We start from the raw sequence: 118,887 nt of genomic DNA, 5'->3' as shown, positions 1-118,887 counted from the left end.
CACCTTTTCCCCCAAATTTTACATGTGGAACTATGGGCCATGTAGTCTGCCCTGAAGAGAAACTGTAGAGATCACACTGTGCAAGTGTCATAGCTAATGCCAACCAACAAGGTAAGGGCAGACACCCCCTGGTATGAAGGCTGTGGAATGGATCTGCCTTCTTCCCAACCCTGCTAGTGTCAGATCATGTCATGTTTTCTGCTGGCAAGAACTGAAAGCTTTCCAGCTCTTAACCATGCTGTAAAGCTTCTTGTAACTGATGTATCTTGGTAGAAGCTGGAGAGAAGAGCAGGATTTATACCAGGAACCCCGAAATCTGAAGCCAACTGTATCAAATATACTTGGACAAAATGACAAATTTGGTTGATATACTCAGAAATAGTTATTTGATGTACTAGATTCTTTTGAAGGCTTTTCTAAGACATTAAATATGTATCTGTTAGTTTTTTGATACAGAAAATTACAGCATAAGAAAAACTTTAATGCTTATTCACAAGCTGCTAGATATATGACAATAACAGAAAGATATTTGATGAACAAAGGTTAGATGCATATATGGTTAAATAAAGCTTCTGCTGAAGCAGAATAAAATTTAGATATAATGACATTTTCACATAAGAAGAAAAAGTACAGTAAAAAAATAACAGTCAAGTCAAGCACCACAGGTAATATCTGCAGAAAATACAATGCTGCCCCTGGGCATTCAGCTCTTACAGGCTGTAGCTGTTCATCATGATTATAAAGCCACAAAAGGAAAATTAGTCTTTATGATATTAGATCCCAGTATATTTTCTTATGTGAATGTAAGACAAATAATAATTTTTGATTATTAAAAGAAATAAAACTGGAAAAGAGTCTTAAAGGAATGTTAACTAGTAATACCTGCAAAAGCCTATTTTCTGAAGAAAGAAACAAGGTGTTGTATAAACCTTGCTCTGCATACACAATGGAAAGCAGGAGTGACTCTACCAAAATCTGAAATACATGGCTGGCAGCAGGAGCTGGATCAGGCTGCATGGTTTCTTTAAACACAACACTTCTGTGGCTCTGCAGAGGGTGTGCAGTAATTCCTTGCTCTGCCACGGACGGAGAGATATGTGCCTCCCCAGGCGCTGCTGATTGCAGAAGATGTCAGTGAGGTGGAATAATTGCTGAAGTACCCTGTCTCATTCTATATGTCGTAATGGAACCACTCAGGTGTTAATGGATCAAGACACTGTATACACATACCACAAAATAGGCAGCAGCTGCTCAAAATTCACACTGAAACTGTAATATCCTGGTAAAAGGGGAGAAAGAGATTCAATGTGTACCTGACTGAAAGTCGTCATTTAAAGGTTTCAGCCCCATGCATGAAAATACATACTGATGCAGAGACAGTGCACTTCCTGAACATTTAAAAAAACATCATATTACCTCCTGGGCTTTTAATGGGATTTTTAGCTTTGCAGTCAGTGAAGAGTGGACAATGTCCTTACACAGAGCCTGCATCTACACTGCAAAAAGCAGCTGCATTTCAAAGTATCAAAAATACTCAGTAAGAAAGAAGTTAATTTTACAGGTGCAAACAGTACGCAGATATTTTTTATAAGCTGATGTTTGGGATAACCTTTAAATAGAAACTGGGCTGGTTTAGTTCCTCATGTTCTTAAACATTTCTGCATTTGCCCGTCTTTAAAATGAGGTAAGTAAATCCACAGCTCTACAGGTCTGGCTGCATGGAAATTGTGGGTTTATTCACACTTTCAACATTAATTGTCTACATTTACATACAGCACTGCATTAACCACCTCCTCACATGTTGTGGGATTTTCTGCATACATACATACCTATTGCACAATAGATATGCAGGGAAAAAAAAAGAGTTGAAACGCTTAAATGGGTCTAGTTTCAAAAACTCTGTAAAGTCCACAAGGTGGACAGAAATTTAAATTACATTCCTCTTTGAGCATAGAGTACTCTGCCCTATATAGGAAAAATGTCTGAATTTCAATGGCATTGCTGAGAAGAGTGAATTTACTTCTTTGTATCTATACCCTATCTTCAGACTGCATGAGGTAAGCTCCTGAAGAGTTGTTTTATGATTCAGCAGAAGGTGTACTGATACGAATTTTATCTGGAGTTTTGTTTCAATACAAATTTCTACAATTCTCAGGCTTGTGAATTATGAAGTCTGATATGCTATGGTTTCCAGCACTGCATTCCAGCATAAAAAAAACAAATGGCAAATTCATTTTACAGTAAGAGCACAAGGAATTACTAAAACAGAAAGTTTTTGGAACACAGGTTGTTCCTAGGATGCAAATGTAATTTTATTTTGTAGGAAATAATGGGGAGTTTAATGCACTGGGGACAAACAAGAATGCAATTTTAAAGCACTTCACTGTATTCAAGAGATTTTTAAAAAAACACCTACAGTGTTGTGAGGTAAGAGTTGATTTTTCCACGTGGTTCATTGGAAAATTTAATAGTAAAACTCTCTGAAACATCATTTATTAGAAGGACCACACTAACCATGCAGTTAGTGTGCATGGTTAATGCAGCACTATTTTTGGGACTACACTAACATGCAGCTGAAACCACTGTCACCAGACTTGGCACTACTGTTTCTCCAGGTATGGTACATGCAAGGCTGATACTTATTAAGTATTACTCCTTAGCAGGCTGTGACTAAAGGCAGCACTCTGCTCTTGCCTGGATATACGAAGAGTGACACAAACACTAGCACATGAGAAACAGAGGGAAAACTATGTTGAACTGTTCACATTTCTCATGGGGAGGAAACAAAGGTAACTTATTTTACAGTATCTCTACAAGCAGGCAGCAGAACAGATTGCCTTTGAAGTCCAGATGAAATCTTGTTAACTTCAATCCCAGGCAGATGTGCAGTTTAATCTGGATAAAGATTACACAGCAGTATAAAACATAGCATCAATCTGCTTGTAATGAATTTATTTTTATTTCTACTATTAATAAATTCAGTAAAAATTAATTATGCCCTTTTATGTTTCTTTCCATATGTATCTGCTGTGAGTCACCTTTTTTTTTTTTAAATCTGTTTTCAAAAGTTTCTCTTGCTAGGCTTTTCTGTGGTGGCAGTAATGTCTCCATACACAAATGAGGTTCATGTACAGGGCACTACCATAGAGGCCACATATGCAATGCTTGCAGCACACAATCATTTTTAAGATTTATTCTGGATATAATAAAGTAAAAAGGGATAATATTACTGTTAGCATTTTCAGTGCAAACAGGACAGAATGTATCTGGAATGACTTAATGCCTGGCTAGCAGTACCAAGTATAACTTAAAACTTAAAAACCCCCTTGACTGTATTATTCAGATGAAGAAATCTGACAGAAGTACTGGCAAACAGATTTTTAAAAATGGCTGATGGCTTAAGTAAAATTAATGACCAGCCTGAGAAAATTAATTGCAGCTATTTTCTACCCTATTAACAGTAATTCCTTGTGTCTAAAGTTAAAAATTACCACATCTGATAAATGTCAACTCTTCCAAGAGGCAACTCCAGCACAACCTCCAGATTACAGAAATTTGGACAGAAGAAACTGCATTACCTGCCAGCAAAATGACAGTACAGCACATGCTGAACTTGACTGGCTCCGACCATGGCAGCACCTGCCCTTTCTGCACAGGCTGCTGGACTGGTGGCAGAGGTAGGGAGACTATGAAAACCAGCATGTTATTTCAAGGATGAAAATACACATCTGGAGCGCTGCAGGCACAGTTCTTTTCTACAGCAAGACCTGAACAATCTGCAGAGAGCTCTTCCCAAAAGAGAAATGACGCAAGGTGAAAATGCCTTTTGGTCACTATTCTGTTCCATACAAAGGATGTCTTCATTTTAGGCAGTCTAAACAAATTGTTTATGTTGGATTTCTTCTGCCTCACTTATGCCATCTGGGCAGCTTGCTCATTAATTTAAGGGAAGCAAAAAGGCTCTCACTACCTCATCGTCTTCACTGCCCCAGGGCACAGCTCTTAAAAGCAGAGTGGAAACCACCAAAGGCCCTTGACTTCCCAAAAGCTGTTTTCAGCAATCTGCCAAGAGCTGACAACATGCGTATTTTCATGCTTCTGCCCTCCCTGCTGCCAGGGCTGTGCATGGGCTTGGCTCAGCTCTCTGTCCCAGCTGGCCTGGCCACCTGCTCTGTGCCAAGGGCAGGCCTGCCAGTGCAGCAGAACTGCACCTTGCTCTGGTTGGGCTGCTCTGCCAGGACCTGCTGCAGGCCCTGCTGCCCTCCCTTGCCCCAGGGCCACTCTGCTGTCAATGACCAATTGAAATGACAAATTTGCATTATTAGCACTTGTCCTTTGCAGCACAATTTTGTCTTTGTGTCAACATGGTACATGTTGTTGCTTAAAATGTCTCACTATGTGGCACAACACTACGTCCCCTTTCCCCTTACAGTAGCTTCACTGCTCTTTCAGCTGCTATGTGCCCTCTTAATACACACATACATTGTGATAGCCATCACCTTCCAAGTTGTCAGTGACTGGGATCATCTCTCTGGTACTCATACAGGGACATGTTTTGTTGTTTGGCAGACGGAGCATCACAGAATTATTGGATAGCCTGGGTTGGAAGAGACCTTAAAGATCATCTAGTTCTGTGCCCCCTTCTGTGGACTGGAACACCCTCCACTAGCACTAGCCTGCTCAGAGCTCCATCCAGCCTGGCCTTGGATACTTCCAGAGATGGGAAAGTGCTATATTTTTAGGAATATGTGGATCTCATGAAAACACACGCTTCCACTAAGCATCATTGCACTAAAAGGCACGCTAACGGAGCAAAATCGTTTTTGGGGATCTTACTGTGTGCTAAAAAAGACATGTGCAATCATGTTAGGACCTGACACACAGGGTATGTTTCATGGACCTCCCTTCTGCATTATCACCTGTGTGGTTTTGTGAGAACTGAAAAGCCACAAAGCACCACCCAGTTCCCTCAGCCACCAGCTGGAACAGCACCTTTAGGCACCCACCTGCAGATTCAATACTACTACCTTTCCTTGAGAAGAATGCACAAAAGTTACAGTATCTGCATATTGTGCACTGCAAGGGGAAGAAGCACAGTGCATACCAGGGATGGAAGTGACATGAAAGGAATGTAAACAAGGCAAACAGAAGCTTCCTGTCTTTATCCCCTGTTTAATTTGTTTTTTTGTAGCCTATACTTCTAACTAACACACTTCTGTTTGATACAGAAAGCCATCTTGTTATACTGGCAATTTTTAAACAGTGTCTAATTGTCAAGGTACTCCTGAAGTGCTGTGTAGCAAGACTTAATCACCAAGAAGAGGACAAGGAAGAGAAAAAAATACTGTTTAATGGGACAGCACAGTGCCAAATTAAGCCAAGAGCAGAAATACCACTAATGTATCATTTTGTTTTAATTTTGCAAAAATAAAATACTTTATTCTATAGCACATTTATAGGAAGGCAAAACAAAGTTTTAACTTTCTGTTTTTTCTTTAACCCTCCACTTAAGATATTGCTCTGACACAAACCACAGCAGATGGCTAAACTACAGTGGAAACCAAAAATACCTTCTGTGATCTCAGCTGTATATACAAAGGCCTTAAAAACTGGAAGTAGAGTTTTGGCTTAGGGTACTTAGTATCAGTTGAGTGGAGATATTTAATGTATCATTCCACTTCACATCATACATGTACTACTGTAACACTCCCACGACAATGACACACATTTATGTTCTTGGGATAGTCCAGTTTTAGGTGGCACTACACAAGTCTGAGAAAACTGAGAAGCTGAAATAATTATAAAATATGGAAAACCGGACATAGGAGTCCTTCAATACTTTTCTCCTGAAGCCTGGAGGATTCAAGCATACTGTTCTTTGCAGATGCACAGTAATACACATTTTAAACAGAAAAGCTAATAAGGTTCCACTACTAATTTGCATTATTAATTTCAACTTTTTCACTTCTTAAAAAAAAAAATCTTGTTTGCAGAAGCTTCTGTCAATTTCAGAACATGTGCCTCTCCCCGAGGACAAAAAGCGCTTGATCTGCTCAGGACTGAATTTATCATAAGTGTTTTTAGTTTCAAAACAGATGAATACCAAACTCTTGAATGCATCTGGAATACCAAAAAACTAGTCACACCTGTCAATTAAAGGGAGTAACATAAATATTTTGCTTACCTTTCCCATAAACAACAGTTTTGAGTCAACAACAGCTCTTATTTAATAATTAATGCTCAGACTCTCTTATAGGGTGGGAGAAAACAGGGTTATACTACCTCATTATGTTTACATAATGTTTACTTAGGAATGCAAAATCCAATCCTACTATGATAACAGGTTGTTGTACTAGCAATCTTTCAAATGACACAAGCTCTAAAAATACTGTAAACTGATCGATATCTGTCAAGGTTAAAGTGAAGACCAGACACTTACTTCTGCAGGCGTTCCAGCTCTGCGGGCAGGTCACAACCTATATAAACTCTGTTCATTAAACTGTATTCTAACAGTGCACAAAAACAGGGATCCTGCAAGAGAAAATTAATATGTAACTGTAATTGCGGTGCTCTGTGAATTTACAAATTAACATTGCACATAAATATAAGGGATTTAATAGGACCTCTTCCAGAAACAGAACTCTACAAATGGTCAAGTATGCTGAAACATGTGAGGAAGGTACCTGTATTTGCTCCCAATTACATGTAGTTACATGTTAAGTGTGGGGGAACTAAATTCTCATTCAGACCATTTCTGGAATACTGTTTTCCTTGTCCTTAGTGAAGTCAGACATAGAACGAGATATTAAGACAAGCTCAACTTATTCCTGTGGAATGACCATGCATAAGCCCAAAAGGAGTCCTCCTCCCTGGCACTCGTTGCATTAATTGGGAACAATCACTTCTGCCACCCTCCATTTAAAGTGATGAAAGTACATTTTGTGAAGAACCTCATTGTGTGAGGTTATTCAGAACGTGCTTACTGGACTTGCAAGTAGCTGGAGAACTTTAGAAGAGGTCAGAGCCTCCATGCTGGAGACAAAAAGGAGTTCCATGTCTGTATACACAGAGCACAATTTCCCTTGCACTTGGAAATCTATTGTGTGCGTGCCTGAACTGTCTGTTCGTGCAGGAACCCATGGAGATCAGATATTCCCAAATGCAGACCGAGGACAATGTACAAGTTCCTAACATATTCCGATGCTTCCTAACATCAGATTAACCACAAAATCATTCAATTGCTGTGGCAAATAACATATACAATTCAAAATATAAACTCAAAACTTACTTTCACAAGAATGTGAGGATTTCCCACGACAATCAGCAAAGCTTTTGCTCTAGTAATTGCGACGTTAAATCTCTTTGGGTTGCAGAGAAAGCCCAAAGAGTGTTTTTCATCATCAATTACGACTTTCTGAGATCGCACCTAAAATTAATTAAGGATAGTTTTAGAAATAAAATGATGAGAACACAACATACTACAATTTAACATACTATTTCCTTACTGCAACAATCCACTCAGTTGAATGACAATTCACAATCTGTCTTTCAGTATGCCTTCTTCAGTAGCCTCATCACTGTGCTTTGTCTTAGCATTTGAAAAACAGCCAAAACAAGTAGAGTGCTAAAAGTATGACTCATTAGTTTTTCAGCCATATTTAATCCATATTTGAACCTATATTTGAAAAAAAGAAAATTTTCATGACCTAAATAATGAGTTCTTAAATAGGAATGTAGTACATACCTAGAACTACTTTAAGGGAGACCTGTATTGAAAAGCTATGACATGGAACAGTAAAAGTAAGCACAGTACCACTGCCCTCAGGAAAAAAAAAAAGCGAGAAAATCGCAGACTCTTCCTCCAAGCTGCAAACATGAAGTACTACAGATTTTTAAGAATACAGATTTTAAAGAGAAGAGTAACTCTACAAGCATGCACTTAATAAGCTCTGCTTTCAAATATTGTGACAGACTGACAAAAACAGAGCTTGTAAATTTTTTTAAAGGCTTATATTAAAAATGAAAAGCAGAATTAGACAAATAAAAATTCACAATAGGACCACAGTAGATTTACGCACTGTTGATAAGATGATAACCATGTACTCCTGCCCTTGAAACTCTTCTACTGTGCCAACCTTTACATCTTCCAAATCAATACTTCTGAGAAGAAATCTAATTTTTTCCACCTATCAAAAAAAAAAAAAAAAAAAGTGGTTGAGGGAATTTAGTGTTACATTTGAGAGTGGACTGCTTTAAAACCAAAACCATACCACATACACCAAGCTTAGCCATCATTCACTAGTAAAATTTTCAAATAAAATAGTAACTTTTCCTACAAGAAAGCATCACAGCTAATAACACAACTTAGGTAAAGGAGTACTCTCTATCATAAATTGAACAGAAGGCAAGAGATTTTTAGTAGTCCAGATTTTCAAGAGAAGAGTAACTCAGATCATTAAACCCTCTTTTTCCAATGTGCATCATATCCAAAACCATGCATACAACAGATCCAAGGACAACCAGCCTCCACTAGCCCTTGAAGAAGTCTACAAAGATTCCACCTTTGCTTGCCAGGTGCATCACGCAGAGTGAAAGGTGAAAGGTGTGAGAGATGATCTTAAGTATCCACCAAAAAGAAAGAGAAGAAGGAGTCTCAGGCACCGGGATCCTGGTATATATTGGATTACTGTACTGCCATCTGCTAAAAGTTGCTCAGAGATTATAACTGAAGTGCTCCAAAAGACTTAAGAAGAAATCCTGCCTGACTAACCTCAAGATTACAGTCAAAGACTATTTTCTAATCAGTGTTCCTGCAATACAAAGTGACTTTCTTAATGTCGATGTTACTATCATACACCTTGTATTATAGGCAGATGAAGGACAAAATCACATTAAATAGTGAATTAATCACATTAAATCATTGTTTATAGGGTGAGAGAAATTCAGTCACATCAGTAGTATGAATACATATTTGAAAAAACAAATAATAACTGTCAACACAGGCAGGTGCATGCACCTGACTAGCTGTGTTGATAAAAGCAAAACTTTAATTTGCATGTGAGATTTCTTCACAAGGGCTTGGTCTTTTTCATACACCTCAATGTTTTCTCCAAGCCACACGTGCAAGGTTATGAATTCTGAGATGTGAAAAGCAAGAAGAATTATGTGCACTGTCCAAAATCTCCTCTGCAAATAAAATGGGTTAAAGTTTATTTTAAAAATGAAAGTAAACATAACATACTTAACACACCTGGATATAAATACATTTAAAAATAAAGCACAGCATTTGAAGTTAATGTTCAACATTCTGTAGAGGTTTAAAGAGCATTACAAACTTCAAGTCTGACTATAGGACACCTAAGAAGTCACAGTAATTGTTTCCTCTAGTCTCTTCAAGACCACAGCAAGGTGTCATGGCATCTATTTCACAATAACCACCTTTTGTTCCAGTCTTCAGTGCAGAGAGTGACAGAACCAGACTGCTGTTCCAGCTGTTGGATAATGAATTCTTGATTTGCACTCATTACTTCCAACAATTGAAAAATCTGCTTGTTTCCAAATTTCTCCTTAACTGCTTGATTTTTAAAACTGAAAAACCAGTAGAATGCCATTATTGCTGTCTTTTAGATTTCAATGGCAGCATCATAATCATTGATAATACACTGTGTAGCAGGATACACTATGGTGGAATTTTAAGATACGTCCCCCTGCTTTAACAAACCACAGCCACCGTATAAATACCCGAGATGAAATACAGCAACTTTGAAGCTCTGATGACATCAGACCTGTTAAACACTATACCTGTTTACGGTATGGTGCAATCACTCCAATATCTGTCACTGGGACTGCAGAGTATTCACTTCTAGTCAGTTGGCAACAGTACATCATGACTTGAACTGCTTCAGCTGGATTAAACCATGAAGGACTGTGACCCTCACGTGTTTCAGTGCCCTGTATTGGGGGAAAGGGAATGAGATGATGGAGATCAGCTGCAGAAATGACTACATATTTATCAATACATTATTCTTATACCTCCTGAATGCAAAAAAATGATGGAATATTATATATAATTTCTCTTCCTCTCCATACATCTTTTCTAGAGAACAAGTATCACCTCACATTTTAGATATATTTTTAATACATTTACAAATATAATTGATATAACAACAGTATTTTAAGTATGCAACAAAGGAGTTATATCTCAACTCAGTACAACATATGTTAATAAGCTGGTATCTTGCTTTTTTCAAGGTGGAAGTGTTCTAAACCAAACCTCTCCAAACAGCAGATATTGCTTCTGACTAACTTCTTGAAAGACTAAAGAAATTTTTTTGTCCCCTGCCAAGTTAAGCTCTAACAATCCTTTAGTTTTAGAGGCTTGTATCCATTTAATGTAGGAAACTCTCATCAAAAGCAATCTAGAGAAGCTGATGGTATAACTCCAGTCTGATCATTTGCTATGAATTTAAACTTCTATGAAAATGTCCCCACAGTGCACTTCAAGAGGCAGCTGCTCACGTTCATAGCAGACATTTGACTTCAGTATTTGTTTTTAAAACCGTATGGTCAGGAATTCACATTACCTGTGAAAGGCAGTTTAACCCTTTTTCACATCCTTTCTAGAATTTCTTCTAAAAAAAATCAGCAAACTGCTAGCAAGCCTATACAGTTAGTTCGCTCTATGAACATTTTACATACCCTTATTCCATGAAAAATTAATGGAAATCCCTTCCTGGGCAATTTCTCCCAATTCAAGAAAGAAGTCACTACTGAGGTATCTGCACAAGCTTCCAGTTCCTTATGATAAAACAATTTAGATGGCAAGGCAAGCAAAGCAGAATGTGACCTGTAGTTCTTTGTGAGTTTAGTGATCTGCAAAGACAAAATCCAAAATCAGACTTCTCAGAACATAGCTACAACCTTACCATCCACTAGCATTTAGCATTCATAAGGCTGCCAAATAACTGTATTCAAGGCAAAAACTGCAGTTGTGATCTCCTTTAAGTAAGAAGTACTCCAAAACAGTTTTTTGAAGGACCATCTCCTTCCCCTCCAAAGGAGAAACAAACAAAATTGAATGTACATGATAGACGAATGGGTCATTCCCCAGTTTCTTGAAACATTTGATGTATAGATACATTCTCCTTTTTTAAGAGTCAGATTACTTCCATGGAGTTTCAAAGGATGTAATGTCTTCTTTTGAAGAAGTCTTGACAGGCAAACAGGGAGCATTAGAACAGCTGACAGAAGCTGGCCTTAAAATATCTAAAAGTTATCCGTTTTTAAATGAAAAAACAATCTTAAATAAACATTCCAGAAAGTATTAACCAGCTCAAAAAACCCCAGTCCTGTAAAAAGGATAACAAAGGCTGTTCAAGTCAAAACATACCCTTAAAGCCCTCCCATTTCCTGATCTCTCACTATGCCAATTCTCCTTAAGCACTGTGTAAGGAACACAATGACCACAGCTTGCGCTAGCAGATTTTAGGAGGAAGTGTGACAGGTTTTTCAGCAGGCTGAACCTGACCTAAAACCTAGGTCCAAACACCCTCACTTTCACCCTTAAATCTGCCATCAGATTTCCTCCGCTCTCTATTTCCATGGTCATCTAGTCATCTTCTGCTCTCAGTTTAGTCCTTCAAAGTATGTTACCCTGAGAATAGGAAGGTATCTTCGGAAGCTTACATTAGCCCTATGTTTCGGATTCAGACAGTAATTGAAAGCAGCTCAAACACCTGTACTTGTTTAAATACTATGCCACCTCTGCCACTTAACATAGATTTTAGGTACTTGCCCATACAGGAATCTGGGGGAACTATCCTTCAAAGGAAGACATGATAAAGAAATAAGAACAATTTATCTTATTCTCTATGAGAATGATGTTTACAAAATTAATCTTCAAAGAAGAGACTCTGTCTTTTTTATGTTAAAAGCAGAAATTGTACTTTTTCATCTGTGGAAAATGAAGTTATGGTAAATCTGGACTATGAAGATGAAAGGGAATTTTAAGCTATTATTTACAACTGTGCTTTGTGTACCATATTTGACTTATGATACTTAAGAATAGAGGATCCCTTCAAATAGAAGTTTTAACATGCTGGAGGACTCTGCATCATTACTATTCAGACTACATATACAAACTAATCAAGCTTTTCTAGTGAATTCATGCTCAAGGTAGACTTATCACTAACCATCAGGGATCAAAATGGTGGTAAGAAACCACAACTTCTCCCTTTTTGATTGAGCTGAAAAAGATTGATGGAAAGTTTAACTCACCAACAAAGGATTGTATGCTCCACAGGCACCAAAAGCATCCTCGTCTCTCATATATAGCTCTCTTGATGACAGTCTTTCTAGCAAGGACATACTTAATCCAAAAGACTCTGCAAGTTTAGATTTTATTACTGGCCCTAACTGCTTTGGATCTCCAACGAGAATTATCTGTACATGAAATTTAAAAACATCTTAGATTAAAACAATTGTAATTGAAACTTCATTTTATAATGACATACACATTTCAGAATTCAGAGATCAATTAATATAAAATATTCTGCTTTCCTTCAAACATTTATTTGCAAAGGACAGAAGTATGTTGCTGTCTCAAACAGAGCACATCTTTGATATCTCCCACACAGACCCAGTCCTCCCAACATAACTTGTTCTAGATGAAAAGAAACTTAAGTGTTGAGAATTGATATTATACATGAATAATCTCTATTACAAAATCCATTACCAGAAAATGGCTGCTTGCATTCTACATAATCCACAAAATATGAAAATAATAAACAAGATTTTTCCCTTTCAGTAAATGATGTTAAGAGAACTACCTGTCCATCAGCTTCTGAAATCAACCCAATAGGAATCAGACTCTCCGGTTCACTTGCCTGACCCGCCTCATCCAGAATCACATGAGTGAAATGTCCAAGCCTATAATTAAATAACATTAACCTGAAACAGGGCTGTTTTCCGATTAGTTCATTCTGCCACCCTGTGGCTGACCTCAGCAACTGTGTTAACGTCCTCATCAAGTGTGCCAGGCAACCCCATAGACACAGAGTAAAGATGTGTATTCCCAAAAGGAAATATAGAAAAAACAACCCCCTAACTTTAATTTTTCATCTTTGATTTCACTTACATACTCTGATATACACAACCTTTAATTAAAGCTTTGTACCAATGTTAAGATACTTAGAAAAGCTTCCCTTATTCTCAGTTTCCTTAAGGTATTGAATGAAAACAATGCACTTGGTTTAGCAAAGTATCTCCAAGCTTTGTTTCTGCCAAACAACTCGAGACAGTAAGGCTTTAGACTGTCCTCTTCTGAGGGCAAAATCCAAGTCAGAGACAACCTTGGTTAAAAGAACTTGATATGATAGTTTACAATTAGTAAAGGTGACTTGGTAAAAACCAAATACATTTTTAGACTGGCAATCATTTTGAGCCGAAGTGATTGTCAAGAGCAATTTAACTCCCACTGGTGGCAGAGGAGACATTATTGTTTCAAAAATCTTAAACATTACTCAAGATAATTCTTAAATTTACCATGGAGAAAGTTTCTACTTAAACATTACTAAAACCAAGTACTTTGCTCTCTTACACAATACAGGTGCATGCAATAAACTACTAAAACAGCCCAAGTTACAGGTTAGACAGTCTTTAAAAGCTCTGGCGTTTGTGTCATCCAGCCACTTCAGTGATCCTCCTATCTATGGTACTGTACCGTGTATCTGTTTGATAAAAAAATCCTGCACTGCTGCATGTTGTAATTACAATCCTGGACCACAATGCCTTCTGAATATCATCACCATCTTTGCAATAAGGTTTCACCATGTCATCAATTTGCTGCAGAAACAAAAAGGTAAAACAACTTGACAGCCTAAAACAGAACATTTAAATTTGAATAGAAAAGCTCTCTGAAAACTATTTTAAAAGCTGAGCAAAACACATAGACTAACACCCATTCATATACCACAATGAATTAATTGATTTGCCTAAGCAAAATTGTACATATGCAAGACATGCTTTATTGTAAGGATCAAAATGGAACATAAGGATATTTCATATACTCATCTAGGCATACACACATATATATGTGCATATATACATATAAACACACACGTATATATACAAATGTGTATCTCTATATATATACACTTATGTATAAATACGTATACATATGTATAAATATGTATGTATATATGAAATGAACCCACAAGGTGTGCGTCCTGCATGGAGATGACAATCCTACTTGCTTATTATCTGTGTTAAGTAGTCTTAACGTGGATTGATAACAAAAAAACCCAAATTAAATCAAAAATCCCCACCAATGCTTATTTGCTGTTTATGGACTTACGCACATCAAGAAAAAGGTGAAGATCCTATGCTCACACAATCATATCAAGGATTATGATCAACTTTCCAGTTAGTTAGTCCCTCTGGAAAAGCTGAAGCAATGTAATACTCTGGATCCTAAGCAAACCTAAGCAGCCTCATAGCCACTGAGAGTTAAAATACTAAATCAGTATTTTAAGGTAGAAAATATTAAAATGGAAATCTTAAGTGGCAGATAATATTTACCTCTGCTGACCTGAAGGCAGCATTAACTCGAACCATAGTTCCTGGTTTTAAGAGACTGCTTTGATGCAGCCGCAAGCAAATCAGATCTGTTGCAGCATTTGATGGTGCACATACCAAAATCCGACTGTCTGGGAGAGTAAAATGTATCTACATTAAAGAAGACAGATATTAAAAAAACAAAAAAGGTTATGTAAGAAGCAGCAATCCTGCAAACATTTCAATTTTCTTTCATTTGAATACAGAACCCGACAGAGTTTTGCACACATGCAATATCAATTAGTTCTTTAGCAGTTTGGTAACACTCCTGCCGACAGTCATGACTAAGTAGTCTTGAACTGAGTGCACCCACAACAGAATTAATTAAGGATTAACATTTTAATGTATACCTGTGCTTCATGAATACATTATGCACTACTGCAATCACAAGGTAGACACTGTTCACTGAAGTTTTAAAGATAAAAAGGCGTGAAAATAAGCCATTCAGAATTCTGTTAAATCCATATTAAGATGGATTTTCCTCCTTTTATGGAGCTATAGAAAATTATTTTAAAAAGACTGTTTTGAAAACTCCTTTGGAAAAAATATGATGGTACTTACAGAAATACTATAAATGTTCCAACATGGAAAAGACTAGAGATGACAGATTTATTATTTACTACTACCTGTAAAATAGCTTCAATTACTGTTACTGTTTTTCCAGTTCCTGGTGGTCCAAAGAGAAGATAAGGTGTTGGGCGACATTCACCACTCAGTATCCTTTTCACTGCCAGTTTCTGTTGCACATTCAGCACAGGATTGAAAAATTCACCATCTCTCTGTTTAAGTGCCACAGTTTCATCAACTATAATCAAAACAAGATTGATTAGAACCTCATATATATTTTTTAATGTATGCACATTTAAGCAATTCCAATTCACAATATGCTTCTGCACATTTTTTGTTTTCCTTTTGTGGCAACAACGAATGAATTTCTCAAAAATTCCATTTTCATTGAATACCAAGTAGAAAATAAGCCATTAATATTTCAAAAGTGTATTGGCTCTTTATTGAAAGGTAAAAAAGGACCATGATTACATAACCAAACAATCTGTAAAAACTCTGTTCAGTCATTTTAGAATCATGTTCAATTTCTTGTCCTAGAACAGCAAAACTTGAGAGACTTCCAGTAACTGGTACTTTGGGGATAGTACCACTACTACATGATCAGGCCTCTGCTACAACTGCTGAAATTTTTTTTTCTTAATCCTGTCTGAATTAGTCTAGCTTTAGCTTTCCACAATATAATCTTATTAACCCTTGGACATAAGTGCCTTCTAGGTAATTTCTCAGAAATTCTTTAGCATACTTTTGATAAAAAATGATCACTCTTCTCTTAGGCATATTGCTACAATGACATTTGAAGTCACAATTTCAAAACAAAAAGCGCAGGAATAATCTGGGATATTGAAAAAGTTTTAGCATCTTCAGCAAAGCTTTCCAAAAGATGAGAGACAGCATCCCAATAACAAATTGAAAACTCTGAATCAGATCAAAAGGTTTTGAGTAAATGACTGGGAAATAACTATTTATTCATTACAAAATATATTATCATATGCCTGCTCCCTGTTCCCCCAAGTGTTCAAGGCCAGCCTGGATGAACTCTGGGCAACCTGGTCTAGTGGAAGGTGTTCCTGATGGTGGCAGAGGGGTTGGACATGGACGATCTTTAAGGTCCTTTCCAACCCAAACAATCTCTGCAAATTAGACATGTTTAAATAATGCACCAAAAGCCTCCATAGAAACTTCCTGCTAGTATTTCTAGAATTTGTCTTTAAAGGCAGAGCACAAGGACATCTTAAAGGTATCTTTGATTTACTGATACGATACTTATTATTTAAGCACAAAAAATACGCCAAGTTGACTTGTTTGCAGAGTTACTCTTATCACCTCTGTTATGTTCACCTCCCTTGATGTCATACCTTTTGTCTGTTTGTTCTGCTTTTTTTTGACCTGAAAAGAGCAAGTGAAGATAAATGCATTTATAACCTTAAGAAGACAGGCAACTATCTTCCCTGATACTTTTGAAGTTGCTAACCTTTAATTTTCCCCATTAAATAGAATTATCTACCATTAAGACAGAAAGGTAAGAGTAGCAGAAGAAGGTGCCAGGAATTTTCATGTTAAGTTTAAGATTTCTAATACTTTGGCTCTGTTAATATTAAAAGTTTATTTCACAAATACTCTACAGGCTCAGATGAGGATTTTGAAGCCATGACTACATAACTTGTTTGCTTCCACAAAAGTAAACAGTCAAATTCCACTTTGAAAGATACATGCATCTTCCTGGGTGGGCATGTCCCTTCAGATTGTAGCACAGGAGAAAAATGCTTGTAGGGAATGTAGTTTGGCAAGATTCTGGATATCATGCCTCTATCATATTAAAATACTGATTTACAACCAGATTGATTGATTACTCCTTGTTGTAAAACACAAACCGCAGGTGAAATAATTAGGGAATTAGGAAAAAATCTTGAGTGCAAAGGTGGTGAAACACAGATTATGCAGACACACTGTGAAAATTCTAGACAAAAATAAAGAAATGCTGCCACACACCCCCAGACTGACTTGATTTAGTGTTGGTGACAGACTTGCTTCAAAAAGGAAAGAGAATTAGGCAGCGTCCACAAGTCCTTTCTACATTTTAGTAATATATAAGTGGCAGTTAAGCCTGGGTAAATCTACGCAGAACAGGATGATTTTCTTCTATTATAAAATTATTTCCTGCCACATTGACTGGACTTGCATATCTACTTAACAGTAGCTATGAAACTAGTCTAAGGCAAATATGACAATTCCCATCACAATCACACACTTTTTTTAATATGCACTTTCCATTTTTGAAGCTTTATAGTGTCAGCTGTCATAAATTCCCCATCTCCAGGCTGCAAACAAAATCTTTTGTCATTAGAATGCAGCAGAATACAACTTTGATTCTTTGATACTCCATTATGCAATTCCCTGCTGGAAATAGCTGTACACTAAGTATCTGGTACCAATCTGAATGAAGAAACATTTCAAGGAACATTTACAGAATAGATACCTTACTTTCCTGCTGTGAAGCTTGTTTAAAGCCATCATCAAGAGCACAATACTCTGTACTATTCTGGGTCTTGACAGCTTGTGGTGATTGTAACACAAGCCTTTCTGGAAATAACACTAAATTTAGAAGAGAAAAAGAAAGTAGAGAAGTTTTAAAATCACACAAATACTTTTCATCTTTCACTGATTAATGTTACTGTTGATACATCAGCTTAGTCTGAGCTGCCAAAATTGGTTTATCAGAACTAAGGTGGTAAAGATGTGAAGTTCATATGCATTGTTCAACTCAACCGGGGATCAGGAAATCAGTGTTTAATAAATTCTGAAATAACACAAAGCATGGCCATTTCACTGGCTATTATTATAACAGTATGTATTATTCCTACATTTCTTGTTGGCTCTAGCAGTTCACAAAGTTTGCTTCCTCTCCTCCTGCCTGTGATGGCTAACAGATGAAATAATTTTCACAAAACCTTCTATACATTCAGCATTGTTTTTTCTTCTTAAAAACCAAACCAAAACAAAAAGCCCTTAACACAAGGAAAACTCCTGTAAGAATAAATTACAACGCATTCTTCCCAGTATGCCCTGATGTGAAAGCAATAAAACCCACGCAACTCCGCACAAAGAAACTCCTCTAGACAGGTTAATAGTCAAATTAAATAGTCAAACCTTTTTCACCCAGATAGACAGCTTGCTGAATGGCCAACTGGCATCGCCTGCTAGGAACACTGGAACCAGAATACAGATTTGTAATTAAAGTAAAAGCTTATATTTCAATATACTATGACAGCACACTACTATGAGTTATCTGGTACTTTTTACAGTGCAAACAAAAAAAAAAAAAAAAAAAAAAGGTTTTACATAAAAATGCATGTTTTTTTAAAAAAAGAATCTACTGGGAAATATGCTGCAGAAGTATAAATAGTTTTGCTATGAATAATATTGATACATATTCTCCAGCTTTTTAGCCATACAAAGATGGCTTGGTGTTCAACACTTTCAAGGAACCTCTTTGCAAGGTTGAATTTACATAGTGGATTATGTAACTCCAACTAAATAACAACATTCCATGAGTAAAACAAGAAGTATAGAAGAATGGGAGATTATCACCAGCTATTTTTACTTCCTGTATAGTCTTACAGTCATATCAGTACATAAAAAAAACCAAACCAAATCCCAAAACCCTAAGAAAAATACCCCCAAACACCCCACATCATTCCTCCCCATTTTACTGTCTGGTATTAGTGTGGCTATCTAGAAGTTAAGATAACAACTCTCTGAACACTTTTAACCATGAATATGGTAGTAAAGGTGTGTTGAGGAAAAGAAGTGAAAAAATTGGCAAGAGCTTAATTATGTCTTTCTCTGTGTCCACCAAAATAAACAGTTGATGGTCATATTTTAAAAGTCACTCTACTAAAGGAATCACTAAACATAGCTTTCTGAAAAGCTTATAAAAACACCTGCAATGAGCAAATTCCACATCCATGGGCTCCAAGTTGTAAGCACGTTCGAAGTCAGCATTAACCTTAAGAGTAACATCTTCCTCACATATCTGTTACAAAGATAAAAAAAGTTTGGATACTGATGAAGATTTAGTGCTTTCAAAAGTGCTTTAAACATAAAGAGGCACTTTTGAAAGAACTTAACCTCCCACCAACTCCAAAAAGTAAATCTAGATTTACTTACTAACAACAAATTACATATCTAGATTATGTTAAAAGTGCTTTCAGAGCAGGCAAAGATTATAATCTTAAAAGAATAGGGAAGCCAGAGTTGTCAAAAATACAAAATCACTATTCAAGATATAGATAAAATAAACCTATCTTCTCAGGAGTCAGGTTAAAATAGTCTGTAATTCCAGGAATTGCAAGCTTCCCTTAGAAAACCTGTGAACCACAGTTTTTTCAAAAGGAGAACATCTTGCTTACCTCAGCAACATGGGCAATGTACTCTATTATATGATCTGAGTAGACCTGACTTTTCAGTATCACCTTATCACCTAATTGTAAACAAAGTTAAAAGGCAAAATACTGTTACAAGGAATACTAACATTTTCACTGCAGCATGTAATTCTCTTCTCTATGTTTGAACTAGGAATTTGCAAGAGGCTAACTTCAGCAAAGTTGCTGTATGCATCAGTACTGTTTTGAAATGCCATATGCAGTTGTATGTTACAAAAGGCATCTAGTATTGATGCCATCAGACAACACCTCTTGGAAACAGTATCTTGCATATTATATTACTAGAAATTATGAATTTTACTTTAGCTTCTTTCCCAGCTTTTTTGCTACACTTACTGCATTTAAATCTATTTCTACATTGCACAGCTTATTTTTGCTGAAAGCCCCACTGATTATTGCAAAAGAAAAATCCTAAAGTATTGAAACATCTGTAAGAACAGACACATGCAATGCTGCTTCAGATCGCAGCCACTCTGAGACACTAACATAGTGTTCTTGTGTCCCCTGTCTAGTAGCTTAAATGAATAACTTTGTGCTCTAATATCTGAAAGACTTTTTTTAAACAAATGAATAATAATAGTTTGCACTGTAGTGAAAATATAGATCAACATGCCATTTGACTTTATCTCACGTTCATTTCTACCTGGAATCAGGCGAGGTCTGCCCTCTTCTACTCCTGGCACTTCCAGCACTAACAAGTTCCCATTCCTTTTTAAAGTAACCCCACTCATGTAATAATCTTTTAAATCCATTTCTGCTTGGATCTCTTCAAGCCATAAAAGAGTTGAAAAGTTTGCTTTGTAATTATTTAGATTAAGACGCTGAAAAAAAAAAAAATCAAACCAATATACATTATTGTTTTTCACCAAGATACAGAACCTACTATTGCTAACATTAAACAAAACACTTCTTGAGATAGACTGTACAGCAACTAGGTTGCCAAATAAGATACCGAAAGACATGTATCCGTACACTAGATATAATATTTTAAACCTCCTTGATAGCCAAAGTGATATTCGTATAGTCCTTGAGCTCAAATATAATAGCCCCTTACCTAAAGAGCTAACCAAGTCTCTCCCTACTACAGCAGCAGTTTCACCATGTGAATCCAGGGGCAGTCTACAGACTGAGTTCTATGCTCAGTTTATGCCCAGAAAGCAAAACATTTAAATACATGGACACAGACAGCTGAAAAGAGAGAATCATGTCAATCTTGGCCCTGGCTGATGATCATACAGCTTAGGCCAGCTCAAATAACCTGAATTTTCTCCCTCAAACCTTAACGAATCTCACTGTAGAGGTGAGATTCTCCAACAGTACCAACTTCTAAGGTTAGGGTTATGGTGTGGTTAAAAGAGGTAACCAGTAATGGCAGGCCCTCAGTGTAAAATTATTGTAAACACTACAGAGCTTTTTGAGAGGCAATGTCCAACCTACTAGCTTAATGTCGTCGTCTCAAGTTTAATGTGAAATGTTTAGTCAACAGACAATATAGCCTTTTATATTTTAAAAAAGTGTCAGTCCCAGCTTATAAGTACTTAAAATTTACAAAGAAATTGAGTTGCAGCCATATTCTACCAGAAATCAGAGCTAAGTTTTGGAGAAGGAATCATTGTAATATTCTTGTTAAGACTATAGCTTTTTTGGGGGTGTTTTATATGCCATCTTAAACTGCTATACTTGTGGGAAGAATCTGAACAAGCTTTAGTGAATTAAATCTGAAGATGTTTACAAAAACTTTTGAACAACCAGAAAAGAAGCCTCTGTGAAATAACAACCTTTCTGACACCTAAAAAAATCCCATTCCAGTGATGCCTAAAAAGTGAGAATACAGAGAAATCTTTGTTCAGCTTCTGTGATGTCCACCCCCAATATACTTCAACTCTCTTTTCAGATTTTCCCATTTATGCTTTTGTAAGCTTGGATTCTGTAATATACTGAAACCCATGAAAGTTATGGAATCCAAAATGAAGTGTAAGCCTACCTGACTCAAGTGTTATGTCATCTTCTCTTACACTAAGGACTATACATTCTTCCTAAGTTAAGGTGCTTGAACAAACAACAGTATCAAAAAATATCTTTTATATAAAACCTAAACTTACATACCTCTGCTAGGAGGGGCTGAAAGGTCAGTATGTCTAAATGCTGCTCCACACATTTTCTTAACTCATCTGGTATGGTATAATGCGGGAGAAAGTTTGAACACCACCTTCTCTTGTTTCTAAAATGAAATTATACAACGTAACATTTAGCTAGTTTAAGTAATGTATGAAAAAAACAGCTGATTAACATGCCACATCAACAAGACTATAAACCCAAAGCACATGCACATACACACGACAGATTAATAACTCCTTCAAAGGGACAACTGAGAAGTTTGCTATACTGGGAAGAAAGGCAAGCGATCTTACAAAGATGCTCCTTGACACTGTAGAGAAAAAAATTCATGTGGCCAAAGCTCAATTGAAGTTAAAGCTGTCCAGTACTATGGGGAACAACAAAGAGGTTTTAAAAATATGCCAATAGCAAAAAGCACTGCAGAAACATTGGCCCATTACAGGATGAGGATGATCACCTCACACACAGGGACACAGACAAGGTAGAGATGTTTAATGCTTTCATTGCTTCCATCTTCTACATCGATGAGGGGCTAAGGGAGTGCCAGTGCCTTTAGCTGGAGAGTCATGACTGAGAAGGATAAAATCCAAGTTGAACCTAAACTTCTGCAGGATTTGCTGCTCTTGCTGGATTGCTATAAGTCTATGGGACCTGATAGTATTCATCTGAATACTTGAAGACCTGGCTGATGTCATCACAAGACAGTAAAGCTTTTGATACTGTCTCTCAGAGGATCCTTCAGGACAAAATATCCGGCCCAGAGCTGGATAAATACATCATGCCACGGGTGAGCAACTGGCTCACAGGTTGGGCACAAAGGGTTACTGTGAAGGGGTGACATCTGACTGGTGACCTGTTCCTAGTGGGGTTTCACAGGGCTCCATCTTAGGGACAGTTTTCTTCAACATCTCCTCAAATGACTTAGAAGCCAGATTTGAAGGCATACTGAGTAAGTTTGACAATGATACTAAGTTTCAAGGAGCTGAGGACTCCCTCAGATGCAGTGAGGTGCTGAAGAAAGATGCACACAAATTAGAAAGATGGACAACCACCAAAAAAAGTTTTGAGTGAAAGATGGGAGACATTAGTCAGATGTAGACATTAAAGTTGTGTAAAGAATTGAGAAGCTTATTATCTCAGAAAACTATTTTCAGTTTCCCATTTTTTTCTTAGTAACACAATTCTTACTAAGTAGATAAATAAGGAAGAGTGTTTTATCTTATTACCACACTACATATTAGAAATTGTTTGAAAAATCAACAAAGAAATCAAGCAATTAATTAGTAAAACAATCTATTCCATCAGAAATGTCCACAATCATCTTGTTTACTATATATATAAAAACATGTATAGATTCTCCCAGATTCACATTTTCTTTCTCAGCATTACAGAACAAATATAGCACTATGAAATAGAACAGTGTTAGGCAAGTATTATTTTATGCTCTAAGTGACAGTACCTTTTGTGTTTAGGGGCAACCACTGTTGTCTTCCTTGGCTGAGAATCTGTAATAATTTTAGTCTTTCTTGGAGAATAAGGTTGTACAGGTGCTATAAGTAATTCCTCTTCATTTGTTACAGTGGCTTCAATATAGCGGCCAACAGTAAAATCAGAAAAGCCAAGCAGGAGGAGCTCTTTACTGTGTCCATGAATCCTTCAAGTAAACAGAAGTTATCTTCTTAAAACCAATACGGTCACAACTTCATTTTCCCCAGCCATGAGAAACATTCTCATTTCAGTTAAATATGAGAATGCTAATTTAGGGTAATTCCTCACCCTTGTCACCTCAAATTCAATCCCAAATAATTAGAAAACTCACCCAAGCCACTCACCCACCCAACCAAAAAATCCCAACCCAAAGCCACAGCAAAAGTCTCAACCCCACAATTTCATCAAAACCTTCAGTAAAATGCAAAATCCCTCCACTCAATATACTAGGGTACAGAATTAATACTTTTGTTAGGAGGAATATCTTGGAATTACTGCTACTGCAAAAGAAGAGACAAACGGGTCCATCAGAGGAACCTGAAGCAAATCCCTTCACTGTCTGTAATAACTGCTTTGCAGCACCTTGTAAAAGACTACTCAGAACTGAACCCTAACTGTAAACACATGAATGGAGAAAGAAGGAAAAATCCTCTAATTCTGGAAAACATACTTTATATGTGCAAGTGTTACTTGGAGAGTGACAGATGGGACAAAAACAGGAGGGAAAGGTTTGTTCAGGCTAGTTTCTAAGAAACTTAAGCATTGCTGCAGTGCAATTCTCTAAATACATGGTCCAACATTGTTACCAAATGCCTGAAACAAATGCATCCCAGAAGAATTTCCCCTTCTCATATTGTCGCACCAGTGAGGACTCCAGGGGTGCACAAGGAGTTGGAAGGGGACACAGCCAGGACAGCTGACACCAACTGCCCCAAGGGATAATCCACATCATAGGACATCATGCTTAGTACATAAAGCTGGGGGAAGGAAGATGGGAGAACATTCTGAGTGATGGCATGTCTTCCCAAGTCACCATCATGTGTGATGGAGCCCTGCTGTCCTGGGGACGGCTGAACACCTGTCTGCCCACAGGAAGTGAATTAATTCCTTCTTTTACTTTGCTTTTGTTAGTGGCTTTTGCTTTACCTTTTCAAATGTCTTTATATCAACCTATGAGCTTTCTCACTTTTACTCTTCCCATTGTCCCTGCCGTCCCACTGGAAGGAGTGAGTGAGCAGCTGAACAGGGATTAGTTGCCAGCTGGGGTTAAAGCACAACATGCCAAGAAGAGAACTATGCCCAGAATAAAAGAACTGTTAAGTCTATTTTCATTACTTCTGGCCATTGTATTGATTAGAAATAATGGAAAGAAATACTTACACAGCTGTGCATATAACCACTATGAATATTTTTTCACCTGGTGGTATCACAATTTCTGAAGTAATATTGCTGTGCTTAGCTGTTTGCTCCATGTGGTCCTTTTGCTCACTTTCTCCATTTTGCATATTTTCATCTTTCACCAAGGAATTGTTTTCCTTCGTCCTTGATAAATTTGTATCTTGAAAATTAATTCCTTCTGTAGTAAATGTACAATAAACTTTGTTATCACAATTTCTACTGCTAACATAGCCAAGTCTTCTCAAACAAACCTACTGGTCTTCTGAGGAGCTAACATTCAGCATTCAAATTCTGTCATTACACTGTACCTGGAATGACTCCATTCTTCATAATGGATGTATGGTTCAATGACTCACATGTTGATCCTCCACTGTTGCTAAAGGAATTAATTGCAGCTTTTGAGAAGTTTTCTTGATTTATTGGAAAAGATGGACTGTTCTCACAGTTTTGAGGAATCTCAACACTGAATTGCTTGTCTTTCACCCATCCAGCTAATCTGCAGCTGATTAAGGACTGTGGAACACTCCCTTTGTTCCTAGAAGTAGTTATGTGATTAGTTACATAATTAAGTACATGGTGAATGCTCTTGAGAAGTTTATTTCTACCTGAAGTCAAATACAATTGTCTGCAGCAGGTTAGTTCCCCTTATTTCATAACTGCTATAAGAAAGAAATTTTACTGCTGCTTCTAACTAATGAGGACAAGAACCTCTGCTTTATGTTAATATTTCTAGGTCACATCAACTACATATAAAAATATGTATAATTTTTATATTTGTATATATATTATATATGTATAATATAAACCAATGGGACCTAAAAGTTCGTAACTGGGTAACCAACTCTTAGGAAAGAGCATAGAATAATAAATAATGAGTATGCAGATGTGTCTTCATTTAAGCATTTATGCCCAGATGTGAAAAAGAAAACATATGCAAAAAACCCCAACCAATCAACCCCTAGAAAACCCCCACCACCAAAAGAAGACCATCCTAAAGATACACTAACATAGTTATTCAGAATACAAATTTACAAAAAGAAAAAACCAAACCCCAGAAAAAAAAATTCTGGTCTGCTTTCAATACACAAGTATGCAAGAGACCTTTTTTTCTAAGATTTTGAAGATGGCAGAGTATCTGGAGCTTAAGTTAAACACAATTAAAAGTTTTTGCTTCAATCCTCATTCTAGGAAGGATTTGACTAGGATTTAAAAGAGATACAGGATTGTGGAGTCTCAAAGCACTATCTGCAAGATAAATGCTCAATATCAGAAAGGCTATGCTACAGACATTATATTCAAAGTGTTAAATTCAGTGTGAATTCAATTCCATAGTATCTGGAAGTTACTTGAAGATCAAAACCACAAGGCTTGACTAGAAGAGATTCTGAACGTAAAACAGGTTAACAGATAGAGTGACATTAATAAAGAAATCTTCAAACAATTAGAAAGGCTTACTCTATCCAAACAATCATTCTTTTAGATTCCCCTTGCTTCAGCGTTCCAAAGTCAGTCATTCTTGATACTTTCAACTCTCCTCTGTCTCTCATTATGTCTTCATAAGGCTCATCCACATTACCTTCATTAGAGTGAGACTGTCTGCAAAAATAATTTTAGGTTGCAGTTTTTAAACACTAATAGGCTCAGCATATATCTTTGATTCAGCACAAGTTTAAGAAACACTATACCAAGGCATAGTCATAATATTTAGAAACAAGCAGGTGAGAAAGTTCATTTTTTTTCTCAGCCATTTATACTTCCAAGAAAATTAGATTAACTAATTTAAGCAGCAACAAGTCTTTAGTCTTTGTCAGCAGCACAATAAACCAGCATAAAACTTTGCATGCAAGACTAAAATGATTGAGGAGTTAATGAATCCCTGCTGAAGAGTTAAATCAAATGGTGAGTGAAGTCATTATGGCTCTCTTTGGGAGCTCAGCAAAGACACAACAAAGAGCAGCTCCTAAGCAAGAGCCATGGTTAGCACTGCAGCTAGGAGATAAAATGACTAGACTGGAAGTGTTTCAACCTATGCATTTGTGTCTTCTGCTTACTGTTCCTATCTGAAATCAGCAAGGTGAGGACAAAATTAAAAAACAGCTGAAAACCAAAAACTATCCTTGAAAACTTTTATCACATACAACTAATAAAAAATGCCTATGAAACCAGGCACGTGCTCTTTACTGCCTGAAACACTGAGCACTTGTCTAAAGTCTTGGTGCCTTCTACCCATAATAACAAATTTTCACATGGATTCTATTCTGTAATTAAGAAACTATTCATTTAGATAAAATGGCATGGAAATAATTTAGAAATATTTTAATAATCTCACTGATATGTACACATCCTCCGTACTCCTGAGTTATCTGACATACTGAAGTAGAAAATGACTGCAACTGCTTCTCATTAGCTATATCAACTTACTAGCCAAGCCCACTAGATGTCTCCCACTGCAGCCTAAGCTGCCGTTTTTGATATGGCAGATGTACTCTAAACCTGAGAAATCAACCCTAAGGTCTACTTTTGTAATTTGACTATATTAATAATTGTCTATATAAAATCTATCATTAAAAATAGGTGCAACTGAGAAAAAGATGTGAATAATTTGTACTGTTTTGCAAAATGTTGTAAACACTTAAAGTTTCATTTAGGTACAATTTATTAGATCTGTTATCTCTAGAGAAAACAGCTTATATAGTTATTTGTAGATTCTTTGAAGACATATATATGGCCATATGGCCTTGGCTAAATTTCCTAGAGATCTCCCAAAGATGATGTTTGAAAGATACCGGAATGTCCTTTTGGTCTCCCTTTGGACTTCCCAATTGACAATTTATTTTTGGCCTGCAGAGTTAGACTACATAATCCTGCCAAGACCTCAGCATGGAAAGTGATAGATACAAGTTCTATTTATTCAGGCGGTAATTGTGTGTTTCACAGTACGGATACTTAAACTCAAAAGTCCAATTCCATACCTTTGAGGTCCATTATTGATTAGTTGCCTATTTTACTTTTGTGTAGTTGATTATTTCCCTAGGTTTTGCTTCTTCTCCATACTGAAGATCGCCTACTTCTTCCAATCCCTTTAGCGGTGTATCCAGATCCTCCTCATACCATATATAATACCTAAAGTGCCTGCAGAACCTCTCAGTTCAATACTTGCAAACCAAATGAATCTCTAGATTTAGACCATCAAACTTTTCCTTTTAGGACAGATACCTGAACAAACAGTGTAACTTAAGCAAAATGGATTAAAGAAACATGATTTTATAAGTATTTTTCTGTGATCTGTTTTCAAACTGTAAAGTCCTACTAGAGGAGCACAATGAACTTGGCATTTTTCTAATATGCATGTACAATTCCTTCCCTGCCTAGCAATATCCCTGAGAGCAACTGCTACTAGTTTTGCTTCTCTAGTGGCACTCATGTTCCCACCTTCTGGAAGGAAAAAAAAAAATCCAAACAAGGGCCAAATCATACCATGCTCTAGTTTTTACAATGGTCTATTATGCCTTCTAGTCAATTAGGGAAATATTCACAGTATTTCTTGCTTAACAGATGCAATGAAATTTCAGCTGCATAATTACACCACGTCTCTAACTGCTATAAAGAGAAAAAATAAAGTTACCCATCCTGGTTGACTGGCACCAAGCAGAGAGCTCTCCAAATGTAACAGGACTGACTGCTCTCCACCACAATTGTGTTCACCAGATCATGTCTACGAGGAAAGTAACCATCAGGAAGTCTCAGTGAATCCAAAGTGAAAAATATACTGTCATCTACTGTCCCAGTTCTTCCACAAATGTTGGAAATGCGAACCTGTAATATCAAGTAACAGTAAATACAAACTATTATCTTTTTAAACTAACAGACATACTATTTTTTCACCTGAAGCAGCCCTTCTAGCATTAATAAAAATGCATTCTGAATTTTCAGTTATTCACAGGAGGTAAACACAGAGCCCTAACCCAGAATCACTGTGCCTGTCTTCAGATTTAGAAGAGTAAAGAAACACAAGTACTTCAAATAAGCATTAAGTTCCACTGAAGTGCATACTACAATATGTACATTAGACTTAATCATGATACCTTTCTTGTGACGTATCAACTTACCTTATTTATACTTCCATACTAGTAGTAACAAGACAATTTTTTTCCTACACTTGATGTGCAAATATTCAATATATAGGTTTAAGACAATAAACCTAGCATAACATACACATTACTAGAGTGAACAAATATTTCTGTTAAAATAAAAAAAAGAGACTGTGGTTTTAAGTGTTTTTAAGCTGAAACAGTTGAATAAATTAAACACAATAAATTCCTCAATCATGACATATCCTCACTATAACTAACAGCAGGAACACAAATCAGCAATTAATAGATAAGTTACTCTTTCTGTCCAACCCAAAATATGTATTTTCAAAATGCCTTATTATTTTACTAACATGATCTAAATGGATGAATTAATATGTTTTATCTTTTACTTAAAGATGTGCTATAGAAGATCTACCGATATTTGTAACTGAAACCAATTTGAAACCTCATTTCACCCAGGATTCCTATTGCCAAAAACAATGTGTAGAACCTTTACCTTGTTTACTTGTTTATACCTCAAAGGCCTTACAGCAACTGCTTCAGTCTTCCATGTTGTTGAGTTAATATAATACTTTGCTTGCACCCAGTCTCCTTCATAAGGTTTGAAATCTATACAAAACAGAACATTTCTCAAATGTTGATAACATTTACATTACTCCCCTACAGAATTAATGTAAGTTAAATAAAAGCCAGAACAATGTATTATTCAGACCCACTGAGTCCAAAGTTTTCTTTGCAGTCCTTTGCTTTGCATACTACATAGGAGATGCTAGTGGAAAAATACGCTGCTTACATGTAACTTATGCTTAAATGCAGGCCATGATCAGTGAGAATAAACAGGCAGCTTTCTCCACCCATGTCTGGCTGTTTCACTATGTTTCACCACATATCCTATAAGAATTTATTTGGGATGACAACTTCAAGTTTGTCAGAAGATATTTCTATTGTATACACAAAAATATTAAGAAAGAGGAAACAGTCCCTACACACCTTCCCAGACGTCTTGCATTGCAAAGTATGTATTCTGATTAATATAGCCACCATCCACAGAGAGAGAGGTAATACTGCCAATTAGTGTTTTCTTATTCAGTTCAGTGGCATCACAAGTAGGACTGAAGTCTTCTTGTGTATTCTGGATGGTGTCTACCTATTGATACAAAAATAACCCCAACATTTAAACAGCTGAGACTTAGAATGAAATATATATTCCTACAACAAATATACAAAATTTCAATTGCATATGGAGACAAAGCTTCTGATTATACAATTACTGCAGCTGTTACTTTTTGGACACAAAGAGTAAGTAATAAACAGTGACTTCTCTTTTAAAGAGAATGTTTAAAACTTCTCTTTTAAAGAGTGCTGTATAAAACTTCTCTTTTAGAGTGCTGTATGCTGCAGTACTGACAACGGCTATAATTACATGTTGATTTTTCAAATCTTTCTCACACATCCCTTGCTCTAGGTCTATTTAAGATTTTTCCTCAATTGACAGGAACATCACATGCAGCCATGTGCCTGTACATAACTGGAAGTAGAAAATAACTATTTCAGAAAGCAAAAAACATGTTTTCCAGATGGTCTTTATAAATACTGTATGTATTTCAGACTGACCCTGTCACTTTTTAGTAATTTGATTAAAAAAACCCCTAGAGCTGCTTCTATCAGATTCTTCATATCACCACCTCACATGTAAGTTTACTGAAGTCTGATCCAATCTGAAGCATACGATCATACTATATATTATTTATTTTTTGAGCAGAATGCTTACCATTTACAATAGTAATGAACAGAGTAGGTCTACCTATACTTCAGAGGTTTGCAAACACTTGTTGACTATAAATAGCTATTTATTTTTCGGCCAATACCGTTTTATTGCATTAAAATAATTACTATTACATAATATTTGACAACTCGAAAACACACAGTAAAAAAAATGAAAGAAATCTATACTTTGTTCCAGCCTGACAGACATATCTTCCCATTCACCAGGAAGATCTGAGAATAACAAACTTTTTCTGAAATTATTTTTATGGCTTCATATGGATAGAACATGTATAAGCAAACTGTTACTCAGAAAATGAATAAATTTATATTTCATGTAAACTACACATGCAGTTACACTTGAAAGTAATATGTAGACCTAAAGAAATGTTTTTAAGACAAGAAAACACCTTAAAACTCCCTATATACATTTTCTTTTGATACTTCTCATTTTTTCTCTACCAATAAATCTAAAGTTCTTTCTCATACTAGGTCAAAATGGCCTTCCAACTTCCACTGGGAGCAGCCTGGTTTTAAAGCCTGCTACAGAACCTATAATCATTCAATGCAGACTTGAATTAGGACTGGACCTCAAATAAACTGAAGTCCAAACTTTTAAGCCATGATCTTTCCAAACCATATGGCCAGCAGCTCCAAAGAGCAGCTGAAACAGTACACTGAGCGGAAAGGCACCCAGGGCTGACCATGCTCTTCCTTAAAGCAAGTAACACAAACACACCGACACCACCGAAGTTTGAACTGTGCCTTCCAGATTCTGCCCCACACTGTGCTGGCAGGGTCCAGGCTTCAGAGCTTCTAATCCTGCCTTCTAGATCACTTAAAACCCAAAGTGGCAATACCTCAACTATTTGGAAGAAGATGGTACTGGTATTCAAGTATCTATTTATATAGTAGTTAATTATTAATTATGCTTGTCAGGAAGCTGAATTTTTTCCTCTAACTAGGGGTTTGAAAAGGGACTTAGTTTTTTCCCATGTGAAACAATTAGAATTCAAATACTGTTATCTGTTCTTATCAAATGTTGGGAGTATCTCAAGTTTGTGCCACTATATGGAAAGTAAGGCAATAAATCACAAAGTACAGAATGGTTGAGGTTTTTATTTATGTTCTTAGAACAGACTTTTAAGAAATTAGCTTTATCTTCTTCCTTATTGAATCAAGACTGCCCCTGGACTTTGACTTTATTTATAGAGTATAGTTAGCTTTTGACATGAACTTGTCTCAAAGCTTTTTACCCAGCCATAAACTACATTGCCAACAGTATGACAGGCCTGCAGGATTATAGCTCACAAAGAGGAATAAGGAATATCATCACACTTTTGAAAATGCCATTATCTAGAATATACAGCAAAGCATGCCACAACTGCTACAATACTCTAGTTGCTTTGTAGATCCATATGCAGTTTCTCAGTTACTAGGTTTATGTATTTTGGAGCAATTACAGTATTTCAAAAGTGAAAGCTGTCAGTCAGAAGAAAAAGAAGGAAGAAAAAATAAGATTTAAACTACTCAATTTTCTGACTGCGTGTGAGTACTGTTTTACCAAACAGCACTGATATTGCTTGTTGGACAAACAATAATTAGTTTTTATGCAAGAAAGTAATTTAAGGAAAAACAAAAGGAAGTAAGAGATATAAGGTTATCTTACAAGACACCAGGTTTTTGACAGCACTACAGTTGATAACGTTTTAGAAACAAGACTTCCTGTTTACTTTTATTCTGTTTAATTTTGGGTCACAGAATAAAACTGTCTCTCCATTACGTCTTTCTTTGGTTTTATTTAAACAATGAAACTACATTTAATTTGAACATGATTTGCTAAGAAAAACTCCCCTCAAAATTTGTGACAAGGTATAACCAAGCTTGAAACAAGTTTGCAAATGAAGTGTTAAGCAAAAAATGTAGCAAGATCTCAATTTTTGTAATTGTCTACAACATCAAGTTACTAATTTTTACAAGAAGTTTTGAAGTCTCTGTTCTTATTCACAAGAACATAAATTAGTCCTGTGGAAAAAGAGCAAACTTTGCACAAAATCAAACTGCTTTATCTTCTTAGCCATTCATATAACAATAACATAAAATTGACTGAAACTTGGAAAAGTTATGCTCTTACTGGAGTAGCTATGACAAAAATTCTGATGCAATTAATAGCTTCTTATTCACTACACCTGTACTCAGAGAATCAGTATTAAACATAATTTTTAAAGAGATAGAATGAAACAATAAAATGATCCACAAAATCCAACTTATCCCCTGTAGGTGAACGGCTTGTAATTTCTCCTATTTTGTAGAAATTGTGAGGCTAAAACTATAGCAACTTCCAAAACAAAGCCTCGAGGTACTTATGGGGACAGTGAGACTACTATTTATCTTCACCTCTTACCCTGACAGCCTTCAGGCCACCTGACGTTTTATCCTCTTCCACAGTGGCAATAACTTCTTGTCCAACAGCCAGCAACATATTTTTTGTAACAACATCCTTTGTGAAGACTATCATGTCATCTATCATCCCATAATCATGGCAAAGTCTTGTCACTACTCCTTGTACCCTTTTCAATTCTTTATCACCTGCATCAAAAGGAAAAGTGTTGACAGAACTATGCAAAAAGTTATGAATGCTACTAAAAGGGACATCTGTTCTATCAAAAGGCCAACTGGAAGCAGCAACACCTGCCAACTAATTATTTTCACAATTAAGTCTTGGGGTCTTATGGCAATTTATGGTTTCAACCAATTAATAAAGTTAGTTAAAGACAAACTACATTTTAAAACCAACATGCTTTAAGCACCATAAAATAAAATAGAGTATCTCACACTGAAAGAGACCCATAAGGATCACGGGGGTCTAACTCTCTGCTCCTCACAGGACTACCTAAAACTGAACAACACGACTCAGCGCATCATCCAGGTGGCCCTTGAACTCTGACAGACTTGGTGCCTTCCCCGGGAAGCCTGCTCCAGTGACTGACCACCCTCCCACTGAGGAGTCTGTCCGACTGTTCAATTTAAACTCCCCCTGATGCAGCTTCCTTCCATGTCCTTGTATCCTGTCACTGGTCCTCCGAGAGAGACCAGCACACCGCCTGAAGGTGTCCACTGTCAGGAGGTCACACCTCAGCTTTCTTTTCCCGGAGCTGAACAAACCGAGTGACCTCAGCTGCTCCTCCCAAGTCACACCCTCGAGACCTTTCACTGTCTTGCCCAGCCCCCACTGGACTCACTATAATGGTCTGGTGCAGTTCTTGTACTGAGGCATCCGAACTGCCCCCAGGAGTTGAGGTGAGGCCGCCGCAGAGCAGAGGGGACAATGCCCTCCCTCAGCCAGCCAACGATGCCGTGCCCGATGCAGCCCGGGACGCCACCGGCCCCCCCGGCTACCAGGGCACCGCTCCCGCTCCTCACTCCATCCTCCCAGCAGCAACAGGAACCTGTCCTACCCACGGAACGGCAAGAGAGTCTATCCGGGAAAACTCCACATGCTCTGTAGCCAAAATGGTGCCTCATCATCTCAATCTCCTCTTTAAGTCCTTTCTTCAGAAAAGAGATCTGCACTCAGCTCCAGTCACATGGGACGAGCACGCCTCACAAGCTGCACCACAAACCCACAACCGGCCCGGAATTCCTACCAGAAGCCTCCCCTCTCTCATCTTCGTCATCTGCGCGTCTCCAGACGTAGGAGAGCGCCTTAGAAAGGAGAGCGAGCATCCCGGAGCGCCTCGGCGAAGCCTCCGAGCCCCGGAGCGCACCGAGGCCAGGCGCGAAGTCCCGCCCGGCGCGCCTCGATCCCGCGCGGCCGCGGCCAATGGCGCCGCTCGCCCCGGTCACGGGGCCGGGCACGGGGCCGGGCACACGCCGCGGGGGCGCCCGCGGGCCCGCGCAGGGGCTGCCCCGGCGGCGGGAAGAGCCCGCGGCCTCAGCGGGCGGCGGCCCTCCGGCGGCGGCCCGGCAAACGGGGAGGCACACCGGGCTACCGCGGAAGGGCTTAAAGGAAAAGGGTGCGGGCAGCTTCTTGCTTGCTGGTGGCGCTGTCTGAAGTTGCGGCCGTGGTGTATGACAGCGTGTCTGTGACGAGACGCCCGAACCAGGGAGACCTCGCGGACGGGCTGTCACCTGCCCTGGGCTGGAGCTCTCCGTGGCTCTGGGAATAAACCAGGCACGGAGGCCCTCCAGCGTGGTGAAACGGAGTGGGTTGGAAGAGTCTGCACCTGGCATATTGATGGATCGTGATGCTCTCAGTAGCAGCCAGTTTCAAAATTATAGGATAAACTCTAGTGTGGCAAGCACATTTCTCTCCCTCTCAAGATTTTTCATAGAGGTCCACAAGAGAAATGAAAGAGAAAACAATTTCTGCTGCTTGTTTTTCCTATATGGAATGTGTTTGGAGAATTGTTTACCTGGAGTGAGTGCTTGATTGGATTCTGGTGAGGACTGTTTGAGCCTGATGGCCAATCCAATCCACCTGTGTCTGGACTCTCAAGAGAGGGTCACGAGTTATGTGAGAGTTAGAGTCAGAGAAAATAATAATAAAATAAATTTTAGTATCCTCCTTTTATATAGTATATTAATGTATTTTAACATAGTTATAATAAAGAAATAATTCAACCTAAATTGAGTCCAACATCATCATTTCTTCCTGTTGGGTTCACCTGCATTTCCAATAGTCTAGAACATGAGAAACTTGTCTAACAGGAAAAAAGGTGTTTTTGACTTGATATCATTAATGAAGGAGCTGCTGTAGAGCCTGAGGAAATACAAATTTACTGACTTGCTATCTCTGTAGTTCTAGACAGTTAGTATCTCTGTAGTTACTATCTCTGTATTTTTACCAGTTCTCTTCACACAGTGCAGTTCCAATATCTTGCGTAAGGCCTCTGTGCAATTTGTTCAACAAATCCTTTTTCAAAGAGCAGAGCTTTTTTTGAGTTGACAAGCTCAGCATCCCAGTAGTTTAAATAGGAGCTGCCATATAAAAGCTGTTACAGGAGGTTGAGCAGAGCAGTGTGCACTTTTTTGGTAGAAATCACAAAATGCACTGCCTAAGTTGTGTGACTGAAGCAGCATTTTAGTTTCTAGCTGTATGGTCCACTCAGCATTATTTTGGCAAAGAAGGGCTAGGAATGAATTTCAGATGGTTTAACACTTTCGTACAGTTCTATACAATTCCTAGAGTAGAATAAATTCTGGTTGCCAGTAACTGCACACAGGTTCCAGTGTCTAATTTTGAAGTAACTGAGATGATGCCATGGGAAGGAGAAACATGTGAGTGTCTGTAGTCAGTACTGTTTTTAGAAAAGTGCTGAGACAGTGTTAGCCTCTTTTGGATACACTGATTTAAAGAATTTTAACTCCTGTTTTCTTCCACTGAGTTTCCAGTGGGAGTGCTGGCAGGGAACTGTTAGTTGGCAAAAATGAGGTGGATGAAGAGATTGTGTTTCTGGAGAGGATAATGGTTTACACAAAGGACTAAATCCAAAGAAGTTAGTATTATCATGGAGGAACAAATGTTATTCTAGAGGAGCAAGGCATCAATTTGAAACTATTTGATCTACATTTTCATCTTGGTTCAATACATGCCCCGAAACATGAACTAGGAAACATGGACTGAGGAATCAGCTACAGAGAAACAAAATATGTCAAAGAGCTGGTTTTAAAAGAGGAGAAAATACACAACAAGGAATACAGGTAATTAGCTAAAGTAGCATAATTAAATATTGTGTGAAAAAACACAGGTGTAGTACAGCTATTAACTCATCAGAAAATTGAAGAGTTGGTCAGGATGCTAAATGTAAACTTCACCAGAGCTTCAGGTACGGTTTATATTCCAATTTTGGAATGTGTGTGTGAACCTTTTTTCAGGGCTAGGGAATGTGTCCCAGGACAGAATGCTTTTTCCTTAGTCCTTGATAGCAAAAGTAGGACTCTGACAAGTTTATGTACCTTTTTGTCACATTATCCCTTGACACTTGAATTATAACTGGTAATCTGTTTTTTATCTTTTGTCATTACTGTAGGGGATGCTTGCATTGCACACAGCCTGTGTGCAATGACCAAGTAAGTATATGCTGTAACTGCTTCAGGCAGCTGAATTTATTCAGTGGTCAGTCCTGTGGTGGAAGTATGTAGTTATTCATAGCTGATCATGATTTGATTTAATTGTCATCCCTTGATACCTTTTGGCCTAACTTAAAACACTTAATTTGTAAATCCTTTTCAGAAGCTTTTCATGTTGTGTTGGAATTGATATACTTTCTGCACTCTTTGTGTAAAATTCCTATGCATTCTTTAGAATTAGGAGGACTCTCTTTCTACAGCACATTTTTACCTTATCTAGTATTAGAAGGTCTTAGTCAACGACCTGGGTTCTGGACTTGCACAAAAAAGAGACTTTTTCTGGAATCAGGAACATGAGATGAAGGGAACCTAAAATAAGGGTCACAGAAAATTTTAGAAATTGAACTTTGAAATGTATGTGTTTTTTCTTGATGTTTTTGTTGATGCCAATTGCAGAGGATGCATTAATTATGAAATGAACCTCTATGCAAAAGGGAAATGGGAAATACTGAGAAGTACACAGGAAAGGGGGTAGGAGGAATTTCACAATAACCTGAGAAAACACTGTATAACCATGCTTGAGAGAGGGAACTTTCAGATGCAATACTGGCTGAAACACTTGGAACTGTGAACAAGTTGTTCTAGGGTTTGAACCTTGCTCTGGTCAGTGGTGCAAGACTTTATAAATTCTTTTTTATTCAAAGAGATTAGATCAAGTAAATACCTGAATATCTCAACAATTTTGTGTAAAAAAAAAGCCACCAAAAAAAACCCATAAATCTTCTCCCTAAACTGATCAAAAGGGTTAAAATATGGTTGTGTTTTGTGTCTATGGTAATTTGCGTCAAACAGTTCCTAGTATTCACTGAAAGAGCTGTCAGGTAAGCAATACCCATTTTTCATTAAACCACGGTCTTTGGAAAGTTACAGATAATGGAAATAGTTGTGCAGTGTTTCTTTCATGAGCAGAGGAACAGTAGGGCTTAATTACTTCAGAAAGTTCTGCTTGACTGTACAATCTTTTTTCCCCTCTTTTCTAGCACAGTTTACAGATGTGTCTATTGCTGTGTATGATGTACTAATTCCTCTGTTTAAATCTATTAAAAGAACTGTAACATTTTAATATTATTTCAGTATTGACTGACATTATGAAAAAAGGAAAATCTACTCTGGTTAAACTGAGAAGTTCTGCTGTTCAAAAGTTTTTCTAACATACTTTGAAGGTGATGCCCTTCAGAATACTGAAGATTTAATTGTGTCTTGGTTACAAGAGTGTTTAAAGTTTAGACAAAAGACCCTGTCATTGCTGTAGCTGTCAAGATGCCAACATCTTCCAGATAAAAACGTCCTTTTTTTCCCCCTTTTCATTGCTTAATAAGCAGGAGGACTGGATCCAATGTACGCTGGCCATTGCATGTCACTGCTGCCTGCTAGGCTGAAAATATGTTGTTTAGTCATCCGGGTGTTCTGTAAGTGCAAATGACGGCATTGTTGAAATGTGCTGGGTTTATCTGAACACTCCAGAAGACTGGGGTTAGTGGAAAAAGAGAAGTGTTCTACAGTGAAAATAATAATCTTGATGGATTTCTAACCTATAACTTTTGAGCTTCCCATCTTGCTGAGATACTGTAATACTTGAACTTCTATCTGTAGCTTTTTTTCTAGGAGAATATTGCATTGTAATTACATTTTGCTCTTTTGAAACAAGGCTTGTTAGATATTGTGATCAGTGGGTATTATGATAGAAGTGGAAAAGTGAGGAAGCTCTTATTTAAGATGCTAAGTAAGGGCTAGTACTCAAATAAAAAAGAGACATGAAACTTTTAATTTGTTGGTCTGGTTTGGAAGCAGCCCTATGAGATGTAGTACAGTCATTTTCTAGTGTGTTCTGTTAATTAAAATTCAGGAGGCATTTTCCTGTTCCCTGGCTTAACTGAAGTTCTTGCTGTGCTTTTGTTCCATATCTGAATAGATGTTGTTGAAAGCCAAAGTGTAAGGGAGAACTTTTCAAAGCCGGCATGACTCACTGAACGGTGAGAATATCACAAAGTGTACAGGCAGCTGTGTTCACAGGGCTGTTTTAAACTGACAGTTAACTTTTCAGTGGAAGGTAAGCACGCAGGTTTTTAACTGTTGAAAAATCTACAGTAACTTAATTCTAATATAAGATACTCCTCATGGTATTTTAACAGATTGGCAAGCAGTGAGGTAAACAAAAAAGGATGAAATGAACAAGAGAAATGGTTGATACTGGGTAAATTAGAAACAGTTTGCTGTAGCTGAGTTATTGTGGGTATGCGTGTTCATGGAACTCATAGGGAAGTCTGTCATTTCAGACAGCTGATAAAAAGTGTTGAACTCAAATGGAATTTATATTGAAACCTGTTTGATTTTCTTTGCTGTCCTAGAGTGAAAAAGAAAAAGGCTTTGGTTATAGAAGTATGCAGTAACTAAAAACCTCTAAAACTGGTTTGTAGATCTGGAAATAAAAACTTACTGAGGTATCATAGACTTTTATCACGAACTTTAAATTTGTTGGTACTTATACTATGTTAGTATGAATTGTGGCTGTAGCATGAAATTTAGTTAAGGTGTGCAAGTAAGTTGTTAGAAAATTTATATATTTTGAAATGTAAATACATCCAGTAGCTAAACATCATGTTTATTTATTTTGTCCTGAATATACAAAAAGTTAGTTGAACACTGATCTAAGTATGTGAAGGATCTAAATTATATTTTTTTCTCTTTCTTTGTAATTTGCATTATTATTATTTAATTGTCTTTGTGAAGTGTTATGACCAGGGAAGAAGGTTACAGAGAAGAATTTAGCTATGACAGGATGCCAACTTTGGAGCGTGGAAAACAAGAGAATGGAAATTATATACCAGATATCAAATCCAGTGATCTTCAGCTGTCAAAGAGGCTGCATCCTTGCTTTAGTTACAAAACATGGATATTTTCTTTGCTGATGGGAGTAAGTACTTTAAATTGTGGCAAATTTAAAAATACAGGTGAGGCCTTAGTGCCTAGCAATGTGCTCTGTTTGATATCCTTTGAAGACTAAGAATTTCATCACTGATAGTATTGAAAAGAAATCTGTAAAAATATAAATATATTTAGCAAATCTGGAATGTAGCAATTTATTAACTGCTGGTATTCTTTGACTGTTTTTTCACTAATCAGAGATGGTATAGGAAGGCTTATTTTTATCATTAATATTAATCATATAAGTAAATATCAGCCCAGGTGTATGTATAAGCAGTGCCTTTGATAGAGTACATAAAGTATGCAGACCATATGCATTCTTTAAAAAATATTTCTATTAAATGTACTGTGGCTGCCATGATAGCATTTTGGCATTAAAAATATGCCACATTCATATGCAACTTGATTGCCACATTCATCTATTAGGGCCACTTAATTATTTGGTATAATCGTAAATGTAGTGAGGTATACACTTGTGTTTCTTACATGAACAACACAGTGATTTGAATTTTTGTGTTCACTGCTAGAATCACAGGATGCTCATCTTGTGTGTACATCATATGCTTCTCCATGTTCTAAGACAAGTTAATTAAACTTAATTATAGCAATTAGAATTTGATCTTTTTCTGTCAGCTCGTGTGTTTTGATGCATACTTTTTATTAAGAACTAAGATTGTCTCACTGTTAATGTGGTAATTGCTTGTTTTTGCACAGTGAATAAAAATATTGCCTTATTTTTGTGGAAACAGCTGAGCATTTTTTCCTTTTGGACAAACTGCAAGGTTTGGATTTCCTTTCAGATGTACTGTCACATGAAAAGAGAGCAAAAGAAGTGCTGACTTTATTTGCATTAAATTTTCTCAAACTTAATTGTCCAAAAAAACGACTGTCTGTAATTTACTGAGTAGTTGTAAATTTTTGGAGATAATAATGTTTAATGATCATTTGCTGAAGTCATATTACCAAGAAGAATGAATTTCATGGAAAAATGAAAGTGCAGTTTTATAAATAAACTCTTAGATTAAATTCTAATTAGATTTTTCTCCCAAGTGTTTAGTTTCTATCAACCCTTCTGAAAGACAGTGTCCAGAAGAGAAAGTCTGTATGCTGAGCATTGTAAGTCACAGTGAACAGTCTACTTCAGGGAGCAGTTGCAAACTGTAGAGTGACATCAAAGCGGCTGATGGACTGGTTTTGTGCAGAAACAATTTGATGAGCATCAAGCACAATTTCAACTCATGGTTCCATAGATTGTTCCTCCAGTCTGCCAAAATTCTCTGTGTGTGTGTTTATACATGCACATATGCTTTCCTTATTTTCTGTCTTTTTTTAAAGGACTTTTTAAAAGGATTTTTTAATTTAAAGACCCCCAATAATTTTCTAACATTAAAAAAAATACCCAAATAAAGCAAAAGAGCCATTCTGTCTCTTACCTTTCCCAGCCCCTTCAAAGAAATGCTTACTCAGAGGAATGACAAGGAAAAACAAAATAATGTTAATAGAAGACACTAATCGCTTATTGCAGTGTGTGTAACTGTGGTAGTTATGAAATAAACAGGAGACTTATTAAGGTAAGAGGAGCAGTTGAACATTTTTGGATGTGCTGTTGAATGAAAGCAGGAAGAGAATTTGGAGTGACTCAGGAATATAGTGGAAGAAACTTAATTAGTGAAACCTTATTAAAGAAACTTCAGTACTATTTTTACTGCTGTGTTCTAGTTGGCAATTGCCCAGCTGCCCATATGCATAATGAATGTTGGTGGAGTCAAGCAAGGAATGCAAAGTAGAGACATATCTGAGGTTTCTGAAACATTTTTACCACTAAACACTACAGTTACATTTTGACTATTTTATTGAGGTGCTTGCCAGGTCAGGACAAAATTCTTGATTTAAACATGAACATTGTTCATTATTAGGTCCTGATAACCAGCAAAATATCTTCAGAAGTCAGCATATTTTGATATTTTTCTTTAAATTTATTCACACAAAAACTGCATTCTTAAAAGTAGCTCAATTTGAAAGGGATTGATTACTGACTAGTTCTTTAAAAATACAGTTTTATTCATATACATTTATTTTATTTGTTGCTTTGCAGACTTGCCTCCTTATTACTTCTGGATTTTCACTATATCTGGGAAATATTTTTCCATCTGAAATGGATTATTTACGTTGTGCAGCAGGTTCAGTAAGCATTCTTAATTATTTGCTGTGGCTGTTTGACAGCAAATGCAATAGTAAACAATTTTTGTGGGTTTATGTCTTTTATTCTGTCTGTATTTTTCTACTGCTTTTCTTCCTGGAAGATTTAACTATATTTAACAGTTCATTAAATTGATTTTCATTGCATGGTTAAAGGAATAACTGTTGTCATAAAGACAACTGGGTTTGTGTTACCATTTTTGTTAATCAGCTCACTACTGGCATGAAATATTAATCTGCTGAACAGTTTTTCTGTGCTTGATTTTAAGAAAAAAATTGTTGCTATGTATTTGGAAAGTTTTCTGTCTATATGCTATCAAGATGTATTTTATATTATATTTCAAAGTGTTAATTTTTAAGTTTATTTTGCCATAATATCCAAGTACCGAAGCAGAATAAAGTTCTCTTGCATATTATTATTTTATTAGTAAAGTATGCCTTAAAGATGGCTGGCATTCTCCAGAGGCCAATAATTTTTTCTATATTTTTAGGGGGGGGCGTATATATGTTTACTGTATTATATATTAGTTTGTGCTTTAGATATTAATAAGTCTCATGTACTTGCTTTGTTTATGGCAGTATTCTGTCATTGTTATTTTCTCAACTTGACTTATATATATATTTGTTTTTAAGTTAGGTCCAAGATTATTGCTTTACTTGAAACAAACAAGTCCTAGGAGTTGCTCTGTGAATGAGTTATCACGAGTTTTTACTAAAGGTGTTAAAGTTGGAGTTTTTTAAGTCAGTATCCTCACAGATACCTTATTCTCTGCAATATTAGAGTTCGTTACTGAGATGTCTCTTTCTCTGCCCCTGGTCTTGACTCTTTGAACTTCATGTTTAAAAATTTCCAAAGACCTGGTAGCTCTTTGGATGCAGGAGGTTATCATGTTGGGTTTGAACGTGTGTATGTTTGGTGTCTGTGTGTGAGGAAAGTGTTAGAGCTCCTACTGGAGATAATGGCATAGTGCAGTTGGAGGAGCCTGGAGAGATGTGGAGCCAGCTGGCCACCAAGTGTCTTGTTTAGCCTGAAGCTGAATTGCTCTCTAGACTTTCACCATCTGGACTAGTACTTGCATTCAGTTGCCTAAACATAGTCCTGCAGTGTTCTAGGGACTCCTGTGTATCCAGGACATACAAGAATGTTTCAGTTATGTTCACTAAAGGTCACTTAGATGTTGAGGAAGTGCTGCCAAGAATTTTGCGTATCAGTATTAATCTCTTTATAGTGTTCCATTGTTAAGCCATTAGTGTTCAGGTGTGTGGGAAGAGAATTAGAAATTCATTTATTGCATGATTCATTATTTAACAAAAGAACACTTTTATTATAATTTTAGTAGTCATTTGTGTAGAATGCAGTTGGATCTATAATGGAGCCATGTCTGTTGTAGTGGGAAACAGCTAAGAGATAGAAAAATTACTTTGTGAGACTTTTCATTTGTGCAAGACTTTTCCATTTATCTTTGTCCTCAAGTAGGGAAACAGTTCCCAGTGAACAGAGTGGATATCCTAGGCACAATTTTCCAAGTGTGTCTTGACTCAGCAGATTTTCCTAAGGTTTTTCAGAACTGTTTTGAGATTGGGCAAATTTTAGCTGACTCAAAGAGGATGATGTCTGTTTAAAGAATGTGCAGGCCCAGTTTGGGAGTTAGCACTGTTTTCTCCTGCTCAAGGATCTCAGGCCTTCTAGAGTTAATTTAAGCTAACAAAGACATGAAATACCTCATGAAAGACTTCCTTTCTTTTACTCATCACATCATGCTTGGTAGTTAAAACTGAGGGATATGGAAGGTATATTTGAACTTGTAATTCTCAGACACTTCTTGTGATTAATGAGTTCAGTCAAGTGAAACATTTTCTTCAGAGTTTCTGATATTCTGGTTGTCTAAGTGTACTGAATATGAATCCAGACACATAAAATGCATCTAATAATTTAATATAGATATAAGAATTATATTAAATTAATTGTACAGAAGATCCCACTAGTCTTCTCTTTTAATTTCCCCAGTGTATTCCTTCTGCAGTTGTGAGCTTTGCTATAGCAAGGAATAAAATTAATGTGGTAAGTATGAAACTTTATTGTCAACTTTATGTATCTCTCTCTATATCTATCTGTATCATCTATTTATATATATCTATATGTGTGTTCATATTCCCCCTCTGTTTAAAATAAGAGAGAAACTCATTCTGAAACTGTTTTTCAGATACCAAATTTTCAGATTCTATTTGTCTCTACATTTGCTGTTACAACAACATGTTTAATTTGGTTTGGATGCAAACTTGTCCTCAATCCATCAGCTATAAATGTAAGTTACTAAATCAATTACTAATTATGATAAATTTATCTTTGTTAAAAAAACAAGGCGGGGAGGACATTAGGTGGCTGGAGATCACATGTCATTATTTTGCTGCCAATATCCCAGTATTCCTGCTTGGTCTGTGAGGAGACATCATACAGCAGTAACTTTACATTTCTCTTTGCCCAGTGTTAGTTACCTGCAATAATATTCACAATAATCTAATTTATTTACTCTTACTTTTTCAATTTTTGTTATTTACTTTTTGTACCTAAGACTAAGTGAGATAGTCCATCAGTTTAGTTACAGTGCTACTGGACTCAAACTTGTGCATCTACTTGACACTTCACTGCCAAGTGTGACATGTAGCCTTGCCAGCTTCCATCAGTATTGGCGCTGTGTCAGAGCATATCTAAATCATGGGAATTTATAATCTGGATTAAATTGTTCTACAGGCCACACATTTGAACTTCTTCTTTTGCCTAACAATTCCTGTGTTCTTCATTGTAGCATGTTTTCTAGTTTACCACAATGACATTTATCGCTGTTTGCAGAGTTAGTACAACTATACAATCTGTTGGGTACAGCAAAGCACATAGTTACAAATATAATTTCCTAAGCAAAAGTGAATTTCAGCATCCAAAAAAGTCTCCTAATCTGCCACTTACTACTATTTTCAAAAAACACATGCTGCAAAGATATGTGTCAGAGTGCCAGAGAAAGACAGAGATTTCATCATCAACAAAGCAGGTCTGACATGAGGAAACAATATAATTCTGCTCTAAATTGTAGAACAATGGTTTGCATCAATTGTATAGGTTTGGAATGGTGTCAGTTCTTCCTATGCTTTTGGTACTTTGCCCCAGTGACCTGACTGACTGCCAGATGTTTTTTTGGGCTGTTGATGGATTAACATGGTGCTTTTGAAGACAAGAAAGGGAGATCCACTCTTCCTAACTTGTGTGCCTCTAGGAGATGATTCAATCCATGCAGTGTAGGTATCTACCTCTTTTCATGGGAATAATAAGGAAAAAAAGAGCAACATTAAGTATTGCATTCACTTATTTGTCTCTTGAATATGAGCAATTGCAGCATCCATGCATCCATGTTTTTGCAGTGTAGTCTGCAAGAGTCATGAACCCATGAAGAGTGTCTGTGAATGCTTTAACAGCACTAAGCAGGGCACAGAACTGGGATCCTTGGTGCAGTTCTTTGGTTTGTGTTTGGTTCAGCATCCAATATGGTAGCACAGTTTGGGATTGCAACCTAGGAGTTGTGACCTGTGGCCCTCCTTCCCCTGAGAATCTTCCATTAGTTCCTGCAGTGTTCTGGGTTCACATAGAAGGGCATGCAAAATGCAAATGTACTCAACAAACATTCCCTTATCATAAGCTCCTCTTCTGGAAGACAGTACTAAAAAAATATTTCCATAAATGAAGTAAAGGTTTCTTTCTTAGGTTAGGCATTCTGAGAATAATGGTTTTGAAGTTTGTCAAGAGCCCAGAAAATAGATAACAAAGTGTGTAATCAGTAGATGTGTCTAAATCTAACAGAAACTGGAAAACCTGCCTAATCATGCTAGACTGAGCCCCTTGTTTTATTTTTAATATGGAAGACATAACTAATTTAAATGTCTGGGATTTTACTGACAGATAAATTTCAACTTGATTCTACTTATTCTGCTGGAAATCTTCATGGCAACTACTGTAATCATTTCAGCTAGGTCTACTGAAGACTGCTGCACAAGAAAGAAAGTAGGTACCCTTAAGGATTGTTCATGTTAAAAAAGTCTCTATTTTCCTGTATTACATATGCTGAAAATTTATTGGCAATACCTTGCATGCTAAGGCTATATTTGAACTACAAATAAAAGTATAATACTAAGCAGTTATTTCTTCATCTATCTTTTAAAAGTGCTACGACCCCTCTGCAAAATTACCTGTTGAAAATTATACAGCACAGAGTTCTTTGAATAGCTCACGAATGGGCATGGCAAATGTTTTATTTCTGTTTGTAGAATGAGGCTTGATGTTTGAAACATTGGAGTACTATAACTTATATGTATGCAAGCAATACCTTTTTGAAGCCTGCTATAGAGGAAGTATTTGGCTTGTATGACAATTTGGTGGTATCTGCACAATGACTCTTGGCTTCAGGATTTGGGGCTCTTGATAAAATTTTCTCTATTCACAAGTGCTTTCTCAAACCCCACACTAGTTTTTTCTACAACAGTACTTTTAGAATGAAGCAAACACAATATGCCATTGGAAATACTGATTGATAAAGTTGTGTAGTGCACCTGTTCTCCTTTGGCTCCCATTGATCCACTTCTGTAAAATCTGAAGGCTCAAGAAGAAAGTATATTCTTTGAAGGTGGAAAACCGAGACAAGATGAAAATATTTCATTATTGAATGGTGGCTATGGAACAGCTTATCTGGTATTAATTAATTTGGTTTTAATGTAATTGCTGTTGTCTGACCCTGGAAGACACTGTGATGTGTCACTGTCACCTCTTCTGGGCCAACCAGATATTACATACCACCATTAGGACCCGAAAGAAGTTGTACAAGATACTAGAAAGAAATGTATTGCTTTCTATATTTTTTATAATGATTTTTTATTCCCCTCTAGAATGCTGCACATGACAGTGCCATTGTTTTGAGCAATGTCAGCTTTCCTGCTCGAATTCTGAAGTCATACTCAGTAAGAAAAGCATTGTTTCATTCAATCAATTTATTACTTCATCATTGTAAGTGCTGAGGTTCTTTAAAGCCAGGAAGAGATCACTGTAGTTAAGAACTGAAAGAATAAAGAAAAAAAATGAGAGAGATAAATAGTAAAGTATTTCCTTCTAGAAGATTGCAAGATTATGGGAAGGAGCCTACTTAATAACTTAAGGATAAATAGTGTAAACTTACTTAACTATTGTTTGGGGGAGTTAATAAATGAAAGCATAAATATGTATAATGAATTTGATCTTGTTTTCACTTAAGCTAGCTAGTGTTTTGCCATATTTTAGATATGGAAAACATAGACTTTATGCCTTACTAGTAGCATAAATGCAATTTATTCTTTCCAGTGAGGTCTTTTCTATACGCAAGTAGGAACTTTAGTGTTCAAATACATTATTAATAATTTGTGTGCTCTTACTGGTTTTAGGTAATTGAGGTGATTATTGGAATTTCATCAGTATTTGGTGGAATAATTGCTTTGAATATGGATGTTCTTGTCTCAGGTCCATACCTCTCAGTAACATTCTTTTGGATCTTAGTTGCTGTAAGTAGTTCAAATAGAAGCTACTCTTTAAAAAAAAAATTTTTTATTCAATTTTTTTTCACTTTTCTTCTCCCCATTAGAGTATTTATTTGGCTCTAATACTGTTTGGGAATTGCTGCTTATCAAATGAATTAGAACTTCAAATTACTTAATGTATTTATGCAATATTTTTTTATCTGTTTTGGTTTGAAGTACTTCAGTAAAGTATTCTAATACATTCTCAATCCTTATTTGAATAAAATGGAAATGGGTGTTAGAAGTTAGGTGTTCTGTCAAAAAAAGTCATAGATTTTAGAATATTTCAGGCTGCAAAAGAAAAAGTTTGGTTTAGTTTTAGCATGGTAGAATCCTTAGAAACCTCTCAGTTTTACCTGTTTTAAAAGTCTGAGACTGTGGTTGGTAACTCTTATCCCTAATGACAGCCTGTACTCAGGAGTAGTGGATTCATAAATTATATTTTGCCACCCTGCTTGCCACAAAGGAACTGATTGAGAAAGAAGACAATGACCACTAGGCTTATATATGTGTCTGTAAAATTCCTTTGCATGAGGTGGAAAAAGTTTATAAACAAGCTTTTCAGCATTCAAAATTCACAAAAGAAAAAAAAAAGCTGTGAATAGTGGGAATTACTATTATAATTGTAATTTTTGTAATTTTCAAGTCAATAAATACTTAGTTTGTTACACTCTTTTGTTTAGTGCTTTCCAAGTGCTATCGCAAGTCATGTAGCTGCTGAATATCCAAGTAAATGTCTGGTAAGTGTGTAAAATTCTTGGACTTTTTCATTAGAGTGGAATAATGCTAAGAAAATCTGCCTGATAGTGGGCACTCTTTGCTCACTTGTTTTTAGCTGCTTCTAAAAATGTGACAAATATGTAGCAGGAGTGTTAGCTGATATCCCTTAAAATAACTCTTGTAGGTCCTTTGGAGGCTTAATGTTCTAGAAAATAACTTGAAGAGTTTGTTTGTTTGTTTGTTTGTTTCTGTTTTTTGGATATTTTGTAGCAATTTCTTGGGAAAAGACATTACTGTAGAAAAATGACGTGCCACATATGGTATGCCAAGAACAGCTCTCAAGCTCCTGAGATGAGGTTTCCTTTTTCTTTCATTATCAGTTGTGGTTTCTGGAAGAAAGATGTGCAGGCTGTGCTGGACCTAGAACCTATTTTAAACAAATTCTTCATCTTTGTGATTAGCAACAAGAACTAATAATATTCAGTAGAGTGCATTTATTCCTTGAGTGTTATAGATGTGTAGTTAAGGCTTATTAAAATATCTAAGTAATAGTCATGTGACCATATTAAAGTGGGTAATGAGGCAAAATCACAATTGAAATCAGAATATAATCCTATAGGGGTGATATTTGAATGAAACTTGGCTGCTATTGGCATTAAATTTACCTCAGGGTGCTCAAATTTATTTGCATAAGATTTTTTAGGTTGCAAGTCTGCAATATCTGTTGTTAATTCTCATTATTTCATACAAATTGAAGAATAAATGGTGACTTCTAATCTGGCTCTCCAGATTAGGTATTACTTTCTCTATGTGGATATGGAAGGCACTTGTAAAATAAAAGAAAAATGTCATCATCTGCATTGAATGAAATATGAATTACAAGCCAGCAGTGTTTTGGCTAGAAAACTTAGGTTATTCAAAGCTTGCTTCTGAATCTCCATGAAATGTGGATGGTTCTTAGTATTTGTCTTTTATGTATAATCTTAAACAGTTTTACACACTTCTGTTATGCTTGCTTCAAGGAGACATAGCTCACAAACCAGAGTGAATTTTTTTAGATTATTATTTAACATTTATTTTCTTATTTTTTAGGTTGAGGTCCTGATTGCCATTAGCAGTGTTACCTCTCCTTTGTTGTTCACTGCTTCTGCATACTTATCCTTCAGTATCATGCAAGTTGTTGACATCTTTAAAAGTTATCCACCTGCTGTTAAAGTATGTAGTTTTATACAATTGAAAAATGAACCTCTATATGTTACAGTAGCAAGGTAGTAGTAAATTAGGAGTATATGAAGACAAGGTACTGTTTTATAAAGTTTGAACTAAATGTTATAGAAATTATTTAAAAACTCTTATTTGACTTATGATATAATTGAAAGTATGTTGCATCTATTGGCATCCCGAAATGGTAGTTTTAAAAAGGTAGGATTTTATTCTAAAAACACAGTAAAAATAATATACAGTATGCTAGATTCCTTGAGGCTTTTATAATTTGTAGTATTTAAATTAAAGATTCTAGGTTTCTTTGAAGAGTACATTTTTCTGTTTCTTAGGATGTTTACCAATCATTGGGATTGTAAGCTTACACCCAGATTTATTAAAAATCTGGATTCAGACAGAGAAGAAAAAGTTTGGAAAGTTTAAACATTTCAGTATGAAGTGTTACCAGTGCCTTGCTGAAGAGCTTTCTTGGGCTCTACTCGCAGTGTTTGCCAATCCCTGATGTTCAAAGAGCCACTAGGGGCATTTGGTCAATGTCCTTAAGAGTTTACTCTTAGTATCCACTAGTTACTAAGTTGTCTTGTAACTTTAGAAGAAAAGAGGGAAAATGTTTATTAAATTACTATCTCAGGGACTGGAAAATCAACTTCTGGGTATGTGATCCTGTTATTATTCTGGAGGAGTGTACTTTGTTGAACCTCAGGAATGGTGACAGCTCACACACCCTCTTTAAGTAGCTTCTCCTGTCACACATGTTGGAGACAGGTGACTACACTGTCTAGGGAGTTGGTGTGACCCTGCAGAGCATTTTTTACATTCTCACTCTGCTTTTTGTGTGTGGTTACAAGAGTGGGCTGCTCTGCACAGGATGATAAACTATGGAGCAGGAGGTAACAGCAAGACAGCAAAAGAATGGTAACTTCATTGGGAAAGCAGGGCAGTCCTACAGCACCACAAAAAACAGTAAAGGAAGTCAGGTCCAGCCATAGTAGCCAGGTTCAGTGATTGCCAGGTAAGTCCATAGTACTGAGGCAGATCCAAGGTCATCCAGGAACTCAGGTTAGCAAGGCAAGATCAGAGCCAGCAAGGCACAGGGCCAGATTCAAGCATAGCTGTGATATTGCTTAGGTCAGAACCAGCAGTAAGGCACTATTTTAGAGGATAGTTTCTTCAATTCTGTCCTCTTTCCAGAGGAAAAGATAATTTGCCAAATTAACATTTTCTTAGAAGTTCTAGATCTATTCTACTTTCAGCAAACTCAGGCACTAAAATTTTGGTTGAAACTATGCTGAAATGAATAGTAAATTATAATTTGTTTTTAAAAAATCTAGATAGGAATTTTTAAAGTATAGAGAACACTAGAAAATATTTTATTCAAGTAGTTAACAATATATGTCTATTTTCAGCAATCTTATGATGTGCTCCTGTTGCTTCTGATGTTGATGCTGCTAATTCAGGCATGCCTTACTATTGGAACTGTAATACAGTGTGTGAATTACAAGACAAAAATGAAACTACAAGATTCAGCATGGACACCATCACAGGTTAAAAAACAGGAATACAGAACAACAGAGGTTTGTATTTATATCCACTAGAAAATTTGAAAATATCTATTTTAAAATACTTTGTTTTGGTAATGTTTTGTGGTCTTAATTTCTGATCTTAATTCAGACCACAATTAAAAGCTGTTCTATGAAACTTAATTTTGTAATCAAGAGATAATAGTTTCCTGGTTAGATGATAACTGAGCATGACATAGGGCACAAAACTGTACCCTTTAGGCTTTCCTTTGCTGTACAGAGCTAGACCCTGTATCCTTAAAGACTCTCAGGGAGTAACTCATGTTTACTGCACTAGGAGAGTGCTAGATTCAGTGCAGCACTGGATAGAAAGCACTGGGAGCAGACACTGGAATCAGTCAAGTCAGTAAACAGGTGCTAATGGAAAATGGAAGCTTTGGAATTATGTCCCTTCAGGCTGCTGAGGATGTAGGTTGGTGTAGGTTTGCTTATTTGCTGGTTCTGTATAAAAGATGAAGCACAGCAGCACTTCCACTGCTGCAAGTCAGGTTTTGGAGCATGGGTCATGGCATGGCTAAACAGATCTCTGCTGGAGATTATTCACAAAAGTATTCCTGGTTTGTGAGTCACTGAGAAATTAGGTGTGAGTTAAATGCTAAAAGGAGCACTTTCTCTGCAAAAGCAACATTTTTTGCTTACCTTTTAGTGTTTAAACACATGAATAATGTTGTAGGTGAAGGTGCAAGTCCCTTTGGCTTCTCAGAAGTCTGTGTTCTTAGGCAAGACCTTATTTTGCTTGTGTGTATGTAGGTAAATCTTGCTTCAGTTGCACTATGGGGTTAAAGGTTTGGGGTTAAAGGTTTAGGTGCAAAGGCTTTCAGTCATATTTTAGAAAAAATCTTCATGTCTAAAGTAACAGTTTTTAAATAGGAATTTGGCCAAGTTTCTTAGACCCAAATGTTTCAAGTGTTATAAGATTTACACTGTTATATTTTATATCCTAAATATAAACTCTATAATATACAAAACTATACAATTCACACATGTATGGAATATTTTAATAGCTCTGGCTGTACCTATTCAGATTTGCATTCTCCTAGTTTCTCTCAAGTATTTATTTGCTTGAACTTCAGTTTTTAATCAAAACATTTTTTCATGTTTGCATTTGTCTTAAATTTGTTTACTTTTAGGTTTCCAATAATACCTTAAAGGATTTTGACAAAGACAAAGCTTGGAAAGCAGTTGTGGTGCAGATGGCTCAGTAGTTTGGATTCTACAAATGCAGCCAACACAGCACAATCCAATAAAATAAATCAACTGTTTGAATTAAGGTTTAAAAACTTCAATTTTTAAATGGCAATATAGTTGCAATAGTAGGAGCCATGGAATAACACAATAAATGATGTATCTTTCTAATAATTTTAAAATTTGTTAATAATATTTTTAACACCTCTGTCTTTTCTGTTGGTATCTGTAGTCTAGTGTTTAGAAGATACCTTTAGAAAAAGGTAATAAGTCACATGGATTTATGCTGATGGCAAAGTAAAATATTGCAATATGTAGTAAGCTTCATATATTTGCAAGAGACTGTTATAACTGCAGTTATGCAGTCAGTGTGACTGATAAATGCTTTTGTAAAGTTATGAGTACAAGTCATAATTGATGTTTTTGCTTATACTTCACTTTTGTAGGAGTTGTAAAGTGTTCTGCATCTTATTGCTTTTATATAAATAAAAGTCTTTATTATGTGGAAACTCAAGAATGTGGATTGACATTCTAATCTGAGAGGTGACAACAGAATATTTTTTCACATTAAACTTTAATTTCTAGACTATTAAGAGGGGGAGAGGATTTTTCTGAGTGGTAGGACACACAAGCTGCTAGCTAAAACTAAAACATCCAACAAACAGAAGCAATTGGCCAAATAACAGGAGATACTACTGATATTGAAAGTGTTTTTATTTTTTTTATTTTTAGATATATTACTTTTCACTGATTTATTTTCCTAGCTATCTTTAAAACCTATGCAACTTATCTGCCCTGATACAAAGGACGTCTCCCATACAAGATATGGGTACGATTGGGTAGATTTCAAACTCTATTAGAATTTCCATGTTAATAGGAATTCTGGTGTAACCAAGGTGATAGCTGCTGACAAGGTGGTGAGGTTATTTTTTTCCTGTTTTTGTTATCTTATTGTTGGGTTTTGAGAGGTTATAAACTTTAAAATTCATTCTTTTTTTAATCTGAAATAACTTAGATAATTTGTTCAGAGCATGCTGCAAAGCTTAACTTTGCATTTGAGAAGGGGAAAGAAAGAGAGAAGGATGTGTAGTGTGTGGAGCCTTGCTGGTATGGTACACGAGCATGTTTCTTTTCATTTTGGGAAAGCTGACAGTTATTCTGGATTTAAATACATAGAGGGTACTCTTTCAAGCTTAGAGCAGTGCTTTTTAAGAGCACGTATACAGCAACCTCCCTGTCCACCTAAAAAAAATAGACTACTACATCAACAACCACAGGCTGCAGCTGCTGTTGCTTAAATATTGCAAAATTTCATGCCTGTACTGGTGATACTTGTGTGAACATTCTCTCAGCATAACAGATAATTAACTGTATATCAGCTACAACTGTACCAATTTTACAACTAGGAAAAGTTAGGTTGATGGTGCACTATTTTTTTTGAAAGCTGCAAAGAAACAGTTACAGTTCTTCCTAAAAATAAACATCTTTCTAAATCTCATGCATGAAACTGGAAAAAGACTGTAGACAGTGTAGTAGTTCTTCATGAATCTTTTAAAGTAAAAAGATATTAATATGTAGAATATTGTGAATGTAACTTAACTGTTTCTTTAATGGTTTGTTTTACTTTATATGGTAAAACACTTTGTTTAACTGAATCTATATCTTTAAGAGATTATCTCTATGTTTTCTGTCAAGTAAAGCTTGGCTTTGGTCATCCAGGTTAGACATAAGTAGATATTACTTTTGTAAATAATTTAGGTGGAAAAGAAATTAAGGGCAGTTGCACAACTGATGGAATTTCTTTTCCACAAAATGCTTATACCAACAAACTAGACAAAGGCACTTTAACATCCTTTTGAGTCAGCTTGAGGTGCTCTCCTCTAAAGAGTGAGAGCATTTTAAACAGCTCCTGATTTTTTTCTTTTAATTTTTGCTGTCAGGAGTGACTGTGAAGAAACAAAGCATATATAATAGGAGATATATGCATTTCTCTTGAGGAACTGAAGTGTTTTAATAAGAAGTGAAGAAAATATCAATCATCAAAAAGAAAGAGAAAAACTAAATAGACTAAACAGGATGATTGAGTTAAAAACTGGATTGCCTGTGAGTAATGGTTATGAGTGTATCTGAGGTGTTTTAGTCATCTTAGGTTAACAAGGATGAGGAATAGATGGGAATAAAAAAAAAGAAGTTGCAATAGAGATGCCAGCCATAGATTCTGCCTTCCAATGAAGATGAACATCCCAGGGCTCCCTGCCTGGCCATGGCTCCCTTCCTGCTCTGTTCAGCACAGTGGAGACTGGACAATCTGCCAGGTGCAGGACTTCTCCCTGCATGCCTTGTAAACTAGGAGCCCCACCATGGATACCTCTCTGGAGGCTGAATTTTCTCATATCCTTCAAGAAGAAAAATCATGGAGGTAAGAGGCAGGCTTTTAAAATCATAATCAGTGTAGGGCTTGCTGCTGACATGAAAAGCACTTTTCAGGCAGAGAAAGTTTTCACTGTGAGTCTCACTGCGTGTGCCAATGGTTTTGTAATTCAACACCCCCTGCTCATATGCCCTTCTTTATAAAAAGATTTTTTGTATTGATGTTTGACACAGAGTAAGTCTTGGTAGCTTGAAGTTTAATTAGGGTCTGCTGGTCTCCTACAGCACAGCTGGAAAGCCTGTTAAAAGGACAAAAATCATATCCCTCTCTGAGTTCAGCCTGGTGAAGTAAATGTGTATGTGCCATGTTAGAAGAGTTTATGCTTGGAAATGTGCCATTTCCTGCCTTGCTGGGTATCACTAGAATTAATGCCATGGCCTGCTGCTTAGCTTATACCAGGAGTCAGGTTCCTAGCTTAAAAAAATAGCTACGTAAAATGAAGAAAAAAATTTAGCTGGTTAAAATAAAGAAAAGAAGCAGACTGAAGCATCTCCTGAAAAAAATAAATTGTGTGTACATGGTGCATGAATGATTTACTTTTAGTTGCAACCCCTCCACATGTGCTAATAATTCCAGTTTCTCTGAGCTTTAAATTTGTAAAAGTATAGATTGTCTACAAAAATTTTGGAGAATTGTGCATGTGCTTTATTTTTTATTATTATTTTACTTTTTTCTAAGTAGATTTTTTTGAACACGTAAGTTTTTCACAGGGGTCTAAAATGATTTTCTTTAATAATTAAAAAAGACATTATTTTATTTCTTTAATAATGCATGGGACTTTCAGCAACCTAATTTGGAAGTAGATTATCTTTAAAATTCCCTTCTAGCCCAAACCGCTTTATGATTATATGATTCTAGTCTTAGGAAAAGAAAGTCTTCAGCATCTGTGGGTGGTAAGCAGTGCACCTAAGGTGCTGCCTGCTGTGATGTTTGCCATCATTGCTGAATGCTTGTGGCTCTTGAAGAAAAGGGACAGTGGGTGAGGACAGTGAGGGTCCCATTGGATCACGCAGATGAAATGAGGTGTGGTTGTCTTTGGACTGAGAATCAGTAACTTGTTGAGTACAGAAGCACCGGGCAGGTTGTGTTTCACCAGCCTGTCTTGTGTCTCTGTGGGTATAGGTGTGTCCTAGGGTGATGCTATGATGCTTGTATCCCCAGTCAGGTCTTCTGTTTAAGCTGGATATTATATTCTGTGCCTTCAAGACGGGCTCTGAGAGCAAAGGTGGGGAGAAGAAGAAGCACAGAGTTTGTTACCAGCCTGCACTCCTCCACACTCTGCTGGAACACAGAACTCCACTCTGTTGTCTGGACATGGATGGGGCAGAACATGGCACTCCTTTGCTTTTTAGTTAGTTTAGCTAACTGAGGCAGTCCAAGTTTTCCTGGACTGGTTTTCTTTCCCTTTTCTTGGATCCATTTGAACCTGCTCTGGACTGGTACCTAGGGAGACACCGAGAGCTTGCACCTTGTGGCCTATGGGGGTCTACTGTGGGCAGCAGCCTTTCCCAGTGCTGGAGGGACTGATAACAGAGCAACCGCCCACCGGAGAGACTTTCCGAATTTGCCATCTCTTCAGAGCAGCAAATGAGTTTGTCACCTGCTCTTGTTCTTTTATTTGTGCTGGGGAGTGCTTTGCCGGTTAAATAAACAGTTTTTTTCCACTTCTCTCTGAGAAAATTATTCTTGAACTGACTGGGGGGAGGAGCTGTGTGGGTTTGCTTTCTGAGGGGGGGGCCCTTTTGGAGGTTTTCTCCCAAATTTGCCCTAAACCAGGACAAAGTGCCCAGCTGGTACCTCTGTTGCACACCTACCCTGGCTGCACAGGCTCACTCTGGGCAGGAGATATAGGCACAATCCCAGAAAAACGCAGTTTCCAAGCAGTTCTGAATCTCTTGCAAGTATTTTGTTGTGATGACAGTAGCACCTCACACCACTCCACTCCAGAGCATGCCCGACATGATGAGACGCTGTTACAGTAATAAACAGCTGTCCTATGGTTGATGTAAGTGGCTCTGGGAAAAGATGTCTGTTGCTTGGACCAGGCAATACAACTGCACACAGAATTAAAATAATTATAGCCAGGGGACTGTTATAATACTGTATGTGTGCCTGTGTTAGTGAAACTGGGAAGAATATGTGACAGTATACTCTTGCAAAATGTGTGAATGTGGCTATTGTGCTGCAAAGAAGGCTGGGACTTCTCCAGCATGGATGTGACAGGGACATGCCTTCCAGCGCAGACATTGATGTTAATTTAACAAAGTCAAAAAATAATGTAGCCAAAGCAGAAATCTCTTTGGAGTTCTGTGCTTAAACTCTAACACCTCAGGTCACAAAATCCATTTCTGGCTGCTTAGGTATGTCTGGTGATACATCTGTCCTAACTTTCATCTTCAATTGTTTCCCATACACACTTGACCAGTGGTGGAATGATGTTTTCTTTTGAAGGGGGCCAAGTACGTATCCAAGCATGCAAAATTTGTGAAGACTGAGACTAATTAAGAATAAGGTACCTGAGTTGATGGTCCAGAGATCATACTTGACCCAAGAGAAAATGGGGAATGCAAAATACTGGATTTCATTCTGTACTCTAAGGTCTACCTGTGCATTTTATTAAAAAACACCCTGAACCACCAAGCCATCATCCTGAAATGTTCAAGATTTGGACTGTGAAATGTTTAGATTCTGACTTGTCTGTGTTATTGACCAGTGCTCTGATAAAGATTTAGTGTGCATAATATCTGTATTACCAAAGTGCAAAAGGACGCCCTCCCTATTAAGGGTTTTTAAAGAGTCTTTTCTGCAGATGGAGAGAACATTAGTAGAAAATGAACAGTATCTTTAGCTATCATCCATTCTTCAGGGATAAAGTAATCAAAGCATCAAGCTAAAGACAAATGCGGATTAAAATATAGGTAAGTTATAGTAAGTAACAAGGACTAAAAGACATCTATTAGAAAGAAATTATTTTTAGAATTATGATCAACAATTTGAGTTCCATTTGAGCAGGGAGCCTAAGAGATATTTTCCCTGTAAATTTCAAATGCATAACTGAGAGTTCTCAAAAAATGTGGCATGGGTCGATTATACTGCCCAGCTTTTAGTGAGAATCTTAATGGCGGTTCTTAAACCTGCTGTAATACAAATAGTGGATTAGCACTGTTTGTGTTAATTTCAGGATACAAATCATGCAGGAACAGTAAAGTAGCTTGTTTAGACAGGATTAAAAAAAAAAAAAAAGCAAATAACAATAAAGTTGTTGCCTGTTGAACTTAATAACAACTTCAGTCCACACAGAAACGGTCTTGAATAAAATACTGCTCCTGCATAGAAAGAGTACATTGTTAGATCTGTGCTATGATCAGCTTTATTCAGAATGTGACAGAGGTGCCTAAGAAATACCAGAAACAGTAAGAGAATACAATTTCTTAAGGTGAATCACACTGTTAATTTCTGTGGAAACTGGAGGTAAATATACTAAGGAGAGTTAAAATGGCATTTGCTAGAGAGTAAAACATCCTTGAACTGCTCTCTCCTGGATATTATCTGCAGGACCTTCATCTTACAAAAGGTAAAGAAGTATACTGCTTACCGTATAAAATATAGGGGAGGTATGCTGGAAAACATTACAGCTGTGAATATTTGCAAAGGTGAGAACAAAATGGATATTCTGTATTCTTTAAAGCAACAAGGGGCAATCCAACTGAACTATTTGGAAGCAGTTTTAAAATCCAAACAAAGAAAATAAACATAGGTTAATTGTACTACTCATGGCTCCAAGAAGATTTGAAAATGGAAAGCATAAATAGATGCAGAGTTGTTTTACAAATAAGAAATTTCCAGAAGCAGCCTTTAAAACCAGTGATATGCATGTGCATTTTGGGTCAGTAAATCCGTAAGATCCAGGTCATTGGAACTTGTCAGCATACATGTTAAAAGAGTCCATGGAAGTATGATATTTAACTTCTTTCTTATTTCTTCTAAGCATCCTCTGATTCTCTTAGGCACAGGAGACTGGACTGGGCAGATTTTTGATCTTGAGTATTTTTGTGCATAGATGCGTCACATTCCACTCCTGTGAGTGTTCAGGATTAATTGATCCCCATGGTCAAAGTTTTTCTGGACCTATTTGGTAATGGGCCATGGGGCTTTGAGGGTAGTTTGGTGATCTCAATCCACCTCTGCTGGATTGACCCTTTCTCAGTAGCTCCTGACTTCTCTCATCATCACCTCTGTGCTTTATGTGGTCACCATGGACCAGAACAGGGAAGTGGGCCCCAGAAGGCTGCTGCCCTAACTCCACAAGCCCCTCCTTTCCAGCCACCCACCACCTGTTCTAACTTGCCTGCTTGAGTGGCCATCAGTGTTTGAGGCATAGCAGCAACACAATAACTCCTTAATGTCCAAGCTTTGAGAAGATGACAAAATGTAATTGTTGATTTTAACCAAAACATTTAAATTACATTTTGTTCAGTATGGTGATTAATGCTGCTTATCTAAAAAATAAAGTCTTCTAGGAAAATTGGCAAACTGGACTTGCATGAAATAGCTAAAATACAAGTACAGTAGATACATTGGCAGAGAAGACATAGTATTTTATGTGTAATGTCAGATCCTAGCAGATGTTGTTAGTTGTATATTCCCCACTGTAACTGATGTAAAAGGTTTTGTAAGAGCACTGAGTACTTGGGGCACTGTTCTACTGAAAGATATCTCTCAGTGGTGAGCAAGCCCTCTGTGGAGGAAAACTCCCTGTTCCTCTTAGGCATGTCACATGTAGTCTCTATAAGAACCAGAGTGTGTTTTTGAAATACTTGTTCCTTACAAAGGGTAGTGGGACTGTGTGAAATGTAGCATCCAGAGAGGAATTCCTGGACATTCTGTTATGCTAACAGGTATTGAATTATTGTGACTCACTCCTACCCTGCTTTCAGAATTGGCAGTGTTGAGCTTTGAATAAACATGCATATTTCCAAAGCTGGAGATAGGCTATAGAACAAGATGCTTCTATTGATACAATTAGGTAACAGTGAAAAAAATTTCAAGGCTCAGATTTCTAGGGTGAAAGAATCTGGTATTCCTGCTGATGAAAAAGAAGAAACTAGTCTTCCAAGACCACCCACCTCGGCACCTTGGCAAAGCTGGTTTTCTTCTCATTGAAAGCACTAGAAAACCAGGAAATTAAGACTGCATATGAATACACATGAACTTGTCTAGTATATCAGTCTAGAAACCAACTTCCCATTTATATATAGAATTTACAGAAAAGAAATCTGTTGAAACTTATCTAATGCTAATGTGATGAAATCCAGACGAGGCTTTTATTGTGATTGTCAGAAATCACTGTTTCCTATTTTTCAGTTTGGAGCATACGAAATGAGTTGAGCATGCTTTATATTTCCTAGAACTAGCAATTTTCTGTCTTTGGAAAGTTTTAGAAGGAGGAGCTCAGAGGTGCTGGGGGAGGGACTAAAATTCATATTAAAGTTTTGGCACGAGAGGGAGAATTGTCAGAGTAGAAATTTTCTTCTGAGGTTTTGCTTTTTGTATTTTTTTTTTAATTTAGGATGATAAGTACTTATGTTCAGACTCTTCTAATAATTTTCTTTTGGAATGCTGATTGTCAGATTATTCCCAGGATTGAAGAATGTGGACTTTCATGTTCTCAGGTAATCTCTTACTTGTTCCAATTTGCTGTCTATTAATATAGTACTTATATGCTACCAAAATAATTGTAGGAAAAGCAAGGAAGCTTTTCTCTTTTACAAGGGAAATATATTTCAGCTGTCCTGAATTCACTTTATATTCCTGTCATTCTGAATTAAGTATCCAAAGTGGCAAAAATTACTCTAAAAGGGGGTGGAAAATGCATCTTTACCATTTGCAACTGCTGCTGTTAGTTTAAAATCTATCTTTTGTATTTGAAACAAAAGATTTTGTTAATATTCATTACTTTTCCAGAATCAGTTTTTAGAACAGCAGTAGTACCAAAGTGAGAGGGAGGAATGAGAGGTTTCAGAAAATGCTAATTATGTTAGGAACATATGAAACACTGCATTTGCTGTGAATAAATGGATTAAGCATGAGAAAGAGTAAAACATGTTTTTCATTTTGTGGTTTGAATGTAACCAGTATTAAATTTAATGACTTCTGTATGTGCATGAAAGGGGTGTGAACCATACCGTCTCCTTAACAGCTTTGGATTTGTATGTTTCCAAATATCCCCGCAAAGGGGCAGTATGGAGATATTCTGCTCTTGGCATTCTGAAATTGTAAACATGGAGTACATTGAAAGATAAATTAAAAAAAAAAAAAAGGGATTAAATAATAGGCAATCTGTCTTTCAGTCTTAGTGAAGGATAATAACTGGTACTGGCTACAGAGAAGTGAAATTGAAATTATGAAAGAATTTGGCTGTCTGTATAAACTTCTGCTTGAAGATGTTGGTATTTAGGACAAGCAGTGACACATTCTAAAGATTGTTTAAATATGGTGGTACTCCCCAGATATTAAGTTAGTTCATGTTAAAGTCATTTATTTTATATTTAATATGTGTATCCTAGAAAAACAGTAGGAATAAAGATCCTTATAAAATACTAGATTGAGCAGAAAAGCCCTCTCTATATTTAAATATTAATGTACTATAGTTAATGTTTCTGTATTCAAGGTTTGGAGTCCCTAGTTACTTAGATGTTTTTAGAATAATAAAATATAACCATAAGAGATTAATCTCTAGATGCACCCGAATACTTTTCAAGAATTTTTACGTACTTATATTCATGATTGCAAATACACATGTATTTAAAATAATTTATGCACCTTGGTCTTCTGCAATGAGAGTTTAAAATATAAATGATTCAAAGCGTGAAGGACTATCAGACTCAGCATGTAAAAATCACCATCAACCTCTTATGATGGGTTTCAGTCTAGGGGATAGGATTTACCTCTGGGGACCCTAAAGGGTATCTGTCAAACCTTAGGTGTTATGTCACAAAGACTGATTCACTAATTGCCTACAGACACGACCCTAAGGTTTGGCAAACTGGATCCCTTTCTTTACCTTCAAGGGTGTGTCTTACACTTTTTCAACTGATTAACTGAGAAAGGTGTGTCTTATTTTTCTTATACAGGGGAAATACATTGTTTCCAGTGTAGCAGAATCAATCCATTATTTGTGATATAAGGGACAGGATTCAGTTCATGTTCTATGTGATGTTTCTGCTAGTTGTATTCAGTAGAATCTTGAATGCATTAATGACTTTTTAAGACAAAAATGTTTTCTCAGAAGGAACAATAATGATCTCAACAGGATAAATTGCTTCCAGCATAGCATTTTCAATCTAGTGCAAAGCACTTTAGCTACATGAACTTTAGAATCTCATGACTAGCTTGTTAGAGGAAACTTCTTCCTCCTTTTCCTTTGAAAGTAACTTCAATTTCTTTGCATAACTGATGATGATTTGTGGGCTCAATCCAGCTCATGAGTTATTCTAAAAGGGAGCAGTCAATCTTCCCTATGAACAACTCAGAGTTGTTCATAGGGGCACTAGTCAGGGGTTGCAGTTTGCCTTTGTCTGTGTGAAATATGTGTGTACTTCCTTCTGCTATATTACATCAGATCCCAAAGTAGAGAATCAATAACTCATTTCTAGCAATTTCCTTAATATGATAATGAGATATTGTAGATTTAAAACTATTAGAGATTTCTGCAGCTGCCGTGTTACAAGTGAACATTATAGAATTTTTTTTTCTCATGAAGTTTTCCCAGATACTTGTACAGTAAATTTCTCTTTTGCATTCAAACTTGAAGCTGTGTCGTTCTTCATAAAGCAATAGGGTTATGAAAAGCAATAATTTGCATTTTTCTGTGTTTTTCAAACATTGGGTATTGTCAGAAGCTTTTTAGCAGGTTTAATACCTGAAACTGTTGAGTTTGACCAGTAGACTAGATTTTAGTGTGGCTGTGTCCACTAGATATTTGTGAGCAGTTTTGACCTCCATGGGTACTCCTTATCAGAGTAAAGCACTGGTTGTACTTAGGAGGCAAATAGTAACTATTTTGAGGCATATGACTTGCTAAACATATGCACTGAACTCTTACCACAACTTTATGAAATATTCTTAATTTACCATGGATATTCAGCAAGATATCCTTGTGTTGCCTTGTGTAAGGCAATATTCAGGTTTCATTACTGTAACAAAAACTGTGCATCTGTTCAGTACAGGAAAGGAAAAAAAATACATTGGCAGTTTGTGCCAGTATTATGTGAAATTTTAAACAGCATGAAAAATATACAGCTGTGGGTTGAATGATGGCAAATGAACAGCTAAGCTTTTATTATATGTTATGATTTATTTCTTCTTTTTTATTTTAATAGCTTGGCTTTAGAGCTCATGTGGTATTCTAGTATTCAAAGATTAAATGCTATGGGCATAATCTCCATAATGCCCCACCAAATAGGAAACACAGTTATCAAACAAGTTTCCCTGTAAAAACATAGGGGAATCCCAGCCTACAATTGAAATTGGGTTTGTGCCCTACTCATTTTACAATCCACATTGTTTGCAGGCTGTACACAAAGAAATATACTTATGCCAAATTTGGTTCAACAGCTGGTAAAGATCAAGAGTACTACATTTAAAAAATACTCCCCAGAACACTGAAATATTATTTGAATTGTCTGCCATTTAATGCAGTAATATTTCCAAAGTCTATGGATAAAGAAAAAAACCACTAAACTGAATCTGGGATTTCCCTCTAATTATAGAGGTTATTGGCAGTGAATCCTTGATATATAACTGCTGCTTGTTCCTGCTATTCATAATCAAAATACATGGTGTTTCTTTACTGGATATTTATACCATGGATCAATGGATCAGTCCGGTTTTGCTGAATACCATGAATATTCACACTGCAAAGCCAATGATATAGTGTACCCCTTAGTCCACAAAGTCAGCTGACATAAATTGCTATTCTTTGTTCATTATTAAGCAATTAATGCTTTAAAAGTGATCCCAAGCCTTTAGAGAATGGACATGGTTATGTGAGTGACATGAGTCAATTGTCCTCTAAAATCTGATGGAAAATGTAATTTTAGACATGGTAGATGTCTAAAGAGACTGATCAAAGACCTGGCTTCCTCAGAGTGAGTGAGAGAGATACATCATGAAATCCCATCATAGGAATACAATTCAACAGAGAATTTTTTGGGTATGCATTAATATATCTGATGACTGAAGGGGATGCATAAAAATATAAAACATATCCTTTGCTAATATTTGCTGAGATGCAGTATAATCCAGGAGAGCATGCCCCAGACAGAAAGCCTGGGGTCTACTTCTCTGCCTGTTATCGAACCACTTGTGTGGCTCTCTTCAAGTAATTTCATTTCTCTGGTTTTCACAAGTACAACAGAGTTCTGACCTTCCTGTGTGGTGTGTCTTAATTATATGTTTTCATTAACTGCTTTGAATATTATAATTATGAGTTAAGTAGTCATTAGTTAGAACTTAAGGGGCTCAGTCATATTGAGTCATTGCATTAGAGTGATATTAACCCATTTGCTTTGGTATCTTTGCTTGCCTTCTCTGCTGGTGGTTAGAAGAGCTGCAATTCAGCATGTTTGGGCAGCTTATCTCTTGGACAGTGATTCACTTTTGCTCTTTGGGTCAAAAAGAGCTTGGCAATGATATAAGATAGCTTCCTGTTGTGTCCTATGCCACTAGTTGGGTGCTGTCGCATCTCCTCCTCCCCTGAGAAGGAGACAGCCAGTGACAGGTACAAACAGGGACTTACTGCAGTGTTTCTCAGTGATACAGCATGTACCACCACCAGCTCCTATAAGAAAGGTGGAGATGGAGAAAGCTCTGCAATTCAGAACTTGCAAAAAAAATGTCATGGTAGCTTTTGGGCTTTTTCCCTTCTCTCTTCCTCAGGAATTCCAGAAAAATGTTGCAAGGTCTGGAAAGACACTAGCCACTGGAATAGCAAACACAGAATACAAGCAGTCATGAAAGTTGGGGGCACAGACTTAACAGGTGTTGGAACTGGACCTGACAAAGTGTCTTGGAGCTGAAACACGAGGCAGTGCTAGAAGATTCACCAGGAGAGATCAGCATCAGTTATGTGCAATCAGTATATAATCTCCTGCAAATAGCAGGAGACACATATTTGATAAACTCAAAAAGGGATATATAAGCAAGCTCAGCAGAAGATCGGAGCAGCTGGCTTTTATTACTGGCAGTGAATTTTAGCTTACATATCTCTCTCAGCCCTAATCTTAGGGATCTGATCTGTCCTTCAGCTCCATTTGGACCCAAAACTTAGTTGGTATAGAGACTTGGAAGTAGGTACTTTCCACAGCCATTTTACTGCTTTGCAGTTGGAAAACTACCTGTAATTTGATCAAATCTGGGTGGGACAGGTTTTCTAGGAGTGGTAAAAACTTTAACGAGGCCACGTGGTGTGACCTAGCTGGAACTCTTGCAGTAAGGTCTAGGAACAATTTAATTTGTACCTTTGTGGAGCTGGTGGTGCTGTATCTGTTACATTGTCATGTCTATTTATACCACTCTATTCTTCCTCTCCTGCCAGAATGCAGGAGAGAACCAGGGATGATCAAAAATGAGAAGGACCAAAAAAGGTTTAAAAGACCTCTTTCTAAGGATAGGTTTGGGTGCTCTCTGGGCTTTTTGGCTCAGCTTTGAAATGATAGGCTTTGCTGGTGGATGGATGGATGGATGGATGGATGGATGGATGGATGGATGGATGGATGGATGAATAGATTTAGACCTAAGAAAGGAGTTTCCTCCTATCTCTGCCTAAAAATAATTTGATTTCTGGGAGCCATACTTTTCTGTGTGCTGTATTGTGGCTTAGTGGTTGTTCAAACCAGGATCCCACATTTGAACTTCTATGAGTTTCATTACCATTATCCCCAAAAGAGATCCCTAGGTTTTCTATAACAACCTCTTACAGTTGTTTTCATAGTAGTTTTCATACTGTCAGAAAAATCTATTTCCTTATATTTTTTTCCCTGATTTTATTAATATTTATTGGCTATATTTTGAAAACCAGGAAATTATTTGCCACCTTAAAATAGAAACCAGAAAGTATGCCCCAAACTGCAGTGTGTTGCTGAGAAAATTTCAGACCACCTCTGAACTACTTATCTGGGAATGATCACAGAACCAGTAAATTAATGTATACTCAGTAGTGATACAGACACATTACAGCACTATGCCTGCATTCACAACCATAGGAATTCACTGGACCTGAATTTTCTGAGGTCATGAATAGACAGAAAAATCACAATAACTAGTGATGCTGAGCACTGGGATGGATTGCCTGTGGAACTTATAGAGGCCTCCATACACACTAAGAAAATACAGCTGAGATATGTTTAATATAGCTCACATATGTCTCAGATAAAGGTCTTTCTTACAAAGGCAGAAATGTAGAGTAGATGACATCTTGAGTTTTTTTCTAAGACAAGTATCTCTGCTTTCATTCATTCATTCATTCATTCATTCATTCATTCATTCATTCATCCATTCATTCATCCATCCATCCATCCACTTTTCTTTTGTGGGATCTACAGATGGTCCTTCAAACCATATTTGATTTAATCCTTTGGAACAGTCATCAGAGCTGAAGACCTGTTTTGCTCTATGGCATGTCTTGTCCTTCCAGCATGCAAAATACAGGACGCACCATGAAAACAGTACAGGACTTGCAATCTCATTCAGGAAGTGTCTATTCAAAAATGAAGAGAATTTTAGTTTTAATCTGCAAATTACCTGTGGGTCTTTCTCTTGCAAGGAAATGTTTCAACATACTTGTTTTGAATAAGTGTGGTAAATTTCCATAATTCCTGGAAAACTGTTTGTCTTGCTATTGCCTCTACTTGTCTGCATATTTTCAGAGTATGAATCACATAAACAACATTGTACCATACTAGAGGTACATTCATTATCTTTTCTTGGAAAAACTTTGAGTAAATAGAATTTATTGCAGTTAAGATTTTTCACCGTATCCAGTTTTATTTCTCCCTTTTATCCCTACATATGCAAACTTCCTTCATCTTTTGCCCACTTCCTCATTTCTGACATGCTGTTCTTTTTTCTATGACTAGTGATTTTTCTCCATTGCTTCTTGTATTTTGATGTCATAGTTATAATTTTTCATAATTGCTGTTACCATTATAGTGTGATGCATCATGCTTAGTTTTGATAAGTAATATATGTTCTTTGGGGTTTTCCCTCCTCATTTGCAACATATTATATTTATATATGATACAACAGAATAATTTTTAGAGCATGGTCAGATCTGTGTTACCATTCAGTCTGCCTTTGTAGCCTATTTTCCCTTCCACTTAGAGGTGAAAAATCACATACAGTTTTCAAGCAAATGTATGGCATAGGTGGTTTTCAGTAAGTGCTATCATTTAAAATGAGGCATAGTGTAAAGCAACATATGAAAGTAGTGAACACTGATAGATTTACTTAGTTGTTGTAAAATTAGTAGGATCCTGCTTCTTTAGAAACCCTTCTCTTGGACCTCTGCCTCCATTAATTGCTCTGCGCTAAGTTTAGCAACTACAGTACAAGGAGGATACATTATAAAAAGGTAAAAGTGTCTATGCAAAAATTAAGAGAGTTTTAGTTTTAATTTGCAAATTACCTGTAGGTCTTTCTCTTGCAAGTAAATGTTTCAACGTAGTTGCTTTGAATAAGTGTGGTAAATTTCAATAATTTCTGCATATTTTCAGAGATTATGAGTCATATAAACAACATTGTAGATTGTACATTGTGATTATTCCACAGTTTTTTCTCCCTTCTCCATACCCCCACAAAATTATTATTTACCCCATTAAATTATGATGAATAAAAATTTTGAGAAATAGGCATATGTAATGACATTTCAAATCATCAATTCATATTGGATATGATTTTTTTCTCTTTAAATTTTCCAGATTTATATATAATTAGCTTCTCTATCAATTACCTCAAACTACAAATGTTTCAGCTAAAATGCACACGAGATATTCTCAGTAGGGTGTCTCTACACAATAAATCTTGAATTTTTAAAATTACTCATGTACTCGCACAGCTAATTATTTTAGGGAAAGGTGATTTTGGCTTTTCTTGTTCTTGATAGGAGAGCAAAGGCATATATGTAGGGATAGAACCCTGGTATAGGGTTTCTGATGCAGGATTCAGACTCTCAGACATCATCATAATAATGCAAATATGAATAGCCAGGAAACAGTTCTCTCTCAAAAATTTTCAATAATACAGCTAAAAAATTTTCATATATTAATATTTCCCTCATTTTGTTGTGGCTAGAATGTTTTTGTAACTCAAGTAAGCACTTTTAGAGCCAATCAGGCTCTATATAATTAGCATTGTCTTTAATAGAAGCAATTCCTGATGCTGAGGCACCAGGCAGGAATGCAGAAGCCTCCCAGGACAGTCATCTGAGACTACTATGGCTTCTACCATGTCCTGAGTGGCCTTACATCCTTACACAACATAACAAGCTAAGGCTAAAATAAAAACAAAGTCAGCGTTAAAAGTTACTTCTCACCTGGAAGTGGTATAATCAGGGGTAGTTCCATAATTATTTAGATTTGAGATTTTCTTATTTTTAAGGAGAAGAGGGAGAATCATCATTTTAATTGAAGCTGCAAAACCCAGAAACGTGCTCCTGTGTTGGAGTCTCAACCCTGAAATGTGGCCTCCAAAGTCTTGAAATTGTTATAAGAAATTTTTGCCAAGTGTGCTATGTTTTTCTAAATTTTACTATGAGTTTGTGATCCATGATGGCAGGGTTAGAAAATTCTTTTTTGTTTTTAAGTTCCTGCACCTCCAACATTTCAGGGTAGTGTCTAGAACATTCACCCATTTTGTGATGCTGCTGTGTTCCTGTGGTTCCAGGTTATTAAATACAGATTCAGTGGAGATCAGGAGAAAGCATTGGAGACTTGTCAGGGCAGTATGAGAAACCTGCATACTCAGCAAGGTGCTGCATCAGGAAAGGCAATGGAAAGAGTTAAGCACCCAGTTAATCTGATTTCCACTCTCTAGAGCTCACAGACCTGAGCTACGAGTGAAATTTTTTCTTTGTGGAAACTCACTTCCACAAAGAAGATGTTCTCTTGTGGAGCAGCTGCTGAGAGCTACTCTTCCAAAGTTTCAGTTTCTGATCACTGCTTAGAATAAAAGGCAAGTAGGAAACAGATCTCCCATGTGAATGTTGAAAGTACTCAAAAAACTCAGCTTACAATTTTCACTCAGACCAGCATTCTTCTATTTCCCCTCTGCACACTCCCACTGCTTTGGTGGGAGGCCTGGGAAACCCTCTCATTGACCAGGCAGTGTGGCAAACAGGCAGCTCAGAACTGCTTCAGTTTAAGGAGGATGTTGAACCTGGTGGTCCCTTGAAACTTGAAAGCTGGAGTATAAAAGGCGGAGAATGCCCATATTCTGCATTCCTTTACTAATATTTACAGTTTGAAGGAGGCTTTGTTAGTTTTATTCTGTTACTATTAAATCTCCAGCTGCCTGCTATGCTGAGTGATATGGATGTGTCTCACTATGAGTGTATGCTACCCCTGACACGAGCTAGAGGTCATGCCAGTGTTCTGGTCACAAACTAAACCCCAAATTGCATGTATCCAGGGGTATTTCAGATCAGGAAAGGAGCTGTCTAATAGGCTTAAGTGCCTCTGGTGTTGTGTGTCAATTAATTGGGTATTATGGATCATGGTGTTGAGCTGAGATCACCACAGTTTGCTAAAATTATATTTCAAGTACCTGAGCCCTCTTTTAGACTGGCTGACTTAATCTTTTTGAAAATGGCTGAAAACTTTTGCTTTATTTCACTACCCACTAATGCAAAATCCTCACGGAGAAATTACCTTACTTGGGAATTACGTGACTCTTTTCTCATGGGCAAAGCTGATGTTTGCATAGGTGTGTTGGGTTTGGAAATCTTTGGTAGCTGAGCTGGGGTGGATTCTGTAAGAAGCTGACAGCCAGCTCCAAGACAGACCCACCACTGGCCAAGGTTGAGACCATCAGTGATGGAGTTATCTTCTGGGATATCAGCTGTCTGTTATCCCCTGATGGAGGAAATGGATGCCTTAAGGAGATTGGGACCCCGTGGGAAGCCTATGGTGGAGCAGGCTCCTGGCAGGACCTGTGGCCTGTGGAGAGAGGAGCCACACTGCAGCAGGTTTGCTGGCAGGATTTGTCACCCTGGGGGGGACCTGCCCTGGAGCAGTCTGTTCCTGAAAGGCTGCACCTTGTGGGAGGGATCCACTCTGCAAAAGTTCATGAAGAACTTCAGCCCATGGAAGGAATCACTGTGAAGAAGTTTGTGAAGGTCTGTCTCCTGTGGGAGGGACCCCTTGCTGGAGCAGGGGAAGGAGGAATAGTATAAGGAGTCCTCTCCCTGAGAAGGAAGGAGTGGCAGAGACGATGATGATGTGATGTGTGATGAACTGACTGAGCCCTCCTTCCTTGTTCCCCTGAACTGCAGAGGGGGAGAAGGTGGACAAGAGTGAAGCTGAGTCTGTAAAGAAGGGATGGGTGGGAAGAAGGTGCTTTAAGGTTTGTTCTTTATTTTCTCATTAACTTACTCTGATTTTAATTTGGAATAAATTAAACTAATTTCCCCAATCTGAGTCTATTTTGCCTATGATGGCAATTGTTGGGAGATCTCTCCTTGTCCTTATCTTGAACCAGGAGCCTTTAGTTACATTTCCTATTCCCTGTCCAGTGGTGGAAGGGGGTGACAGAGGCACCTGGCATCCATCAGGGGCAACTCACCACAACAGGTGAAATAATGCATCCCTACTTGCATCAGATTCAGAGTTCATTTGAATCAGTGGAATGTGTCTCACCCAACCAAAGTCCATCACAATTTATAAATGTGAGCAGTGTGGCATTTTTCATTTATAAATTTCACAGTGTACAGCTGAGCACTGACTGCTGCTCCTGGGACTGACTCTAGACATATATTAAAAGAATAGTTGCCTAGAGCAAAACAATGAGGGCTTTGCTGTGTATGCCAGAGCACTGGAAAACAAGGCCTGCAGTGTGTCTCTTTTTGCTGAGCAATAGTGTTAGGATATATGAGAAGATGGTAACAAGAATAGAAAAGTATCTTCAGGCAAAAATAAAAATACATATTTCCAAATGAAATAATTACTGTCTCCAGCAGCAGGAGGAGCAATTCTGTCCTGGAGAGTATGTTCTTATAACATTTACTTGAATTCTTGCTATATTTTTATTTTGTCTCTGTTCTTTTCTATGACAATCTTATGGCCCACTGATTCCAGTCACCTCTGAGGCTGCTAGTCTCAGTTCTGTCAGAGTTGCTGAGGGAGCTTTTTTCTCGTAGCCTGTTTTGTGCTACAAAAATCATTATAACATCCTAACCTCAAAGCACATGGTTCACTGGAGGGCTTGTAGAATCTGTGTCCTCCAGTTTTTCCAGAAATGACCAAAATAATTGCTGACTTCATCTGGTGCTGGTGACAGTACTGCTTCTAGCAGGAAGCTGGACTTGGTGCCTTCCACCCTACATTTCTTGGATTCCATTTTATCATTCCCTGTATGAAATTTCCAGTAAGTAATTGAAATAATTAATGTTGTGTCAGAGTGTCCCTGTCTCATTGTTATACTAGAAGTGCTGATTTGGTAGATTAGTTCTCCTTTCATGTAGCTGAGTGGTCTGAAATTTTGGACAGTCTGTGCATGGGATGGTGCTGATTTATACCAGCTGATGGTATGGCAGTCAAAGTACATTTTAATTTTACTGAGTCTATTGTTCACTATTCTGTTTTGTTAACAACTTGTAGAAAACATGACATCAGAATGATTGACAATTTTTTTTTTTTGTTCTTTTAATGTCTAAAAGAAAGAAGTTAACGCATACTGTTGCTTCAAGAAAATTCTGCTTCTAGTCCTGGAGCTGAAGCATACAATAGAGCACGCAGCTTTTATTTTAGGCAGTCATAGCTCCCTTTGGTCCAATAAATTTAAAACCAAGTAGTTTATATGTAGGTCCTTTTATGTATCTCAGTATTACTTTTAAATAAAATTAATTAAAAAAAAAAGAAGCAGGGAATATTCTTCCCAGTTGAGAGATCTCAAAGCAATATTGTTTTGTCTGGCCATTTACTTGTAGGAGAAATGTGTGTCACTGCCAAAAGTTTTGAGAAATTACTGTGCTAACTCTTCCAGTTGTTCTGCTCTGTGAGAAGGATTCAGCCATGTACCCACTGCGAGGGCCAGAAGATATTATGTGCCACGTGCAGTACTGATAACATATGGAACAGTGCAGTAAAAATATAGGATCAGGGTTCCTCTGCATCAGTCAGTGGAGGAGGAAATGCATACTGCCTGGAAAACAGAAATCTCTGCTATACTTGACTAACAGCAGGTAAACAGAAGGATGAAAATATAAGGGGGCTGAAGGTCTTAGTCATGTGCTCCTGCACTCCTGAAGTGCTGCTAAGCTGTGATGGAGGTGTTGGCCCTGTGATAAGGAGCAGATTGTGGAAGACAGGGTCTGTACCTTTGCATTTACATGTGAAATGGAAGGCAGTGCAATGACAGCTGGTAAACAGTCTCTGCTTGAGATCCCTGTGAGGTCTTACTGGAGAGTGTCCAATAATCTTCAGTAAACACAATCATGTCTTGCCTGTTTGTTCCTGGCTGTTTCACTGATCAGCTCAGAGCCCATCAGCAGAGCCTGAACACAGCCAGATGTTCCTTGCCCTGCCAGACTCAGGCCAGCTCTCATCCAAAATGTGCATGACCTCGTTAGCACTGTGCTGAGCCTGAGCTTCATATCCCACCTCTCAGCAGCAATTATTCTTTCAGATTCATCACTGCACTAATGTGATGGGATGTTTTTCATTCCACTTGGAACACACAGGGAAATGACCTGGAGCTGGATAATGTGTAGACATAACTCAGATGTTTTGTTTTTAGCATTCTGTAAAACAATCCAGCAGCATCCAGGTGTTTTTGTAGTTTAAAGTAGTCCAAAATAATGCTTTGCCATAAGTTTGGGTGCCTGTTTCTTTTCTGCATGAATTACAGTACAAATGTTTCCATCTATGCTTAGCTAATCCCACTGCACACTACTCACATGTATCAGATCACCACATTGTCAGTAAAAGCTGAAGAGCAACCTCGTAGTTTGGCAAAAATTGAAAACTGTCATTAGTAACATAGTTTTACCTTGGCAATGAGAATAATTACATGTGATGCCAAAACACATACAGATGCTCCTTTACAGAAAAGGTCTTTTAAGGGCACTGTATCAGCTGTACTAACTACAAATTTTTAACTGTTCTAAATTTTCATATTAAGTATATTAATCATTGCAATTTCTCTGGTTCTTGGTAAATATAACCACAATTTAATTCACTTGCCAAGTATATTTTGGAGGTCTATTATTTTTCCTTTTCACTCACTTCCAATTTTTTGTGTAAGTACTTGACCATGATATAGTTAAGTCTTATTTCAGTGGGACAGGAATCACTATGTTATCACTATGCTTTATTTTACTATAAAGAATTCTGTTTCTCTACATTTGGTAAGATAAATACAGCAGTGAGCTTTCTAAGAACATAATGAGAAAAGTTCTGTGAGGTTCCAGTCCCCATCAGCATCAATGATATGTAAATTGCAAAAGCATTATGACCTTTATCTATGAAAATAGCTCTGGATAAAGCTAAAACATACTCAGTTATTTCCCTCCATAAAGTAATCCCTAGATAGTTTCTGGGCCTGAATATCTCTGTGAAAGGAATTACAGTGATTTGTTGATGCTCTGTGGAGCTTTTGAGCTCTGAATCCTCTCTGTTTCCATCCAAAGTTCTTAAATGGTGGAGATGCATAAAACTTTGACAGTGGCTGTCCACTGCCCAAAGAACCTTTCCTTATGGAGGTGATTGGGATCACACTGGCATGCCAAGTTTTTTACTAGAGGCCATGAGAAATCACTGAGAACTCTAATGGACCAGCATCTGTGGGCTCCTCTCTCTGTGAGCTGAATGGGTGGACAGCTGCAGAAAGGAAAGCTGCTGTTGGATTGTTCACACAGCAGGGGTAAGTAGCTCCCCCTCTGTGGTGGAGGATATGGCATGGCTGTGGTGTTCCCAACTGAGACAAAGATTAGTATGACTTTATAAGGCACAAAATGAGCCCCAGTGTCTTCACAGCTACGGATCGTTCTGGTCACTCAATTTGGACAGATACATTGAAGTAGAAGTTGCTGAGAAGGGTGGTGGTTATACGTAAAGTCTGGTTTATTAGAGAGGAGTAAAAGAGCATGGCTTTTACAGTCTCACAAAAAAAGCTTCGAAAAGGTATATTACTGCTTGAAGATAAATGAATGTAAATTCCAGGGTGGAAAACATCCCTTTAAGTGAAAAGAGAAGGAGTAATCAGAAATCAGTAGAAGCTAACCATTATTGTGTTCATGTAAGAAATTAAAAGGTTTGATGCTAGTAGACAACAGATCTTCTGGAATAGCCCTGGCTCTCACAGCAGTGCACATGAAAGCCTGAGTGATTTTAAAATGATGCTTCAGCAGTTTTTAAAAGGGATTAGATTATATGGTACCTGTGGGATAAAGGGAAACATTAGAATATGGTCATGTTCCTTTCTCTCTGCCTTCTCTGACAACTGAACTTAAGATAGAAATGTAGCTAATAGCTTTGCCAGTGAGCACCACTCAAAAGGGAGGATTCTGCATTCACTGACTCATGTAGGTGTCTTAATGAATGAATGGTAAATGGCTGTCAACCTGGTCCCAAGCAAAGAATATATTTTAAGGAATTTTCAGGCTTCTTATAGAGTTGTGGAAGAGATACCACCAGCTCTGCTATGAATGAGGTTCAACAGAACTAACAGACTGTGAACCCAAATTTTCCTCAGACTCTTTCCTGCATGACAGAACATCCAGGGAGGAATTTCCACAATTCTGCTCTTGATTTAATGCCTGAAGATATGAGAGGAAATGGGAAGCAGATTTGATCTTTGTTTCTTTTTCTTGGCAATTTTAATTCATGAAAACACTCTCTGTACTCCTAATCCAAGTCTTCCTCTGCTGATCTCACTCTCTTCTCTACAGCCATTAGAACAATGGGATATTACAATTGTCTTAGATTGGGGAGAAGTTGCTGTGCTAGCTAAAAAGTTGGCACCACGTCTTCTATTCAGAATGCTGCATGCTGGTGGTGCCTGTTCAGATAACCTCTATCTATAGTTGAGAAATACCACAAATGGGGAAAACCCCAGAGAAATAGGAAAACCCCTAACTGTTTGTGCATTGTGTAAGTATATTTTACTTAGGCTCTTTGCCAAAGAAGATATGAATCAAAAATTCTCCCTGTATAGGTGTAAAATGTACTATCATGTTCAGGATCTTATTTTTGCATAAAAGATGCCCTTGGCATTTGTAAAAGGGGAAGAAAATTTCCATTCCTGTTTTAGTGTGTTATGTTTTTCTATTGCACTCATCACTGAAAATTCCTGAAAACAAAAGATATAGAAAGTGAGAGAGGAACTTGGTTAATTCATTTGAGTTATTCTTTCAGAAAAATGGTCTCTTTGGACTGTTTTGCAAAGTGATTGTAAAAGAAAATGCCACCCCCACCCACTTGGTATTGTACAATAAAAATAAACACTTCTCAAAAAAATAAGAAATTGGGCTATGACAAAATGTTGCTGTAACTGGGAAGTGTTTGTGCAAATATTTGATTATTTATATAAACCTTCCCAACAACTCCTCACCCAGGACACAACCAAGTGCCCAAGGATGACAAAACATCTTACCAGATCAAAAGTCACAGAAGCATGTTTCTTTATTTCCTGTGGAAAAGTCAAGAAAATAAATGTAAGGGTTCAGATGATAGGATTCCTCTATGCAATAGTGAAAACCAGTAATTAATTAGGACTTAGGTATAAGTGAATTTTTTTATCATGCCATAGCCGACAGAAGTGGATGTTTTGTTTTTCCCCCTGCAATATATGTAATTTAATTATTTTACATTCAGTTTTCATTTTTCAGGTTTCACAACAGGGGGATGACCTCCTCTAATTAAAAGGCTGAATCCTCTGATTTTTGTGAGATTTTTTATTGTTCAATTCATTGTGGTCTTGATTTTTTTAAATGTATTTTTTGCACTAAGGTTATAACCAGAAAGAATGGTTAGAGAAGTTAAAGATGCTGTTCTAAGAAATTTTGACTGGCAATTAGGAACTATGTCAAGCCACCTAACCAAAATATTTTCAACAGTCTGGCTGCAAAATGGGAAGTTAAAAACATGGAAGTAATTTGCTGAATGATCAGCCTCATGAGAGATTAATTTCTCCCAGTAAATAATGACTGAGAAATTAGTTGATCCAGCAGTTCCTTACAGAAATAATAAATAACAAGTATTTCTATGATACAGCAGAAATTAGGTTTTATCAGTTACCATTTTCAGTTTTTCATGGGGATTTGAGGAAATTATAAAACCTTTGAAATAGAAGTATCCCAGTTTTAGAACAACTATGTAAAGAAGTTTGGTATGCTTTATAGAATCATGAAATGGTTTGGGCTGGAAGGGAACTTTAAAGGTCACCTAGTCCCCTGTGGTGAGCAGGGATAGCTCCAGCTGGGTCAGGGAACTCTGAGCCCCATCCAACCTGGCCTTGAATATTTCCACCACCCTCACTGTAAAACATTTTCTTACTTACATCTGATCTAAATCAACCCTCTTTTAATTTAAAACCATTATGCCTTGTCTGTTGCAACAGGCCCTAATTTGAGTGTCAATGTATTATGCTGTAGAAGCAGCCAAACCGATATCTTTAAAAATGTCACAAAACATTTTTCTAATCTTTAGTCTAGGACAGTATATGACCACAATGGTCTTATTATAAAATGTGGTTTAAAATACCACCTTTATGCATTTGCACTTTTTTTGAGTCATAGTATCAAATTGCCAACAGTAGAAGATGACAACTTATGTCCAAAAGTGATTGTTAAAAAATAGGACTGCCAAAAGGACAGAAGAATGGGAACTGATACAGGTTAGACAGTGGTCACTGGTTTTCCAAAGGCCTCCTTTAAGAAGGCACTTATTTAGCTCAAATGAAAAGCTGCCATGAAGGACAGGACACACTTCTCAGGTACCCCAGGCAGCTGCCACAGGGGACAGAATATGCTGCCATTTCTCACCTGCAGCAATAATATGGTTTTGCTCCACAGCTTTATTTCTGTGGAGCACAGGATACCCTGTGGATGAAAGCCTCCTGGAAAACCAAGCAAGAGTTATGCTTGCCCAGGCTGTAGCCTCCTTTCAATTGTTGTGTTTGAATTCAAGAGCTTTTAAATGTCCACCAGAAGACTTTTGCTGTCTCTAAAGCTCACAGGTTGCTGGCTTGTTGACAAGATCCTAAAATGTTTTAAAAGGACTGAGAGCTGCCAGCCCATTTGAGAGCAGAGGAGAGAAGGTGCTGCCTGCTATTTTTGTGGGTGTGACAAAAGTATCTCTGTCAACAGGACACTGCTTTTAAAGGGAAGAACATAGGAACATATATTCTGTATGGAAAAGAATACTGGTATAAGGGCTATGCCAGAACAGCAGCAAACAGTGTTTGCTGGCTAAGGAATAGCCTTTCTTTATAATGTCATACTTAGCAGTCAAAGTAAGATTTGTTATTTTTGTACTGTACAAAATTTTAGTGTGTGGTTAAATTTTTTTTTTTTTTTTTTTTTTTTTTTTTTTTTTTTACTGGGAGAATGGATGTAGTCTGTCTGAAAGATAGCTGGAAGCTTGTTAAAATCTCAATGCCAGGTTCACTTTGCCTCTTACAAAGACACTTTCTCTAGAACACAATAAGTACTGTGGCTGAGTAATTTTATTTTCAGTGTTTAAGCCAGATGTCTGAAATAAAAAGTCCTCTTTCTAGACTTCCTTTGCAATTGCCATAGTGCTTCCTTTCTAGTACGATCTTCTAAAAATCACATATGTTTAATAATGTTTTAGATATCTTCTGTTATAAAATCATTTGGTTTCTTTGCTCTGGTGTGAACAAATCCATTTTAGAGTTTTATGAAGTCTTGGTCAGTAGGAATGGGAAGTAATGCATGACCTCTTGGTCACTAGGAATGGCAGTACCTCATAAAATTATGTCTTTATTTGATGGAACTCTTATACTTGTTAAAACAGTTTCATTCACTGTGGAAATACATGAAAATAAGGATAATGCTGATCTTGTGTTCCCATACGTATTGGGCTGTCATATGCAGCACTGATGTGTTTTTTCCACTGTATTGGAAAATAATTTTTTTAACCTTTAAAATTATTTCAGTTGTGAACTATGAATATGTTTACCTGTTTAAGGTATGTTTACTTGTGTTCAATGATTGAGCAATATTTGTTTTTATTATTACCTCAGCTTTTAAAATATTTTGTTTCTGTTTGCAGGGGATTCACTGTAAAAGCAAACCTTCTGGTGAGTATACGTCATTCACATTTTTGCTGGGTTTTTTTAAAGGTAATTTATTAAAGATATTAAATCCACTATCATAGTGACATCAGATCACTGTCATGACAGGGTATTTACCGCCAGTTCTTTAATAAAAAACATTGGAAATTGGTAGGTTTTGATAAATATTAGGCTAATAATGCCAACTGCTTTATAGTTTTCCTTACCATAGTGAAGGAAAGAGAGTTTGCTAAGTAATTTTACATGTTTTTATTGCTTCTACTCATTATTGATATTGCCTATAGTAATAACACAGGGTCTTGAATGACCTGAGCTCTGAAGCCTCCATCAGTCACTCCTCCAGAGCACACAGTCATCTGCAGGGAAGTACGAGGCTGCTGCCTGGCAAACTGCCCACTGAGAGGAGAGTCACAGTCCTGCCTGAGAGGACAGTCATGACCCCTGCTGAAAGGACTGTCACTGTCCCCACTCAGAGGACAGTCAGGCTCCCCTGAGAGGGCCATCCTAGCTGGAGCTCAGCTCTGAGCACTGCTGGTGCCCACAGTGCCTTTCCTGAATGCACACGGCAGTGAGTGCATAGACGTGGAAGATGTGATGCTGAGCTCAGGCATGTGAGATGCTGGTGCTGTGGCATGGGGCATGAGCTGAATGCCAGCTGGCATGAATCCTTACTCAGAATGCATGGCATTTATGGGATTGTGTTGAGATGGAGAGAAAGAATATGTGTTTGGAAGGGATGCAGATAAAAGTCCCCCCAGAAAAAATCTCTAGTCTTCTGCTGGTCAGCAGAGTAGCCTTTGGTGGCTAGTTCAGGGGTTGTAAATGAATCTTGTTGGGACTAGGCAGCTGAGTTGGTAGTTGCACAAACCATGTGGAAGGTAGAAGAAACAGGGGTGTTGACCCTTGCTGTGCTAGCTGAAGCATGCCTTTATGTCCTTGAGCAGTACAGGCAGAGAAAATCAAGACCTTCAACCTATTCTCAAAGGGAAGAACACTCGTAATTCTGTTGGTTGTGAGTTAAAATCTGTGCTGGGTGTTACACAAATGCAGATTTAGATAGTGGAGACTCATTGGTACCATGAGGTGGTGATTCATTCCATCCATTTTAGGACAAGGGATTTCTATGCTGGGAGAGAGGCAAGAGGGGTTGTCATGCTGTTGACTGCCAGAGTTGCTCAGAGCACAGCCTGGCTGAGGTCAGAAGGCACCTCTGGGAATCATTTGGTCCAACCCCTGATGCAGGGACATGCAGATGATGCACGCCAGATAAGCTCGATATTTCACTCAACTGGAAGGGCACTGAAGGGTTTGTAAACTAAAGATCCACATCTCTGAAGACGATATACATGAAGCTGGTTGTAGGTTTTTCAGTGCTGTCTGAAAAAATCTTATCAGCTACCTTCAACACATGTAACATGTAGGATGCTCAGACTTAGAGGGGTAATGAAAAAACATTTTCTGTCTTCATCCTAATGTAACAGTGGGTGTATACTCCTTTGCATACTTCCTTTTCTATATTATTTTTAAAAATTATTTGGTATTTGAGATAACATTACTTTAAAAGATGTTAACTCTATAGTAGAGGACTTTTACAATAGTAATTTCTTTTAGCATCAACAAAAATATATTTCCTAAAATTTGCAGCCACTACCTCAGTAGTATTTGGCAGTGTGACTTTGACTCTGCCTTCCTCCTCCTGCTCTTCTAGACTGTTAGGTAGCACATAAGAACTACTGTAGTATTTGAAATTCACTGTAATATATCCATAAATGGATATAAAAATATCAATGATTAAAAAAAATTAATTTTCAGAAAATGTATTTGGCACAGTGTATCACAGTGTTGTTCAATATCGCTAAAAGTTTGAAATGTTTTCTGAACACACAACCATGAAACCCTTTTAATTTACTGTGTATTGCAATCTCTTGTGAAAGAGAGGCTGTCAGTCTAAATTTTAATCAATTTCATAATTGCTGTAAGTACTTACAAGTAGTGAATTTTGGTACTTATTAACTGAAGTGCACCATGTGGTTATTGTAGGACAGCACATCTACTTTGCTGATGAATTTTGTTGAATCATCCTAATGAACAGTTGCAGCAGATACTGTGGTAAATCATATGCAAATAGGTTTGAAATACTACTGTAATTTATACTCATGGAATGATGTGCCAGTGAAGCAATTCTAGTAGGCTTTAGAGATGCTCACAGATTTAGCACTGTCAGTATCCTTAAGTAGCTCAGAGTCTTACAATACTTATAGGGATGATTTATCAGATAAAAAAACAGTCAGGATTTTCTATTGGGTGTTGTCCCAGTTTTGTTATTAAAAGGATTTCTCTGCTTGCTTTTTTTTTTTTTTTTAATGCTCTTCTCCAATTTCATCTTCTTACCTGAGGCTTCAAATTATCCATTTATTCATTTCTGTTGCATATCCTTTGCTCAGCTCCGGCTTCTATTATCCAACTGTACATAAGGTGTGATTTGCTGTCATGACAGTTCTAGGTTGATTGCTGCATCATCAGATTAAAAAATTATCTGCTGTGGTTGAGCTGATGGCAAAAGTACAAGGAAATGTCTACATGCTGAGTAAAAAGCCTTGGTTTCTTTATGCCTGGGCTTATATGTGCCCATAATTAAAGCAACAATCCCTCTCTCATGTAGGGCTAATTACAGCTATTATTCATAAACAGAAAATATAGGTAAGATTTACCCAACAGATGGTTTGTGTAGCAAGATGTATCTTTATGTCTCCTGCGGTATAGATAAAACTACTTGTGTGAAAAGGAAAATGGGGTGTGTTCCAGAAAAAAATAACTTAAGGGGGGATTAAAAGATGATAAAGTAGGAGTTTACGGAAGAATTAGTCAGAAATGAGTCTCATACTGTGATGATTTACACAATGAAAATTATTTTCTTTCAGGTCATCCTTGTATCATGTATTTACTGTAATCCAGTGCTAGTATCCTCATGCATGATATGATCCATTTAAACTAATTCTAATGAGTATCGCAGTATATTTTGCAATTCGCAAAATCTATAATAAAATTAATGGAAAAAATAATCCAAAGTGGAAGCGTAGTTTCATTTTATTCAGTGTGTTACATATTTGTTCTCAGTTTGAAAGTAGAAACCATGATCAAGGAGAACAGTGTCTCTGCTGATGGGACAGCAGAGTGTTTGTGCATCTGTCTGATGCTGATCCAATGTCAGTAATGCACCCAGGCTGAGTAAGAATTTTCATGAGATAGTTCCAACATCTGCTGATATCATACCTCAGACTGTAACAGCTAAGGAGAAAATTCAACTAAATCATGGCAGTTCCCCCCCTCCCAACTAAAAAATAAGGTCAAATACACACAAACAGAACACTTTGTAAAGACCTATCCACTTTGAATATCTGTCTATCTATCCATCTATCTATCTATCTAATCTATCTATCTATCTATCTATCTATCTATCTATCTATCTATCTATCTATCTATCTATCTATCTATCTATCTATCTAATCTATCTATCTCTACATTGCCCTCCCCTCAGATAATTTCTATGCAGACATAGCAATGGGCAAGGTTATAAGTCTGGATCAAGAAATTTACACCAATAACCAAAACTTAAGCAGAACCAGTTACTCCCAGATACCACTGGGTATCCACAACTGCATCTCATACAATGTAGTCAGGAAAAAATATTTTTGAGCAAAGAGACAGAGCTCAAACTAATAATCACTTATCACATTATTAGTAATAGTTATCAAGTAGTTCTGCAATATTATAAACACCCAGTTAGTTGTGGGTGGATTAATTAAGTGTTGTGCAAAAACTTTCCATCCTGAGATACCTTCAGGATTATTACACCACCCATTCTTGGAACACGGAATACAGTGTTCATATCCAGCTGCTGTGCACTGTACTTCTGAGGGCTGTCTCATCTCTGTGGAAATGTTTATAAATTCTTCAAAATTCAAGGTACTCCAACTGCTCCTAAAGCCTTATGTGTATATTTTGAGTGATCTGTGTTTTTTCCTTTGGTTTACATAAATTGTCTTTGCTAATTTCCAGTATTTCTTTTGATAATTCAGAGTTGACCTACTGCCAGTTGAGGTAAAGTGTCCTTGTTTTCCCATGCTTTTCCACTTGGTTCATATCAGCATGTTCTGTTGCCTCCAAAATATGTTCAATGACACAAAACCAGGCTAATAGAGTGGAGACTTGGGTGTGAAGGTTTTGTCTCTTCTGACTGTATGTATGTGATATGTATCACACAGGACTTATTTCTCCTGATACCAGGTGTGAGGGCACCTAAGGCCTAACAGATTTAACAGATTTAAGTGAAGGTGCCACATTTATGTTAGCCTGTCTTCACATCCTGCAGTACCAGTATCTGATTTTTGACAATGGCCTTCTGCTGGAACTGGACATTGGGAAAATGAGGATCTCATAAGGTTAGGAAGATCTCATACGACAGGAAGAATTCCTGTTCAGGTTAATGCACTTTCAGTCTTTGAATTTACAGCGCTTTCCTTCACTGGAAGGGTTGGAAGGATAAGTCAGGATAAGCTTTGTGTTTCCTTCTTCTCCACACCTTTCCTCTGTGAGAGCTGTGGATGTGTCTTCCATGTGAGTCAATGAACATCCACATTTGACAACAGTTCTTGGCTTGACATTGAGTGATGTGCCCTTTCTTGATGATTCCATTAAGAGTGCTGTCCTGAATTTTATGGCAAGTACAGTTTTGTGGCACTGCTGTTTCATGCTTCCATACCTTTTGCCATATATGTTGAACATTTTAAACAGCTGAATTATATGAGTCAAATTTTTTTTGTTTTGTTTTGTTTTTGTTCTTCTAGCCTCTCACCCAGAGAAGGAGAATGGTCAATAAAATACTTTTTTTTTTTTTTTTACTTGGGTGGTTTTTATCTTTCATGTGTGAAAAGAAGAAACCTAGTAAATATTTCAAAGAAATAGCAATTACATAGTTACAACTAAAAAGAGCTGTGCTTCATTGCATACCACAAAATCAAGGGACAAAACCTAATTCTCTGGCTATTTGTTCTGATAGTTTCTTGAATTAATAGTTTTTGGGACTACAAAGAATGAATGTGAAGTAGAGAAACCCAAGAAATGCACTGGGGATTAAATCCACTGTACCAATATAAATTCATAAATAAATAACTGATTTCTGTGTAGGGCAGACTGAGAAGTAGAAAGAGATGAAATATGCTAGCTGATGAGGTTTAGGGTCTTAAGACTATTTTTTTCCTTTTATACTAGCCTACAGTTTTAGCTCTGCAAATCCATTTCCTAAGGCTTTGGAATGACTAAATTTACACAGGGAAATTGAAGAAGACACAGTAGCTGGGTTCTACACCTATTGATTATTGTGTTCTGTGCCTTGAAGAAGGCCTGGATAATATTTATTCTGCTCTTGCTCTGGTCTAAAGCAGAAGGAAATCCTGTAGGCATAAGGTACTCTTCCATGACTAGGAATGCAATGGTGCCCTCTTGTGTGAAAGTGAAATTTTATCAACAGTGGAGACCATCAGAATGTCCTAAAATTAAAGTACTATTATGAGAGTGTTCACAACATACAGGTACTAGTTCTGAAAAAAGTTTATATAAACTATTTGTTTAGCCATGATCTAGCAGATCTAATTAATTAGAACCAGTATTAATCTAGGTGTGGTCTGCTAACCTTAGTTGTTAGAAGTGTGATTGCTTCCTCCTATGGGTTAACATTTCCTTAAGCATAGAAATTTATTCCAACACCCTACATAGCCATGTTGGCTGTGTGAAAGTCTTAGGTAAAGTACTGGCTTTGCTGGTCACTTTCTTACTGGTTTCAGGAGAGCTGGAACTTCCCCTGTAGAGCTTGCTCTGCCCCAGTCATCCTGTGTGCAATGAGTTTTCTCTGCCCTTGTGTTTGCATTTGCAGGTGGCATTTTTAACAGCTTCTGCCATGATGCTCCTGCATCTTTATCTTCTGGGGTACTGAAAAGCATGAAGATCTCAACAGTGATGAAATGTGTCCAAGGAAGCCCATGCTCTCTCCATTTAAACATTAAAGGAACACTGAGTCTGGATGGTAGGAATCAGCTTTCTGTTCACTTTTTGTTTATAGCCATTCAGCCAAAATTTGTTCCATATTGTAATATTTGGGACCAAGCTGTTTTCATGTAATATTATCAGGAAAATAATTTTGTGAAAGCATTTTACTACAACAGGATGAAGTTGTGACCCTTCTGAAGTGAATGAGGACTGAGATAATGAATTCTGCCTTCCAATATAACATATGTAACTTGTCCTCTGCCAGTACCCCAAGAACACAACTGCCCTTTTCTTTCTTGCTATGGCATCCATGCAGGCACACACACTAATTCTGTCTGCTCTGATAATCTGGACATGAGTGACTGCCCCTACAGAAGGAGAAACAGTTTATTCATCTGAAGTTACAGTTCTGCACTACAAGAAAATAAAAGTATATGGTCTTCCTGTGCATAGTCTATTTTTACTAACACCTTGCCATTCATGTGCTTCATATGTTACCATTTAGATATTTTCTAGTTGCTTCACTCAGAGTTAATAGGTTTATTTTTAAACTTGCATAATTAAAGCTTCATTTATAGCAATCTGCATTAAATCCTTGTTCCTACTCCTATGTATGAGTTATATATAATGTCTCTTTTTTAACAGAGATACATGTGCCTTCCACTTAGAAGGAAAGCTTATGATATGGTGTATTTTAATTAATGTTTTTGATCTTAAAGATGCTTAAGTTATATTTTTGCAATCTGTTCCTAACTCATTTCAGAGAATGTCCGTGGGCTGGAAATATGTTCTTTTTCACTGGACACACAGCAATCTCAATGCATAAACGTGAGATTCACTAGGAAAAAAAGCAAGATGCTTAATGGAAAGAAGGTAAACTCCTGTTTTGAGTGCAGTAATTTTTCATTTAAATGTTTATAAGCCTTTGGAAATAAAAAACCTTTTGCATCTCTTTTTTTTTTTTTTTTTTTTTTTGGCTTATTGACTTGTGGAAAACTACAGTGAAACATATGCTTCAGCATAGCCAATGAAACTCCACAACAAAATTACCTTTTACAATATATAAATTTAATTTTCTACCATCCTTGTATTTCTTCTGCCTACCTTTTGACAAGGGAGTCTGTCTCTGCAGAGCCTAATTTTTATACCAGTCTTACTGGCTTTCTTGTTACGCCCTCCGAATTGTGTGGAAGCTTTTCTGACTCCAGTGTCTAGGAAGAGCAATGCTACAGAGATTTTAAGTTCATATTACTTCAGTCAAACCATATCACTGGAGTTTACACAGATAGGTGCCTAAGCACTTGTGCTCATCTGTCCTAAGCCCTTTTAAGGGGCAATATCTGTTAAAGGGAAGTATTTGTTACTAACATTTGCAACTGGGGAAAAAAAGAACTACCCTTGACCAACTGTTGGAAAGGCATGAATTTTTGGAGTTACTGGTGGATAATGGTCACTAATCCTGTACTCAATGTGCTGCTTCATGTGTTTGGACACCTTACACTGATTGCACATGTGGAACAAAGCTCCCCCAAAATGCAGTTGCAGTTTGCACTTGGTGTCTCTTGATGATGGAACATCCACATCCATCCCTATGGGCAATGCAGGGCCACCAGTCAGCAACCAGTAACTTTTAGAGTAAAGCAGGTTTATATGCAAGAATCAAACATATTTAATGAAATTTTCCTAGTTTCAGTTCAGTGACTAAAATGGTGACATAAGACATCTTTTACCCTCCAAATGCCTTTTGCCAAATAGGAGAGTATCCAACATGAAAACCTACAAGGAATTTAATAGTTAACTGATAGCAACGAGGGAATGACCTGCTATAACTGGACCTCAACTTTTGTTTCTTAAATTACTTTCTGTCTCATAAACTGTTATTGTAATTAATTCATTTTCTGAAGTTGCCATTAAATATTTAAACAGGTTTTTTTTTTCAATTCTGCAAATTTTGTGCTTGTAAAATGTCTATAGACTGGGTTTTTTGATATTTCTATGCTTTTAGGATTATTTGATATATTGTAGATATTTGGATTTCTAAAAGTGAAGGTGATAGCAACATCCTGGATTAGAAATAATGGTACTTTTTGAAATCCTTTTATTAAGTTGTATCTGCTTCTTTTACATTCCTAATGCTACCTTAATGCTGCTTTTAAATGTAAATATATCTGAATGAAGAATATTTATTTCTTAAATATCTTAGCTGAAGGTTTTTCTGCATCTGGAAGTCATGTGTGAACCCAATTTTATCAATGTTTTAAACAGGTACAGGTACAATTCAATTGCATTGAAGTCAATGTAGCACAACACATCTATGTGACCATGAAAACTGTACCACATTACTGTGAAGTCAAGCTAAGTCAGCAATACTATGTTGAAGGTAGGAAAACATCTTAAATCAGATGTTTTTCAAGAAATATCTTGTAAAATAAAAAAAAAAAAAAAAAACCAAACGAAATGAAACAAAACAAAACAAACCTCTCAAAAGCAAAAGCACATCCAAATCCCATTTGGGATATACTGACCTAACTGATGGTAGATCATGTATGCCAGGACCAGCCTTAGTTTACATTTCAGTGATTTTTTTTTGTTAGCAAGTAAAGGTTTCAACTTGCTATAAAACCCTGAGTTTATGTCTAAAGGTATGTGGAAAACTGAATTTACACTATGCATTTCTCTCTGTTGCCCTTCTTGTGATTGGCACGTGCTGTTTCTCTGCCTGCAGGTGCAGCCCTGCCTGCTCTCTGTGCCTCAGATGGAGCTTCTGCTTCTCTGCACAGGTGGCCCAGGGGTGGCTTCAGAAGCTGAGGAAAGATTAATAAGAAAGTCTATAGAAATTTATTTTTACTTTCATTAACTGGCTGTTCTATAGCCTGTTTACATAGAACTGAAAAAGATTAGGTAGCATTTTTCCAATTTTTTGGGGTGAAGGGCCCACAAGTTTTTTTACAAATTATGCCATGTGCATACAAAAATAGATTCAGCACTGTGGTCTAACCAAGATACAGTGTGGCCAGAGAACGAAAAAGCAAAAATTGACATGAGACCCCTTGTTTGATCCCGTGTCTGGGGTTGTTCTGCCTTCCCACCTCCAGGGCCCATGGGTGGGGGTTTCGTGCCCTTGCCCCTTGGTACAGTGTCATCTCTGCCGTATAGTTTGACACTTTGGTACAAGTAAGGCCTTTTTGAGCTCAAAAAGCCTTTAATTTTCTTATCAGTCCTGATTCACTATTGAAGTACATAAGTACTTTGTGAAGAAAGAGGGGAGGAAACAAAGTTTTATGAAGCCCAGTTTTACAGCACATTACCAGGGCGAGTGAGCAAATGAAAATAGGAATTATTTCTTGGTGGAAAAGGACTCTGTGGGGAAATTTGAGTCAAATGCTGCTCCAATACTGTGTTATGCAAGGAGGAGTGAAAGCAACACATGAAAAGTTGTTTTAATGTTCTTAAGAGTTAAGTTTTGGAGATAAAAATACCAGATCTTCTGAAAGCGTTGCCTGGCTTCTAATTCTGGCAAACTCCCTAGGAGCTAGGTAGGGTGTTTCTTTCTAAGGCTGGAATTAGAATAGTAGAAATACAGAATTACTGATAACAGGGAAATGAGCCTGGTAAAAAATGGGAGTTGTTTTTCAAGGAAATAGTAACCAAAATTAATATTATTACTCCAATTATTGTTAGGTTCTAGGCAAAGGAGTGTGGTGCTATATCCTCAACTGCAGCCTTAACTGCTGATGAGGTTTCCCAGTAGAAACCCCGGACTGGGGAGATAGATCCTTAAGGCATATTGTGATATAATCTCTGTGTGTGGGAAGAGTATTTATGTTTTGTGCTGTTTATCTAAAAATGTATGCAAGTCTGCACTTAAAAAGGGGGATGAGAGAGGTTTCCTGTTGGGAATCTACTGGATAATTTGGCAGTTTGTTTGCACAGTTATATCAATAAAGCAGCACTGAAACAGACTCTGCCTTCTACTTTGCAGATTGCAGAAACAGTGATGTGGGAAAATATATTCCAGCTTGTTCAGGTGAGCTGATCTCCTATGCAACTTAGAGCTGTGAGATATTTCTAGTGACCTATACAATGACATGCTTTCATACTTAAATGAGCAGGGAGAAAAAAATTATGATTTCCAAATACTACTACTGATATATATTATACTTACTATAATTACCATCTAGTTGATAGGTAATATTCTGGAAATTTCATGGTAATGTTCTAGAAATATATTTATATTGAAAATGCTACATGGGAGGTAAAGGTTTTGATATTCTATTTGATTTCTAAGCTTTTGGACATTTGTGTTCTTTTAATGAACTTTGGATTGCTGGTTTTATGTTTTGTCTATTGCCAGACCTCATAAATAGATTGACATTAATTTGCCAAACTGCTATACTGCTTTTGTCATACCTGTGAATATATGTACAAAAAATATTCCTTCCACATATTACATTTGGCTATCATAGTTGCAGATATTCTTTATATTAAAAAAATGACAATCTTGGGATAATCAGCCCTCATAGTAGTATTAGTGTGTATATTTCAAATATTTCTGATAAACTACATAAGATTCCAAATACTAAGGTTGAGGTAAAATTGGTAGGTGTCTTGGCCTCTCAGTATTACAAGTGCTAAGCTAAATAATGCTCAATGAAAATCATATCTCATTAAAAAATTAGAAGTATAAAATTAGGGTATAAAGTAATAATAATTTCAAATATTCTAGGTAAGATTCTAAAGATGTTGAGTTTCATTTCCATCAAGTTATGAAATGTATTATGTACATTTTATAAATAGATAAAATAGAAATAATAAAGTTATAAAGAAACAGATGGAATAATTTCATGCTTGATTTTATTTTTTTTTTTCAGCTGGAAAGTTAGATTATAATTTAGACAGGGCAAGGCAAATTGTAACAGTGAATGTATCCAACTTTCCCCGAGATCACGATTATTACGTTCGCCTGTGCCGTAAATGGTTTACCTGTGAAGATGTTGGGGCATTTGCTGTGGTGAGTTAAACTCACAGTGCTTTGGGGGACTGGAGGTGGTGCCTCACAGATGGCAATACTCATTATGGTTATAGTTACAGGAAATGCCATCTATGTCTATATCTATAGCTACATCATCTGTATCACCTCTATAATCTATATACATCTATATCTATCTGTATTTATAGCTATATCATCTCTGTCTATATTTAAATCTATATCTATCTATATGTCTCTATTTATATTTATATCTATATCTATCATTTAGCTTTATTAAAATAAGTTTACTGTCCAGGATTTATGACCATGTTTTTCATTTCAGATAAAAGGAAAGGAATCTTTTAAATCCATTTCTCTGAAATATTCTCAGCTACTCCCTTGTCTTTGCATTGAGGTAATACAGTCTGGAATTTGGTATATATTTGTGTTTCTGATTAAAAAAAAAAAAACTGAGGAAAAAGGCTCTAGACCAAATTTTTGACTAAGGCTTTTTTTGACCTTAGAATTACGTAAATGTAAGGAAGAGATTTTTTAGGAAATGCTAATTAAAACATGGCAATCAGAAGAAAATGGGATAAAATGTACAATAATTTATGGAATGCATTGTGTAATATTATTTTGACTGATTTTTTTTATAAACAATGAAAAGACACAAGACATAACCTGACTAAATGTCAGTAGGATTTGATATAGTATTGCATGAGAAACTAAAACAAGAATTAAAAAAACCAAGAACAAGAGCAAGATTTGAATGGTCGATAATACCTGGCTGCAGGGCTAACTCAGCAACTCCTGTTGGATGGGCCTGTGTTGGTAAGGAAGTTGTTAAAGGATGACACTTAGAGTCATTCCCATATAAATGTTTTCATCAATGACATGGGGACAAAATTCAGGAATGTGTAACAGGATTTGCTGAAACACAGTTGGGACCAATAATCAAAATGGAAGAGGGTCGGGGTGATTGGAAGAGAGTAGAGATCTTCATATGTGACATGATTGAAGGATGATGAAGTGTAAAATATGAAGTGCAAGTTCATGTACTTGTTCTGATAAAAAGAATTTTTGCTGTAAGATGTGAGTCCTCACTTAGAAATGACAGTTGAAGAAAAAAGATCTGGCTGAAATAGTTGATCACAGGGTGAGTAACTAGCTTGCTTCCATGATGTCAACATGTAAACATGAACAAAAGTCTAGTCAGTTAGATTGTTCCAAGCCAACAGGAAAGTATGGGCAAGGCCTTCTTTGAAACACTGTAAGGAATTCTTGTATCCATATTCAAGAAAGATTAATTCAAAAGGAAGGTGCACATAAAAGATTGGTAGTGGTTGGGGAATGAAAAGACTGTTTTACAAAGAGATTCAAATATAGTGTTTCCATTAGCCTAGCAAAACACATGCAAAGAGAAGATATCTTTGCTGTGAAAATAAAGACCAGAAGGGTTACTTATAAGGAAAAATAAGATATGTTTTAAACAAAAGCCATTATTGCAATGAGAATGAAGGGGGATAAACTTCATTGCATGAATATATTCAGGATAGTTACATATTTTTATGATAACCTGAGAAGTGAGATTTTGGAATGTCTTTCATACAAGGAATAAAAGGTCCCAAACAAATTTAAAATTACCTTGATAACACAGAAAGATGCTATGTGAACCTAGTTTTCTCACTGAGTTTTGGAGTTGGATTTACCTTGCAGATTAAGATATCTAAACATAGATATTCAAATATAGATATCTACATTTGAATTAGGTGTCCAAACTCTTAAAGTCAATGGAGATCTAATTAATGCAATCAGTTCCTCAATGGACCAAAGGCAGATGGCCTATCCTTTTGGGATGTGCTGGACTGCACTGTAGATTCTACTGGCTGCTCTGGCTGGTCTTCATAAGGCTACTGTGACAGTAATTTGAGCACTTTAGTCACATTTAGATGTGTACATTGTGGTACCTAAAATCACATACCTAAATAGGCAAGCTGAACCACAAAGTCTTGCCAAAGCATAGGGAATTTTTTCATTCCACTCTGAAAATATGAGGTCACTAGAAAAACTTTATTCCTCTCAGTGTATACACAGAAAATTCTGTAATAGGATTGCTAAGCAAACAGATGGGAACTCCAAATAACAGAAACATTTGCACATCAATCTAAATAAATAGAGCATAGCAGCAGCCATGCACATATACTTGAAGATTGGGTCAAGTGTTAATCTTCAGATTCTAAGGATGTATCCTTTACCATTGCCAAGGCCAGGAGATCTTATATTATGATTATTGAATATTTTGGTTCCCCTAGAAAGTAATGACACTCTAACAAACTTAATGAAAATCAAACTGGAAGATTTTCTAAATGAAATTGGACCAAATATATGACTCAGAAATAGGAATATAGTGTTAGAAGGGATCACCTTAGTTCAATGTCCCTAATGATGAACAACAAAATGAAAAAAATAGTGCAAAACTTCTTTTAAAAAATTACTTCCAAAGCTTTCTAACAAACCTTATCTTTGGCAGGAAAATTTTCTGTCACATTCTTCCTGAAATATTAAAAACATGTGTATCTGACAACCTCTAACTGATGTCCACTATTTGCTTGTAGGGTTGGCTGGCACTTCCAGATGCAAGGAGGATACAACTTTGCCCCTTTGAAAATGGCAAGTACTGCGTGCTTACTCTTTATAGGAATGACTTTCAGCAGCTCCATTAGTATGTCACAATTTAAATTAACCTACACTGAAAATCATGTATTGCAAAACTACAAGGAAATTATCATATTTGTTTTGCTGTGGGTAGATGAAATAATTTTCAGGCCACATAATTCACCAAGTTTAAGCCAACAAAAACACTAAGTAACTTTCTAGTCATTTCTCGCACTTTCTTAAGTTACACGCAAACTGGACAGAAGGAATAAAATATCAGCTTAGAAATGGTGTGAGAAGAGGTTTCAAGGAGACATTTGAGGGTGTCCAATACCCAGCTTAAAGGAGGGAGCAAGGAGTTGAAAAAGGAGACAGTTAACTAAATAGTTCTATGATTAACAGGAAATTATTCATACAAATCTTCCAGCAATATCAGAAATTGGTCTGAGATGACCTCAGAAAAAAACAGAAAAACAGAAAAAGAAATTGTCTTCTTTGCACACATATGAAAATAATTTTTTTACCAGGAAAATAGGAAAAAAGTGTGGCCTAAAAAGTGTTTTATTGTTTTAAGTCCAAGATTTTGGTTTAAAGCACATGTAGAGGTACCAGACTTATTAACTGTGTTGATTCCTGTCTGGACATTTTGAATAATGTTTTCCCTCTCTTTTGTGCACAGATACACAGGTGCTATGGGACAATATTGTTTATAATCCATCAACACAAACCCTTGCCTGGGAGCCAGCCTGTCCTGTCCTTGTCATGGTTAACCTGTGCAGGTTCACCAAGTCCAATGACCATTGTGAAGATATAGAAAAATCTTTCAAAAATTCTTCTGAGAAAGTAAGATCTGTGTGTATTTATTCAAACTGTGAGATTGAAAGGCATCACCAGAGGCATAATGTGAAGAGCTAGACCTTGGAATAAAAGCAGTTGCAAATTCCTCTCTTCTTCTCTGATACTTAAAACTATTAATAATCATAGTCTGTTCTTGCACACTAATCACATGGTTTATTCAAAATAGTCACTGACTCATTATAAAGAAATAAAAAGTGGACATGACTGGGCAGCTAGTAATGTTTGCTAAATTTTTTGGGGTAAATAGGATCTACTTTTTTATTTATAGTTCATGTCAGATTCCCTTTAAAGTGAGGGAGACAGACACATTGCAATGACAATTCTTCTCATCTGTAGATAGGCAGAGTAGGTTGGAGGACTTTCTCTCTGATGGTACCACCTTATTTTTACTGTCACAAGAGTCTCTTGTGATTAGATCAGATGTAGCTATTTAACATTTAGACACCAGAAATATAAATTAGATGAAGCTAAATATCTTTAAATATTTTTTGAGACATAACAGTAGTTTGGTAGTGCACAATTGTTTTGTAATTAAGATCTTCCTGCAGTGCCTTCCTCAACCTAGTCCGATGTCTTGAAATTGTGGGTGCTGAAATATTGTGTCACTTAGTTCTTCCAGCACTTATTTTCTCAAGTTGAGGAGGGTTGAGATATGAATGGCTTAACACTTCAATATGAAATCAGATGATACTTAATGCTCTGGCTTTTTGAGGCTCATTAGAATTCATTCCATCATGAAAAGTAAGTTGCATGCTTGAGAAGGCAAACTTAAAGTGACAACAGAAAAGCAAAAAAAAAAAAAATCAAACACAAGATATTAATTCTGAATTTGGATTAATATTATTATTCTGATGACATGACTGTGGAGGGGGTGGGACTGACTCAAGACTGTCGAATGCTTTTGTGATTAGGAACTCCTGGCCAAGCCTTTAGTGATTGTTCAGATTCATTATTTATGAATTCCAACAAAGCTTTGATCTTGAAAAAACAGATTAATTTAATTCTAGATGTGAGTAATCCCTGTGGGATTATTCATCTGCTGGCAACAAGTACAATTCATTGCTTGCAGGAGAGAAAAAGGAAAAAAAAAGGAAAATAAGACTAAAATGGGGTCTGGCTGGTAATGGTTGTATCTGTTACCAGAAGAGAATCCAAATCTATTACAGAGTATGAGTGTTTTTCTGTATTTACTGATTGTATTTAATGACTGAACATTAATATTAATCATAGAACCATAGAGTGTCCTGAGCTGGAAGGGACCCACAAGGATCATCAACATTAATGGACAGAATGGATTCCCTTTTTTTGTCCTCATTAATTCTAACAAGTTTGATATTGAATTTGGTCCATTTATTTTACTGCAACCCTGAAAACCATCTCTGTAGTATGCTGGAAACTACTGCAGATTTCTCAGATAGGGCCAGCTGCCCTCTAAGTCCAGACAAGACCACACACTCTAAGACTGTATTGACTTAGTCACAAAAGCTGCATCACTCCTCTTTCCTGGGGCTGGAGCTTTCTCTGTCAATGTCAAAGATGCCTCCAGGTCTGAGCAGACTCCTGCACAGCTATCTCCTGGGGCAGTGTTATGTTCTCAAAAGAAGTTACAGGAAAGAAGTGTTTGGCTGTGTATGGTGTTCAGGCACTTGAGCAACAAGGGTTTATTTAAGTAGGATCACTTATATATGTAGCAATTGTTTATGTAAGACAAGGCTTTTTGTGGTGAAGTCCTTGGTGGGTAAACAATTGTTAATCAAGAAAACCACATTATGTGGATTGCTTAAGTGGATTTCTAAAATTCAGCCTATTTTCACTGTTCTGAAATATAGGTATGGAAAATGGGAAGATTTCTCAACTGATGGTGGAATACTTTTGGATGTGTGTTTAAGTGTTCTGCTGAGTTGTTCATGTGAGGCAAATAAGGGGTTGAAACAAGTTGACTTTGTAATCAGAATTTTGCACAAGCCACCATAGAAGCAATTTATTTAGCTCTAATGGGTCAGCCTGACCATAAAAAATGTTACATGGTGCAGATAAAAAGAAGCAAAATATTCAGTAATCCAAAGCAACAGTTGTTTTTAACCATTTTATGTGATTAACTTCCTGGGATATTTATGAATTAAACAAAGCAGTTGTCTTTGCTGTAAACAAGCCGTGAAAATTTCAGTAGTTGATTTTGTGAAACTAGTTAATAAAACTAGCTAATGCTGAGTGTTCCATCTTCCAGCAGGTTAAATATGCTCGTGTGGACACTCACCCAAGACTTTGCATGAAGGTAAAGGAATTTCTTAGTAAAACACTGTCCTTTTGTCTCTAAAATAAATGAGCTGCTGGTGTTCTTTATGATCAATATTTTGTTTCGTAGCTCTGATGAACGGGAACTGAGAGTGAAGGAAAAGTGAAGGATTAGATTAGAAGGTGATTGTTTTGAAGGGCAACAGCAATGATAGATAGGACACAGGTCAGATTATTCCCTTCCTTTTTGTCTGTTTAAGAATAGCAGGAAAAAAATGTTTTAGGTCAATGCAAACTCTCAAGAATGTGCTAAACTTAACATATAAAGTTTCATAGTAAATATTTGAAAATAAATTGATCAACACAGCATATTTAATGGAGAATCTCTTACTATTCTAGTTGAGGAAAAAAAAGCCAAATAAGGCCAATACAGGCCTTATTGTTTTCTTTTAGATTACTTTTAACTCAGTGGGACTAGATATTTGTGTAAAATATGCATGACTATAAATACCTGAAGAATTAGAGGATCTAATTTAAGCCAAGGGTTGGAGGATACCATGAAGGAGGAAAACTGTGAATTAATCTTCTTCAACTTTCTGGAATGCCCTGATCACCACTAGTTGAATATTTTGCCACAGATTGAAATGGAAAATCCAGTTTTCCTAACAAATTTCTCTACTTTCAGTTTACCACCAAACAAGGATCTTGGATTAAATGTCCATTTGCTCATGGAGAATTTCCAGGTGAATATATATTTTTAAAATTGCATGAGATTATATTGTGGAAAATATTTAAATCACTAGGTATGAGCTGTCTTTTAAGTGAGAAGTGTTCACAACACTGTAAATGGTGAACTAAGTAAAAAAGATTTGACAGCTTGTTACTTCTATATTTCTTCAGTAGATCCAGTGTTTGTCAGTATAAAAACTAACTTGTAGGAATCAAAATAATTACTTGCGTATCATTTAATAACACTTAAAAATACAAAAAGCTTTTATTTTAGGCATACATTTTAGAATATAATATATGGTCCTTGCACATCTAAAAGTAAGTATTTTCCCCTAATATTAGCCTGGAAAATGAGGACTGCTGCAGTTGCAGAACAAATACAAGTTTTCTTCACATCCCAAACCAAGGCGCAGTTCTCAGTGCTTGTGTGTAACAGGACGCAGATGGCTTCATGTGACTCTCTTGGGATGCACCATTCAGTCTCTGTGGTTTGTATATATTATTTCTTAAACATCGTAAGACTTTTAAATATACCTAACTTATTATTCTATAAATTGTTCTGCAGCTTGAATCCATTAATAAACCATTTACATATTGGAACAATTACTGGAACATTTTAAAAGCATGTAGTTCTAAATCTGATCTCACAATGAAACAAGAAATAAATAAAGATCCTGAAATCAAATGAGTCACATCAAATGATGTGAGTATTGACTGGAACCTTAATGTTCTTTTAATGTCATTTTTGTAGTGTGGTATTTGTATTGTGTATAAAGCAAATGTTACTGTTAATATTTCATATATGGGTCACTAATATAGCTGACCTGGCAAATCACACATCATAAAATGTAAGACTTGAGGCATCAATCCATGATGAACTCTAAATGTCACAGCTACCAATACAAACTCAACATGCAAAAAGGGTTCAATTTAAGCCAAATTATCTTTTCGAACCAGTTGATTTTGTGGCTACACAACTACTTCATCCAACAAAATGGGGATAGAGTGGGGAAAGATTACAGGAGGGTCAGAATTCAGTTTCAGGTAGCAGCTAGTCATGGGAGCCTCATTCCTCTCTTGCAACTGAGTCTATGTCCCACACATTTTCACAGTGCAGCACTGGTTTGCCCTTTAACCCTGCCTATCAGTGACCTTGTTGGCCCAAACTACTATCTGCTGAGAGATACATCTGGAAAGTGAGATCAAAGAACAAAAGAGAGGCTGTAGTATTATTTTTCAAGCAGGAGAATATTAGCAGGATAGATCCTAGTAGCTACTAGGACCACCATGCTGAAAGACATCTGGTTCAGCAGCCAGCTCCTCTCAGGTCCACTCTCAGGTCCACTGCTAAATATGTGCTCCAGCTGTCTGCTTCACTGACCAGATACATGAGGTGACATATGATGAACGTTGAGAAATTTGAGAAATCTAGATATCGTGTTTAGAATTGTTACTCCTGGCTATGCCTGTTGACTTCACTCTGCTGTAGGGGGATGTTCTTTAGGACACACAAGCACAGCTCCTACATCTGTCCTCTCTATATAGTATATTCCAGCTGTACTTACTTGTCACTATGCAGGGACACAATGCAACTTTGCCTTTTGAGAAGAGTGCACATACCAGGGCTTAGCTGATGACCATGCAGTTGCGAACAAGCATTTCTTAAGCATAATGGGGTGGACACTGAACGATGAATTTGTTTTCTAATAAATCAGTTTAGATCATTATTGCACCTCTGGTGCTGAATGTAACAGAACAGCTGATAAAAAGAGTTTTCCAACTCAGCTCAATCTGAGGACATGACTAAATGGAAGATAACATCTTGCTCCTCTAGGAGATCCCAGATCTGAATAATCATGGTGAAAGGCCTGGGAAAAAACAGCTATCCTAATTAACACAAACCACAGAGGGCATTGGTGGTAATATCAATAGTCTATCCTAATGGGAAATGCTGTCTGGAAAATGCTGTATTTCTGGCAGAGATGGAGATCTTGTATAGTAGAAGAGTTGTCAGCTCTCAGGGAAGTTCTCTTCAACTGGTCTATTTCACATGAAATCTGTGGAGTTATATTTTCTGGTTTCAAAGGTTGCGTGAATAGCTAAGTGAAAGGGCTAATGGTGGAGCACCAATAAATCACAGCTAGATACTGAAGCATGTGTTTCATGGAGGCACTGATGCATTTAAAAATGCTGTTTTCTTCTTTTTGGTACAAAGCTGTTATGTCCTCTGCTACTGTGACAGAATGGGACCCCACATAAATGACATATGGTTCCTATCTCAACACCATGAACAGTATACACAAAGTTTTCATCAAGACCTCACTCTGTGTTCCCAGAAACCAATGTTGATCCTCTAACTACTAATTCCTCCTCAGTCATGCTTGAATATATTCACCTAATTTCCCCCAAATTGCTTTAGGAATTTGCCATCCTGAAGAGAGTGGTGTAGGATGCATAGCTATTGGTGGAGTAACAGACATTATTTTGAGGACAAACCATAATCAATCAAATATTAAATGTCAAGCCAGTCATTTAGGACAATTTTACCCTAAGGCTCAGCTTGTTCTCTGCATACAATGGGATGGGAAGTCCAGAAGAACTGTAAAGACAGGGTCATTCCTTCAGCTCATACACCAGGGAAAAGAAGTGAAGATGATGGGAGGAAGCAAACAGTAGAAGGAGAGTATCCTCCTTGTGATGCTCCATAAAATCCAGTAACATTCCCTCTTCCTGTGCTGCCACACTGTCCTTGACAAAACTACACCAGCTGCTTACAGTCATTGAGATCTGGGGTTATCTCTGAAAATAAATAACCTTCCATTAGTTTTCTAACATAGTAGAACACATAGCATTATTGCAAATGAAAGCAAAGAGCTGGAGAGACACAGTATGTTTTCATTGTTTCAGGGTATAGAAAATAGTGATTTTCAATTTCTTTTTTTTTTTTTTTTTTTTCATTAGGGAGATTCTATTTCAATCACTATGTCACAGGAAATGTGTGGGTCAACAATTTGCATTCAGGTATGTGTCTTGCTTTTGCCAGGTACTCTGTACAAAATAATCTAATAAACAAATCATTAAAACACCAAGCAAACCAGCAGGTACTCTCACTGCTTTATCCTCCCAGTTAAATCTGATTACTGTGCAAACTGAATTGGCAAAGAGCATTATTTATAGCTTGGTATGCTGCCACCACTTTTCTTTGAGATTACATTAATTAACTGAGAAGTTGCTCTCCATGATCTTGATCCTTTGTCAGTGGCAGATAAAAGGATATCATCAGAATATTGCTAATTCTGTCTTTATATGTTCCTCCATTAAGAGAAAAGATCCAAGTAAATTTTGATGAATTTTCAAAAATTGACATTGACTAGAAAAGGTGAGGCATATAATAAACAGCACAGCAAGTGTATGGTGTCCTAGAATTAGCATTCAGAAAAGTAGAACTGAGCAAATGATTTCTGACATTTCTGCACACTATTTCCATAGCTGAACTTCATTAAGAAATTTTGTTCATAGAAAATGAGCAGGAAGCTGATAGGTTTATACCTCTCTGGACTTAATGTTCTCAGCAGACACTGAGAGAAATGAGAGTGGAGCTCTGAGGCTCCATTAGCTGCCCTGGAAGGCCCTTCTCAGCTTCACATTCTGCTGCTGGGAAGAAAGAGGGAAGATGAAAGTGAGATTGGCAAAAGCCTTCTGAGTAATGACAGTAGTAGCTCTTCCCCTAGTGAGAAATAAAATTTGGTGGGGAGACTGATAATTTCCTGCATAAATTATTTATTTTGTAAATAAGATATTATCTATCAGACAACAATAACAACAAAAATTATGATTAGATCTATCACTTAAAGACCTAAAAATTATTGCAACTCACTTAATATACACTAGACCAGCAATCTCTATGTGTGTATATTTAAAAACAGATTTAAAATGCAGTCACGTGAGTAAACTAATAAAGCAGCCTTGTTTTGTCAACACAAATGCTCAGTAACAGTTCTGCTGAAAGGGGAATAATTCTTTCTTTTGAAAGGGCTGGAGAACAGATGTAGATTATTCAGTTCCACTGCAGATATGTGATATCTTCTGTGGTAAGTAGGCATCTTAACAAAAGAAGCATTGGGTCTTGATTCTGTGGAAGCGAGCATTTCAGATGAAGTGTGTTTTCACTGGGAAACTGAGGTGGGATTCACCTGACTGAATGTAGATGTGTGCACGAGAGTTATATATGATCAGAATCCTTTATAGACAGTGGATTCATATACCTCATGAGCTACTTTAATTAGCTCTGCAAGGGAAACTTGTGTGGCTGGCTACTGCCTCTGCTTCTTGGGTGGATTTTCCACCCCATGCCAGTTTCTGTGTGTCACACCTATATTTACCTTGGTGTCAGTACATGAGGTAACCTTGGCAAGAGGCACACACTGCTGCCATTGCAGTGACTGCAGCACAGCCCTGCTGTCAGTTCTCCCCCTCTGCAAATGGCACAGCAGCATTTCCCTCCACTTCCCAGCAAACAGAAGTTTGCCTCTGGATATTATTATTATTATGATTTGAGATACACTCAGATACAGTATGGAGCCAGAATTTTCTAAAACCTCCAAGCCCTGAAAGGTGTTGTAGAAATTAGTGAGTTCAGAGCAAACTAAGGCTGTGGAGTTTAAGGTGAACAGTACAGCAGTGGATTGACTAATTTAGAACTAAAAAGTCCAGAAGGAATCATGTTGAGAGAAGCCTCAACCTGAGCATTGCCAAAAACACCTCTCCAAACTCACACCACCAAACAACCAACCAACATCCCCTTCTAGTCCACTGTAGATATAGTAAGTCTTGTGACAGACTTTCCTGTTGTCTAAAAACACCCATCATTTGACCAAAGCTTTAGATTTGGAAGCCTGATAATAAAAAGACGGGAGCTTGAATTTGTAGTCTGAATGTAGTTCCTGTGTAATCATTCGTATAGTGCCAGTTCAGGTTTCTTCTCCACTGAAAAACTTGTAACAAGCCCACTCAAGATGAATAAATTAAAAAATCGGTGTTGATTATTTAATCATTAAATATTTGTTGATTTAATAATGTATGTTGATGTAATAATTGTATGAAACACAATTCATATAGTGGTTCATACAGTGTGGATGCATTTTCATCTTTCATATCTTCCATTTAAAAAGGCAGAGTATGACAAAAGCGTGTAAAATAATTGAAAGCTCTAGAGATGGCAGTCTTGGAAGCTCCCTGCCCCTCATAGTAGGAGAGAATGTGTCTGTGCAGTAAATGAAAATAACAGAACATCAAAAGCTTACTCTAAAGAACTTGTTGGGCACAATATTTGATTTAAATATTTAAATAGTGAACTTTTTGTCACAAGCTTGTTTGTTTGTTTGATTTGGTTTTTGTTTTGCTTGTATGTTTGTGTGTTGGTTGTTTATTTTTTTTCCTTCTGATTAGGAATTTATGGAGATTCAGAAAGAAAAAGGAGAAAACGTGCACTTATCAATATCAGAACTTTAATATGTGATCACTGTGTTTGTTGTACGTTAACCTCATGCTTCATGAATCCTGACATAATTTAGGGTTTTGGGATAATGTGATCTATATTAGTTGGTAGATAAATCCATCTCCATCTGTGGACCAGTGTTCCCAAAACCTCCCTGTAAGCACGATGGCACAAGTCAGTGTCAGATGTGGGACACTGGACTGTGTTGGTCTGTCTCACTGCAATAATTCCAGTGTTCTTAAAGACTCATTGGAAGCCACAAGCTGCTTCTCAGGTGTAAGGTTTTAATGTATCAGTGACAGTAAAACTACTGAGGGCTTTTGAATTTTTAAACGCATATTTTCTATAACAAAGGTATTTCTTAAACACTAACCTTTTAAAATCAAGATGTGATGAAAGTTTCTTAAAAGAGTCACCAAGGTTGATAATTGTTACACTGGGATGCTATTGTGTTTGGGCTTAAGACATTAAGAAAAGCCATCCATGTAAAAGTACAGACAATATTAACCTTGAGATTTTTCTGTAATCCGTGACAATATGGTTTATACAAGTGTCAAAGCAAATGACAAATAATCTTGTAATGGCATAGTGAAAATAAATACTGTGTACATATTTGTAAAATAGAAATGTGCACGTTAAGTGTTAATGTTAAAGATACCAAGCACCTTTGGTGTGTCTAGAAGACTCATGATATTTAAAAACAAGATTCCAGTAATAACAATATCTATTAGAAAACGTCATTGTTTCTAACCATCAGGAAGGCTGCTCTTTACCTAGGCTTTAAGAAGAGCTTTCAGGCATGTATTTATTATTCTACAATGGATTTCATTTTGCTGTAAGTAGATGTACTTTGGGAATTACAATGGTTTGGTCTTATTTGCTCCACAAAGGATGGAAATGGGAAAATAATGTAGTGGATTTTTTTAGAATTTGTATCTAATGGCATTGACTTGGAGGCAATACTTTGTGTTCCTTTCAAATTATCTATTGCTTTTGACCATTTTTCTGGATTCTATTTAATAAAGCCAAGTATTTTGAGACATTATTTCCCCTATAAAATAAGAAACATGTATTTTGTATGAAACAATAACCTATATCAGTTACTCTGAGAATAAATATGTGAATCATAATGAAAACAAAATAGCAACCCATATTTGAACTTGTTCCCTCAGGTTTTCATGGTCAGTCATTCAGTGATGGAAACCCATCAAAAGCCATGACACACAGGTATCCATCTAATTTACTTTTTAAAACATCTGTGGGAATGGATGGAGTTTTTAATCTTGAAACCATATCACTGGCCTTGTTACAGGCACAGAAGAAATATCTGAATGAATTTTGTATATAGCTAGAAGGAATATCAGGTTCTTAACTCTCCCACTGAAGACATTCCCTGCTTCTGTGCTCTCTTCTCTTGATTTCTCTCTTTGCAGTTTAGTTTGGAATCAGAGGTAGCTGCCTCGCTGCCAAAGTGAGGAGAGAGGGAGGCAAATAACTAGTGGAAGTGAGAAGTTTGTAAAGTAACAACACAACCTTCAGGAGCCCTGAAACAAGCTCAGATGTGCTGTTCATGATATTCACATTATTAGCACCTGTCTCCTGCTTTCTCACTGACGTTTGCATGCAGATCAGATCCCTTTGTGCTCTCACTGATTTGTCTGCTCAGCTGCTCCAGTGCTGCCTCTCATTGCCCCAGTCCTTTGCAAAACACCTCTTCTAGGCTATAGACAAGTCAGTAAACAATGCAGCCCATGGAGGTATAATTTGATAGACCCTGAGCCCTTAAAAATCCTCTTCCCTTTAAGAATACCTTTCAGAGCCAACTTAGAAGAGTGAGAGCTTAATAGAACTCCAGAGAAAATAGAGATGGTCTGAAAAAGTTTGTTCAAAGATGGGGAAAAGAAGCAGTCTTGCAAAAGCTCTGCAAATCATGGCTGAGAAGGGGCTACCATCCTTGCCTTGAGGCAGCCTTTGGCTTTTCCCTTGGCTTTTCCCTTACCATTCAGAAAAAAAGTATCATGGTTTTGTTTACTTTTTCATATAAGCACTGTTTGAACTGTGACAAATCAAGTACACAAGCTGTAGACAAATGGTTAGATTTGTTATTTTATACTAACTATATAGCAATGAACTTTTTCACACTTTAGAGAAAATAACCTCATAACAATCTTCTTTCCTCTTCTATTTTTTTCCTAGGATGAAGAGTGTGGAGTCCTTGCACTGAATTTAACAACATGTTTTCAAGGTCCTCAGTATCTTCTCAATATTGTATTTTGGTGCAACTTGCAAATCTAATCTAACTGGTCATCTCTCATGATGACAGTAGCTTCTAATTACTGTGAGATTATTCTCATGAGTGAAGAATTTAGCAAGTTGAGCCACTCTAATATGACAAATTCAGTTCAGGATTCCTTATTTCCCAGTATTTAAAAAAAAAGGGTCTTAGATCACCTAGAAAATCAGGTCCGCATTTCACTTCTAAAGTAGTATTTTATACAAAACCTGCTATAAGTGAATACTTTCATAGTACTTTGTGTACCTATAGAACGAATATTTCAGACTTTGTTGTTGGTAACTTTCATTTTTAAAACCATAAGCAGAAGTTTTTGAGAAATGAAGAATGGAGGAAGTTTTCTCAGCTTTGATACATTATTCTTTGCAATTTCCTGTCTTGATTTTTTTCATGCCATTCTGATGATCTCACCATGACAGAACATGTTCTTTAAGTATATCTAACAACTGCTTTCTGTGTTTGCATTTGTGTTTGCCTTGGAGATATTTTTTTCCTATTTGTCTGAGGTGGTACATGCCTTTGGTTTGATAGCTATTTAAAACTGTCTTGTGGAAATCTGGCCTAGAAGGAAATGGTTTAATGGAAATAATGGAAATATTTTTCCCCATTATATCTGTATTTATACTCAATTGTTCAGGATAATATTACACACTGTACTTATTATCAAATATTTGGCCTTTATTTCACTGAATAGTCCTGTCAAACATGCTTCCTGTTGTGTAATATTGGAATAAAGTAAAATAAGTGATGATTAATAGCATATCCTGAAACCATGTGGAAGTAATCATGTGAGAACAGGAATATGGGTGAGGAGTAAGGGAACAAGAAGTTCATCAATAAAAAATATTTTCCATCTGATTGTGTGGGGCTTTGAAAATAGTTTGTTTTGTTTCAAGAGGTTCATTGACACATTTACAGAGTATGGTGTAAGAGACATATCCACTGCATTGAAACACAAGAATTTTTGAGGTGGCCTGGAGAGGTTAAGTTCTGCTTGACTCCTTTGATATAAAAGCTTTATTGTTTAGACTGCACATCTATTAGGTCTAGTTTCATTCATAGCAGGGCTACAGCTCCAAAAGCAGAGGTGGCAGGGCAGCATTCCTAGAACACTTAGTTACTTTCTTTATGAAGTTGAAGCTCTGACCTACCCAGACACACCTGCTTTGCCTCTAGTACCTTCCAGGCTGCAGCCAGAAACAAGACACTCAGCCATCCAGCTGAGAGAGCATCTTAACACTACTCTCTTCACTTTCTTCCTGGAAAAATCTTTCCTGCAGGAAAGATTATTTGTACAGAGTGATTTCTACTGCCATGATATCTTAAGATCAACTTGATGAATATGTTCTCAGACTGAAAATTAATTAAAATTATACAGGTGTATCTAAGGCTAAAGCAAAACACCACCTCCAATGACAAGCTCATCTGAGATCCTGAAGCAACAACAGCTGTACTAAGCTCCATGCTTTCAATAAGAAAGTCCTGTTTCAGCTGCATAGATGCTGAGTCTTGCAGTATATCATCCCTTGTTGGCTGCAGTGCTGAAAATACCAAAGGAAATATGACCAGGCATGACCCTGTTTTACAGGAAAATTTGGATGGTGGACATAACAGATATCACTTAACCTGAAACTAAAGTGCTCATCCAAAGATAGTAGTCTAGGCTCCCCCAATGGCCCCTGTGGAGAGACAGGTAGTTTCCAGGCACATTTCATTTTGCTTGGATACTTGTTTTAAAGGGAGCCTAAGCAGCTCCACGTAAATGCTTACCATTACAACATTCCTGCTTCTGGCAAATGTTTGCAAATAATCCTTAATAGTATTTCTGCACTTTGACTCAGGCCTGCCTATTTGCATTTTTGTAGTGAGAAAATTGTGGGTAGCTTTTCTGACTGGCTCCAGAGCAGATCTATATGAGTCCTTTTCTAACAGTTTTGCTTCAGCCAAACATTATCTCTTCTAATTAGAAAATTCCTGGTCCCTCTGGGAGCAGCTTTTCTGCTCTCCCAGACGGCGACTGGACCACCCCATATATGTAATACGTTTGGAAGAAGTTCCACTCAGGTATGCTATTTGCTAGAGAAGTTACAGCCTCTTCTATTCTTGTGACTTTATAGCTCCAAAAGTAAAGGTGTTTAAATTTTTTCACAGGACATTTTAAACACTGGTAGGTTAGCCCTGAAAGAAGGTAGTACTAAAATCTTTCCTAACCCTAAAAGTATTCATTATACTCTGCTGACCACTGAAATGTTTTCTTTATCTCACCCAAAATATGCAACAATTTTGCAATGTTGACCAATGCTCAAGTAAACGTGTTGTAGCAATAGTAAAATGCAGAAATCCCCCATGTGCTGCTTATAGACTTGGCTAATTGTCTAGAGCCTTCATTCCTTTATTGAAGGAAATTCCCTTCTTGCTTATTGTGGGCCAATCCAAACACCCTATTTTGATGTAACCTGCATGTATTTGTTATTAATTTAATATCTACATTCTTAGTATTATTACAGAGCATCAATGTCCCAGTTCTGCGATCTTAGCATGTATCAGAATATCATTGAGCTATAGCAGAAAGACTGATAAGATGCTTTTTAGTAGTCTTTTTAAGACTTTCTGTTATTTCTAGTGCATTGCACAAACATGAAACTAACATTTAGAGTTAGAACATAAATTAAAGCAATTTTGTTCCACTTAGGGACTTATTTTCTTGGTATGCTGACATGTGGTCTGGTGTGGGAAACCAGTCTGGTGCTTCTGCAGTATTCTTTAATTGCAGTAATACATACATTTCCTTGGTATCAGCAGGTTACATTTGAGTGCCAAGCTTGAATTGCCACATCCCTCATTAGAGTAGCTGTGTATTTATTCACCAAGCTGTAACAACAGCCACAGCAGAACTAGTCCTGATCTGCAGGCTCTGTTCCTGACCTGCCTCTTTGGGCTTCTGATAAACTACTTCAAGGAAATAAATGGGAAGAGAAATTATGTGTACTTTTGTATTTTACTGCTGATTTCACTTCCCGGACTACAAAATCAGGCCTATGTGAGAGAGCAGAAGGGAAGCAGCCTAACTCTAGGGGACTGCAAGCAGTTCTGCTTGTTAGGTCCTTAGGTGGCAGACTGAATTGTCATAACTGACAGCAGACTTCCAGATGAAGTCTAACACACCTGTGCTTAATAAACAGAAGGAAATGTACTTGCTTCAATTTAATGTGAAAAGTTCCCCTTACTCATATCCTTAACAGCTAGCCTAAAAAAAAGTGACTTTATCTTATATCTCACATCCCCTGTTTCTTTATTATACACAGAGATATCTTTCCTCGATTAGGAAAACAATTTCTCTCTCTTATCCAGAAAGCCCTTTAGTGTAAACATGTAAAGCTGCTGTGTTCAGTGAACAAGTCCAGTAGCAATGACAGGAGCTATTCCTCCCATCCCCCTGCTGGTTTTCCACCATTTCAAGCTGTAGGCACACAGTTTGTGGTGATTGGGACTGGGGCTGTGGCCCAGCCTCATCCCCAGTGGGCACAGCTGTGAGAAGCAGGTGAGCAGCACTGACAGCAATGAGCCATGGAGTGCCTAGGTGCACTGACCATCACCAAAGGGAACAGAGATCACACAGGTGCAATGCATCAACATGAGGGGTATAAAAGTTTGGGCTAAAGAACAAAAATGGCAGATGCTTACAGCCTTCTGATGAGGTGTGTATTACTTTGTATGGGGATATTTAAAGCTTTCTGAAATTATATGGTGATATTCTGTGTATTGTAGTTGTCTCAACTGTGACATGTGCTGTGACAAGTATATCAAGATATTGCCAGCATGGCTGACTCATATTTTGTAGGAATAGGCCCTTTCATGTGGCACTAAGTGCCATTTATGAAAACCTTTATTTAAACGAGCAAGGGTCAGTTCTGGTACTGGGTTCACAAATACTCTAGAAATTATTATTTTGTAGAAACCATCAGACAGATTAATTCTCCATCTTGTATAGATCTAAATAACTTCATAATATATAGCTGATACAGTAAAACCAGGACATCTTATCTACTGAGAAACAGATGGTAATTCCTAGGCTAATTTTTTAATAGGTGACATTTGTTACATATATTTTCTGTTATTGACTACATTCTAAAGAATTAAATTTAAATAATCCTGTTTTAAAGCTATATAAGTTCCCATCTAATGTCTAAAAGTCAGTTTGCAAAATCAGCTGTGGGTGGGATTGTGTTCTCCGTTGCTGTGTCCAGATGAGTGCTCTAAGGTTTTGGACCTTTTTGTATTATAGCCAATAGAATAAATCAACTCTTGCCTTTGAGTTGATAGCCACTATTCTTATATATTTCACAGGTTCTAGTGTCTGTTCACACATTGCAGAGATTTCCAAGCTTTACTTACATTGCTTATATGCATTCTGAAGCGTGATTTGTGCTTGATGGACAGTTCTGTCATGAGAGATTCCCTGACAGCATGTGTTTGGAAGTAGAAAGGATGAAAAGCAAAAAGAATTCCCAGAGATAGGATGACTAGATAAAAGATGGGGAGAACATACTTTGAGTCATCTATGGGCACAAGTAGGGAGATGCACTCAGAAGTAAATGCTGTATATGGAGCCTGCAGAAGGAAGCCTATAAAGGATGAAGAATGATGCAGACATGCAGAAATTGAGGTGGGGTGACAGGAGGTGGGGCAGGGGAGATGGACTGGAGGGGACAAAGACTGTGAGGCAGGAGAGGGAAGAGGGATGTGAAGTTGGCCAGCCGGGGTGTGATTCACATTCCTGACTCACATGGCTACTCGTCCAGAACCTGCAGGTAAAATGGGAAAATGAGTGGAGGATAAACACAGATGTGCTGCTCTGCACCCTGTATATGCATTTTTCCTACCTGGTTGCTTCTCCCCTTCATCCCTGTTATACACTGTCTTGTCCTCTTCTTCATGGGGCACAATGCCAGGATGAGTGGGAGACAAACTGACCCAGAACCTTTCTGTATAACAGGGAGTCTTCTTCAGTGAGTCTATGGGCTTATTACATATGGGACTTCACAGCTTGTTGGATTTTTAACAAGTCCTCTTACAACACCCTGTGGAGACAGCCTGTTGTTTTTATTCCTTTCTTCAATAATAAGTCCCACCTGTGGAGAGAGAAAACAAAGGCACCTCAAACGAGTGAAGGAACACCAAGGTGCAAAACAGCCACACACCCTTGATAGTTCTTGTATGACCATTTCCCCCCTTAAAACTAGTGAAACTTTACTGGGCTTTTTATTTTTTTCTTTTACAGTACATCAGTTTCTCTTTACTTTTTAGAAGTAAATTCTCACTTTCCTTAGTTATGTAATATTATAATGAATCTTACAGCACTGGACTTCTGTGGCAGTCAGCTTCCTTTTAGGTGGCTTTTCCTCTTTTGGTCTCTGTTCACATTCCTTGTGAAATCCAGAATGTCTTTCTACAACTGTGGTTTTCACTCACTGATATTTTTCTGCAAGACCTTGGCCAGCTGAGAGGCTTCACACTGGACTGTTGCCAGTTCATTCTGGAAAGGCATGGTTCTCTGTATGTCTGCAGATACCAATATCATAATAACCCTTGAATGTTCTCCTTGTTCAAGTGCTCTTTTGTCTACCCAGCTCCTTATCTGTGCCCTACCCAGATTACACTAATAAACCATGAATGTGTGAAAATTTCAGAATATTTCTAGACCATACAAGCATTTTCTGTCTTTGTTCTAAGATGGCTGAGTAGGAAGTCACTTAACTGTATTTCTGTGTGACTATGGCTAATCTGAAAAGATTTACTACAAGTTAGGATAGATTGATTGATCAGCACTAATGTGGTTTCCAGATTGAGGATAACTTGTTCTGGCCTAGTCAGAGCACAGACATTAATCTGGTTTTGGCTCCCATGTAAAACCACCACATTTCCTCACTTTCTTATGTAAACAAAATGCCAGCCGTATTTTCTGTATATATGTTCTGTAGTGTTATTTGAGATGTGTTTCCCAAACTCATGCTTTTTGTCTTGGCTTACTTAAGATATGAGACTGAGCTAAGCCAAATGAGCTACCTCAGTTCCGGTCCCCTTCAGAAACCCAAGCAGAGGCTGTGTTAATGATGACCAGAAAACTGTCATAAATATCAAGCTTAATGCAAATCCTTTGTCACATTTCCAGGCAGCTCACTTCTCTGGTATTTTGCGACCATCAAGTTTCTTTCTAGAAGCCCATTTCTAGCTCTTCAAGGCTATGTTACAGATGACATTTTGTAAGCACCCTGGTGACCAGACTTTTATCTGCTTCTACAGACAGAGGAATATTCACCAAATAACCAGTTGTTGCTGTGATGAAGCATATGTACAACCTAGGCTGCACAAGCAGACTAAGATTTATTCCACGAAAAAGTCCACAAAGATAATATAAATGTACTTGTGGAGGCTGTTTATTACTGCTTGATGCAGAGACATTGGATACAGGAAATAGCTGTACTAAAATTGCTGCTGTTGTGTTACTGCTTCAGATGAAAGAGGATTCTGCGATTCCTGAATGGATGCTCTGCTGTACTCCAGTTTACCAATGCTCTGTTTCCAATACAAAAGAAGAGACTAAGTTTGAAGAATGCCCCATGTGCATTTCCAGTATTTTAAAAGACCCAAATGCTACAAGTTAATTTATTTTGGATTCTCACAAGGTTCCATTCTCTTTCTCCAGAAAATACTCCAATATATTCTTTTCAGCTCACAGAAATGAAGAACCATTGAATCAAGTTTTTAATGGAGATAATTTTTTGTATGACTCAGCATACAGGGAGCAGCATTCTCTTATCTATTTCTTAAGGTCTGTAAAGAAATGGCTTTTAAACATAGTAGGCAATTTTATGGAATTCTGAAAAACGACAGCAAAGTGGGAGTGTCACTGAAAGAATGTTCACTGTAATGTAATTCATAACCACAATTCCCTATGTCTAATCTGATTTTGTGAATTTTTGTGATGGGTGTGTGCTACTTATATGTGTGAAGCTTGAGACAAAAAAAGAACATTGCAAGGAATTTTCTCTTGCCTAGCATCTACCCTATGAACCACTGCCTGACAGCCACAATTTCTGTGCCTGCCAGAAACAATATTGTCCCCGCTCACTTAGTATTGTCACAAAGAAAACAAATTCTGTCCTGCTCTAGAAAAGTATGCCTGGGGTCTGTAAGCCATCTGTAGTAATTAGTAGTAGATCCAGTCAAATATGGATTCCATTTTTCTTTTGTATTACTTTTTGCTTGGCAATATGTGCACATTACTGAGTTTAGTTTCCCAGAAGCACAAAACCTCTTAATTCTTCTGTGAAGTCCAGTGAATCATTTCCAGGTAAATCGAAACCATGTTTTTACACTATGAGGCATATGGAACAGATTTTGAAATGTGGGTAATTACAGGTTTATTTCAGAGAGAACATATCATGTGCATGAGGAATCAAATCTATTTCTCACTAGGCAAATTTTAATCAGCTTTGGATCAGACATAAGTTTCTGTGCTTTTGCTGTCATCTTTGCTAGTTCCTCTAAAGGATAAAATTTATGTCCCCGTTGATGCTAGTCAGGGCAAGATGCTGTTATTTTGTGGGGTCACACCCACCTTTCGGTGTGTCCTGTGACAAAGATGCTCCTCCTTAACCATGTTGCATGTCATGATGAGACAAGCTGCTTCCCTTTATGCCATCTCCAGATCGAATCCACCCTGAGGGAGGATTGTGATGCTGGAGCTAGAGGCACATGTGTTCCCATTTTGCCATACAATATATTTTCTTTTCTTTTTGTGGAGCCCAGATGGTTGACATCTGGGAAAACTGAGGGTAAGGAACTGGAAGAAGCAAAAGGTACTGTCTGGAGAAAGTAGGAAATCGCAGACAGTTAAATCTTTTCCTCTGTAAATCCCATCCTTCCCTATCTGTTGCAGAGTGCTCCTAGCCAGGAGCAGAGCCTCTCAGAACCATTCATTACCTTTTCCATGTATCTATCCAAGGATCCTTGGGCTTCCCTAACTTTGTGTAAGGACATATGAGAGTTTGTACTGTGTCAAATCAAATGTTTGTCTAGTTTGTACTCTGTCTTTGACAGGTTCATCTGCACTTCTTAAGAACTTAATGAATGAATTAGTCTTGTGTGTTTAGTTTCTCTGGAAGGGTTTTTCTTATACAAATTTACCTGAGTGTTTTTTTGGACTTATGCGACTCTTGTGTTTTCTATTCCTCATTTCATTAAACTCCACAGTTTAAGCAGGTGATATGTGAAATATCTGTCCTTGCTTTAAACCTGTCATCAGCCACTATGACATTCACTGAACTCTAATGTTTACATCAAAAAGAGCAATGAACTACTTATTGGGTCTTATTTTCCCACATACCTTATTCTTTAGTGACTGCTATGTTATCTTGATCTTTTTGTCTGTTTGAAGAATTTAGGTCTATTTAATCATTCTTTATATGGCAAACACTTGACCTGTATACAGTATTCAAAATATGATAATGTATAATTTTGTAAAGCAACATAGAGATGTTCTCTCTTCTCTAATAATGCTGCCAGTGACCTGCCTGTTTTTAAGAAATAATTCTAAGTACTGAACTGTTGACAACATGGAACTCTTAGAAATCTAAGATCTCAATCCGTAGTGCTTATAGATAAATCACAATATAGCACTATATTACAAAAAAAAAAAAAAAAGTATCTTTATGCTTTCTTTAGGCCCTGCTTCTTGTAGACCGGACAGAAGAGACAGATCCTTCATTAATAGCCCTTCAACTAAGAAAAATAATAAGGAAAAATAGACTGCATTAGACAATTTCTGGTAACATGTCCATGAATAGTTAATACGCCCTGTGCCAATCTGCAAGTAAGACCCAGCCACAGGATGTTCACTCTTTACTGGGATGTTTGTACAGTAAATAGGTTGCTATATATGGTACATATGGTGTGGCCATGCAGTCTCTACATAGCTGGATTGGAAGGGAAAGAGTCCTGACCCCCTGGTCCAAATCACTTTTGTCTAGAGCAGCAGGCTGTATCTGACAGTATCAGATATGGACTATAATCTTTTTCTGTAAGACAGGCAGCTTTAGAAAAGTTTTGCAACTTACTCATCATGATAGGTTTGTTTTCATGAGTCTACCGAGGCATTGTGAGCCAGCACAGAACACATTCTGCATTAGTTAAGGTTCATGGTAGGAGTGGTGATGGTTGTGGTGGTGTCTGTAGCTGCAGAGATAGGATTGTTTTTTTTTCCCCACACACATGGCTTTACTTATCAGCATTGAGAACCACCTACCATTTTATCATCAGCTGCAAAACCCATTGTAACTTTTCATGTTCAGCTTGAATACCTTAGGCTCACTGGCAAATATTTTATACTATTAGCTGGCTATTTTACAGGCATGTTGAACAGTTGAGAAACCAATGTGCTTTCTCTTTAGCAGTAAAAATGTACATCTTTCTTTAATTGCCAGATACCTTTTCCATGCCCTCTACTTTGTCTTTGTATTTTTCTCACTAGAGACATCATTGCCTTCAGATAGATTGTTAACAGCTGGGGACAAAAGGAAAAACTGTGAAATAGCATTGCACTGAGTGGTAATTAGCCATGGAGTGCTCCAAAAGGAAGTGTGCTGCAGTGAATGATACACGTCCCTGTATTAATCTCTTAATTTATGCAAAGCAGTGTTTGCTTTGGATTAGTCTTTCTCCTTCACCTTCTCAGCTGTGATTTTTATCAAGTGTTTCTTAAAAGCTGCGTAGGTTTAGCATTTATTTGATTAATTGTGAAAAACTGAATGCAGCTTTTAAACCATAATGACTGGTGAGGAAAGAATAGACTACTCATTGGGCCTAGACTCAAGTCTTGCTGCATTTGGGAGTCTGATGGGGAAATTTCAACCTGTGTTGAAAAGTATTTCCACAATTGCATTGTTCCTCTGAAACTGCATCACAAAATTCTCCACAGGATCCAGGATACTTAGTTATCTGCTTTGTTTTCCTTTAATTTGTTTATTCATTCCTTAGCATTCTTGACAAATCTGATTTATCAGTCAGTCCATTTGGAAAACTTTCTGGATGCCATTGCTCTGTGTTTTCAAAGCTCAACAAGACTCCTCAGCAGCAATTCAGTTTCTCTTTCTCTTAAAAACAACGAAGTGAAGAGGAAATGGAGGCCTTCCCTCTCTTGGTGCACTGGCCCCTGAAGTCTGGCTACTGGCATCGTAGCCTCTGAAGGCTGCAGTGTGATGGTTTGGAAGTTACCAGAAGCTTAGATAGTAGGAGGTGAAACCAGGTGATTGCTAATGTGTGTCTGAGCTCTGGTACTGACTTTTTATACTGCCCTGTCTCCACAATTTGGGAAGTATACAAAGAGAGGAGAGGGAAGATGGACTCCCATCCAGCTATGCAGTAGTAAATGCGAAGCGAGGTCTTGAGGTACAGTGAGGAGAACAAACAAGGTTGGAATCTTCCTCTAGGGACTGGTGAGACTGAATTTTAGTGCAAACTTGTGATTGTCAACACGCTGGCACCGATGTCTCTTTGAGCTGCCTTTGCCTGTTGTCCGAGTAACTTGTGTGATGGAGCAGCATTCCTTGGTCAGAGCCCAAGATCTGGCCCTGGAGCACAGGGCTGTGCTGGGGTATTTGCAAAGGCAGCACTGCAGCTCTGTGGCAGTGACTCTGGGGCAAGTGGGGAATGCAACATTTTGGCCCAGTGTGCTGGAAACAGACTTCAAAACCTGGTGTCTGAGCCAGACAGTAGACTGAGAAAACCAACTGTGTGCTAGGAAAACATCTCTGAAGCATTTGGGAAAGAGTATATATAATAGGTAGATGAAATGCTCTGCCCTCTTGTTCTAACATGCATTTCATAAAACAAACACATGCACCTACAATGTTGGTTAACAGAGGAGGTTCAGGGGGCAGGCCCAGGTGTGGCTCTGTTTTGGCTGCTGCTCATTCCAGAGGAGAGCTGCTCATCCTGAGGTGGACGGATTACTCTGGGGGTGACTTCCCTGCTGCTTCATGGGAAAAGAAATGTATGTTCATAAAAGAAAATAAAAGCCTGTTACAGATTAATGTTATATTATATTGTTTCATGGTATTTGTTCTCGAGGATGACCAGTGCAGTCGTGGCTTTGCTATGATGGCTGGGGGACTTTGTGGCACCTTCCATAGATTTGGTTCTTTTGATTTTCCTAGTGCTACTCCATGTACAGACTTCAGAGGAAAAATGGGCACAAGGCTGTGAATTGTCACAGAAGCTTTTGCAAAGCTTGAAATCCACAGTTCCCTATTTTTTTTTTTTTTTGACAAGGCAGCTAAGCAACTTTTTCACATCCCTTTTGTTTCTCACATATCTTCAGACACCCGATTCCCACCCACCTCTATCTATCCTCAGCAGTTTCCTTTTCATGATATTTCTGTTTCATCTTCAGGGATCCAACAACATTTTTTCAAACTGAATGCTTAACCACAGTAAAAACAGCAAGTGCTGCCATTTTTTTACCTCACAGAACTTTTGATTTCTGACTAACTTTATTAATATAGCAACATCAGACCTTGCAGAAGGTCCTTCCACTTTTAGAAGGCAGGCATGAGAAGCAAATGGGAGTTTGCAAATTTTTTTTTCCTATAAAATTCTCAATTCCACTTTGATGCAAAGGGAAAAAAGAAGGTTGGAAGGATATATATGAAAGCAATGTGTGACTAATGTAGCACCTTTTGAAACAACATATAAAGGCTATATCTGCTGTCAAATTCTCTTGTTATGAGGTTATGGCTGAGGTATGGATTGCAGGTTCAAGTCATCAGGGACCACACAAGCACACAGTAAGACCTAGTTTCTAAAGAGAGGAAATTGCTTGATGGTGAAGCCTAGTTTCTTGTATTACAGAGGCATTATTTATTAGTTTATATTAATATGTCTCCCATTATTGCATAAAGAAGAATCTCTGTTTGTTTGTAGCATCCGTGGATCCAGCTATGCAGATGCAAGATTCACTTCTAGGTTTGTATTCTCACTAGCCCTTCTTTTATCTTCATTTTCATTTAGTAAAAAAAACAACAAAAAAGCCCATAGTGATAATACTGCTTTATTGCATTGTGATGATACACTCTTTCCTACTCTGTTTTCCCAGAGATATTAAAATATTTATTTTGCTCTACGTGTTACTTGTGCTGAAAAACTGGCTTCAGATGTAGATTTCGTGTTTTCTTATCTCAGTCATTTTACTATAGTAATTTGCATTCTCCAGCTGTTTATGTAGGAAGACATAATCTGTCATTAGGTAGGAAAAGGTATATAGTATCAGTATTTGTCTTTCAGGTGAATTTTAATTTATTGACTTGTTGCCAGATTTGCTTCCATTTTAGGTAAGAATCTAAAAACTGTAGTCAATAATCCTTTCTTATCTCTTTCCTCATTTATTTTTTTTCTAGACTGCTGTGAAAAATGTTCAAGTTCTTAAACTTTTCTGTCTTCAGGCTGAACTCAGACTGATTTTAAACTGGATATTCACCATCAATGGCAGCCATTTCAATGTTAGTTCTCATTCCAGAATTTTTTTTTTTAGCTTTGGCTGATTGCAGATGAGAAAGCTTTCAGGTAAATTCCAGGTACTCTTTTAAGCAGATAATATGAACAAGAGAATTATGCCAGAGAATTCAGAGGGAAAATTTCTGGAATCAATGCCTGAGCTGTGGTGACTGTGCTATTGTAAGGAACAGCTGATTGCAGTATTTGGGTAACTCTGTTACTTTCCTGGCTCTGATGGCTGCCTGCAATGTTGGGGAGCTAAGCCTTGGTACAAAAATGGCAATAATCAATGTTACCAGCTGACATACAGCCCATTATTAAACTGGTTATCCTTTCCAGTTACACCACAGCTTCTTTTCATTTTCAGAGGATAGTAACTCAGGGAAAGTAAACCAGTTAATTCTAAAAGCACAACCTGTGTTCCCAGTTTCCTATAAGGATTTATTAAATAGGCAAATATAATATAGACTGTAATCTGTGTAAATTTGTTCAAAGTTGAGAATTTCCACTGGACAAACACTTCTTGGAGCAAAAAAAAAAAAAAAAAAAATTCTGTGAAGAATAACAGTGGGAACAGCAGTTTCTAGTAAGGCTGTCTTGATAAGACCAAGCCAGCCAGTGCTGGGAACAGAACTACAGAGCAACACAGAGCGACAAAGGGAGAAACTACCACTATGCAGCAAATGCCATTACTGTCAATCATTTTTCATGTGGCTGTGTGAGGAAGTGTGACTTCCTCTTCTTTGCTGGTTATGGGCCATTTCATTTGGGAAAACCCCTTGAAATTTGCCTAGGTAACACCAAATTCTGGCCTTTGCAGGCTGGGATCTTTCAGGGCTCCCCAATGGTCTGCACTGCTCAGGGTATGCTCATCTGAATGATCTTTACTGGTTTGCTGTAGAACTGAAGTCACCTGTCTAGTGGAGGGCAAAGGTCAGTCTGAAAGGTCTGAATCACTGTTTTTTTTTTATTTTTTTTTTTTCCCCCATGCTAACCAATCATGTTCTTAGCCAGTTACCAGCTACTCAAATTGCAAGATTAATGACATTAAATTAAAAAACACCAAACATTAAAGACCTCTATAGATTTTATTTTTTAATGCTATCCCATGAAATTAGTAAGATGAGGAACCTTCAGAGGAGGAAAAGCAATATAGTATACCAACTCCATGGGTATTTGGACCATCTGTAAGGAGAAGAGGAGGCTTTAAGTGTAGCATCATCTAGCCTGTGCTTTGCTGTTGGAAACTACCCCTTCCAGTTGGGTACTTTCTGCAGAAGGTAGGTAGAAGGTTTTTCAGTGGTTCAGCTGGTGGTTACCCACTTAAATTTTACACTGCTGGGAATCTGAAATAGGTGTTTGGGGTTTGCTAGAGGATCACACGTGGAGTTCCTGCTTTTAAGCTGCAGCAGTCAGAAGATGCTGTAATAATTCAGTTTCTCACAGAGCTCCAGCTGTCTCAGGGATAGGCATCTGAGGACACTCATGATGAACGCACTCCAAGCTGTGTGGTTTATAATCACGCCTTCCCACATGGTGTTGTGGGAATGAAACCACCATTTTCACTTTTAGAGGGGCATATTAGTATGCAAGTTGAGAGAGCGATTGAGTAGAGGCAGATCTGCTCCATTTGCTGTAGATGTTTGCCCTTTTGCAGGCCAGCTCCTGCCTGATTTTTGTATGATGACACACTAATCTGAATTATGGAAATACTTAGCAGGAATTTATTGCTGATATGCAGTAAGCCACAGGAATGTAAGCAAGTCAAGGGTGATAAGAAATTTCTACTTCCTCTTCTGGGTGAACTCAGCTTTCATGTGTAGGCTGAATTAATTATTCAGTGCCAGGTATTAAAATGCTGTTCCTTGGCTAATGTACTGTGTAATGACTTTTTGGAAAAATTATTACCTCTGGATACATCATTCTGATTAGATCTATTGGAAATATCAATGACAAATTTATGCTAAACTGGAAAGGACAGTAAATTTTTACAGCTTTTCAATCATGATAGTGTTGATCACTGTTATAACATACAATTCAAATCCAGTATATAATGGGAAAATTGGATTTTTTTCTCTCTGTAAAAACTTATTTGGGGTGTATTTTTGATCAGTTGTTCTGGTCAACCGTCCTCTGAGACAAAAAGATTGCTAGTAGGTACTTTCATAAAGGACTGTGTCCCTTAATGTAATTTCTTACATAGAGTTGAATAGGAAAGAGTAAGATTCCTTTTTCAAGCAGGAGCAAATACAGCTAAACAGCAGAAGAAATGTGACAATTTCTGTGCAGATGCAGGCAGTTAGGAGTCCTCAGGGCACTGTGAAATAAAAATAGAGGAAAAGGCAAATTCATAGAAATAACCAGAATTTTAAAGATCTAAGTACAACCTACTGTTTCTGTATCGATAGAAGTGACAGTGAAGTACATGAGGTTTTACCAGGAACAGGTCTGGGAATTGGAGTGTAGGTATCACCACTTTGTCACCCTATGAACATTCACTTCTGGCAACACCAGAATCGTGCTGTCCAAAAGCTTTATAAGGGGTATCTTCAGGCAGCTGCTTGTTTTTTTTGGCATGTGTTTCTCTCTCTGTAGCTAATTCCAGCAAGGGGCTGCCTCCTGCAGCTGGCATCTTCTTACCAAATGACACGGTTATTTATAGAAATGCTTCCTTCTCCCTCAGAAGGCTAGTATCTCCACTTGTTTTTTTTTTTACTCTTTTCCTTCACACAGTTTAGAGGTAATATGGCAGCACTGGGTTAACAGTTGGATGTGGTGATTTTACAGGTTTTGTCCAATCCTTATGATTCTATGGAAGATGGTAAATTTTTGTCATCTGGCAATACCAACAAACTTTTTTAAAATGTGAACTCAGTGGGTGATAAAACTGAGTTACAGAGACACAGTGGTACTGCTATGTTTGCCTGCACATGGATTATGTGGATGAGGGAGAGGAGACAAGATATTTATCAGCACGCTCGTTACTTATATAATGAACAAATACTGCAACTTGTTTTTAGCCATGTGCCTCTTGTATTCAGTTTCCTGTAACTCAT

The 118,887-nt window shown here is 37.2% G+C and overlaps 3 protein-coding genes across 12 annotated transcripts; 2 read left to right on the top strand and 1 right to left on the bottom strand.

Moving 5' to 3' along the window:
- Window positions 1-1,392: 1,392 nt before the first annotated feature.
- Window positions 1,393-34,343, bottom strand: MOV10L1 (Mov10 like RNA helicase 1). 4 transcript variants are annotated; one of them, XM_085569657.1, is made up of 27 exons: window positions 34,132-34,343; window positions 32,889-33,073; window positions 29,711-29,867; window positions 29,217-29,329; window positions 28,252-28,442; window positions 26,082-26,222; window positions 24,935-25,161; window positions 24,609-24,804; window positions 23,200-23,394; window positions 21,729-21,843; window positions 20,266-20,443; window positions 19,590-19,660; window positions 19,122-19,213; window positions 18,328-18,386; window positions 17,657-17,772; window positions 16,536-16,566; window positions 15,240-15,418; window positions 14,578-14,724; window positions 13,721-13,842; window positions 12,828-12,927; window positions 12,277-12,441; window positions 10,699-10,872; window positions 9,802-9,951; window positions 8,079-8,186; window positions 7,289-7,426; window positions 6,440-6,531; window positions 1,393-2,895 (listed from the first exon to the last, which is right to left on the bottom strand). In XM_085569657.1, the coding sequence occupies exons 1-27, from the start codon at window positions 34,208-34,210 to the stop codon at window positions 2,868-2,870; spliced, it is 3,549 nt and encodes a 1,182-aa protein (XP_085425783.1). In that variant the 5' UTR covers window positions 34,211-34,343; the 3' UTR covers window positions 1,393-2,867. The 4 variants fall into 4 exon arrangements, with proteins under 4 accessions (XP_085425783.1, XP_085425782.1, XP_085425781.1 ...); XM_085569655.1 differs by lacking the exon at window positions 1,393-2,895 and adding an exon at window positions 5,422-6,146 and having other exon boundaries at window positions 34,132-34,318; XM_085569656.1 differs by lacking the exon at window positions 32,889-33,073 and having other exon boundaries at window positions 2,735-2,895; window positions 34,132-34,288.
- A 4,167-nt stretch (window positions 34,344-38,510) lies between these two features.
- MLC1 (modulator of VRAC current 1) lies at window positions 38,511-52,544 on the top strand. Of its 3 annotated transcripts, none has more exons than XM_021555225.3 (12): window positions 38,511-38,666; window positions 39,347-39,530; window positions 41,637-41,726; window positions 43,749-43,802; window positions 43,945-44,046; window positions 45,690-45,791; window positions 46,670-46,741; window positions 47,198-47,314; window positions 48,013-48,069; window positions 49,142-49,264; window positions 50,677-50,844; window positions 51,981-52,544. In XM_021555225.3, exons 2-12 carry the CDS (start codon window positions 39,351-39,353, stop codon window positions 52,053-52,055), a joined length of 1,140 nt encoding a protein of 379 aa, XP_021410900.1. In that variant the 5' UTR covers window positions 38,511-38,666; window positions 39,347-39,350; the 3' UTR covers window positions 52,056-52,544. The 3 variants fall into 3 exon arrangements, with proteins under 3 accessions (XP_021410900.1, XP_085425431.1, XP_085425430.1); XM_085569304.1 differs by lacking the exon at window positions 38,511-38,666 and adding an exon at window positions 38,694-38,764; XM_085569305.1 differs by lacking the exon at window positions 43,749-43,802 and having other exon boundaries at window positions 43,960-44,046.
- Window positions 52,545-59,899: 7,355 nt separating this feature from the next.
- Window positions 59,900-114,377, top strand: IL17REL (interleukin 17 receptor E like). Of its 5 annotated transcripts, none has more exons than XM_085569301.1 (17): window positions 59,902-60,138; window positions 77,974-78,001; window positions 83,928-84,077; window positions 84,804-84,913; window positions 86,306-86,420; window positions 88,023-88,067; window positions 88,912-89,051; window positions 89,353-89,424; window positions 91,628-91,682; window positions 92,347-92,510; window positions 94,756-94,800; window positions 95,446-95,503; window positions 95,832-95,977; window positions 98,451-98,510; window positions 99,523-99,580; window positions 102,159-102,213; window positions 103,183-114,377. In XM_085569301.1, exons 1-17 carry the CDS (start codon window positions 60,037-60,039, stop codon window positions 103,208-103,210), a joined length of 1,431 nt encoding a protein of 476 aa, XP_085425427.1. In that variant the 5' UTR covers window positions 59,902-60,036; the 3' UTR covers window positions 103,211-114,377. The 5 variants fall into 5 exon arrangements, 3 of the variants coding, with proteins under 3 accessions (XP_085425427.1, XP_031359568.1, XP_085425428.1); XM_031503708.3 differs by having other exon boundaries at window positions 59,903-60,138; window positions 94,753-94,800; XM_085569302.1 differs by lacking the exon at window positions 59,902-60,138 and adding an exon at window positions 71,242-73,600 and having other exon boundaries at window positions 94,753-94,800.
- Window positions 114,378-118,887: the final 4,510 nt, after the last annotated feature.

This window comes from Lonchura striata, chromosome 1A, assembly GCF_050655825.1.
Source record: "Lonchura striata isolate lonStrDom1 chromosome 1A, ASM5065582v1, whole genome shotgun sequence".
Lineage (NCBI taxonomy): Eukaryota > Metazoa > Chordata > Aves > Passeriformes > Estrildidae > Lonchura > Lonchura striata.
This window is presented reverse-complemented; position numbering and strand designations above follow the sequence as displayed.

Bases quoted from the DNA above. Each gene is read 5' to 3' on its own strand.
- MOV10L1 (XM_085569657.1), bottom strand. From the start codon at position 34,210: ATGCTCGCTCTCCTTTCTAAGGCGCTCTCCTACGTCTGGAGACGCGCA. The intron at 23,395-24,608 runs GTAAGTATTTCT...GTTTACTTGAAG, and splicing joins GTGGTTATATGCACAGCTGT to GATTCATGGACACAGTAAAG. The intron at 8,187-9,801 runs GTATAGTGTTTA...TTTTTTTGATAG, and splicing joins TTGCACCATACCGTAAACAG to GTGGAAAAAATTAGATTTCT.
- MLC1 (XM_021555225.3), top strand. From the start codon at position 39,351: ATGACCAGGGAAGAAGGTTACAGAGAAGAATTTAGCTATGACAGGATG. The intron at 39,531-41,636 runs GTAAGTACTTTA...GTTGCTTTGCAG, and splicing joins TATTTTCTTTGCTGATGGGA to ACTTGCCTCCTTATTACTTC. The intron at 46,742-47,197 runs GTAAGAAAAGCA...TACTGGTTTTAG, and splicing joins GAATTCTGAAGTCATACTCA to GTAATTGAGGTGATTATTGG.
- IL17REL (XM_031503708.3), top strand. From the start codon at position 60,037: ATGATAAGTACTTATGTTCAGACTCTTCTAATAATTTTCTTTTGGAAT. The intron at 89,052-89,352 runs GTGAGTTAAACT...TTTTCATTTCAG, and splicing joins ATGTTGGGGCATTTGCTGTG to ATAAAAGGAAAGGAATCTTT. The intron at 95,978-98,450 runs GTTTGTATATAT...TTTTTTCATTAG, and splicing joins TGCACCATTCAGTCTCTGTG to GGAGATTCTATTTCAATCAC.